General features: G+C 45.4%; 2 protein-coding genes across 3 annotated transcripts; one reads left to right on the forward strand and one right to left on the reverse strand.

Annotated features, from left to right (window-relative positions):
* Positions 1-18,642: 18,642 nt before the first annotated feature.
* LOC108397505 (cilia- and flagella-associated protein 337-like) lies at positions 18,643-49,890 on the forward strand. Its single transcript, XM_073211515.1, has 18 exons — positions 18,643-18,715; positions 19,007-19,035; positions 19,524-19,660; positions 20,890-20,992; positions 27,839-27,990; positions 30,942-31,044; positions 34,699-34,805; positions 34,888-34,967; positions 35,795-35,849; positions 36,562-36,607; positions 38,263-38,322; positions 40,486-40,651; positions 44,445-44,540; positions 45,801-45,859; positions 46,214-46,355; positions 47,948-47,986; positions 48,587-48,673; positions 49,661-49,890. Exons 1-18 carry the CDS (start codon positions 18,643-18,645, stop codon positions 49,888-49,890), a joined length of 1,764 nt encoding a protein of 587 aa, XP_073067616.1.
* A 19,988-nt stretch (positions 49,891-69,878) lies between these two features.
* Positions 69,879-93,916, reverse strand: HSPH1 (heat shock protein family H (Hsp110) member 1). 2 transcript variants are annotated; one of them, XM_017660962.3, is made up of 18 exons: positions 93,404-93,915; positions 90,676-90,733; positions 88,637-88,777; positions 87,862-87,984; positions 86,020-86,119; positions 84,772-84,905; positions 84,086-84,330; positions 83,242-83,470; positions 81,735-81,841; positions 81,356-81,489; positions 78,927-79,135; positions 77,194-77,325; positions 74,613-74,750; positions 73,571-73,696; positions 72,282-72,389; positions 72,059-72,178; positions 71,677-71,838; positions 69,879-70,764 (listed from the first exon to the last, which is right to left on the reverse strand). In XM_017660962.3, exons 1-18 carry the CDS (start codon positions 93,508-93,510, stop codon positions 70,558-70,560), a joined length of 2,580 nt encoding a protein of 859 aa, XP_017516451.3. In that variant the 5' UTR covers positions 93,511-93,915; the 3' UTR covers positions 69,879-70,557. The 2 variants fall into 2 exon arrangements, with proteins under 2 accessions (XP_017516451.3, XP_073085011.1); XM_073228910.1 differs by lacking the exon at positions 77,194-77,325 and having other exon boundaries at positions 93,404-93,916.
* Between the last annotated feature and the right edge of the window lie 22,875 nt (positions 93,917-116,791).

Here is a 116,791-nt window from a genome sequence, read left to right on the forward strand (position 1 = left end):
AAATATTGAAGTTTAAATCTAATTCCAAAAGAAAGGGAATAATATGTTTTTAAAGCAAGGACATAGTCTCTTTATGTACCCATCGCCATGGGATAGGAGAAAAAGCCCAGAAAATGCTAAGGTGGCTTAGGGTTAGGATTGGCTTTTTCGTCTTTCTAATTTGCCCAGATTGTGTCTTCACATTCCCACCCACGGAAGTACTCATTTTCCTGCTCTGATACTTCCCTGTCGTGGCTGTGCCCACTAGAGACCTCCAGGGTTGGTACAGCTAGTCACGTGCTCAAGAACTGCTTTCTGTGGGTATGTCAGATAGTTCTGCCGGGGACAGACTCACACAGAAACGCGTCCCCTGCCGTGGGGACCTCACAGAAACACTCTCCGAAACACATGTGGGCACAGACGGGTACTCCCGGGCTAACAAAAGCAGGTGCAGACAGGCACCTTAGCTGCACTTCCTCAATGTGTCATTCCAGGCAGTCTTCTAGCTATAATCTTGAAAATCAGTAAAAGTCCTTTACTGCAAACAACTGGGAATATGGTGCAACCCTCTCTGGCCATGGAGAGCATGAAACAAAAAAGCTCCCCCATGAGATCAGATGGTGCCTTCTTCCATCACCCCAGCGGGCACAGTGGTGGCCAGAGAAGGGAAGGCGGCTCTCGGCCGCGCCCTGGAACAGTGAGGGCCCAGCTGCACAGCGGAGGTGTGGCCTCTGGAACATGCAGGCCTTTGGCCCCCCGGGGCCTTCTGGGGACACGAAGTCTGTTCCAACCCCTTTCACACAGGAGGTTGTGGTCCTCTAGGAGACAGTATTTCCTCCCACACATCCCTGCAGCTAGTTTCCTTACAATACAGAAGTAAAAAAAAAAAAGAGGTAATGCTCCAAAATATCCTCAAGTTGGTAGAAAATAAGTGCTTTCTAAGAGGGTGTGGCCATTAGAAGGAAGAAAGACAGACACAGAGATCAAACAGAAAAACAGGAGGATGGATAAGGGATTAGGATGCAAGAAATAGCCCAGACCAGCTGGGGGCCATCTGGGAGCTCTGAGGAGGGGGAAGGACCGGGGTGCTGAGTTTCTGGAAAGTGGTAACTTTTCTGTGAGCAGAGGTTGCAGCTTTGAGGAACTGAAAGGAAGCCAGAGCCTCACCAGCCATTAAAAAAAAAAAGCCAGTGGTTTCCCTACAGATTGGATTGCAGCAAGCTTGCAGCAAATTGGTGCAGGACTTTATCATTTGAGGGAAAGTTAGAAGGCATCTTGGGATGTAGTGAGACCAGGACACAATCTTGGGATGTCCGTGTAAAAATGGACAATGGAGAAATGAGGAAGATCTTAGGTTGTACCTTATACAGAGGTTTTCTTCAAAGCTTCAGATAAGACTATAAGGTAGGAAGGCCAACAACTATAGGATAAGCAGTAAATTATTATAATCAGTTATTTCAGGTTTGGCAAAGAAAAAAAAATTGAGGTAAATTGTATGCATTTGCATAGGGGTTGCCTATAAATGGGAAAGAAATAAATTCTGAAATCCGTGTGCAACATACAGATGCGTTATGCATCCCCTCACCTGGACAGGGCACTGGGGGATATAGCATGTCTGAAACTAAGCTCATTCTACCTTTGTCACCCACCAAAAGTTAGCATCTGTCCCCTTCTTGCTGACCCCATGAATGGTACCGCTGTCCCCCGGCTGCCCATGCCAGGCCAGTCATGCCAGCCACCGAGATGCCACATGCTAATGACTGGTCACCAAGTCCTGGCAGTTCTATCTCCTTTGTAGCTCTAACCTGTGTCCCCCTTCCCCCACCCCAGTTCCCTCCGTCATCCGTCATCTAACCTGTCATTGTCATCACAGCAGCAAGCTCCTAACTAGCCTTCCCAGTGCCCAGTATCAATCTGTGGACATCACTCTCCATACTGTTTTTAGGTGGTTTTTGTAAAAAGCAAATCTAATCTTCCATTCACTCAGCAAACATTTTACTCAGCATCGTCAGTGTGCCAATCTTTGTCCCAAGTGCATAGCTACTAGATATCTAATCAGAGTCCAATAGGAAGAGAGACAATAAACATGATAAATTATGTGACATCTTTGAAGGTGTTAAGTGCTGCAGAAAAAAGGGGAAAAATAGAGCAGGACACAGGATCAGCAGTGAGTGTGCATGTGGATGGGTGTGTGTGCACAAGCTTTGAATAGCGTGGCAAGGATGGGCCTCATTGAGAGGATGGCATTCGCTCAAAGAGATGAGGGAATTAGCACATGGATATTGGGGGAAGAGCATTCCTTGCAGACAGAACATGCAGAGAAGCGCCCTGAGGTGGGGACCAGTGTGCACGCTGGTGTGGTGGGAAGAGCATCCGTGCAGGGAGAGAGTGGAAGGCACGAGGTCAGAGAGCAGAGTGGTATCAGGTCACCAGAGCCTGTGGCAGTATGGAGCCATCGCAGTGGGTGACGTGCTCTGATTTCTGTATGGAACGATCGTTCCAGTGAAGGTGGTGACTCAGACTGGGAGTAGCAGAGGACATGGAGAGGCAGTGATGTCTCTGTCCTGTTCACAATCCTTCAGTTCATAAAATATGAACACTTCAGTGTGTCCCATGAAACACTTTAAGATTGGGGCCCTGCATATATTTCCAGATCACCTCCTCCTGGTACTTTCACACCCCAACAGCCCCATGTTCTAGAGCAGGTGGGTTTCCAACAGGCATCCTCTTCTCTCTTGGCCCTGAGAGTCGGTGGTTTCCTCTGCCTGAACACAACACCCTTCTGGACCTCGGGGAAGCAGCTTCTCACGGAAGTCTTTCTCTCCTCTCCATACCAGGCATCCCTGAGGGAGTCCTTGCTGACTTCAGTGGCTGGGAATATAGCTCTGAGACAGAATATTCTGCCCACAATCTGTTTCTCTCATTAGCCTGAGAGCTCCTGGAGTATGAGAAGAGTGCTTTTATTTCTGAGTCCCTACTGATTGGATGGATGCATGATAGATGGATAGAAAAATAGATGGATAAGTAGACGGGTGGATGAGTGGATAAATGTTGGCCGTTTTATCAGATCTTGAATTCAAGGGATTTTACTTTTAGTTTAAAAGTAGTTAAACATAAGAAAATGGTTAAAAACTATGAGACATTAACTTCTCCATTGTTGAAGAGGTGACTGAGGGCAACTACCTGTGAGCGTACATATACATCAACTGCACGTGATGGCTGTGTTGCTGGAACATTGAATATAAGAGGAAATTTGATAAATGACATCTTATTTGCCCACTGTCCAAATATAATTTCAGACATGCTTCATTTAAATGACACCCTGTTCAGTTAGCAGGGGTTCACACTGTAGCTTTAAGATCCTTAATCCTCGTCTTTCATGCCCAGCCTGTCAGATTCATCACTGAGCTACAAATGATTGCTTCCCGTCTGGCAAAATACCGAGGGGAACATGAGTCTTTGGGCGATGCATACGTATTGCCTACTTCATCTGGTTTTCTAGTGTTGTCGTTGTCTAGTTTGGGTTTCAGGGTCTCCTTTTCTCATCTGGAGAAACTCTGCAGCATGCCGACTGCATGGGTCCTGGGGGATCAGGGGAGGTGACTCACTGGCAATGACCAGGACTGGCTTCTCGTCACCAGAAATCTTTGAATGACGGACCCGCTGCTGACAAACTTCTCCACAGGGTCACTTCTTTCATCAAGACCATCTCTCCACAAAAGCACACAGTAGGCTGCCTGGAAGATGAAGCAAGAAGAGAAGCTCATTTTCTCAGATTTGAATGTTTGAGTCTATCTGGATTTGAACATTACTCCAAGCCTGGAATAAGCATAATATAAATTACGTCTGAATTAAAGAGTTGAAGAATTCTCAGTGAGTAGATCCCATGTAGATAGGCATCTTATCTAACTTATGAACAGCCCAGTAGAAGTATAAGCCCCCCTACCACACCCCTGAAAAGTAGACATTCCAAACTGTCCTGATACTTCCAGGAAGGGGGAACCCCCATCTCACAAGGCAGCACAGAAAAATATGGATGATTTGCAAATATTAGAAGGCAATCCCTTATGTGACTCCAAATAGGCCTTTCACACATCCAGGAAACAGGGTAGGTTGAACACATGCATCTAGTTTTATATTCTCCTAAACAAAACTTGTCTGAACAACAAGAAAGGGATTTTGTTTTCCTCTGAAGCCACAGTCCCACAGGGGTGGGGCAAATGAGAAAAAAGGCAGCTGTAAAATTTGGAAGTTGGAAAGCAGATGAACAAAGAGTGAATAACTTAGGAAACCTTGATTCCTTAGATTAGCAGTGGGAAAAGCCGAGAGCTAAACCATTCCACAGAACAGAAGCTACCCCCAGCCCAGGAATGGGCAGCACTGCCTGCTAGGTTGCTAAGAGCCATATTTTCCCCTTTTAGGCAGGAACTAACAATAAAATGCCACTAAAATGTCACTGTTACCTTTAGAGAGACAAGATGAAATCCATTGAAAAAAGGAGATGCCATAACCAAGGAAAATTCAAAGAACAAAAAGAGTTCTTGGAAATTAAAATGGTGATAAAAATTTTTTTTTAACTCGGTGGAATGGTTAGAAGATAACATTCTCCCAAAAAGTGGAACAGAAAAAACAAAAATAAGGGAAGGGGAAAAATAAGAAAACCACAGGACCAGTCTGGGAAGTACAATATCCAAATATTAGTCATATGAAAGAGAGAAAAGAAAGGTAAGAAAGAAAACAAATAAAACGTTTGAGATCATTTTACAAAACATTGAGAGCATAGAGAAGATTCTAGAAGTGGCCAGAAGAGGGAAAAATCAGTTCACTATGCAGAGGATCAAGAATTATAATATATTTGGACTTCACCATAGCAATACTGGGAGCTAGAAGACAATGGGGCAATCCTTTCAAAATGTGAAGGAAAATCATCTCCAATGTTGAATTCTATACCCAGATAAACTATTATTGAAATGTGAGGGTAGAGTCATTTTCAAAGATGCAAAGTCTCTAAAATGTATTCCCATGTATGTGTCCTTTTCAGGAAACCACGGAAGGATTTTCTCTATAGAATGAGAGGCAAAACCAAAAAGAGAAAGAACTAGGATGCAGGAAATGAGATGCAATGAAGTAGAGAAGCAAACGGCATCTGGGGACCACAGAGAAGGGAGGCCCGAGATGGTAGCCGTGCAGCAGGCAGAGGGTATCCAGAGCCCTTCAGAAGAGGAAAGCAGTGGATTGAGCATCTCACGGGGCAGACTGACTTGGCAGGAGATTGAGAGGTTTGGTAAAGAATGCTTAAACTCAGAAGTCTAAGCACATGAAAGAAGAGAGTCAAAAGATAATGCCCCAAACTGGAAAAACAAGAAGCAGCAATACAAGTGTTTAGAGACATGGAATGGATTCCAAATAATTAACTGAAAGAAGGAAGTGTGGAGCCCTTTGGGGTTGGACCTGGGGAGACGGGTCAAGCGTCTCAAATTGCAGAACTATTTGACTCTTTGAGCAAGTGCATGTGGCTTAGGTAAAAATTAAAATATATTCCTAAAAAGAAAAGAAAAGCATAATTTCTAAAAAAAAATATTCCAGTTCTTCAAGTTCTTGAAGATGACTATTGTCTGTCTCCCTTCTCCCAGGTAAACATTTTTGGGTTTCTCAGCTGCCCTTCATAGCACCCCATTTCAAGATGCCTTGTCGTCCGGGCGTCTCCTCCGGACAGTGTTCTGAGGGCTCAGGACCGCTCACCGCAAGGCCCCAGCCACATGGCCGAGCGAGGCTTTACCTGCGGGCAGATTACCGCCCACATTCAAACCATACGTTCTTCATCCTTTGCTTACAAATTGATGTTTTGAACCTAAATCTAGGGCTTTCATTCTTGCTAAATCTCATTTTATTGCTTTTTTTGCATCCTAAATCTATTTGGTTGGAATAATTTCCAATGCTGATATTGACACCCCCAGTAGATCAGCCCGCTGGCTCTCAGCTTTGTGTCATCGATAGGTTTCACAGCACTACACAGGACCGGGTGAGAACAGAATCCTGTGCTAGGTCACTAAAAACTTTCTCTCAGGGTGGAATTTACCTGGTATTGTTCCCTTCCGCTTTGAGCAGAGGTGTTCATTCATTTCCTCAAAAGATATAATCCAAGGACACCTTCAGGGTTGGAATGGAAAAGAAAGGGTACTGGTAAACAATTCCAGGAACTTTTTCCTTCTGAAGAGTCACAGCCGGACAATTCCCAGGATCATTCTGTTGCACCAGCCCTCTCCCCAAACACACACACACACACACACACACACACACAGTAAAGCAATTTCTCAGTGAGCAAGAGTCCCGTGAGGCACAGACCTTCCACATCCCTGGAGCTGGGACTTCTGGTTGGTCTGCCTTTAAGAAGTGTGAGAAGGGACTCGACAGACCACACATAGAACCCAGTGCCACCTCTCAGGGTGTCCTCAGGGGGGGCAGGGCACTTGAGGTTTGAGTTGCATTGATGGCCTTCTCCAGTCTCTGCTTCCTTGGAGATTCACACTCGTGCTTGGATAAGTGTGAAATTATATTTTGGCAATCTGAAAGATCAAGTTCAAGGTGAACAATAGGCTGATGACACAAATGTACTCAAATTCTTCAAGCCAGCACTGCGGAGAGATGTTCTCCAGATCTAACCAAACCGATTTCAGAGTAGATGAAAATGGACAGAGGAGAGACAATATTTAATTCTCCCCTGTAGATACCATCAAAAAAGAGCAGCTTTTGTCACAAGTATCCTAGGAAATCTGTCTACTTTATGTTGGTAGAGATTAAAAAAGCCTATTATGAGTCTTGTCTGAATTAAGAAAAAATCGATCGACAATCAGAAACTATCAGAATGAAATATAAGTTACAATCAAGTCCTTATTTTAGAGACTTTGTGCCCATCAGTTAATTCATGCTGAGTCATTGTTTCCAAACAGGAATTCCAATGAGTTTAAAGGTTTTGTCCTAAAATTTTATCTCTTAAAGTATGAATACATGTCTCAAATCAGGCACCTCTGATCACAGATCACCATTACCATCTCCTTTATCATATTTAGTCTGTAAACTTGGTCAGTTTTTCTCTTCTGCTCCATTTTCCCACATGAAAACTCCTTTTCCTAAATTAAATGTATCCAGAGAAAGGCAATATAGGAGATCAATGGTATTTTGAAGAGCAGATTAATGCAAGTGGATTAAAAGATTTTTATTCAAGAGAAACTTAAACGAGGGAAGATTGACAGAAAAAAATGAGCTGAAGGATTCTCAGGGCTCTACAAGGGGCAGTGCAGGCTGAAGAGACATACTTGTTATTTGCTCTATTGTTGGAAAGCAGACACTTCATAAAGGAACAATGTTGGACTTTTTTCACTGCTTCTCGAAAATTGCTTATTAAAGAGAGACATTCCACTTAAACAGCGGGATCAGATTCACTGGGGCGTTGTTGTGGAAGCCAAGCGCATTTAGACCATAAACTAAGTCTTACAAGGATAATTCCAGAGGTGAAGTGGAGGTTGTCAAGAAGTCGGCATTGGTTTCTGAAGTGCGTCATTGGAAAGCAGAAACAAGTGGGTCTTGAGTTCTGAAGTCTGGGGATCTATGCAATCTATAATTTCTGCACTCTTTGGCTTAGGTGGGTAGGGGATAAGGGGGCTTGGGTGGAAAGTTCGAGAAAACTCAGTCATAAATAGCTTCATCAGGCAAAGATGGATGGAAACGTGTGTCTGAGTTGTAAGGTAACCTAGCAGAAAGTTCTTTTGGGGAGAAAGTGAGTCCTCATAAACCTTCCTTCATCCTTCAACAATGCAAGATGGTCCAGCAAAGGTTATAACCAAACCAAGACAGAATGGTGAGTGATGGTCAATTTGAAGGGTCTCTTACTGGCTTGACAGGACCACTATTCACAGAAGATTTTCAAGAAATAGCTTTTGAGTGGATTGAAACATACAAATTTAATATTTGAAAAGTAGTCAAAAGTAATGAACAATTTAAATGAAAAAAATATGCTGCCATGAGAGCAATTAAAAAGTACAGAGGAAGAGAACTTTATTATGATATCACTAATAAAATGAAAGGAACGATTGCAGGCATACTTCTGAAATACTGCAGGCTTAGTTCCAGACCACTGCAAAGAGCAAATATCCCAATAAAGTGATTCATGTGAATTTTTTGGTTTCCCAGCGCATATAAAAGTTATGTTTACACTTGACTGCAGTCTGTTAAGCATGCAGTGGCAGTATGTCTTTAAAAAATGTGCATTCCTTAATTTAAAAATACTTCATTGCTAAAAAAAAAAATGCCAAACTCTTGCTGATTTCACCTTATCCAGTTGACCAGAACTGAGTCACATGACACCCCTGAAACCAAGGGATCTCTGCCTCGGTTTTGTTGGCAAGGAAGCAGGGAGAGAATGCCTAGTGGGTAGCTAACCACGGGTGCTCCACAATTAACCATTCCTCTGTTACACCAGACAGCTTGGTTTCTGCTGTAGCGTTTGAAGGACAATTTGTCTCTCAGAGTATTCATATGAATTAATAAATAATTGTAAGAGCTTTTGTAACAGGTGAGGTCACCTCTAAGTTCTTTCCATCTGCCGCCATGCGTGATGCCTGTGAACAAGGTCACTCCTTTTGGGACTGACTCTGAAAGCCCAGTATCTGTTCCAACCCTGGCTGAAATACACACGGGTGCTCAAAGTCTCCAGCAAGTCAGTATTGGCTGAATCCTCACTCTCGACTGGGCTTCGTGGAGCTCCAAACGAAGACCCCTCGCCTTCCGGCTGGACACATCTGGACGAGAAAGCGAGAGCAGCATACAGGAAGCGTGTCCGTGCTATGCTGGACCTTCATGGGGCCCAGAAAAGGGAGCGATCAGACAGTCCGTCAGATTCAGAGACGCTCCCGTGGAGGAGTTAAGCAAGGCCTCAGAATAGGAAGATTTTATATAAACAAAAGAGAGGGGGGAGGCAATTCCTGACCAGGAGGGTAATCTGAGAACAGGCTTCTGGTGGGAAAGAGCAGGGTGTGTGGGAGGGATAGTCCTTATCCTTGCGAGATGTTTGTGTTTTTCTCCTTAGAACATGGAATAAGCTGCCAAAAGTTGAGAACATGCCGAACATTAGCGTTCATGATGCTACGACCTCTCTAAATGTCAACTAGATCTGCTGGAAAGTGCATGGAGACTGGGTTACTCAGGTAATGGGAAGAAGAAAAGAAAGAAATATTTTAAGTAAAAGTCATTTGGGATTTGCCAGCCTGCCTCCTCTCTCCAGATGTATCGCACAAGCAGTCGAACAAATGACATTCTTTAATGAGCCCCACTGATCCTGAGACACCTTTTATTAACCTAGCTGAGAACAAATAAAAAATGTTACATGAAATACCCAGAATGGAACAAAGAATGATCCATATCTGGTTCCTTGAGGCTGGTGAAATTAATCAATTTGAACTTCCTGGCATGCTTATTTTGGGGTTTCCCACCAGGTACCTTCTGTCTTCTGTTAGATGTTAGATGTCTTCGTCTGGTAGGAGTGGGAGAGCTACTCAAATGGCCTGTGTCTCAGGACCAATAATGTGACTCGACAGGAGAGCCTTTTCCCTGAGATTCCTGTGGGTTCTGCAAAGTTAAATTAGCGTTTCTCAGATGCACACAGAAGTAAGACATTAAGGCAGCCCAGAAACCAAAAGCAGTGTGCACCTGTGCCCGGAGGAGCAGGGGGGAGGGCACAGGTCCTTCGGCGTTGGTGAGAGCCTCCATTAGGGGGCACGGACCCCTGCCGACATCTCTTGTCTCTCCCTGAGCACAACAGGCTTAATCTAGGTGGGGAAGATTTTTAATAAAGATGACTTATGCCAGAAAAGAAAGGTAGGAAATATTACTGGGTGAAAGGAAGTAATAGGAAGACAACTAAACTTATTCACTAAATAAAAAGGACAATTCAAGGGGATGAAAAAATTAGACAAGAATTTGTCTAAAAATGAAGACCAACAATGTTTCAAACACCAAGAAAGGAAAATATCGGCCCTGTAGTTGAAAGGAAATGTGAATTAAGTAAGACTACAAAAAAAAAGAACAATAATCTGATTAAACAAGCACACACAAAATTGCCATGTATAATATGATGGTGTGTTGCTTAAAGGTGGCTGAAACAAGTTCTTTTATTCTCCAGTATTTTTGAGGTACAATTTACATGTCATAAATTCACCCACTTTAGTGTGCAATTATTGTTGGTAACAGTTGATAACAACAGAGTTGTGCAATTATCACCATAACCCAGTTTAAAACCATTTCAGTCACTCTGGTAAAATCTTTGGTCATTGAGTACAGTTAATTCCCGTTTCAGCCGCTGGCCACAGGCAACCACGAATCTAATTTCTGTCTCTGCAGATTTGCCTTTTCTGGCCATTTCATGTAAATGGAATCATACACTATGTGGCCTTTTGTGCTTCACCCACTTAACAAAAGTGGAAGCCGTGCTTAGAGTGTGGACTTCACGTCCCACTGAACTGCTGGTCCCCAGGCCCCACTGTCCTGGACAGCCCGCTTCTCCAACTTGCCCTTCCCAGCCCTCTGTGCCTGAGAAGGTAGAGGAATGATGCTAAGATCCAGAGCCGGTGTCACCCGAGGGATGACCACACGCAGAGGGTAGGGGGGCTGAGCAGACAGAGCCAGGCACTGGTGGGGGCAGCACAGAAATGGAGCCCAACAGAGGAGACGGTCCGAGAAGACAGCTCCCCGGCCCCCGCAGTCCTTCTCCGGCCACCTCAAGGGGTTGCCTCGGAGCCTAGCATAGTGCCTGGAAGGTCTAAATGATACACGAATTGCCCTTTGTTGCTAACATATTGCTTTTTTGGCACCACCGTGGCTTTACCGAATTTCCACACTCATATTCTTCCTAAGGACTTCCTCCAGGGAGGAAGGTGGCCTGAGAGCAGAGGAGCTCCTCTCCTGGGACTCCAAAGCTGGTCCCTTGCACCTGAGACTGGCCCAGGCACCTATCTGAGATCCCTGGTTCTGCAATCCCTGCACATGTGTTTCAGAAGCAAGCTCTCAATTTTCAAAGACAGGGGAAGAGTCCTTCACCTTTCCTGGTATGACACACAGTGTAGCTTCCAATTTAAATATGATTTAGACTGAAGGAGAAACTATTTTCTCTGTGAGACCCCTGCGGCTATGCAGACTGCACCAATTTTCTCAGAAATATCTAAAGTAGTTACTAGAAACGTCAGCACAGCCTGTCGATAGGAGATCCAGGAATTGCTTGTTCTGGCATTAGTCTTATGTGAGCGTGAAGCAAAGAGAACCCCCCACCTCCACACTCCACCAGGCCACCTACACACGTCTGCCCACGTGCAAATGTGAGTTTTCAAAAATGTGCCTGTCCTCTGCACAAGTGTTCCTTCTTCCCTCTTGAAAAGGGTGTCAAAAAGAATGTTTTCGACTTTGTTCAAACTCTTACTTGACCTGGAGTATGATCTTCATATTAACTAGCATTTCCTCTTTTTTTGTCCTTTCTAGCTGAACTACTACGATGCCATCAAAGCCGTCATTTCCAGCTCCGACCATGAACGCACGGCTCTAGTCATAGGTACTGCTTACGCTCCTGTCCCGTTAGGGGTGTTCTCTTGTCGTGCGTCAGATCTTTGCATGTCTCCCACCTTCGTAATTTCTGCATCGCAACAGGCATCCCACACTCTGCTAATTAGTCCTGGCGCAGCTCGAAATGTGACATCCTCCACTGTTTAGTTTGCCTTTTGTTCTATGAGCCTCACAGGAGGCTGCTGGAGAGGCAGCAGGGGGAGGCACTCGTATTCCAGAGCTTCCCACACACTGAGAGTTCAGTCAGTATTTGTAGAGCTGAAACAAGAGCAAAATCCACTTCAAGTGACCTCAAGCTACCCCATCTGAACACCCCTAACACACGACATGGTATCGAATATTACTATACGCACATTGGAGAGTGGGCTGAGCATTTGTATGAAGTAGGATCTGAGAATTTGGAATAATTCAAAAGGCACGCTGGATGTGACAGCTTTTAGTGATGGCAACAGGGAGACCCAGAATCTGCAGACATCTGGATTTTCTGGAAGCAGAACCTTGACTGAGTGAATTCAGAGAAAAGCCGTGGGACCCACCCCAGCTCATCCTTTGTAGCACCAAAGGCATAGCTCATCTGCACGTGGACATGACCAGGCTGATCTCAGGTCTGTGGACCAGGGAAAGTGGTAGCACAAATCTGCTGTTTACAGGGGAGTCATTTTATGGGCCAGATGGAGGGCATACATTCTGGCATTCAGTGCATTTCAAGGGGTCAGGTTGGTCCAGATTTGGCCCAGGAATCCAATCCCTTTGTGATACACCATTCCCTGGGCCCATGGCCCAAAATAGATGCAACCTCTGACTGGCCCTGGAACACTCAGTATCAGACACAGTGTTAAGTACCTGCCACTTGTTATTTTATTTAATCTCCATAAGAACTTCATGGGTTAGGTCTTCCAGTTAGCCCCAACTTACAGCTGAGCAAACTAAAGCACAGAATAATTAAATCACCTGTCCTAGGGTATTGCTCTGGTCTGTTGTTAACTGCGCTGGAAGAACTCCAACTCAAGTGAACTTAAGCTGAAGGAGAGTGTTGTGGACGGCTCGTGTCATGTGAGAAGGGCAGGAAGGCCGCTCAGAGTGGGGAACCACCGGGAGCAGGGACTCCAGTGCCAACTGCCTCCCACCTCTGATGCCCTCTGCACTTCGGATCCCTCCGTTGGCACTGAGCCCACCCCTCACACCACTTCGCCACCGACAGAGACTGGCTGATGCTCTTGGACCCCAGCCCAGTTGCCCCTGGGATGGTTCTCATTGAGCCAGTTTGGCCCATCCCTGGGGCAGCCACAATCCAGCTGACTCAGGAAGGGCAGTAGGAACCTGGCAGTGCCCTTTTCAAACCATGAATTAGAGTCTGAGAAGTCGTGCTTTCCAGAAGGGGGGACTGGAGAGGAGGTCTACTGATTCCAAACAAGTGACGACTGACTACTGCTGTGAGTCACACAACTAAGAAATGGAGGGCGAGGGCTTGAACTCGGGTCTGCCTGTCTGCAAAGCCTGTGCTTGTCGTCATCCTTGGTCCCACAGCAAGCATCACCTGGGAAGTGAGTGTGTTTGAATCGCCCCCAGTCTCAGGTGCCCCTCAGAACTACTGCATTAGAGTCTGCATTTGGGGAAGAGCTGCAGATGACCTGTGTACGTGTCAAGTCTGAGAAGCATCCTTTAATCACAATAACATAATTTTTAAATTATTTTCACTATCTTTTCTAGATTATTCTAATATTTGTATAAATTTTTCCTAATAACCTTTGAAGATCTTCCTCACATGGACCTTATTAAACTTCATAGTTATTTGTGAAGCTCTTGTGAAGAGTTGGACAGCCCCATCCAACTATTCAACATGACTGTCATCATATTTGATTTTCAAGTTGATATTCATGATGGTCCCACACATACATTCAGCCCTTACTGATTTATGAAGAACTTTCTCATTCACCAGTGCTTCTCATTGGCTGCCTATTGGAATCATCTGGGGAACTTTATAAAATCCGGTTGTCTGGATCTTACCCTCAAAGATTCTGACTTCACTGGTCTGGGGTAAAGATTGTGCATCAGGACTTTGAAAAGCTCTCCCAGTGAATCTAATATGTGGTCAAGATTTTTAAAAAAAAACAGTATTTAAGGAGGTGTGGCCCAGGCATCTGTATTTTTAGACACTTTATAGTGACTGCAATTTGCAGCCAAGATCAAGAACCACTCAGAGTATATTTATGATTATGATTTGGTCTATCAGCCAGGTGAGGTACAAACTGTGTGCTCCCCCCTTTTACAGAAGAAGACACATAAACTTAGAGAAGCTTGCCCACCAGGTCACTTAGCTAGAAGAGGTGGAATTAGGACTCGACTCCAGTTTGTCTGACCCCCATACCAGTATTCAACCTGCCAGGGCCTAGACTTGAGTTGGTAAAACCCTATCTCTCAGGTCATGGGACTTGTCTGAGGTCAGCCTGGTTTCAAAGGGAGATTTGGTTTGGGCACTAAAGCAGAATAAATCCCTGACTGCAGAGGAAAGAAGGGTCATCACTCACCGAAGGGTAGAGAGAAAGGAAAGTGGTAGCCCATAAAAGCCACCTTCATCGCCCTTGTGGTCTCAGGATGGGCTCCTTGCACATGTGGGTTTAGCAGCCGCAGCAGCAGCCTGAGAAAGAGCCCAGACTCAGACCCTGGGCTACCGCACCAGGCCCACGGGACAGAGAGCAGGGGAAGCTGGGAGGGCAGTCATGACTTGCGTCACTTCCTACACAAGCTCTTCAGGCATTTCACTCGCTGGGATCATCTCCACCTTTGCCTCTTGGCCTCCCTAAATGCCCTCCACCTTCTCTCCCTCTTCCTCCCAGCCCCATCCCCGGCCCCACCTCTGGGTTCTAAGGGCCTCCTTTGAGCTCACCAGGCACTGCTTTTGTGATGAATAAAACATTTGACACCATTTAAAGCGGCTCAGAAGTCAGCCGCCCACGTCATGACACCAGCCATCTCTTCCGTGACGCCTTGCAGCCTAGCTGGGCTTGAGGCACTTGTGAGCTGTGGAAGGGCTGAAATTCTAGGTTTTTTTTCCCTCCTTCCCTTTAGAATCTTGGTTCAGTTGCCACTGAATATCATGGAAAATCCGTAATAAGTCATACCCAAGGTCTCAGCCTCCTGTGAAGTAGCACCTTGCTTGTTTTTTGACAGAAATCTTCCCTGAAGCCCCCTGCAGCTGTGATTCATTGCCTTCCAGCCCACGTTATCTTTCAAGGAAAGCTTCCTTTATAAATTTCTGATTCACTGACATTTAAATCACCGAAGTGTTAGATGTGCAGTGGTGAAGAAAGTTCTTGGGAATTTTCATTAGATGTTCTTGGAACTAGGAAACTGTGATTTTTCTAGAACGATAATGGGTATGAACCCCTAAGACACTGAAATTCAGCCTTTGTAAACTGCAGCAGCTCAGAAGCCAGTGTTAGGGCAGAAGAGAAGCAACGAATCCAGAATGAAGCCCTGCGTCTGGCTCTGCAACTAACTAGCTGTGATCCCAGGCCGGTTTCCCCACCACCACCACCACCCCCAGTTCAACAAGAAAGTTGGATATGAGCTCCCAGGGTCCATCCGGCTCAATTCACAGATGCCTAATCCTGCTGTAAATCTCCCATCCATCCCTTCTTCCTTCTCACATTAAAGGAAGCAGGGACCACTCACAGCTCTGAGCCACCATCAGTGTCTCCACTGACCCGGACGGCTCCGTTGGAGAAAGAGCCGAACCCCGGCGAGTGTCTTCGTAATTTCTCTGTACTGGGTGTTATGATGTACCAGGCGTGAAACTCAGATGAGAACATTGAGGCTCAGCCCACTCCAGCCTGGCCTTTATCCCCTGCAAGCCACCAGAATCACTCTTTTAAGGGTCATCAGTGCCCGTCCTGCTGCTAAATCCAACTGGTCCTCACCCCACTTGCCCCATCGGCCCCAGGAGCAGCACATTATTCTGGCTTCCTTCCTGAGCTTCTCTCTCTTGGCCTCGGGATGCTAGTCTCTCTCGGGTTTCCTTCCAAATCACTTATTGCTCCTTCTCTGTCCCTCCACAGCCCCATGATGAACACTGCAGCCCAGAGCTCAGTGCCCTGTCTTCTCTTCCGTGTCTCGTCGCTCCCTTGACGATGCCGTCCTGTACCGTGGCTGTCAGCCCTCAAATGTGTTTCTCTAGCCCAGTTCCTCTCTGACCTTCAGTCTGATATTCCCAACTGCCTTGAAGCTCTATTGGACACCCCACCTGGGTGTCTCATAGACACCAAAATTAAACCCAAACCCAAATCCAGATCTTCTTCTTCCCAGCTTGGTTGCCTCTACATCCCTCCTTCTAATGATTCCAACCAAAACTTCACGGTCACTGTTGACTCCTGTCTGTCACAACCCGCACCAAACCTGTGGGCCCTGCGCTCTGCCCGCTCCTCGCTCGCCCTACTGCTGCCATGTACTGACAGTCGCCGCCTTCTGCTCCCTGGATTCCTGCACGAACCTGACTGCTCCCCCTACTCCCGTCCTGTCCCTGTAGTCTGTTCTCCACACAGCAGCCACATGCATCCCGGAAAGATGGACGTCATGCCTCTCCAGACCCTCCCGAGGGCCCCCAGCTCACTCAGAGCAAAAGCCGGAGTCCCCCGGGTCCTGTGTGTGGATGTGACCCCGCAGCCCCGGCCGGTCTCCTGCTCCTCCGTCCCCTCTCTGGTCCATCTCCTTGAATGCACTCAGGCTCTTCTCCCTGGTCCTTCCCTCTGCCGGGAGGGTTTTCCCTGCAAATGTCACCTACGGAGGCCTTCCGTGTTGCATATTGGAACAGCCCGGCCCCTGCTCCTGGCATTCTCAATCCTTCTTACCTCATTCTACCCTTGTTCCAATTCATAAATCTAATCATCTTCGAATCTACAATATAATTTTTCTATTAATTTTGTGGTTTGTGGTCTGTCTCACCTCATCAGGGTATGCAGAGCCGACTGAGCTGGGGAAGATGATCTGGATTCGGGTTTGGGTTTCCTTCTCGTGTCTTTGTGGCCATCCGCAGCAGCTGGGAACACCAGACTGAAGGCCTCCTGCATGAAGACAGGGGGTTTGTCTGTTTGTTCCCTGTTATGTCCCAACTGCTTAGAATAGTACAGGATGCATCATAGGTGCCCAATAAATATTTATTGAATGAGTGTATTTGTGAAGTCAGGATTCAGACCTTCCCATCTGTCTCCCAAAGCGGTTCTCTGAAGCACTGCACTCCAGGAAACCTGAGGTTCTGTAAGTGACGGACTCTCCCAGTGTTTTTCTCCTGTCCCTTTCTCCTTCCATCTCTCCATCCACCTGCCAACATGTCCCCACCATCCCTACTTCAGCTGGGTATGTATGTGTACACACACACACACACACACACACACACACACCACACACACACACTTCTCTACCATGTGCCATGGCACCAGCACCCCCACCCCTAAATGGGGTTTGCCTAGAAGGCTCTGTACTGCAGGAAGTACTTCCAGATGCATTTGTTTCCCTAAGAAGTTGGAAGGCAGGAATCTCTGCCTTCAGTTTGGTCACTAATGGACATGAAAGGGGGATGTATCTTTGCTCAGGCCCTGGAGAAACCGAGGCTGGGACTTGAATGTCTTGCCTCCTGCAAACCTGAGCAGGGTCCCACTTTGTGAGGGCACAGTCTGTAGGTTCCAGCCACACTGAGGTAAGTGACGGGAGGGAAGACTAAGATATAGTAAGGGATGGGAAGGAGAGGCTCCAAGATCTGTCTCAATATAGGAAGAGTGACAGTCTGAGCTTTGGGGGAGCACACCCACCTCATGCTGACCCCATGGGATGCTCTGAGCTCGTGGCTACAAACGTGGCCTGGGTCAGCTCTGATGCTGGAAGCTCCTGTGGATGGACCTCCGCCCCTGAAGACTTACCTACTCTTTGTGTGCTGGGGTTCTGAACCTGCCTTGAATCGCTCTAGGTTTCCATGGTGACTGCTTAAACTTTCCATCATCCTTCCTGCAGACCTTGGTGGAGAGCTTTGCTCTCTAGTTGCCATGACAACCATTTAGACGTGTATCTCTGTCTGGCTCTGTTGGAAAAGAACCGCTAGAGATGATGCCAATGAACTGGCTGCTCTCCCTTGACTTAAAAAAATAAAAATAAAGTAACACACTGGCTTAGGAGTTTCAGACCCTTGCTCATAACAAGAAGGGTAAAAGTGTCACACTGGTGTTTGAGGAGGGCTTGCTGAGCTGCACTGATGCTCCAAGTGGGCACCCAGATGTGCCAGCTCACCCTGCCATCTTAGTGATCACCTGCACTCAGCCCTCCCCGATGCGCCCCTCGGCCTGGCAGATGAAATTGCTGCAAGTTCAAGGCTGTTTTCCTTCCTGCTGCAAATCAAAGGAGGAAGGGAAGGACAGGGTCAGAATGGCGAACAGCCACCCTACCCAACCCAGCCATGGAGGGTAGGGCTGTCACCTCAACTCACTGCCTATAAACTGGCCAGGGCTGGCCCAGGACTCCAATTAGAGCCCCAGATAATCTGGAAATTACAGTCCCCAGTCACTGGGAAATATCTCCACATCCTCTGTTGGAATTCGTGGGCTGAACAGCAGCCACATGACGCCGAAGAAGAGCTCAGACGTGGAAAGGTGATGACCCCTTTCCCCCTCCCGGCCACTTCCCTGTCCTCCACCACAACGTGGCCCTAAACTAGAGGCCCAGAGGCAGCAGAGGGCCTGAGCAGACAAAGACAGATTGAAAACACCCAGTCAGAACCAAAATTCCAGAAGTTTCCAATGAAAATAGAGATTTCCCCCTGCTCTTGAGAGGTCAGCGGATCTTCACAGAGTTTGCTGGACTGTGGCAGCACCACTCCGAGATGAAGCAGGCGTTCACTGGCTTTGGCTGAGACCCCCTGAAGGGCAAATCCTTCCCCCCAGTTCCTGGAAAGCAGTTGAGCTTATAATAGCAGGCACAGCCCCCAGTCAGAAACCAAGTATCCCTCAACTGGTTGCTGAAGTCACAAGCAATGAAAAGGAATTCTTATCTGGGGCCAGACAGAGGCTAAAGATGAAATATCCTTCTACTTTCCTGCCCCAAGGCCCCTCAGCCACCTTGGACAAGGCTGAGGCTGGGGGTCACGGTAAGCCCGGTGGGGGTTTCCTTCGTGATCTGGTGAGACTACTGTCTGAAACCTGCAGAAAAGCCCTTGATTGCTTCTATATGTGCTCTGCTTGATTTTATCGTTCAGTAAATTCATAGACCAAAAAGTTATTTTGACTGAAAATATCTGTCAAAATCATTACGGGAGAAGTGGCTGGTTGGTTGATGAAATCGACAGGTCGATTCAATGAGCCTCGATTTAGGAGGCAGACAGTCCTGGGTTTGAGGTTTGGTGCCGCTTTCTTGACGACAAGGTTCTTAATGCCTCTAGGTGTCAGTGTCCTCACCTGTATGATGGAGGTAAAGGTGCTCACCTCACTGAGGTCATGTGAGGCCCAACAAGTCATCTATGGAGAGGTCCTGGCACAATGCCTGGCGCTCGGTAGACATTTACTAAAAGGGAGTTTCCTCGGAACGAGGTGGCTTTCTTCGTGTGCTCTTCCCCCCAGGTGACCCTCCTTGCCTCTTTCTAGAAAAGGAGGGGAAAAGAATCTCTCTCTTCTTACACTCATCATTTCCTTTATTCGGGTTCTGGGTGGGTTAACACCTGGGGTTGAGAGAAGAGGAAAACACAGGTTATCGCCGAGAAAGAACATGGGACCTTTCAAGATCAGCTACTTGTCAGAAAATTGACCGATTGTGTGAGAAAGCTGAGTTTTGGTTTTCTGTGAATATTTTTAGGGTCCGCTACGGAAACAATAAATGTCACGCAGAAGATGAAAGAGCCAAGGGGTGTTGGAAAAGATGTCAAGGCAAGAAAAGGCCAAGCCCTCCTTGGTCTACCCCAGAGGCAAGCAGAATGTGATCGAACAGTTTTCTGCATCTATAAAGGAGTCAAGGCATTTTCATTCTGTAAGAGAAAAACTTTGCTTCTGACAGGTGGAATGCTTAGAATAATCAGAGTCTGGAATCCATACCTGCCTAGGTGAGTTTTCTTTCTCTTTCCAACCCAAAGTGTCATTGATCTGGTAAGGCACGTGGGAGCAGTGTGGGGTCACTAATTCCCTGTTAGAATAATTTTAAGAACCCCTGTCCCGCACTCATCTCTCACACACACCCAGGAAGCTCCTGTTTGTGGCCCACACTTTGGGGTAAACAAGCAACCCGTTGAAGCTTGGAAAAGTTAAATAACTTGTTGGAAGTAATGGCAGATTCAGGGTTCACACACAGTTGGGTTTCTTTTAAAACCTTATGTCATTCCTGTCAATAAGTGTTAAAGATAAGACGGACGGAAAGTGGGAAATGGGGAGCGACCTTCTCATGCGACGGTAGTGGGGATTTGGGAGTAAGAACCAGCCTGTAGGGCACGCCAAGGTTCCTTGCCCGGCCTCTGTACCAGGCATCTGGGGTAACCCTGCCCCCTGCCGTGGAGGAGCTGCTGTGTGGCAGGGAAGCAGGTAGGACCTGATCCTGCCTCCGTCACTTCCTTGCTGGGTGACCCTGAGCAAGGGCTGCAACCTCAGTCGGCTTGTCTGCAATGGTGACAAGACTTCCCACTCCTAGAGCAGCGATAAAGATTGCAAATGAGGGCATCCACCATGTGCTTGGTGCAATGCGGGATGCCTAATAAGAAAGAAAGAAAAATGATTTTCTACCCACTTCTGTTACCTTAGACTCCCATTTGTCTGGTGATGGAGAACAATTTGTTTACTTTCAAATGACTCAGTAATAAAAAGGCCCCGCGCTCTCCCGCCATCAACCTCTGTCCTACCTGCCCTCCCTCCCACCACACACCCGGCCTGGACACCCTGAGGGCACTGGGATTCCTCAGAACTCCTTAAAATACACGTCTTGAGGAGACATTCCCCCAGATCTGAGTGCTGTTAGCTCCAGCCTGCAGAAAACAGCAACCTGCCCCGATTCTACTCCAGCCCCACCCTGTGCTCTTCGTCCTTTATTCCTTTCCTGACGTCCTTGTCAGCAGCTAGAGAAACAAAGCCCAGGGCTTCATCTCACACTGAGCTGTGTCGCTATAACTGGGTATTATTCACTTCAGCCCTTTTATCACGCGAGATACATGCTTGCATAATTTCAGAGGGAGACATAACCCTCCTCCAGGCTGAACAGAACTGCCAAATCCAAGCCGAGTTTAGTCTTGCATTTTTATTTAGAAATAACAGACAGAACTGTTCATCTGTTCTTTTTCTATTCTAGAAAACCAATAGGTCTGCTGAAAAGCCACACTGCGCCTGTGATCTACATCCATGTGTCTGCTGAGGACAGCACATATTCCATGTCCACCGACAACACTATTAAGGTCTCTGTCCTTTTACGTTTTGTTGCATTGTCCCGTGTGGTGTCTGGGTCTCAGAGGTGGCGCTTTGTTTTCATTTCCCTTCTCTGTGGCTTTAGGAGCCTTTGCAATAGCGGATCCTCAAGTGGTGCTCACATTTATAGGTCTGCTTTGGGAGGGAGGTTATGCAGGCGATGGAAGGTAGCCTCAGAGAACTTTCTATACCTGGTGTTTTGTTCGGATGAGTGAACTTTACATCATTTAGGTCCCTGGTTGCGTACTGTCTGAAGGTTCCCCTATGAAAATGGGTTGGGGAATGCAGAAGGGCAGCAGGGGACAGAATGGGGACATACAGGGAAGCCACAGCCTCTCACCACGATGGCTATCATCTTACCTTGCACTATACATAGGACAAGTGGGCCCTTTCTTAAATGTGTATGAGGTTTAGAATTTAAGCATTTCTGGCTGGTGAAGGTGGTGATATTGCCATCTTCCTTTTGTCTGCCTTCACACCTCATCCCTAGGGTCCTATCCACCTCTAAAACTCGGCTACACTGTGATCTTTGTGATGTACTTACTATTTTTACACAAAAGAAAAGAAATTGCACTGTTGTGCTTCACCCATTATTTCACGTGCTTTTCCGGTGAATGTGACACATCTTTCAGGATTCATCCACCTTCTTTTCTGGACTGTCCTGGGGCCAGGGAATGGGAGTCAAAGCAGCCAGAATCAGAGGAATGTTAGAACCTCAGAACAGAGATGAGTATCACTGCTTTACGGACCCATAAACCAGCTCTCTGACCACTCACATCATCAACGATTGATATGTGTTATGGGCTGATCTGCGTCCCCTCAAAATTCAAATGTTGAAGTCCAAAGTACCAGTACCTTAGAATGTGACTGTATTTGGAGAAAGGACCTCTAAAGCGGTTGTTAAGGTTAAATGAGGTCACTCTGGTTGGTAGGCCCTAATCCGATATGACTGGTGTCCCTATAAGAAGAGGAGACCAGGACCTTTAGACCAAGAGGTGGCCCTGTGAGGACACAGCAAGAAAATAGGCCTCCAAAAGCCGAGAGAGGCCTCAGAGAAAAGCGAACCTACCCACGCCTTGATCTTGGATTTCAATCCCTTACTTCACACCATACGTAGAAGTTGACTCAAAATGATCATGGACCTAAATGTAAAAGAGCTGAAATGACAAAACTCGTAGGAGAACACATAGGAGTAAATCTTCCTGAACTTGGGCCAGGCAATGATTTCTTAGATATGATATCAATAACACAAGAGACAAAAAAATAGGTGAGTTTGACTCCATCAGAGTTAAAAACTTGCGCTTCAAAGAGCACCATTAAGCAAGTGACGAGATAACCCTTGCTTGGAATGGAGGAAAATTTGCAAATCCTATATCTGAATATCTGATAAGGGATTTACTTACACCTAGAATACAAAGAGCCCTTAGTGTTCAGCAATAAGGGCACAAATAACCCAACATGGGCAAAGGACTTGAATAGGAATTTCTTCGAAGAAAATAACCAAACGGCCAGTAAATACATGACAAGATGCTCAAAATCATTAGTCATGGATACAAACCAAAACCACAATGAGATATCAGTTCCCACCCATAAGGGTGGCTAACCTCGAAAGACAGATGACAGCATGAATTAGCAAGGATGTGGAGAATCTGGAACCCTCATTCACTGCTGGTGGGAATTTAAGATGGCACAGCCCTTCTGAAAAGCATTTTGGCAGTTCCTCAAATTGAACCACAGAGTTACCACATGACCTAGAAATTCCACTTCTAGGTTTATACCTGAGAGAAATGAAAACATACTTTCACACAAACCCTTGCATTTGAGTATTCAAAGCAGCTTATCATGATAGCCAAATGTGGAAATAAACCAAATGCCCATGAACTGATGCATGGACGGACAAAATGTGGTATATCCATACAGTGAAATATTATTCAGCAACAAAAAGTAATGAAGTCCTGATGCTTGTCACAACATGAGTGAACTTTGAAAAGCTTATATTAAGTGAAAGTCATGAAAGGCCATGTACTGCATGATTCCATTTTTGGGAAATATTCAGAATAGGCATATCCACAGCGTCCAAAACTGGTTTGTTTAGTTGCCAGGATGTGGGGGTGAGGTGAGAATAGGGAGTGACTGCTTCATGGGTGTGGGGTTTCTTTGTGGAGAAATGGAAATGATTTGAAATTAGACAGTGGTGATGGTTACACGACTCCGTGCTAAACACCACTGAATTGTACACCTTAAAAATGTGCATTTTGTGATAAGTGAATTATATCTCAATAAAACTGTTCATTTTAAGGAGTCGGGGGGAAGAGTCAAGGATGACACCGAGGTCTGGAGCCTAAGCCAAAAACTGAGATGGGAAGAGGGTGGGGGAGCAGAGGTTTAAGATCAGAAGCCCAGCTGTGGAGGTGCTGGATAATGTCATCCTGAGTTAAGCAGAGAGGGTGGCACTGGAGATATAAATCTGGGAGTCATTAGCACTTAGATGGAATTTGACACCATGGAACAGAAGAGATCACCAAGGGAACAAGAGAGCGCAAGGGGGAGGACAGCCTCAAAGACTGAGAACAGGGGCACATGATGACTTGGGGCTTTATTGCTTGTGGGCCCCCACCCAGCTCCTATACAGGTTCCTTAGAGCCCATCTCAGTGCAATGATGAGTTTATTTGATATAAAATTAGGTGCTGAGATCACAGTGAGTGACACAACCAGACCCAGCCTCAGGTCAGTCCTGCAAGCAAATTGGATTAGAGCTGTGAAATTTGTGCACTTCAGTTTGTGATTTATTTTGAAAAATCGAATTCATCCAAAGCCACAGAGTTGGAGACTTCCTATTTTTTTTTTGAGATTTCCTATTTTTGATGAGCTTTTTTTTCCCCCGAACAACTTGCCATCATTAGATAATCAAAATTGTGTATGTGAGGACACGTCTTCTACCCTATTTTCTTTTCCTAATTCCTCTCTATTTTTTTCCAATCTAAACTCATGATTACAAGATTAGCATCTTGCCTGTGATGATTCAGGCATATTGAATCACTTCCCAAAGTCTGTTTAAAATATATTGAAATCCCATCTTGGAAATATGGTGTGTAATTTATTTCAGAATATATTATTCCTATCAAATAAAAACTAATCAGCTAGGAACCAAACAGCTAAATTTCTAACATGCCTGATCAGATAGTCTTCATTCTTTGAACTGATTTTCCAACCCAAATATTTCCCTTCTCCAAATCATGGGGACACATGAAATATTTCAGGAGTGTGCTGGCTCCTAGCATTCTTAAAAGGAGAGAAAAGTGCCAGATCTGGGTTTCCATTCTCACTGGTTAATTTCTGTGGATTTATTACACCCCACAAAGAAGTCTGTCCTGTGTCAACAGAAATTAGAATGAAAAGAAAGTAACTTCTTGGAGGGAAGATAGCATGGTATATTGGTTAAGGTAAGGCTTGTCACTGTAACCAGCAAACCCCATATTTTCCATAGATTGAAACAATAGAAGTTTATTTCTCTCCCCTGTACTGATACAATGCCAGTGCCCCTGCTAAGGGCCAATTTTTCTCCCACTCAAGAATTGGTGTCTATAGCTGGGGTCCCACCCTGCCTTGATTCACAAAGTCCTCTTCATCCTGGTGCAATAGGGGTGAAAACAGAGACGGCAGACCTGCCCTTTTAAAATTCCAGCCATAAATGACATACGTCTTCCTCTCACATGCTACTGCAGACGTCAGAACTGCCTGAAGGGGAACCTGGGAAATGCCTCAGTCTGGTAGCCACTTCCCAGCAACAACCTTTCTGTGGACAGGGAAGCATGGATTTGCGTGGGGACAGAATGCTTCGGAGACATATAGACGTGAGTCCAAACTCTGAAACTACCACCAACTAGGTGACCTTGGGTGACGTAGCCAATTCTTCTGAACCAAGTTGCTTAGTTCTTTGGGACAATGGGTTTATTCTGCTGCAAAAGGGGAGAAAGACCCACCGTGCTGTAGGTTAGTCATGTTCATAAAAAAGAATAAATATATGAACTCTGCTCACCACAGAATAGTAGTCTTACCAGGTAAGACTCTTGTGAGCCAAAGAGACAAAAATCTGAGTCAAATAGCTTCAGCTAAAAAAGGGAGAATGTACTGGTTATTGAAACCAGATCATTGGACAGATGGCCTCCTGAGAGGTCACGTTCAGAGAGGGCACCATTATTCCCATACTCTGTGCCTGCACCTTGCATTTCTGCTCGTTGGGGTAGATTGGCCTCATCGATTCCTACTGCAGAAAGGCTTTCTTCTTCCTTCCAAGTGGCCAGGACCGTAGATGCTCGCAGCCTGAACTCACATCTCAGCTCCAGTTTCACTGCCAGCGCCAGCCAGAAACATCGGAGGGAAGGACACAGGGTGAGTGGGCTTGGATCCTATGCCTACTGCATGGTGCCAGGGAGACAGCTCTCTTGACGGAAGATAGGACGATGCCAGCCAGACAAGAGAGAAGTCTGTGATGCTTAATTTGTTGTGGCTATTTTTATTTTAGGGATTGAATGTCAATTTGCAGAGTCAACCTCAGCATCAGTATGAGCTCCTCCTTACCTTTCCTGTTCACAGACCTTGTGGGCATCCCTCTATAGCATCCCACCGGGGATCACTCTTCCCAGGCTCCAGAAGAGCTCTGTCCTCCCCCTCACCAAAACCCTCTTTTTCCATGAAATGTACTATTATCTCATGAAGTGAGAAGAAATTAGATAAATATACTGTGGTGGTATAAGTGACTGATAAGAACTGGGTGTGTCACCTTTCTTTCCAGGAAAATGGTGTCTTAAAGAACGGATGCCCCTTGAACAAGCAGCCTTCAGGGTCACCTTTTCCGTGGGATTCTTCTGCTCTGATCACACTCCCCGGGGATCACCTCCCAGGATGCATTACCCACCCTTCCCCTTCTAAGCCATGACCTAAAATCACAGATATAAAGGCAGTCTGGAACTTCTCAAATGAATGTACTAACTCCAGGGAAGAATGAAAGGAAAAGAAACAGTATAAATACAACAAAGAAGAATCTGGCTTAAGGGGTTAAGGTGTCAAACCCAGGATAGCTAATTTGCTTCCTGGTATCTCAATAGAGGGGAAAGAAACCCCATCTAAGCACATCCCGCCCACTTTAACCCTTCGAGGTTCCCAGGCAATCCTGGAGGGAGATGGGCCTGGGACTGGCTCCTGGTTTAGCTGCTCGCTAGCTCTGTAAACCTGGGGGAGCCGTCTGAGACTCAATTGCTAGCACCTACCGCTGCATGAAGAGTGTGTTTGTTTCCTACTGTAATAAAGGCCCTCATGCTGGGGGCTTAAACAGCAGAACTGATTGTCTCACAGCTCTGGAGGCTGGAAGTCTGAAATCAAAGGGTTGGCAGGATTGGTTTCTTCTGAGGCCATGAGCGAGGCTCTGGTCTGTGCCCCTCACCTAGCTTCCCATAGTTTGCTGAAGTGTGGCCTTCCCTGGCCCCTAGCCTCACCCTGTCTCTGCCTTCATCCTCACATGATGTTCCCCATCTGTCCATGCCAGTCTCCTGAAGACGCAAGTCAGGATTATTAGGCCCTACCCTCTTCCATGTGACCTCATATCAACTAATTACATTTGCAGTGATCTGACTTCCAAATAAGATCACGTTTGGCAGTACTGAGGATTATTCAACCTACCCATTTTGTGGGGACATAATTCAGCCCATATGTAACTCCGGGGAGAGGAAATTCCGGGGCTAAATATCTCTAAAATCAAAATCAGTCAAAGGGAGAAATAAAGTTTAAAATCCATTTATTGCATACAAACTGCAGTCCGGCTGTCTCTTTCCTTCTCTGGCAGAAGCAAGCAAGACCTCCCCCTAACTTCTCAGGTTCAGATAAGCCCTCCATTAGCCCAGGTAATTACCCATTGATATGCAAATGAAGTACTCTCTCCACCCCTGAGGAAGGCCTGTTCATATGCATATGCACTGAAGCCAGGCAAGATATTCTGGATATATTACAACTTTACCCACACCATAACAAAGAGTAAATGGAACAATGTATATATAAAGCATTTAACACAAGGCTTGCTGTCTTTTAGTTCACTAACAGCTGCCTGCGTGATGACGTCATCCTCCCTACACTGGGCCAATTGCTCCTCCCCAGGCACGAGGCATCAGATCCACGGACCTTAAGATAACACAAGAGCCACGCATGACTTATGTAATGATCATCATAAATGATCGACAATAATAGTATCATTCTAACTGTATAACATGCCTTTATACCATGTTCTAGCCACTATCCTAAACATAGTTTTTTTTTAATTCCTTAGAACAACTCTATAAGATAGGTATTATTATTATTATTATCCCCACTTTGCAGATGAAGAAACTGAATTAAAGGAAGTAATTTGCCCCAGGCCAACAGTCATTAGGTGGTAGAGCTGGGATTCCAACCCAGGCAGGGGGTTCTGGACCTCATGCCCTCAACCAACAGCCACCCTGAGGGCTGTCCCCTGCGTCCTCCCAGTGTCTGTCCAGGGCTGGTTTTTGAGACCTGTATTAAGAAACGGGACCCTCTCTGGGAGTCACAGCTCTGGGGGGGCTCAGCCACAGGTGTGTGGCTCCTCGGGCAACCTCAGAATGGGGGAGGGCTGAGGAACATGGCCCCCACTTTTTTTGCTTTTTGTACAAACCGTGAAGGAGAGTATTTCACATTTTTCCTTTTGGTGAGGTGGGAATGGGGCAAAACTCTGGTTGAGCCCAACCTGCAACAGGTGATGGCTTTGGAAACACAGCGGAGCCCCCTGTTCAAGACCTCCAGTTACTCTCCCCCATCTCCTCCTCAGATCTGGGATCTGGAGAACGACACCTGCTTGTTCACCGCCTCCTCCAAAGCCAGCGGGATTAAGGGTGAGCTTGCGGCCTGCCTCTATCTCCCGGGCCCCAGAGCCCTGTGTGTGGCCGCCGACGCCGTTGCCCTCCTGCACCTGAGACTGAGGTACCAGGCCAGCCTCTTGGCGCCTAGCAGCCGGCTCTCTGGGGGGAATATGGAGACCTGGGCAGCTGCTTGGAACCTTCTACTTAACAATCCCAAACCGCATGCCCCGAGGCCCTAGCTCACAGCATACAGTGGCGGAGCTGTCCCGTTAACATCTCCCATTAATTACTCCAGCACCACTTCCTCACCTCCTGGGCCCTAATCCACCCTCCGTCCTACGCCTAAGGTAAGTGCCCAAGAGGCCCTGGGGGCTACTTAACCAGCCCAAAGGCATGGACCCCGCTTGCAGTCCTGCAGCCCCCACAGACCTCCACACCTGAGACCCTGTCCCTAAAGCAGGCAGCCCTTCAGGGTCAGCCCTCACCCAGGGGGCAAGACCAGGGTCCTGGTGAACAGTCCCCTGCGGGCTTCTCTGCCAGGGCCTCGGTGTCAGGGAGCTTGACTGCCTTGAAGGCCGAAGCTTCCCTGATTCACCTGCAGGGGGTCCACCTCGGTTTCCTTGGGGCACCTGGGCCAGGCTGCGTTTCCTTGCACCCTTGGCAAGGAAAATGGATGACGACCTGCCTTACTTTTCCACACTCAGGTCGGTCATTGAGATGGTCCTACCCCCAGCACTGAGGGCCCACTCTACCCTGGGCGCCTGTCTGCCTGCTGGGCACAGACTGTCTCATTTTACTAAAGAGTTGTAAGTCCTGCCTCTCAGGTACTCAGAAGTCATCTTGTCCAACCCTGAAGTTTGATAGATAAGCAGAGGCCTAGAGAAGGCGATGAATTTGCCCAGGTCACGCAGGGACTAGTATTTCTGTCTGGCCATGCATGGTCCCTGCCTTCCCCCTGCACAGCGCTTCTCCCACTGAGTGGGCAAAACTCTGGGACTTTGAAAGGGATGGGGAGCTCCACGCTTAAAAAGAACAATCAGACAATAAGAGGCTCAGTGGCTAATCTTCCTCCAGAGCCTGGCGAGAAAGCTGCTCTCAGATGGTCCTATGGGGCACCTAGGGGCGATGCAGGGAACTGGCTCTGCCCCTGGGCCCAAGGTCTAGGGGTGAGTCACACTCCTCTCAGCCTCAGCAGCGGGGGAGCTCTACCCTGCCCGCCTGGCCAGGCTGGCAGCGCACCCCGCCCTCTGCATACTGACAGTGGGAGGGCCGCTGTGGCCTGCTCACGGTTCAGGCCTGGTCTGCTGCTTCGTCCCACCTGGTTACCCCTTTGCCCCACTGACATAAATACGTCCCTCATTCCCATCCCCAGCTTGTCCCCTGTGTCTTCCCTGCAGAACTGGGAGAGCCAAGCCACTAATCTATGAGACCCGAGGGAAGGGTGCAGGGAAGCTTTTAGACTGAATATCCGACCTGGCAGGTTTCAAATCCTGTGTGTACGATAATGGCAACTGGATTCCCTGAGCCAAAAATGAGGGCATGCAGTCTCAAAAAGCTGTTTGTTTTTTTAAATTTGTGACCATTTGCATAGGAAAAAATCTTAAATACATTGATTGCATTTGGTGATTGAATCACACATCAAGAATTAACTGTAGGGGAAAGTGATCAGTTGTGCAGCGTCAGAACCATTCTGTGCTGCACAGAGCATACGGCTGCTGCCCCTGCCTGTGCCCTGGTTTGCCCACTGAGGCCGTGGGAAAGGGTGTGCGGATTGGTCAAATCGTGGGTGCAGTCTGGCCTGGGAGCGCCCGCTCTTCACACACGGTGCCAAAGAACCAGCTAAAAAGCAGGAACTCCAGTCAGTCACACGCTGTTTGTCCTACATGACATCACTGTGTAGAACAAACAGCCTGTTGGTTGGGTTTTTTGGAGCACAGTGACTGAAATTCCACCTCGTCGCAAAACAAGCCTCAATCTCTATCCAGCACTGACATTCAGGTGCCAGATAATGTCTGCCAGCCTTGCTTTGTCACTTGGGAGCTTTGTGATCTTGGCCAAATGATGCCCTCCCCTCTTCCCGCTCACTGCCAGACTCCACCGTCACATCCCACTGTCCAGGGACCATCCATGGGAAAGTTCTCATCATCCTTATGTGAAGCCCTGTTCTTTCTTGAAGAGGATCCCGCCACCCACACTGAGAGTCCTCTGGCACTAAGTCTGAGGTTTCAGACCCACCGCATCTCTATTAGCAGCCCAGCGGTGGGGCTGAGCATCTGAGGGACAATAATGAGACAGCAAACAGAGCAGAAGTGCTGGGAACCATCATCAGTTAGTCAACATCCACTGCACGCCAGGCTCCTCCGGATACTCCACCTTACTTACTCCTCTCAAAATTCCTAGAAAGGATTCGTTTCATGGATGAAGCAATTAGAGCGAAGGGGTTGCGTTGCTTAACTCCCAGGGCTGTCCGTTCTGCGTGCTGACCTCCCAGAGAAACTCCCGGGGTGAGGCCCACAGGCGCGGACAAGCCCTCCACACCTGGGTGCCCGTGGGAGTCACACTGAAGGGCTCCCCGGGGTCCCGCCTGGCCTGCCTCCACTGTGAGTGACAGGGCTGCTGTCCAGGCTGGAGGATTCAGAATGGGGCCATACCATCTGTGTTGGTTTGGGGAAGATGGAGATCAATAGGGAAGAAGGCCAACTCTGCAGTTACAAAATCACAGTCCTGCCCCAAAGAGGAGACGTGAAGTATCCGTTGGCTTGGTTAGTGGCTGTTACTCGTAACAGCCGATTATATTATGTGGGGTTCTGTGCTAAGGACATTCTGTGCCTCCTCGTCTAGTCTTCAAAACAACCCATTAAAGTAGATACCATGTTCTCCATTTAACAGAGAAGAAAATTCAAGTTTTGAGCAGCTAAGTGACTTGTCCAAGGTCAGAGACCCATCTTCTGGACTCAATCCTATCCTCTGAAACATGTCAGAATAAAGCAATAGACGTCTCACTCCAGGGACGTGTGTCAGGCATCTGGTCAGGTTTTCATTCTGTTTCTCTCTCTGTTTTTCATGAGTAAGATCTCCCCCAGAGCCTCGCCAGGCAGTTTCCCACAGGGAGCCCGTGGTCTGCTGCCGGTACAATCCGGCCTTCAGGCAGGTGGTCAGCTTCTCCGAGGCATCCGTAAGTATGGAGTCTTGCTGCCTTTAGCAATAGTGCATTTTCAGTGTGGGCCCAGCCCCACCATCTTGACCTTGGAGCTGAGCAGAGTGTTTTGGGGCATTCTGTCCCTGAAAGTTAAGAAGGGGAGGCTCAGTTCTACCCTACTAATCACCAAGTATGGTCTGGACACCCTTCTGTGAAAGCTGGGTGGACGAGCAGTTTCTTCAGTGGCATGTCACGGGAGCTCTCTGGATGGAGCACCTGGTGCTATGGAAAGGTTTTTATTTCACTGGGATTCTCTTGTTCGGTGTAGGGAAATTAATAGAATCCTAATACATTGGAACTCCAGTCCAAGTTTGAGAGTTCAGAGCATTCCATATTCTCTTTCACAGGGGCTCCCAGGGACTGTGCTGTCCTATCCTGGATGAGTGGCCCACAGGAGGGGACATACTCAGTGTTCCTTGAATAAGAAACAAGAAGAAAGAGATGTGCACCCCATAGCTCATGTCTTCCTGTCCTTGAACTAATGGGAGGGCACACCCCGAGTATGCTCAAGACATTTAATGTTCTGAAATCTCCTAATATTAGCTCAGCCACTTTCTGAATCATTGGCTGAGGCTCCAGCATTTTGAGTGAGTGTCCTGGGCCATGTGGCCACGACCTCTTCCTGAAAAAAGCCTGGTGCAGCTGTCTTCAGGAAGTATGGCCTCAGGGACGTCACAGCCCAGACATGTCCTCTCCATGTTCACTTACTTTAGCTTCACTCCCAGTGAGATTCGGTCGTCTCTGCGAATGTTCCTGCCTAGTTTCTGCTCCATTGATTAGTGATCACTGTGGTTTTATTATGCATTAAAAAAAATAGGCTACCTGGTCAGTTGGTCAAAATTTTTATGATAACTTAGTCTTAATTCAGCTCAAAGAAGGTGGGTTCTTGCAGTTTGGGTTCATTCTTGTAAAGAAGCATTTATCTGAATCACCCAAGACTGCAAGGAAGCCAACCGCTTTGCCTTCTCAGGATCCTGCACCTTCCTGCCCCAACTCTGTCCAACCCTTTCTCCTCCCCACCCTGGAATTTCCTGCCTCCTCCTCTTTTCCTTCGCATACCTAGTCATCTTTCAAGGTCCAGCTCGAGTTCCATTCCCACCATAAATTTGTCTTCACGCCCTGATTCGCGCAGGCGCCCTCCTCTTCCTGGCCGCTCACAGTCAGTACCTCCACGGGGTGCTGGGTTCTGCTCTGCCGTGCCCGGCCTCATCTCCCACGCATGAGCCTTGCCTCAGGCTAACACCCAGCGGGCATGTAGGGCGGGTATCAGCTCATCCGTGTTTCCCTTCCTTTCTTTGTTAATCTGTCAAAACCCTACTTTTTCTTCAGAGCGCAACTCATAAACTCTTCCGAGAAAAGTCCTACATCCAGGCGGAAGGACTGGCTTCTACTTTTGTGCTGGCACAGCCTGCCTCCTCCAATAGCATCATTTGTGACACACGCATCTCCCCTGGCAGTGGGTGGTGAGTAGATGTGGCATTGAGGTATAAATTCGCCGCTATTACTGTAAAAACTGATACTTACTGAATTGAATTGATTCGAGTATGCGCTCACCTCACAGGTCTGCGGCTGTGTGGAACCTTTGTAACATTATGGCCACCATCACAATCCATAACACCGATGCCACACCGCACCCTGTATTTGTGACGGAGAAAATGTAGCCCAAATCTTCATGAAGCTTAGATTTATGCATACCACTATAGCTCATTGTGTATCCTGAGTTACATAAACAGAGTGCGCCCACTTTCAGTGCCTTGGAAAATGCTTGAAAACTACATAATGAAAATTAATAAATGTTCAATTAAATGTTTGCAGTGTTACACAGGAACTGCAACTTACATGCACACGTACACATATAGTTACGTAAAATATGAAAAGTTACTTGTAAGAATCACAAATGATTTTATCAACAGAGCTTAAAACTGTAAAATGTTTTATAATTATTTTAACATTTAATAGCAAAGTTATATTTGATTTGGGGTGTGGTTGTGTTTTAGTATGTTTAATTGAATGGGGTCTCCAAAAGGAACCTACCTAAAGCATGAAATTCCCTCTGCAAAATGCAAGAATCAATAGCTCCTTTAGACTTTTCCTGTTTCTGTAAATTGAACCTAAAGTCATTTTTAAAGATATTTTAATTGCCCACTTTGATCTTTTCACTTGCATCTACCAACATTAGCAGTTGACATTGTTGGGGAAATTTTTTTCAAAGAAACATCTATTTAAAGGCAGGTCCAGAGTGGAGGATACCTCCCTCGGGTGTGGATCCTGGGCTCTGTGCCCAGCCTGTGCCCACCCTGCTCATTCTTCCATGCCAACAGGTACCTAACTCAGTTTTGGACCTCAGCCACATTGCAAGTCACTTCATGTTGTGGGACTTGGGGATATTTGCAAATGGTTGAAACCGCTAAAGTAAAACCCAGTAACGCTAGGCATCTATAGCAATATTGAAGAGGGCCGGTGAGTGCACCTGAGCTGTAGACACCCCTCAGAGCCCTGGCCTTGTAGGAGGACAGAGGGAAAGAGCGACGTGTGTGCTACTGAAAATCTGACCTCAGCAATGTGACATCAACAACAGTTGAGAGGACACCTTTCGTTTCTGGTTGGGAGACCCAGAAACTTCTCTGATATCAATGGAGCAGCTTTATTTTACAAAATGGAAAACCAGAAGGAACTGTCACTAATGCAGAGAGAGTGTTGCCCTCAAGCTTTCTGTCCCCATGTTGTCACTGCTTTTGGCTGCGGGTTCCAGAAAGCCTGCCCCAGAGCCAGTCCTTCCTAGAGGCGCGCACTTACCTCCCAGTCGTGAAAGACGCCGCTCAGCTCCCCTTGATGACTCTCATTCAAGGGTTGCTCAAGCGATGGGGCTAAAAAAGCAGCTCTAAGCCTGGAGCTACATGGATGGAGTGAAATTGTAAAGCTGAGGGTTTAGAAGCTAGATCCCCATCCGCAAAACAGGTTATCAGCTCCTTCAGTTTAGCCTTGATGGTGAATAAACTTTGCTACTCAAAATGCAATCCACATCTATTTTCTCTGAGCCTAGTTGGTTAGGAGATTTTTATCCTGAGATTTCTAAATCTTTTAATCTTTTCACTGAGTGTTATGAGCCGAATTGGGTTCTCTCAAAATTCTCTGTTGAAATCCTAACGCACAGTACCTAAGAACATAACTGTATTTGGAGACAGAGCCTTTAAAGGGGTGATAAAGTTAAAATAAGGCCGTTAGGGTGGGCCTGGATCCAGTGTGACTGGTGTCCTTACGAGAAGAGGACATTTAGACACAGAGAGACACTAGGGCACACATGCAGAGAAGGCCGTGTGAGGGCACAGTGAGAAGTGGCCATCGTCAAGCCCAGGAGAGACACCTCAGAAGAAAACAACCCCACCAGCAACTTGATCTTGACCTCCCAGCCTCCCAAACTAGAGCAACTGAATCTCTCTTGTTCCCAGCACCCAGTCTGTGGTGTTTGTCCTGGCAGCCCTAGCAGAGGAACGCATTCAGGCAAGGCAACTTGTGTTGGAAATACAGTAAACTTTCCTCTTTCACACCTATGACACTAGACTTGTGCAAATTCCCTGCATTTGGGTAGCCAATATCTCCAGGTCACTTCCTTTCAATTTTCTGATATAGGTGGTGAAAGTATGGGACTCTGAAACAGGAAGATCGTTGTCTGAATTTATTGGGGCTCATGGCGAGGCTGGAATCACCTGTCTGACCTTTGACTCCAGTGGAAGAAGGTATGTGCCTTCTCCAGCGTCTTTAGGCATTAGGCAGTGTGACCACTGACACGCCATCCCAACAGGGGACTCTGTTTCGTAGGCTCTTCACAGGGGGCAGAGACAGCTGTCTGAAAATTTGGAGCTATAACAATGGGCATTGTCTGCACACACTGAAACATGGTAAGTCGCTCCTTCCTGAGGGTCCCCATAACATAATGACACAAGATGAGGTGTTTGTTATCAACGTAGAAGAAATCAAATGAGTGTAAAACACTAGGATGCATGTCCCAATCCTACACCCTTGTCTCTGGCATTTCATTTGACCAATGACTCTAAGCTTCTATTTAAGAAGGACATACTTTACGTAAATGTATGTGCCACCAGATAAGTCTAACGCATTTGTTTCTCCATTACCTGGTAGAGATCTGATTCCTTAAAAGGACTTCACATTTCTAAACATTTTAAACATTGCCTCAGTCAAAATCTAGATGAACAAACTAAAAATAAAATTAGTCTCTCTGGCATGTTATTGCAATCCTTTTTTCAAGTTGCTTATGCCATTTGCTCATTTGCTGTGTCGGTTCCTGGCAGAATTTCCATAATCTGGCCTGTAAAACCTTCCCTGAGAAAGATGCGAGGCACACATTCTTCAGCCTTCAGAGAGTATAAATGAAGTCAAAGTGAAATAAACCAAATTACTCCAAGTGACGCGTCTGGGATTCCGAGTTCTGCCTCTGATCCGCACGCATTCACTTCCCATCCCTCGCTCAGTAAGTGCTGGGCACTGTGCCAGGGCCATTCAGGAGACGGTGAGCCTCTTTCTGTGGCTGAGCAAGGGTGGAATCTGCCTCTTAGGGTACTGATGGTGGCACCAGCAATGCTCTGATGGCTTGAAAGACACCTAACTGTAGTCTAAAACTAGATTGGATTAAGTCAGTACGTGTAAGCTGATTCAAGAACTGGTAAAGAAAACTGTTTAATGTAAGCTGATAATGCTATCTTTTCAGATGAAAACCAAAGTGAAGCCTGTGATTGTACCTGCTTGGAGGTGAACCAACACAAGTGAGTTACATTCAGCTTGGATATCACAAGGACATCTATTTTGACATAAATTTGTCCTGGAAGAGGACACAGAGACAGTGAAGGGAATTTCCCAGAAGGAAATGTGTCAAACAATTCCCAAGAGGCCCTGTTTGCCCCCTGATGGTCATCTAGGCAACTAGGCCCTTGCAGAATATCGGAAGCTGTCCTCTGCCTAGTTTGATGACTGTTCAGAGGCACAGACAGGGGGCACTGCATCTCTCCACTAAATGCCGTCTTCAGGAGCAAATCACGGACTTCAGGAATTAAAGTCGTCAGCCACAAGCTAAAGAATAAAAACCCAATAAATTCCCTCCTGAATACTAAAAGGGTAAAAAAAAAAAAAACAGTTTTCATCCATTTCTGTTTGTGCCCTTGCTTCCCTGGTCCAGCCACACTCTTAGGATCGAGTAATCCACAGGAAGGCAGCTGCTCGTGGGGTTGCCCGCAGACCTTGGAAATTACAGGGTGTCCTTTTTCCGTGTCCCGATCCTTTAAGCGCCAGTTTAAATATGTCCCAATTTATCAAATCACATTTAATCTTGTTCTTCCTGAGAAACCACAGAGATTGTGTTCCTGCTCTCTTCCTTGATCACATGGATATGGCAAAACTGAACCACAGTATTGACTGCATGTGAAAATGAAACTGATCATAAGCCTAAATATTGAAGTGTAATATCTATTTTTGTTCTAGGTGTATCATAGCCGTTGGATGGGACAGAAGAATTAACTTGTATTTTGTAAGTGAAATATACAAAATTGTATTTTAAACCCCCGCTTCAGACTAATATCCTCCTCCTTTCTCTCTCTCTCTCTCCCAGATTCCTTTCCCTTTAAAAACAGATGATTTTGGAAGAATTCCTTAGGCCCCTGCTCTCTGCTACAAGTCAAGCCATGATAGAGACAAAATAATGTCCTCCCTGTCTTCCTTCCACCCGCCCCCATCTTTCCTACTCAATTTCCTTTTAAAAAACCGTTTCACTTTGCTTCCGTTTCTGCTCCTACTTCTCTTCTGTGGCGAGAGGTGGAGCCGATGCATCCGATTCCCCCACACTAGCCGGGTTCCCACCATTCAAATCAATTCTGACGCTGTCTACTGGAGATAGTGTCAGACCCCACAAGGAAACGGCTCAGATCCCACATGACTGCCCCCGACCACCACTTTGGACACCAGTGCTAAGTGGTTCCCTGGTCTTCTGACCGACTGGCTATAGATTGGAGGTTCCAACGACCTCCTCCTTGGGTTTGATTGATTTGCTAGAGCAGCTCCCAGAACTCAGAGGAACATTTTACTTACCAGATCGCCTGTTTATTATATAAAAGGATATAACTCAGTACCAGCCACGTGGAAGACGTGCTTGAGCAGGAATGGGCAAAGGGCAAGGACCTTCCGTGCGGTCATCCCTTAGGAAATGTTAAGGAGCCCAGTGCCAGAAATGGCACAAAGGCCAAATGTATATTTCTTACCCTAAATCACAGCATCACAACGTGTTAGCTAGAAAAGCTACCAGGGGCAGAGAGGGCATCCCTGGAAACCCAAAGCAGGCTGTGCTGGGACACCAGCAGCTCCCCACCTCTTGTTAGTCCCCCTGCCCTTGGGACAGGCTGGCGGGTTCCTTCCTGCCCAGCACGCAGGGCTTCTGCTGTATCTCGCATGCTCTCACCCCTAATGGGAGGCTAACCAATCTGTCAATTGTCCAGCCTTTTGCTTTCTTCCTTCTTGTCTTTATGTCCCTGTCCCTCTCTGAATGGAAAGAAAGAGGAGATGAAATGCCACCCATAAGAAGCTTTACCAAAAAAATGTTTTGTTTATGGCGTAGAGATGAGGAAGGAGATTAAGAGACAGGGGAATGAAAATGCTGACTGTGACTGAATTTTAAATCTATCTGTGGCACTTTTATTTCCCCGGCTTGCTACGCCGGAAGGTCATGGATTTCTGAAAGTCCTTAAACATTCTAAGTTCTTCATTCATTGGAAAGGTGCTGTGTTTCACAGCCTAATCCTCAGTTCCCCAGATGATTTGAGAGATGAGTTTCTGAGAAGGCTTGGCATTCCATTTGTCCTTCAGTCATTGTAGGTTCCTGAGCTGATGGCTTTGTTTTAGCACATGCAACAGCCATGTCTTATTACAAAGGCGAAGCTGTGAGACCATCGGGGGGAGCTTGCCAGTTGACGTATGATCTGTTGAAATGCAATCACCCAAACGTCAGGAATGGTTTGCTTTTTATTCCCACTGGCACTAGGGCAATTTGCCTGACATTTTGAAAATCTACATCACTGGTGGGGTGAGGGGTAGGGTTATAAGATGTGCCAACACCTTCTCTCTGATATTGTGAGACTTTTGGCAGCTGACTTCACAGCTTGTACAACGTCTCCTGTTTGGTTTTGAACACAGGACGTACCGTCCGACATCCATCACTTCTGGAAGCCACAGCCGCACTGGCAGGATGACCTGGTGAGCCCTGGCCCACTGTCTGGCTGTGAACCCACACAGCGGCACCTGATGGGGATCTCCCTCACTCAGGGGCCCACCCAGACTCTCCTGGGCCTGCCTGGGGGGGTCACAAGCATCTCCAAGCCTTTGCTGTGGTGGGATCCATGATTGGGGCCTACATAGAGCCAGGAGCCCTGAGCTCCAGGCAGCCACTCCTGCTTCCAGAAGAGGGGTGGCCCCATGTTCGGGTTGAGGCATGAGGCCACAGGAACGAGGCCACGCAGCTCTCCATGAAGGCAGCCAAAAGCCTAGTGCAGTACAGGCAGCCCGGGATGCGATGGGGGTGATGCTCCTCAAAGAAGCATCCATTTCTGCTTCTGCTTAGCGTGCAAAACTCTACACTCACTGTGCCATGTTTGGAGATGGGCACCTAGGAGATGACATTCCTGCTGCCTTGTGGCTTGTTAGGGGCCCGAAACCAGGAGACCTCCTGTGGTTCTTATTCGCACCCAAAATGCCCCCAAGTTTCTATAGCTTCCCAGGATGGAATGACCACCCTCAAAATGGTCTGCAGGCCACACCAGTAGGACAAATGTTATGAAAGGCCACATGCCCAGCCCTCTGCCACAGCCCAGGCATACCTCACACCCCTGTAAATATTCCAAAAGGTCCAAGCTACTAGAATACAGACTCCATGAAGACAGGCCTTGTCTGTCTTCACCAGGACATTCCCAAGTCCTCGCCCAGTGCCTGGGTTATAGTACCTGCCCAATTATTATGCATTCATTCAACCAGCGTGTGTCAAATGCCTAGCGTGGGCCAAGTGTGTGATATTCACTGAAGATGCCAGGATGGTCCCCACATGCTCCGTGCCTTCATGGAGCTGGTGAATTAAGTGATTGTTGCATGAAAAAAAGAAAACAAAGTTATACAGAAAATGCTCCCAGGGATGTCACAGCCAGTGCAAGGGCAAAGTCATGCAAGAGCCATTCAAATATTTACTCATTCAGTTATCAATTCATTCAACACATATTTACTGAACACTTTCCTGGTGCCGTTCTTAGTGGACAGGCACCAAAGATTCAAACATTCATAAAGTGATTGCTGGCCCAGACCCTCACAGACTTGTGAGGAGACAAACTAAGGAGATAATAATCTTACAATATGACAGATGATATCATAAAATGCTGGGGAAACCCAGAGGTGGGAACTACTTACCTTGCACTAACATCAAACAGGATATTGAAAGATCACCTGATTTTTCCAGGAGGCCAGGGTAGAGAGGGCAGCCTGGATGAGGGGCGCAGAGGACAGTCTGGAAGCCCGAAAAGCACATTGTTGGGAGGACTGTAAGACGTCTGGGGGACTGGGGCCTCAGGTACAGGAGGGCAATGAGGCCGGAGTGTTAAATGAGAGCTTGGAAAGTCATGCTAAGGCCTGCACGCTTCACTCTGCAGGCAGTGGGGGTCCGCGGGAGGAGGAGCCCAGGCGTACTTGCTCGCCAATTGTGGAAGGAGGTGGGATTTGGCAACAAAAGATGGTGAGGAGAGCGCCACTGATGTATTCTTTTCCACCTGCCTTATAAGGCCCCCTTCGCAGCTGTTTTCTAGCAGAAGCGGCTCCTTAGGTCCTCAAGGGACATTCTGGGAGAAGTGTGTGCGGGAGAAAGAGTATCTCTATAGTGTCAAGAGAAGCCAATTCTTTTCACATGGAAGCTACACCCCAGAGGGAGAGTTGAAGGGTAAGGATCAGGGACTCTCTGAACCCGCAACATCTGTCTCAGAAATCCCTTTTGGTGTCTATATCCATATCCAGAAATCCTCCTCTCGAGGAGAGTAGGTGATTGCAATCCCTAACAAGCCACCGTGAGGGAGACGGAAGCCCCGTAAGAATCGAGTCAGGCGACACCACGCTCCAGAATTTAGGCCTGAGGCTGTCAGGAAACCCATCCACCCTGGCCAGTCCTGGGTCCCATTGTCCCATTTCAACATTTCAGCCCATTGAGGGCTCCTGCCACTTGGCAGCACTCTGGGAAAAATAAGAAAACTACTCAGCAAAGCACTTCCCTGAGGAAGGTGGTCAAACTGATGCAAGAGGGTGCAGCACAACCCTCAGACTCCCCGATCCGACCTTCTCTCTCTCTCTCTCTCTCTCTCTCTCTCTCTCTCTCTCTCTCTCTCCCAGGACCACGGACACAAGGAGGACATCCTCTGTGTGGCTCAATGCCCACCCTCTCTTCTTGCCACCTCCAGTTACGACGGGGAGATTATCGTTTGGAATGTCATCTCAGGCCACATGTACTGCAAGCTGAATACCCCCAGCCCCCAGGATGGCCCAGAAGGCAGAGGGGGTAGGTGGGGGCAGGCCCCGCGGCCACTCTGCACAGACCTCTGCAGGCTGGGCTCCTGGGACATTGTCTAAAGGAAGCTCAGTTCTGGACTGCTTCCCGGTTGGAAGGGATTCGGGTTTCAGGTTTAACTTGTCAGACACAGGGGCCCCCAGCCGGAGGGAGCTTAGGAGTTCAAGTAGCTCAGCCCACATCCCCGGGCACCCAGGCATCAAAGCCCGCCTCCCCGGCCAGCCCACGCCCTCCAGGAGCCCTCCTCTCCCGCCATCCGCTGCAGGACTCTCCGCCATGCTGAGCCCCTCGGGCTTGGCTGGCACAGCTCTTCCAGCACCGAGGCTGCTCCTGGGCCATCAGCGCCGCTCTCCTCGGACTCCTTTCACCAGCGGGTGGGCCTGCTCCCCCCCGCCCAGCTCGGGCATCATCTCCCCACGCATCCCTCACCATCAGCCCCCTCTGATGGCCCCGGCTTCCCAGGGCCTTCGCATTGCCCGTGGCCCGCTATGCCCTGGGCCTGTCCTCACCACTTGCAGGTTGTATGGCAAAACATTTCACCACTTTCCCTAATTTTTCTGCCGTTTCTTCAAGACCCTCTCTGGTACTGTGACCATGGGTCCACTTGTCCACTTATTCATTGAAAAAATATTGGTGAGCTCCTGCTATGCACCAAGTCCACCGCCAAACCATGGGGCTGGAAATGCCATCCCTCCCTCCGAGCCCTGAACTGCTTGGAAACTACACATGGGAGGTGAATGGAGGATCCACTTATCTATTAGCTTCATCGCTGGCTGGCCTGGATTGGAAAACTGGTGGGAACAAAGAAGCTTCCTACGGCTTCTCTCCCCACCTCCAGAGCCCAGTGTGATCCTTCCCAAGTGGCTGAAGTCTGCCAACAACCAGGGAACCCACAGCCTCACACTCGTGGAGCCCCAACAGGGGAGACACAGGGTGCTGGGCAGTTTTTGCATAAAACTGAGGATTGCTTGCACCTCTAGAAGCCCAGCCAGCAAACCCTTGGAGATCCCTGAGTCCCATACTACAGTCCCCTGCTATAGGCCTCTGATAACCTACTAGCCATGGAGAAGTTCTGATGAGTCATTTGATCAGAAAACCTTTTTGAGGTTCTCCCATGGGTGCAGCCCCATGGGAGATGCATAACAGAGACTAGAGAGAGATGTGCGGCTTGACGCTGCCCTTGCGGAGCTCACAGTCTGAATTCAGAGACCAGACGTGTGTGCCCAGCAGGTCAGATAATGACAGGGCAACACAATCAGCCTCACTGTGCTTGAGAGTCACTCTGGGGAGCAGTGGTTAGAAGCCAAAACCCCTGGGCACCGCGAAATTAAAAAGAAATTATTACCTGAAGGTTGATTATCTGGTCTAGTCCTAGCCCCTTTACTACGTTAAAAAAAAGATTCTCTTATGAAACTCTTTCAGAAGGTCCCTATGAGTTTTTTTAAATCCTTGGGAAAAAAGTGGTGGCATTTCCTTCTAAAATTATTCTCATTGCCATTCAGATGAAAACTATGTCATTGGCCAGGAATGCAATGTTGACCCTTCAGCCAGCAGTTCTAATTTAAAACCCTGTTTGCAGTAGTATTTTATTGCCTAAAGTTACATGGCTGCTGGTTTTGGGAAACAACTCTTCGGCTCTAAAAATGCTAAGCCAGCCATAGCTGCCAGTAATTCACATCTGCAAAAGCTGCAAAAATGAGCTGGAAATATGGAAAAGTTCCCCAGTCCTTCCAGGAAAGAGCAGTACCGGCTCTTCTTGAAGGTTAAACCAGAGGCTGGGGGTCTTTGGCGCACGGGACAGGCGAAGAGGTCACCGTGTTATACGGAAAACAGTCCAGACAGTTCTTCTGAAGCCCTTCTCCGTAGAGCACGGAGCTAGAAAAAAGGCAAAGGGCTAGTAAGGCCAAATGAGCTGAAAACATATTCTTTCTGCAGACTTTTCAACCTGTTAGCTCCACTCTCCCTTATGTTGTGGACTGTGACATATTCTTTCTCCATCAAAGAGAAAGAATTTGAGAGTAAAGAGAGACACAGATTTCAACCAGGCTAAAACCCAGGAAATCAGTGAGTTTACTGGAAGATTAAGGCTTTTCTTTTCTTCTTCTTCTTTATTTTTTATTGTTGTAAAATACATGTCACATAAAATTTATCATCTTAATTATTTTTAAGTGTACACTTCAGTGGCAGTAAGTATGTTCATATTGTTACACACCCGTCACCACGATCTGTTTCCGTCTTTTCTGAAACTGAAATTCTATAATCCTACCCCTATTAAATAATAACTCCATTCTCCCCTCCTTCCAGCCCCTGATTAACACCATTCCATTTCTTTTGGTTTTTCACTATTCTAAGTCCCTCTTCCCAGTGGAATCATACAGTATGTGTCTTTTTTGTGACCAGCTTATTTCACTTAGCATAATATCTGCCTAGGATTGTAGTGATAATTAAATACGGTAAGTCAAGAAAGCACTTCGCTCAGTGGCTGGCCCATAGAAAGCGTCTCCTAAACAGATAATCCCAGTTGTGATCATTGTCCCCTCTCGGGCAGTGTCCACTCTGGTTTCCCAAGTGCTCAGCACAGTGCCAGCTCAAAGTCAGGCCAAAATAAACATCACTGACCAGTGAATGGCCTGAGCACAGGCATCCCCATCACAGTGAAGCCCGGAAGCAGCACCTCTTGCATTTAACTCCAGCACTAACCCTGCTAGTTATATGACCCCCTATGTGCCTGAGCCCACTTACTTCACGTCCAACCTGGAGGCTCTGAGTAGGCGGGTAACATAATACTCAAGGAGGGTAATTTAAGGGGAGCTCCTTGCTCCCAATCCCGATATCCAAGTAGCAACATTCTTTACTGCTCTAGGAGGTTTGTATCTTATTTCATCTGTAGGATTTTTATCCAGCAGCAATATTTGAGTTCTGTGTGTTAGGCACTAGGAGAGAACTAGAGGTGAGAGGTGAGAAAAGATGTGCCCCTGTGGTAGTGGTGCTGGAAGCCCAGCAGGAGGGCGGAGAGCAGGGTCAGGAGCTCTTCCCACACTTCTCCCAGCTGTGCCCTCCAGGTATGTGTTCTCCCCAGCGAGCCCTCTCCACCCAGAGCTCAGGGCTTCCTGCAGGGTTCCAGATGGAACGCGGCTTCCCCTGGGAAGCCTGCCCTCGCCCTCCCTCCCCCACTCCCTGTAACCCTCCCCACCCCACCCGGCCCGCAGTGTCTTGCTCATTCCTGGGGGTAGTTCTTGCTTCGGCCGGGCTCTCTGCTTCCCCCTTCCCTTTGCTGCACGGTGCTCAGCACAAGGCTTAGTTCCTGCTAGAGATTTAACAGATGGTGATTTTTAAAAAATGGAATGAAAGAACTTATGGCCTTGAGCAAAGCTTTCAACTTTTCTAAACCTCCCTTTCCTCATGTGGCCATGGACTAATAATTCAGTGCCCTCCGATTCCACATGGTTTCACATCCTGGTAAATGCTAGCAGTGGCCTGAAGGTTCATTGGTATTATCCCAATCCAGGAATTCCTAGGGAGTGGGGACCGCTTGGGCAGACCCCGCAAAGTCCCAGGCAGAGGCTCTGATCATCCCTGTCTCTGCCCAAAAGCCCCAGGGTCCTCAGCACCACCGGCTTCACAACTGACTTTGCCCCACCAACCAGGCTGGGCTGGTTGCTAACCAGTGAGGACACTGCCCGCCGGGCTCGTCTTCGGGCCTCGGGGTGGGGCAGGGGCAGCGCCAGGAGAGGGTGAGGTCCGTCCTGCATGGGGCACAGGTCCAGAACTCTCCCGCCAGCAGGCCCAAACCGGAGCGTTTCCTGCCTCACCTTCCTGAAGACGCGGGCAGCCAAGTTCAAATTGGCTGCTGCTTCTCTGATGGCCAACGGGCCCCAAGGTGACTCTGCTGCTCTTTCCTGAGACTGGCCGCTGCAGGCCTGGACTTGGGAGGAGACCCCCCAGATCAGTGTTCCCCAAGCCTGCCCCAGCCCCAGCCCCGCCTGCCAGGGAGGGGGTCCTGTGGGGAGCGAGGACCTGCCCCCCTTTCCTCTGAATCGCATCCGTACCCAGCTGCCCCTTAGAGGCCCTGCAGGTTGTGGGGCAGAGGGGTTTGGAGCAGGGGGGAAGGGGCCACTGACTGTTCCCGGAGAGCATGGAGCACCGAGAGCATCAGGCAGTCACAGTAAATAAATACCGAGCACAACCTGGGAGGGAAAGACCTCTGCAGGCGCACAGGCAGCCTGAGGAGAGCCAACAGGGAGGAGCCCGTGGAGGGCCTGGAGGGCCACCGTGGGACCCGCTAGCTGTAGGCGGAGGAAGTCAGGGCCCCCAGAGCTAGGGACGGGCTTCTGCGTCCAGATCCACCACTCACTAGCTAGGTGACCTTCACAGATGACGTGACCTCCAGGCTTCAGCAAGAAGTGAGGGGGCCGACGTCCAGCTCCAAAGCTCTAGGCTTTTAACTAAAGCCTTGGAGTTAAAAGCAGCACCTGCGTTGCTCCTGTCGCACCGGGAGGCTCCAGCTGTGTGTTTCGATCCCAGGGTAGGTGGTTGTTTACGTTCTGCTCCCTGCAGGGGGAGGCTGCCTGCCCACCCCCCAGCCCCAAAGCTTCAGGCCTTATGGGCAGCAGGTGCCTCGGGGGACTCTCCTCACCCTCCGCCCTGGGGCATCATGGCCTCTGCCTTACTGGCAGGAGCACAGTACCCCTCCCCTGAGAGCAGGAGGGTTCCACAGTCCAGGCATTTAGGGGGCTCCCAAGAGGAAGGGATGTGCCCAGGGCGCCCTTCACAGAGGCTTGCTACACGGATTGGCGAAGCAAGGGCTTACACACACACACACACACACACACATTACTCCCCCAGCACAAACTTCCCGACCTTCACTCCAAAACCACAGCTGGAGCCCTCCCCCATCCTGCTCTGATTAGTAGAGAAGGGAAAGGCGATTGGACCATTTAATCCAAAACTCACTAAAAGGACACCTTCTGCACATACACCGTTCATTCTAACTGATCAAAATAAGAGGAAAAGAAGAAAAATGTCCCAGGGTCATGGGGCTGCTGAGTCTCTGCAGCAGAGGCTCTGACCTAGCGGGGAGATGAGGACACGCACAGGGAGCGCATCCCCAGCCGCCCGTCCACTGTTCCCTCCCCACCAGGCGCTGTCACCTTCTGGAGGCTGTTCGGAGGGGCCTGTCCCATTGCAGACTTCACTCCTGTAAGTCTGGTTTGCTCCTGGGCAGGCAGTTGGGAATACCTTCCAGGCTCCGGGCTTGTTTCCTTCTGGCGCTATCCTGACTGTGTAACACAGAAGTTCTGCCAGGCTCGAGTCCTTGGCTTTATGTATCTGCACTGCATTTCTGTCTTGTTGGAAGATTAATACAGGCACAGTGACTAGTTCTTACTAGAAATGGGACACAGCCCTTCACTTGCCATTGCCTAACAGGTAAGCTTTATCTGGGATGGGCCTTGTGTGTGGATTTGTGTCTGTGTGTCTGTGATGTGCCCTGTGTGTGTGTGAGATGAGCCCTGTGTTTGTCTCTCTAATAGGTCCTGTGCATGTGTCTTTCAGTCCAGAGACAAGGCCCAGATCAGCAGAATCACAGTGACAGCAGAAGACACCTTCGCCTACATAGCTGACCAGGAAGGCTTTGTGCATGTCTATGACATCAAGAAATATGGCCTGCAAGGACCTGAGATGCAGCCTCCCAAGAGTAGGCAATGAACTCTTTGGGTGTTAAATATTGTGATGAGCACAGCTTGAGTTTTAATTTAATATTCTGGTTGGTAAAATTAAATTGTACCAGTGAGGGGGGATTCCCAAAACCCTTTAAGAACAGATTTAAAGAAAAAGCATTCAGTATTGCCAAGGACATGGGAAAATGAGCGCTCATACACATGGATAGAGGGTAAATCGGTGTGTGCTAGCTGAGGGCCAGGTGACCATACATAGCTAAAGCTTTGAATTAGCAATCCTACTTCTATGGATTCGGCCAAAAGAAATAATAAGAAATGTGCACAAAGATTCACTTATAAGGTTGTGAATCAACACATTGTTTATAAGAGAGAGAGAAAACTAGAGACAGCCTAGATGCCCAGTAGAAGGGGAATTGATTAATACATAATGACATAATACACTGAAATGTCATTTAGTCACTAAATAATCGTGCTGTATAGGACAATACGTTCACAAGAAACATGGTCAATCATGATGAATTGTGAAATGAAAAAAATCACATCACAAAACAATATTGTCGAATGAGTCTACCTTTGTTAAGACAAAGAAGTATATGGAAGATTGAAAGTCAGGAAAGATACACATCAAAATTTTAACAAATGTTACCTCTCTGTAAATGAAGTTATAGGTATGTTTTATTTTCTTCTCTTTGGAAATCTCTTCTGATTTTTCCAGGAATACATTGCTTTGATAACAAAAATATGTTCAAAATTTTACAACCCTTTCATAGAATTGCAAAAGTTCTAATGTTTAGAGAAAAGTCAGCACAAAAGGAAAATGAAAAGCAGTAGCTGTTTCTCTGACCTCCTCTACCATCTAAACTGCCATTTCCGAATCTTAGTAACAATGTTAATAACACTGAATTTCCTTCCAGAAAGTTTCTATGCATATACACATGCCTTTACATACACATACTCTCTCTCATAAAACATATTTATTTATGTATATATATTTAATTTTCAGGACTTGTTTTCTTCTTTCTACCTCTTAGACAACTTACCATATAAGCATATTTAGCTTCATTTAGCATGTTTACATGGCTGTATAATATTCCATTAAATACATTTCTATAAAGCCAATGTAAAAATTAACATATGGCCCTTTAGTCACCTTTTCCTGTTCCACCACAAGAGAAGTTTAATTGCTAACACTTAAATGCTAAAGTCAGAGAAATCGGCATTTGGAAGTAAGAGCAATCGGACCAGTGTCGGTCTTGACTCCAGGTATTAGTAGTGGAGATTACACCAGGCTCTTTTCCAAATCATTTCTGATTACTTGCCTAGTCCTGCCTGCGTAGTCCCAGACCCTAAGCACTGAAGGAGACCATAGCATAAGCACGCTGTGTGCGTCCCCTTTTATGGTTTTGGACCTGGCGTGGGATCCTGCACACAGTAGATGCTCAACAAACACCAAATTAACACAGGCAAGCCAGTGATTCTCCAGCTAGCCCCTCTCTCCCTGCTGGGCGCTCACCCAGATCTGACCCCTCCTGCCGGAACTGTTACACAGCACCCGCTCTCATGATGGTTGACTGTCCCACTGTCCTCACATGTGTCTGTTTTTGACTAGATGTGACCTTCTGGAGGGCCCATGTCAGCCTGGTGACATCGTGAGTACCATCCATTTCAGAGTTCAAGAATTTGTAGAGTTAAAATAATTTCACAGCTTCGATCAGATCAGTCCCTCCAGAAGCTCTCTGAATTAGTCAAAAGAGAACAACAGTATTATAGTTCTGCTGTTGATGAGAACAAGATGTATATATTGCTTGCTCAGAACTAAAGGAAGAGGTTGGAAGGCTTCATTTTTCTGGTAGACGAATGACTGTCTGCCCTGAATTGATCTGGTATTTTAGTGTATGTTTAGAAGCTCAGTAAGTTTAAGATTTTTTTCCACTGGAGTTGAAAGGAGTCAGGGCTGTAGGGCAGGGCCTGAACTCCAGCCAACCAATATTGATCTTTCCGCAGACCCACCATCCATGGGATGGTTTCCAACATATCTTGTTTGGCATCTTGGGGCTGGAGTCGGGGGATCGGGAGGGTTTGCGGCGTGTGGTAGGAGGCAGGCAGAGAGTCTCACCAAGAATAATTGAGGAGGTTAACCCGGCTTCCATATTCCAATGCTCAGTAAGGGAGTAGTGACATATTGATCCGATGTCCCTTTCATGTTGGAGCAGTGTTGGAGCATCTCTCCTCCCCTTTTATCTCATTACTTTAGAGTTGATAGAAGAAAAATATCTGCTGTCATCCTCTGTCGACCGCACTGTGCGCCTGTGGAGCACGGACGGCGAGTACGTTGGTAAGGGGCAGCCCTTGGTCACCACCCTGGTGCCAGGTCAAGGCTCAGATGCAGCCCCCGCTCCGTCATGAGTTCTCCGAGGTCCCGGGGTAGCTCAGGCTGCCGTAGCAGTGTACCTCAGATGGGGTGGCTTAACCAGCAGGAATGTATTTCTCGCCTGCGAGCCAGTCCTGGAGGCAGGAAGTCTGAGGTCAGGGTGCCTGCGTGGCCAAGTCTGGGGAGAGCCATCTTCCTGGCCTGCAGGTGGCCACCTTCTTGTTGCGTCGTCACATGGCAGAGAGATTCTCTGGCGTCTCTTCTTATCAGACCGGGGTCCTACCCTGATGACCTCATTTTAACCTCAACTACTTCCATAAAGGCCTTATCTCCAAACATAGTCACACTGGGAATTAGGGCTTCATTATATGAATTTTGTGAGGACAGAATTCAGTCTACACCTTAAAGGCATCTTACTTTCGTAAAAAATTAGCAAAATCAAAGACATCTAAACTCAGAGACTCAACACAGTGAGTTTGGGAAGGAAGTGTGTTATCATTTGTTATCCTTATGTTACCCTTGGCCGGAACAGTCCAGGATGGAGGGAGCTGTGTGGTGGCGAAAGGCCTAACCTGATGGACTCTAGCAAGGAAACTGACCCAATGGACTGGTCGGAGAGACTGTACCCGGGTCAGCATGTTCTTACCTCCCTAGCTGAAGCAGGTGCTAGATCTATTTAAAATTTGTCCTGCAAGTTCTTCGTACATTATTGAGTAGCTTATGCACCCATGTGATAAATGTTGCAGGAGGCATTCTAGGCTTGAGTAGCCAGAGCCAGTTGCCCAGGAATTGTTTTAACGGAACTACAGAGGCGGAACTAAATTAGATTGAGTTGACTCAGCAAGGAGTAAGGAGACCCAGCAATCGTAGCCATAAGCTTTGCTCTGATTAGAAAACAGGTCACCTCCCATCCTATGCTTATTATTAATTAATTTATCTCTACTCTTCCAGGGACGTTTGGGCAGAGTAGCCGCTGGGATATTTTCACTCCTGCCTCCTGGAGCCACCCCAGAGTGCCCTGTGAGATCCTGACAGATCCCCAGAGCACGCCCGCTCACCCCAGGCTGGAAGGAGATCTTCCCACCACACGTACAGGGGAGGAGGGGCAAGACACCAGGGTCCAGGGAAAGGCCGCTGCTAAGGTCAGTCCCGGTGCCTCGATGCACCTGGGTTTACTTTGAGGCTTCCAGGCAGATCAGAATGGAAGCGAACTGTGGCCTGAAAGAATCGAGGCATGAGCTAGAGAACCAAGTAAACCCAATGAGAGTGTGTCCCAGGAGCATGCTACTGACCAGGGCCCGGAGGATTTGTTGGTCTGTCCGTAAGGATGGTTGGCGCTCATCTCCCAGCATCACTTGACTCGGTCCACCTTTCGACCGACAAAAAGGCTATTGTCTGTGGTCTTGGGACCTAAGGACATTCTGCACGCTGCTCTACGCAACTGTCACCTCAGGGAAGGAGGGAAGGACAGACGTTAAAAATTCAACCCACCACACACACTTGCCATTAGGAAATGTATTTAAAAGCTGGGATTCCTACTGAGTGAAAGGAAGAAATGATCAGATTGGTGCCCAAGTCTCTGAGAGTCAAAATCAGAGCAAGAAATTTGGGGAAGGCCCTGGTAGATGCAGCCTTGATTTAGAGCTCAGTGAAATATCTGGATTTCCAAGAAAGGCTTGCCCTGTAATAAATTGAAAAGAAGGTCATTTCATGAGCTCACTGGTTATGTTACAACTCAAAGCAGGACCCTGCTCTGTCAGCAAAATAATATGTCTAGGCAGCCTCCTTGAATTCGATGACACAGTATAAGCCCCTCACTGACTTCTGCGTCGAGCCCCCAGACACATTCTTAATAGGAAATAAAGGCACCAGGCAAGCAGAGATCAAGCAAGCCTATTTCGTCGGAGGCCTCTCACATTTCCATGATTTCCCTCTCACAAGTGTTCCCAAGGCTATCGATAAGTGCGCTGGCAGCTCTCAGGTCAGAATGTGCCTACCTGGCACTATTGGCCTATTTTTTTAGAAAAAAACAGTAAATTCCAGGGTGCATTTGATATAGGGAAAACAAAGGAGTTCATTCATTCTGATAGGCGCACAATCGGGAAAACAAATGCCAAGGGTGAGGTGGGAGGTGAGAGCGAGTGGTAGGAACCTGCTGACACCAGGGGTCAGACTAGCTCCCAGGTCAAGGAGGGAGCTTAGGGAGGGCCAGGTGGGAGGAGGGGGCAGAAGGAAGGGAGGAGGGGGAGGGACACCCAGTTCAACAAGACCAAACTGGGTGACGGGTGTGATGTTTGCGTCCCAAGGGTGAAAGACAGAAAGGCAATAGACTTCCTGAGTGACCTTGATCTCATATAAGGAAACCCCTGGGTGCTTCTGTGTTTATTATTCTGTCCAATTTGGCTGGAAGTACTTCAGGAAACAGTCTGCACATTCTTTCTAAGAAGAAATTCAGGAGAGAAAAAAACAAACACAAAAAACCAAGCCCCTAGATTGTGTATCCGGACTAGTCCATGGGAATCCAAACTGTAAAATTACAGAATAAAGGGTTTGCAGCGCTGTTTGCGAGTTAGGGTCACCTCAGTTCTCGTCTCAAGTTCACCTTCATTAGTTGCCTGGCCCCAGCAATCACTGCCGCTGATGATCTATGAAATGAGAGGTGAATCGCTGAACTTTTCAGTTTCATTCCACCCCTAAAAATGGTATGTTTCTGTGAATGTCTCTTTTGCAAAACTGAATGTGTTGATTGGGTTCCGGATGTCAGCAGCGATGCTTCCAGGATGCCAGCGTATTAAATGCAACCACAGCTGAAATAAGTTAACTGGATGCAGAAAATCACTCCCCTGGAAAACATCACGTTTGAGTCAGTAATTTGAAAATCAAGTAAGAGCTCAAGGGAGAATCTTGTTATCTAGCGCATTCAGCCAGTCAGGTGCTTGTTTTGACATGGAAACTCCGAGAAACCGACAAGTTATCCTTGTCCCCCGTCGCAGTGTGACCGTGGGTTCCAGTTCTCATATCTGCTCCTTCTTCTTCCAGCCCGAAAAGACCTCTAAGCCTTGCTCTCCAGAAGGCTCCAGCCTTGAAGTCGAAACAAAAGAGGACATAAGTCGATGGTATGCATTTTGCGATGGCTGGTCAGCCTAAAAGAAGCACCCGCGTAGAAGTGAGGGCGCCCTGAAATAAGGCAGCCTTTCCCTGCTGCGACACCGCGGGCCAGCCTGTTGTCTGCATGAGTCACTTGCCCCTAAGCCCCCCCAGCCTGTGAGTACAATGAGTCCTCAACTGCAGTCTCACCAGTTAACATCCTGCCTGCAGAACTCAGGACACCAAGGAGTCCCCCATTTTGTCCAGGCACCCCATGTGGCCAAGGGCCACCCTCTCAGACCCTTTGTCTCAGGCCCATGGCTGACATTGCTGTCCTCAGAGCTGCTTGAGGCCGGACCACCTCACTGTTCCTCCTGTAACCCACTCTGACCCCCGATGGTGTGGGGCGGGGCCCCCAGGTGGGGCCCCCCCATGCTTGGGGACAGCTGGTGACCACAAAGGCCCTGTGTTTCCTCCAGGCTCCCTGTACGGGGACGCGGCTGGGTGCCACAGAGAGGTAGGGCGAACGAGTGGTTCTCTCTCTGGCTCTGCGGGGTGTTTTGTTCCCCAGGCCCCACACCAGCATTCATGGGTCTCTGTCACCAAGAGGCCTAAAGAAGCGGCTCCCCTCTTCCACCTGGATGTAGATCTAGGCCATGGGCCACATGTGTGGCGACACCACCCTAACCTCTCCAGTTCCTTGGCGCAGGGCCCTGTGGTCGTCAAGACCCCTTCTGCTTACTTCTGCCCCACTATCTTAGCGTGGCATCTGTCTTCACTGCCACCTTATGGTACAGATAGCTGCTGGGACCTCCCGCCCTCCACCTGCACTCCAGGGAGCGTAAAGAAACAGGCGAACAGAGAATAGGCGTCCAGGACAAAAGGGGTACACCTTCCAGCCAAACCACTTCCCTCCACAGGCTCCTCGTCCAGGACGTCCCACACGCTTCTGCTCACGTTGTTTGGGCCACACTAGCTGCAGCAGAACCTGAGTGTTCTGCCACTGAGTGGGAGGCAAGAAAGAATTTTTGGCAGACAACTAATGTTCCAGGAGATCAAACAGTAAAATGCTTCGGATACTGTTAGGAGGGCGTCACATAGAGGAACACCAGTCACCATGCACATCATGCCGGAAAACGGCCGAGAGTCGTGAACCTGAAGTTTCGTTCAGGAGAGCATTTGGCTTCTTAGGAAATGACACAGACTTGGATTATAGTTACAGACCTGTCTTTAAAAACAGGGAGACAGAAGGGGAGAAAGAAGAAGGTGACGGCCTGCTGCTTGTCCATATGCCCTCTTACTTTCACAAGATTGCTCACCTGTGTTATGTCGGGGGGCCCAACCCTCTCACATAGCACGTGCCTTATTCAACATCAAAAAACACTGGATCGTCCCCCCGGAGTGATCTCTGACTCCCATGTTGGGGGTTCCTAAATTACTTTGTTCCATTCTCACAACATCCTGAAGATAATGCCACTTGCTATTTCACTTCGAGGTAAGGAAGCTGAGATTTAGGGAGGACATGTGATTTGCCCACAGTCAAACCATGGTCAATAAATAGTAAGGTGGGAATATGGTCCCCCTGCTTTCTGCGCTTCCCCACAGTGCAGAGACCATGTCCCTGAGACAGGCTTTTATATGAGCAGAGAAAGGAAGGGTGTAGGTTTGAAATGCCCCAGACACTAAGGAGAAGCTATGGACAATGGGCAGATTAACCGGAATCAAGTATCCTCCCCACAGTGCAGGCCCAAGTGATGGCAATAATGCCGAAACACAGTGACTGAGGGTCACTTAGACAGAAAGGGGCAGGAAGTGGCCAGCAGGTGCTTCCCAGGCAGTGCAAGGCCAATGGAGGCTGGGAGAGGCAGCTGAGGAGAAGATCCCCCCCCAAGACAGGGCACCAGGGAGGTGCGGGCATGGGCTGGGGGCTCACCTGCAGCAAAGGGTGTATGCAGGACCCCTGGGCTCTCAGAAAGTCCCTGGGGTGCTGCATGAGTGGGGACTGCAGGACAAGCCACAGAATCTGGCGAACAGACAGGGAACCACGCCCTGGAGATGACTGAGCTCCAGCAAAGCGTGGTTAAGTGTGCCTTGTAGGCTGATGCACAGGAGCGTGCAGCCGTGGTCTCAAGGAGTTTGTGGGGACTTGTCAGTGGATACTCGAGGGACGGTTTGCTCAGCAGTCCCTCTGCACTATTTGTTGAGCAGAGCTCTGAGCTGGGCCGGAGCTGTGACACAACAGCGGGACCCAGCTGGGAACGGAAGGGGCTCCAGGCCTTGAAGGAGCTCACACTCGGTGGCTGTTGGGTCTCAGGTGCTGACCCGTCACTGCTGGGCCCTCTCCCGGCGCAGAGCATTTTGGGAGCACCAGTGTGGGGCTGCTGGGGGCTTCCCGGAGGAAAGCCTGAAGGAAGAGTAGGACAGAGCCACTGGAAAGGGAACTTTAGGAGAGAGAAGAGCTGCTGCAGCGTGGGTGAGCCTGGAGGCCCGTCTGTTCAGTGGAATAAGCCAGGGTGTGCCTGCATGCAATGTGAGGTCCCTGGGGTAGTCACATGCAGGGACAGAAAGTAGAATGGGGGCTGCCAGGACCTGAGGGAGGGGAAACAGGGAGTTGTTTTTTAATAGGTACAGAGTTTCAGTTTTGCAAGATGCAAAGAGTTCCGAGATGGATGGCGGTGATGGTCGCACAGCAAGGCGACTTAATGCCACAGAACCGCACGCTTACGAACGGCTAAGGCGGTAGTTTCATGCCATGCATATCCTACAGCAATTAACAGAGAGAGGGGAGCGTGAGGCAAGGGGCCTAGGCGAGAGCGAAAGGGGAGGCCTGGGCATCTGGGAGGAGTTCCGTGTGCTTAGTACAGAGTTGGTGGGGAGGAGACATAGGCAAGGACAGGACTTGGAAAAGACGCGTTCGGGGCAGAAGTCCCAGGTGTTTAGAAGTGACCAGAAGGAAGGAAAGGGCTGGGGCAGCACAGAGTTGTTGCATTTCAGCAGGAGGCATCAGGAGGCCAGCAGGTGCCCAGGAATCTGCATTCTCACCTGCTGCTTCTCCTTTAGGTCGTGGCTGGAGCAGAGCAGGCCCCCTAGGAGGGCCCCGGAGCTGGTCTAGCCCACCATCTACCAGACCCTCTGGTGCCACGACATCGCCTGCATGTCAGCTTGGGGGAAGAAGCCAGATTTATCCATTCTTGGCTCCAATTTGTTTAATTTAAACTTTCTGACTCAGGAGAAAGCAGGAAATGAAGCTGCCCATGAAGAGCCCTGAGCACTCGGCCGTTTCCGTGCCATTGCTCTGGAGAGACCGACCGCCAGCTTCTCTCCCTGGCGAGTTCTTCTTCCCCAGTTACTCAGGAGGTCAGACTAAGGCTAGGCTGTGCCCACCCTCGGGGGCAAGGAAGAACAAAACAAGAAATTATTTCAGCCACTGTGGGCTTCTCCCCAAATCTACTGGAGCTTGGATATAAGTGAATAAATCAGACTCAAGGTTTTTCCTCCCCAGAAGCCATCATTTCATTGAGTAAAGAGGGCCCAGAGCTAAGGGACTGCAGCCAGCAGCCCCACTGCACCTTACAATGTCACTGGTAGTGACTGGCCCCAGGTGGGCTGGGGACAGTGGGAGAGAAAAGGGAGGCTGTTGGGAAAAAACAGCTGGAGGTTTCAATAGTTCCCTCTGTGCCAGAGGAGCCTTGGCTGAGAGCTGACATGTGGTACCCCATTTGTTCCTAATGAGATGCCACTGAATAGATGCTGTTATTAGCCCATTTCACCAGCAAGGAAACTGAGGCTCTGAGAAGTTAAGTAACTTGTGGATGGTGAACAGTTAAGTAAATGGCACAAGAAAATGCAGAGCCCACACTGCTAGCCACCAGCAACGCTGGTTCTCAGAGGGAGGGCAGCAAGCCCTGAGAATAAACCCAGGCCAGCTGCCCAGTCCTGTCCAAGCATGTTTCTAGAGCCTCGTGTTAAAGCCATCAGCCTCCTGGGACCTCCCAGCATCCTTAGCCATAGAGAAAGAACAGCAGCGCAGCTGCCAGTTACAGAGGATTTATGCTCTCTACAGAGGATTTATCTCGGCATGGGTATCATTTAATCCTCATGGCAACCTAGAGAAGGTACATCCTGCTTTATGACTGAAAAAACTGATTGTTAGAAAGATTAAGTACTTTTCCCAGAGGTACACAGCCAAAATATTCAAAATTCAAGCCTTAGTTTGGCCCCACTCACTGGGTTATAAATCTCTGCCTATAATTCAAAGCCATCATTTTGCAAATAAAGACAGTAAGGGGCAGAGTCCATGACTACAAATACAGGAAGTCTCAGGAGCAGCCCCACCCCTCCCTGTCCAGCACTTTCCATACCCACTCGCCTGCTCTTTCATCAGCCCATGACCAGTACCCTTCTGAAGGGGGCAGGAGGGGTACTCTCCTGGCCATGCCCCTCCTCACAGGGCAAGGGGTCTGCAGAGCTTAGAAGGGTCCTGATTCCAGCCCACACTGCAGGTCCTGGGCCCTGGGAATCCCATGCCCAGATGGCTGCGAGTCCATGTCGAGGGCCTGTGCCTTATCCCCTGGGATCTGTCCACCCAAGGAATGGCCAGTCTCTGCCCAGCGAGAGGGCTAAGGGGCTGCTTTTGCTGGATGCAGACAGACAGTGGGCATGGTATTCCTGCACAGCCTCATGCACATAGAACTGTCAGGACTCCAAGAACTCCACACCCACCTGGCCTTCTGGAGGGGCCATGGCAGGAGGATGGATGCTCTCCATCTGTGAAGAGTTTTATGTAACAGTCTGTTAACCTGATATTTAACTTTCATGGTCCATTTGAACTCTTGCCCTGGAACCCCCAAATATTAGGGGTGAGCCAGCCCCTGACTTCCCTTTTGCTTCTCAGACTCCCCCAATCCCAGACCACAAGGTCCCTGTGGCCTCATTCCCTCTTAACACATCACCCTTGCCAAGAATGCCGGGTCCTCTGGGGGCACTTTTTAGGAGTCCCACCCCTCACCCCCACCATGTTCGACAGTCCCCACAGCTCCAGGAAGATACCGCTCTGCTTTCTGGGGAAGGCGCCTGTTTGTCCCCTGAGATCTTTCCGACTCAACCACCTGGTCACCCACAGTGTGGTGCCTCCAGCTGTTGACCGAGAAGAACCCTCCTATCAGCAAGGCGTCTTGGTTATGCATGAGGAAATCTGAGCTCAATAAGCTTAGACAAAATGAGAAATGTATTGGCTCATAGAACTGTGCGAAAATAATGACCAAGACTTAAAAACGGCATCAGGACCGTCCCTGTGGTGCTGTCTGCTCTCCCTCTGCGGACCAGTTCTCTCCACACTGTGGGAAACATGGCCACAACAGTCTCCAGGTTTAATCTGCAGCCTTTGCTCCACAGAGAGACTGACTTCAGGTTCTCTTGGATTTCAAGTCCCAAATCCCCAGCAAAGGGACTTGCTGACATGTTGAATCACTGCTTACCTTGAAGCTCAACCAACTGATGGCTGGGCCCTTTAAGAATGGCTGCTGTCACGTGAGAAGATGCTTCACATCGCTAATCATCAGAGAAATGCAAATTAAAACCACAGTGAGATATCACCTCACACCAGTTAGGATGGCCAACATCCAAAAGATAAACAACAACAAATGCTTGCGAGGAGAAAGGGGAACCCTCCTACACTGCTGGTGGGAATGTAAATTAGTTCAACCATTGTGGAAAGCAGTATGGAGGCTCCTCAAAAAACTCAAAATAGAAATACCATTTGACCCAGGAATTCCACTCCTAGGAATTTACCCTAAGAATGCAGGATCTCAGATTCAAAAAGACACATACACCCCTGTTTATCACAGCACTGTTTACAATTGCCAAGAAATGGAAGCAACCTAAGTGTCCATCAGTAGATGAATGGATAAAGAAGATGTGATACATATACACAATGGAATATTATTCAGCCATAAGAAGAAAGCAAATCCTACCATTCACAACAACATGGATGGAGCTAGAGGGTATTATGCTCAGTGAAATAAGCCAGGTGGAGAAAGACAGGTACCAAATGATTTCACTCATCTGTGGAGCATAAGAACAAAGAAAAAACTGAAGGAACAAAACAGCAGCAGACTCACAGAACCCAAGAATGGACTAACAGTTACCAAAGGGAAAGGGACTAGGGAGGGTGGGTGGGAAGTTGGGGAGAAGGGGATTAAGGGGCATGATGATTAGCACACATAATGTTGGGGGGCGCATGAGGAAGGCAGCATAGCACAGAGAAGAGAAGTAGTGACTCTATAGCATCTTACTATGCTGATGGATAGTGATTGTAATGGGGTAGGTGGTGGGGACTGGATACTGGGGGAATCTGGTAACCAAAATGCTGTTCATGTGACTGTATATTAATGATACCATAAAAAAAGAAAAAAGAAGAATGGCTGCTGTCATAGAGCCACAGAGATGCAAAGGCCCTGTGGTCACCTGGAGAAGAGGAGGATGCTGGGTACCCAGGTAATCCTCCGCTTGTCTCCAAAAGCTAGACAGTGGATTTACACTGCCTCAGACTATCAGAGTATCCCCGTCTGCCTCTCCCTACCCTCTCTTTCTCCTTCCTTCCTTCCTGAGCTGGGTTTGCACCCTGATTTTTCTCCTTCCCACTGAGCCCCGGCTCCAGAGGCACACAGAGGACTTGGTCCTAGCTCTGCCACCAACTTGCTGGTGGGCCAGAGCATGTCATCCCTTTATCCCCTGAGCCTTCCATTTCCTCAGCTGTTAAAAGGGGACACCATTTGTGCCCCAAACAGGTTTTGCCCTCCTGTTTCTGACTCGTTGTGCCTCCTAAGCGATCAGCCTGACTTGTCCAAACCGCTTTTCCCACTCAGCTTTTTATGCACCTTTAAACAGTGGATTTCTCCATGTTTCAATGAAGTATTCACTTTTAATACTTGATTTGGGGAGCATAACATTTAGAATTTAGTCCTCAGGGTTCTAGCCTGCCTAGCTGGCACTATTTTAAATTGAGAGTTCTGAGTTACTGCTGACTGTTTGCTGAGGGCAGTGTTCCCTCCATTCGCTGATCTCCTGAGGAAATCATGCTGTTATTTGAAGTCAGCAGCATTCACAACAAAGCCCGTCTTATAAATCATGCCAAGCGGGGTTCCAGATTCCTCCAGGTGCAGCTTCCAATTGGTCTGGCCTTGTTGGAAGAAATGGGGGCAAAGTAGTGAACCTGACTTTCTGCTGACCGGCGCCTCTTTCTTCCCCTTCCCACTTCTCCCTCCGTGCAGCTAGAATCCTGCTCTCTCACCTGCCCTCGTGTCCACCGGAACAGGACAAGTCCAGCCATCACCCGCAGGTCCCTGCAGAAGAGAGATGGGGAAATGCTGGATTAATGACAGTTTAATGGGTTTGTTTATCTCCGTGCATCTTGAGCTCTTAGTCTGCTCCAAGCCCCAGCAAGGAAGTTTCCCAAACCTGCTTGAGCAGAGAACCCCTTTTACAAGGTACATCTGGGGGAATGAATGTTCTATGGAACGTCTGCTGAGAAATGCTATTTGAACTGTGACCCATCTTATTAAGGTACGCTCCCGTCAGCCTCTTATACGTAAGTCTTTTCTGTCAGCTGCCTTTGCTTTTATGTTATTATTATTATTTTTTGACCTGAGTCTCGGTAGTGGCGTTTCAGTAGCTTTTGTTGGTGTGCTTTTAAGTTTTTAAAGAGCTTCTGCATCTCTTCTTTCAATTCACTCTCCCAACAATCCTGTGAGACAAACACTCTTTCCAGAATTTACAGATGGAGGAGACTGGGGTTAGGGAGGGTGTCCTGGTCCCAGGTCTCCCCTGTGGGAGGCCTAGTTGCTGGCTGGGCATGTCTGATGACCCTCCCAGATAAGGAAATGGGCACGTGTTAGGGAGTATCTTGGAGAATGTCCTCGTGGCCCAGGCTGCTGCAGCAACATACCACAGGCAGATGGCTCAACAGCAGGAATGCACCTCTCAGAGTTCTGGAGGCTGGAAGGCTAAGATGGAGGTGCTGGCAGACCTGGTTCTTGCGGAGGGAGGGCCCTCCTCCCGGCTGATCCCTCCTTGCTGTGTCTTCAAGCAGCAGAGAGGAAGCTCAGGCATCTCGTCCCCTTCTCATCAGGGCACTGACCCCCTGGCGCAGGCCCCTCCTTCATGACGTCCTCTAACCCTGACCACCCCCTATACCACCGCACTGGCGTTAGGGCCGTGACCTAGGGATTTGGGATGCTCATGCCTGGCATCTGAGCAGCGGCCCAGGAGAGCATGAATCTCTGCTGTCGATGACCCCTGCTCCCAGGGAGATCCCAGAGGGAGACACACAGCACGGGACAAGGAACAATAAAGTGTGGAAGCAGTGTGTCATTTTATTGTCAGCTGAGACGCCTGGTAGTCCCGCCGATGGAGCGCTGCCGGCAGCCAAGCTGGGGCTATTCCAGGCTCAGAACCTGAATGGGGTCTCCCCAGATTGCACCATCAGATTTGGTGAGCAGAACACGCTGGTGTGAGTGTGCACCCTGCTTGTGGGTTAGGATCCCAATCTAATGGGGGGTTGTAGCACAGTGGGACTGCTTTTTCTCCTCCCATCACAGCCCTGCTTGGCTACCCACCAGAGCACGACCGGATGGCCTTTTTAGGATGCTTTGGTAGGAGGTGGGAGCATCAAGGAGGGACAGTGGCCTTTTCTCCATCCCCGATGCTCCGGAGCAGGGGAGGCTGGCTACGGCTCCTGGAAGCTTGGCTGGGTTCCTCTGATATCCAGGACAGGCCCAGGACTGTTTCTCTAGGCCCTGGAGGCCGCTTGGTGCCCCTGAATGCCGATTGCTCTGGGGCCCTTCCCTGAGGCCGTCCTCTACCCTCCATCCCACTCCCGCCCTGACTGATCAGGTTTAACCCGGGCCCACCTCCCTCACCCTTAGTTTCAAGAATCCCCCAGAGAACATGTTATAGCTTAGATGCTTCTCTGAAATAACCGGGCTGGTTTGACACAGTGAACCTCCCCTCCCTACTGTTCTGAAACACGCTTTAAAGCCCCCCTTTCACTTTCAGCTGTTGTCCTGGCGACTTTCACGAAGAAAGACGTCATTTGTGTGCATCTTTATTATCATCAGAGGTATTACTGAAGGCTTCTGGTTTTTAATTACTGGTTTAATTTCCCTAGACAATAGACACCAATAAAGCGAGCGCATGATAAAGAGGAGATTCCCCGCTGGTGAGGAAGCACAGGCGGGAAAACATTACAAGAAAAGATGTGGGCAGTGTTTTTTCTCATCCGCAGTGGACACTGTGGTGGGCAGCCACCCGCCGATAACAGGCTCTGCTCCCCAGAACTTGAAGATGTAACTTTACTGGGAAGTGATTAAATTCAGGACCATAAGATGAGATCGCCTTGGGTTCTGGGGGTGGCCTCTAAATGCCATCACAAGTGTCCTTATAAGAGGGGCAGAGGAGGTACAGGGACACGGAGGGAAAGGCAGTGTGAAGAAGAAACAGAGATGAGGCCGCGAGCCAAGGGGTGCATGGAGCCTCCTCTAGACGTCCTGCACGGAGCGTAGCCTTGCCAACAACTTGATTTCAGGCTTCTGCTCTCCGGATCCACAAAAGAATAATTTCTGTTGCTCTAAGCCACGCAGTTCATGGTTATTGGTTCAGCTGCCTCAAGAAACGAATGCAGGCCCCTAAGGATTCTAGAATGGGGCATGGTTTTCCTTCTCAAGAACGTGGGGCCTGAACAGTGCCTATCCATTCATTTTTTCATGCTGTTCATGTAATTGACATGTATGTCATTTACACATTGAGCCCTGTGTAAGCCCTGTGGACATAAATAGGATTAAGAAACTGCTCCTCTCCTCCAGGAGTACAGTTGAGGGGCAGAGAGAAATACAGATGGATCGTTATAAAGTAATGCTTTAAATACAACAGGAGAGACATACAGGGCCCTCCCCGGGGAGAACTAATGGGAAGCTGTTGGGAGATTTGGCTGGGATTCCTGGGGTGAGGGAGGCCTGGGCAGGGGAAGACAGACAGGTGAGGGCCAGTGGGAGGTGGGGCGCGGTAGTATGGTGGTGCAGGGCACGCGCACGCGCATGTGTGTGTGTGTGTGTGTGTGTGTGTGCATATGCACGTACACCTGGGGGGCAGAGTTACTAGGCCAGGAAATGGTAGGGGGCACACATTGTCACTGGGGGTCACTTCTTCCCCAGAAGAAGCCACAGACGGAGCTCCAACACCTCCACAACCTCTAAGGGACCCTCTTCAACAAGTCTTCTGCTGTCCCAGCCAACCACAGGACGGGATCCCCAGACCCACTTACTACTCTCCCTGGTTGCCAGAAATGGCTGACACCCCGACCTCTGCTCTTCAAAGAAAGTGAGGATTTGTTAGCTTACGTAGGAAAGGCACCACATCAGGAACGTGATCTGTTCAGGTTTCTGTCCAGAGCCAGGCCCCACCACAGACTTGCTCCCCTGGGCTGGCGGGAGCACCCAGCCACCAGCACGCCCTCCCCCAGCACAGGGAAGCAACCCAAAGCTGGGATGGCCACGTGGGCACTTCTCCTTCCAACGGTCTTGGTCCAAAGAGGTCTTTGTGTCATGCAGCCTTACCGTTTCTGTGAGGAATGGGGCTTGACATTCACTACTGGGGAAAACTGGATACATGGGAAGGGAAGAAAGTGTATTATTGGCTGCAGTTGTGATTCAGGAAAGTCCCAAGCAGGAAGAAGGCAGGAGCAATGGGGCAGGAACTACATGACACTGGATGGACAGAAGGAAGGACCAGGACACTCTGGGCTTCTTTCTGGTTTGGATGCTGTTGACAAACAGGTGTCTCGGATTTCCAGGGCCTGTTACTCAACAGGACAGAAGACAAGTATATTAAGGCTAAGACAGGTAGCAGGGGAAAACCATCTTCCTGCGCCCCGCGGAATACTCAGCCCTGGAACTCCACCCCCAGGATCTGCAGGAGGCACCAGGCTCTGGAGATCAGGGACTGCCCCAGTTTACCTGCCTAATTTTGCACGTGGGAGAATGTTCTCCAAATGCACCGCCCACTGTTGCCTTTCACGCATTCACTGCAAGGGTTCTTGGAAATCACCAGCAAGCTTCCTGTGCTAAGTCCAGCGAACTCTTTGGTGCTCACCTCTCCTGATGGTCAGGCACTCGCCCTGCCCCATCTCTGCCTCCACCTTCTTCTCCCTCGGCCCCTGAAACCCCAGCACCCCTGCCCCACACCTGCCCGGCTCTCCTCCAGCTCTCCAGCTGGTCCCTCCCCTTCCTCTGATATCCTTCCTCCTGCCCTGTTTCCCTTTCAGGGGTTTCCATTCCGAACTTCCATTAGTCGCTCAACAAATGTTGGCTGAGCATCTATCTACTAAATGCAAGTCCTGAGCTAGGCACTTGAGCTATTAAAAAATGAGTAAAACTGAGCTTCTGTCCTCCCACACAAGTAGGTGAGGCTGAAAATTGAGTGGAAGCAGGTGTGTGGAACCCAGGATGCACCAGGAACCTACAGAGGGCTACCAGTCCTCCGTCCAGGCCCTATGCGTGACCCCCAGGTTTGTCCACACCAAGGGCCTGGGGCACTGTCCTCTGATTGGCAGACTGCGTTTCAGCTCCGGCCTCTGTCCCAAGTCCCACACCTAGGAACGCCCTGCTCCCTGGCTGTCTGCCCCAGCTCTCTGCACACACTTTAAAGCCGGCATGTGAGGTCAAGTCAGCTGTCCCTCCCGCCCTCTCTCCTGCTCTCCCTGTGGCTTCCACTCCAAAGGATGGTACCACTTTACACCCCTCTGACTTCAAAGTCAGAGAGCTGGGAGTGGGCCTGGCCCCGCACACCCCCCAACAGGCCAGGAGGAGCTGGAGTGACAGATGAGGACTCTGAGACCTCAGGGGTGACGAGGATTCTGGGACAAACGGACGGCCAGAGAGCTGTGCTTTGCGAGAGGGACTTGTGAATTGCTCAGCTTGCTTGTGATCATTCCCAGTGACAAGGAAGGAATAAAAATCGCCCTGATCCCTCCACAAGACCCGGGAGGTTCTCAGCATCTCCACCCATCCTCATTTTGTGCAATTTCAGGGACTGTGTGACACGTGGACACCTAAGGCTGCAGACGGAGCATAAAGAACGCTTTCTGGCTGGCTTCCTCCGTGCCAGGCAGGCTGCGGCACCTGCTCTGGGATGCTGGGGAGCCTCTGGGCAAGGGAATGCGTGCTGGCAGCTGTCAATGGCTGACACGCCAAGGTCCTTCCATTTTCCTGGGAGCGGCAGCCCCCCGTTCTGAGAAGTGGCTCCCCTCCACTTTACTCACTGCTGGAATGGGAGCAGCATGTTTATAGAGCTCATCTGGGGCAGCGCTTGGTCCCCACGATGGCACCATCACCGGCTTTTCCCCGACTCCACAACAGTTTGGTGTGTGTCAGCAGATCTGTGGGCGGCCTTCCCACCTTACCCAGGGGCAGAGCAGACATGAGCACGGACAACAGGTGTGCCCTGCTCAGCACACCCATCCCAGTTCTGGAAGCCCAGGTGCCCTGCATGCCCTGATATATAGCCACAGAGCACAGGTCACTCAATGCTCTTTCGTTACATGCAGTCTTTCTTCCTATCAACTCTTTCTTTGAACCAAAGTACTTTAGGTTGAGTTCCTTACACTTGACCACCAAGAGGCAATGCCTCCCCCGGAGGACCCAGAGCTGAATGACGCCTGGGGAGAGGAATTCCAGGGAAGCGCTCTCGGCAGAGCACAGCAGCTGTGTGGGGACCTTGTATGCACCACTTGCGTGCAGGAGGCACACCTACGTTCCTTGAAACACGTCATTGGTAAAGGAGAGAACTGCCACTCTAGGTATTATTTCTGTGGGGCTGGACTGCTTACTCCTGGATGTACGTTATTACTAATGGCAGAATGTTATGACCTTATTCACTAGATCACCCCGATAGCTTTTATAAAGATGGAATTTAATGGATATACTCTACAAAATTCTGTATTAACCTTTTGGTTGATGGGCTACATTTCAAGCTGCTTCTGACATAAGTGGATACAAGTACTGTCTCCCAAGAGTTACCTCACCAATAGGGTCGTCTTCTCATTCCGCCAATAAAGCTCCCTTTGGGAAAACTCCTAAGTACAGTATTGCTTTAAAATGTCCCAAATTCTCAAATAAAACCTCTACCATTTAAAAAGTGTTGGGCTAATTATGACAACCCAGTGAAGTGTGTATGATCCTTGATTGCATCTTGAATCTAAAAAATAGCTGTGAAGGGTATTGTGGAAACAATTGGACCTGATGATAACATTGTGCCAATGAGAGGCTTCTCGGGTGTGGTGATGGGCCTGTCTGGGAGGAGGAGGTCCCTCTTCTGAGAAGGTATGCAGTGAAGATATAGATGGGGGTGTTGCAGTGACTGGTGGAGTATTCATTGCACTATTATTTTAACTTTTCTAAATGAAAAGGTAGCAGCAGTAAAAAGAAAAGAATGTGCCACTGGTATTTGATTTTTTAAGAGAAAGGCATATTATTAAGGTGACTCTTTCAGAGAGTTTTTTTTACATCAGTAAACAGGACAATTCACAAATCCTGACAACCACATCGTTGGAATTAAGAAAATAGTGTTCTGCTTCAAGACTGTAGAGTCATAATTCTTGAGACGTTTTTGGCACTATCTGGCTTTGAGAACATTCCCAAACCTGTGTATCCAGCAATAATCAGCAGACTTGAGTTTCCACTAAATCCAGTGGCTCTTTGCTTCGCTGAGCGTGAAGAAAGGTACGCACTGACCACTTACGTCTGTTGAAGAAGCCACTCTCCGCAGCAAACATACAAGGGAGGAAATTTTTAAAACTCAGTGTATTTGTGTGTATGCAGTGATGGCAGCTGGGGAGTAAACAGTATATGCTGATACTGGAGAAGAAAACAAGCACGGAGATGACGAGGAAGGAGCTCTCCACGCCTGCTACTGGTAAACCTGCGGAGGGTGCCTGCTCTGGGCCAAGATCACCAAACCCTTCACGTGTACAAAGCCTTTTAATCCCCACAGCCACGTCATAGAGCGAGAAACTGACCTTACAGAGGAATCTGGCTGGGGAGGTCGGTACCAAGGCCGTGCCAATTGTAACAAGCGGAGCCGGAGTGTAAATCCGCCTGACTTCAAAGCCATGAACTTAACTCCCTGCCAGGTACCACCCTTGACACAGTTGGCGCCAGTACTGGGTGTGCAGGGGCTGCTTCCCAATACTCTGTGCTCCACTTACTGCATTTTTAATAATAAAGGATGAAAGCGTAAAGGAACACGTTTGTAGGGAACCTCTGGAATGTGCGGAGGCTGTTGGAGTCGGGGGCAGTGAGGCAGGGAAGAAGCCCTAAGGCCCATGCAATGAGCTGCTGCCGCCTGGCTGCCCTGGTGGCAGAATGACTCAAGCCTTAAGTGATGAGAACAGAAGCCATTAAAACAATGTACACAGACCTATGGACAGGCTAGGCAGCCACTTCATGCCACTCCCCAAGTTCCTCTAGTTACACAGCAAAAAGAAAAGTGTAAGGAAGTTGGGTGACTGTTAGTGAGAACTGAACATCTAGAGCCAATGAGAAAAGGCTGAGGGAAATGTTAGTGGATGAGCATGTATAGAATATAGAGTCAATGCTCAGAAAATCAAACTTCAAATCCATAGGGCTGAGGTAAAGTTATCACACAGGACACCCCACAAATATTCAATAGCCCAGGTGGCTCCTGAGCTTGTACATCAGGCTCATCTGGAAGCTTCTAAAATCCTGATGCCCAGGTCGCATCCCAGACCAACTAAAACAGAATCTCTGAGGGTGGTTCTAGTTTTTTAAGCCTGAGAAATTCTAATGTGCAGTCTTTCTCTCCCCTGTTTCTCTTTCTTAGGAAAATACTGGTCTCCACCAGGTTAGAAAACACTGGATTAACAATCTGTATTTGGTAAACAAAAGTTTTGGTGTTTCATATAAACATGAGTCTAGAAAACTAGATACACCTGGTTAAAAAAAAAAACAGCAAATTTTAACATGGTGAAATTTAATGGATAATTTCAGAGATTTTTAAACCCTCCCATGGAGCATTTTCAGAGGTGAAGAAAGGCCATTTTGATAGCGCTTATCAACTTCTTACCTGGTTAAGGGCAACTAACCTAATCACTCTACTACCATAGAGTGAACACAGGCTTTGGAGTCAGACCAAAGTTCTGATTAACCTTTTAACTCGGTCAGACGGTGTCTTTCACCCCATTTTCCCACCTGTACAATGGGAAGTAACCCACTCCTTGGAGGACTGTGCAGCCTGGGTCAGAGTACCCAGCGCAGTGCCAGGTAACTGGAAGGCCTTCACTAAGTATCGGCTCGCTTTCTTCTCTAAGTTCAGTCACTTTCCCTAGGGCAGTGGTTCTCCTGGGGCAGGGCTCATTTTGGGTTGTCACATCTAGTGGCATCTAATGGAAGAGACCCAGGGATGCTGTTAAATATTACACAAGGCACAGAGCAGCACCCCCTGCCCCCAAAGAACTATCCAGGCTAAATGTCAATAGCGTTGAGGTTAAGAAACCTGCTACAAAGGAATCTCCATCAGATTTGGTCAAGGTTATGTTACGCAGATTTGGATGAGGAAGTGGAGATTCAGAAAAGTTGTTGTCTTCCCAAAACCCAGTGTTCAAGTTGGTGGGTGAAGGGAGCTTAGTTTGGACCCGTGACAGGAAACCAAATCTTTCCTACTGAAAAAGGTGCCCTTTCCACTATACCATACTGCCACCATCCTTAGGTAGATTAAGAATTGTCAAGAGGCTCATGCTATATTACAATTCTGAGAAATAAAATCACTAGTGGCTGGAAAAGCCAATTATCCTAAAGCCTTCAAATGTCACACATACTTATTCACAAACCACAAGCAAACAGGTTCAAAAATTAATGAATTTTGACTGGTTGTCTTTTAGGAAGCGCCCAAGGCTAACAAAGCAAGACCACTAAGAAGAACCACAGGACCTTTGCCACAGCCAGGGGCATAAGGGAACCCTTCTCCTCTGGCCCACCGAGAGCTCAACCACATCAAAAGGACTCAATACTTGGAGAAAGTCAATTTCTCTCTTCAATATTATTTAAGACTCAATCTCCCCCAGAAGAGCAGGACATAACTGTTCCGTGGTATTTTTTTCATAGTGTGAAACTCCTCCACAAACACAAGCAAGATGGAAGTCTGGATATAAATTGACAAGTGGTAATGTTGAAAAATGGCGAATACTGCTGATAGAAGCAAGTCATTGATCAGTTTACATTCTGGCCTTTCAGAAAGTCACCCTATGATAGGCTGTTTGTAGAGGCTGGTTGATGAAACATCAAGGAGAGTAAAAATATTAAGCAAGCAATGGATTTACTTAACCAAGAAAGTTAATCGTTGCTCAGACCTAACCAATATTCATGAACTAGACTCAAGGTTCAATTGTTAGTACTTAAATGAAGACATTTTTAGCAACACCCATAAAATGACAATTTAAGCAGGAAAACATAAAATCCCATCCTTTGTTAAATAGAGCATTTATCCACACTGGGCCATATCCTGGGGATTCTAGGTGATTACTAGAAATACATCACAATTGTGTGAGCCAATGATACCAATACTTATGAGAAAATAGTCAATGTGACAATGTTTTTCCCACATCCAAAAATGCAACTCTGAGGTCCCCAAACCACAACCAGCTGAGCCATTTTATGAAACACTACTTCATCTCTACAGACATGTTGCTACTGGAAGTTTCTGTTAATAAAAAACTGACTTAGGCCAGACTGATACTTTCCCCATGACCATCAGGTGCTATTTGGATGTAGAAGGAAAGGAAGTTTCCCCCATTCATGTTTTAAAAAATCTATTCTTTTGTTCCTTCGAGCTTTTCAGTCGCACAGAATGCGAACCTATCTTCACCTCTTAACTGGTCATTTTATATCCACTGAGTATAAAAATCAGTGTGCATTGAGAGAACATAGAAAAACCATAAAGGATAACGTAAAAACTTAAGGCTTATGTATGATAAAATGAAGTGAAATTATAAAACGGAAAAAATGTTCAGCTAACAAATTGTTAAGGTCCTTAATAAGAACATTTTATATAAAATCAACAAACATTACAAACAAAAATGAATATTCATTTCATGAAATACAAACAGGCAAACTTAGATGTTGAAGAACATGCCAGACTTACAAATGAAGGCAAGTTACTCAGTGCAGATGGCTGGTTTGAAGGGTGGGCTTTAAAAATTGAGTAACTTGAGTGCCCAGATGTTTCCAACTCTGGTGGTACCACCTGGGCGATCTTTTAAATTTCTTAACCCCAGGGATGGTTTGAAGATTAGACTACCTCAAGTACCTGGTACACAGTAGCTAAGTAGTAGGTATTATAATAGACTAGCAACAGTTAAAAAGATTAACTTGGAGAATTAAGGGAGCATACACTGTTGCACCTTGGTGGGTACTGTGGTTATTTGACATCTATCCTAAGTGTGCATGTCTTTTACTAACCCCACCGCCCCTAAAGCAATTCTGCAATTCTGTTCTTAGAAAATAATAACCAGACAGACAAGCTCCATTGCAGCATTATGTGGAATAGCAAAAACTTGAGAACAGCTAGGCTCCCAATACTGGGAGTGGTTAAGATATTTGCATGTATGTCATGGAACTCAACACAGCAATGAAGCTGTGTCCCCTGACTCTATCTGCTTATTTCCCTGGTGTATCGGTTTAAAACACAGCCTACGAAACACTAACACACATGCCCATGATGACACACAGCCCCCCACCATTAGGAGGAGAAGGCTGAGGAATATGCAATAGTTGTGTTGTTTTTTCTGGGTGGTGGGTTATATTTTATTCAGCTTTGTAGTTTTGAAAACTTTCAATAAACATGCAACTTTTCTTTCAGGAGAAAGTAAATTTCATTTAGAAAAGAGGAAGAAGCATATATAAGGAACAGCAAAAAAGGAAAACCAGATTTTCATACAAAGCTAACTTCATTGCTGCTATCACGGTTTATACTACTCCAATCCCATTTTTAAATTAGTGACAAAATTGTTTAGAAATGACACTGTACGATGAACTTTATTTTAAAGCTCATAAAAGGCTTCACAACATCAGTTACAAACAGAATCAACATTTTTCCATTTTACACCTTCACATGACAATGTACGAGAGATTTAAAGTTTTTGTTTTGCATGCTGCTAACACATTTCACTAGTTTTTACTTTACTTGTTGGATTTTTAATAATACCAAAGCAAGAAATCATATTCTATTGGACAGAATTCATCTTAAAAAGCCCTTGTGAAACCAAACTTAGTCTTGTTGATCAACATCCACACCCATACACATGCTGAAAGAGAGAGCAAAATGCAAGAAAACTACCTTGGCAGGAACAAATGCTTAAAGATTTTAATCACAGCCCTCTTGAACAAGCAGTACAGTTTATTTTCTCGAAAAGACAAAAGTCAATTTCATCCTCAGTGATGCAAATGGTAATAACTGCACAGAAGCTTAGTATGAATTCACAATTCCACAGGAATCTGAAAGTTACCAAGGCAATTTTCCCTTTCAGGATCGTAACAACTACAGACTTAAGCTTTTTCTCTTTTTCCATATAATACACAAAATTTCTAAACATCCTTAAAAAAGAAAATATAAATAGTCTCAGTATGTTAATGTAGAATCACATACTATGGCAAAAATATTTCATTGATTGAAGGACTAAGCCAATTTAATGTTATCTAATCTAAGTCCATATTAATGGAATTCTTCTCATTAGGGTAACATTCACCGTTCTGATGTGGTGGTTCAGTGTCAAAGTTATTTTTGCCTTCTAAATCTTCTTCCTTTTTATCAATATTTGGGCCATTTGGAGTTCTTTCCAGTTTGGGTGATTCAATTTTTGGTTTGGGTTGTGTTACGACGGGTTCACAAGTGTTATTCAACTCCTAAGAAAGGAAAACAGAACTGCTAATCAGATTTTAACTCAGACCCATCCAGTTCATTTTCAGTTACTTCCCTACATACCTGAGCCAGTGTTTTTTTCTACGAACTCCAATTATACATATCTCAAAGCATTCTATTTTCCCATTATATTTGCCCAAACTATTGCTTGAAGCCTGATCAAAAGAGATTATTCTCCTCCAATGCATCAGGGACTTGGTAAATTCTCACATATTAACTTCATTTAATCCTCACATTATTAAAACAAGAACTATAATCCCCACCAATGGAAGAAAATGGCCAAGCAGTTAAATAACTTTACCTCAAGATCAGAAAAACTAGAGAGCAGAGCTGAAATTCAAGCTCACAGCTCAGGACTTCAAAGGCTCGCACTTCTTTAACCTTCATTGTGTTTGAATGTTCTTCCAGTTCCTTAGTTTTCTTCCCAAATTCCCTCAAGCCTCACACACTCGGAAGGCCTTCCCGGATAGAACACCAACGTGCGTCCTCACCGCTGCCCAGCATTTCCTGACCCCTCTGACTCTACTTTCACCCCAGCGCTCATCACCATGTGACACGCCTCTGTGCTTGTCCCCGGTCACCCTGCTCACCCAGCAGCTGGCTCCACGGGGGCAGGGCCTTTTTTGCACACTCCGAGTTGCACCCCTAGAACAATGGCTGGTGCATGGGAGGCGCTCAACAAATGTATTTGTTGAACTTTATGAATAAATGAAAAACTGGAAGTTTAACAGATTATAAAGTCTTCTATATTTTGCGCTAACAATAATGACCTAAGAAATCCGGTCTCAGTCAGAATGAGGTAAAAGTTTATAGGAAAAATGGCTTCCTGTAAGGTTCAAATGATTCCAACTTGAGTCTCCAAGAAAACACAGCAGTGAACGTTAGACAACACTCACCTTTATTTTCGCTTTAATGTCCTGAGCCCGAACAGCCGGGTCCTGATCGAGACTCTTTTTAGCCTGAGCATTCATGACATTATTCATCCACTCCATCACTTCATTAACAGACTTCTCAACCTTCTTCATTTCAGACTCATCAATATGGTTATATTGCTCATCCTGAATGGAAAAAGCATGGTCGTTCTGTAGAATTAAGTATTTAAACAGTAACGTCTAATTTGACCCAATGCCGCAGGAAGTTTAAATCTATCTCTGATCTCAAATACCAAAAATAAGCTTCTTATATAAGAACATTTGGCTCACAGGGAAGGTTCTTCAACCTAAAGATCAGCTGATTGAAACCTAGGCTGACTTCCTCACTAGGTGCAGGGAGACTCACGTCACTCCTGAAGTCGGCTGCTGTCTTGGCGTAGTGCTGCAGTCTCTGTCCCAGTTCTTCAAACATTTTTGGCCGATCCTCAGCTTCCTGGAACCGAACTTTAACGGGAGTGCCAATTTTCTAAAACCAAATGTTTTAAGTTAATGTTTGTCTAATGATATTTTAGAAGTCTACAGTCTAAAACACAGGTACTACTTTCTAAGGGTGAAAAGGGCCTACCTACCATCAATTCTTCCAGCTTGTCAACATATGCTTGCTTGGCTTGGTCTTCTCCTTCTTCATAGAGCCAGTTTTCAGTCTCTGTGAGCAGCTTCAAAAAATGTTGATGATCCTATATATGAAACAGGAAAATCATTATTAGTGGCCATCTTACTTTAAAAGAGTTCACAGTAAAATAGTCATCCTCAGAAATGTAAATCCAAGTAGCAAATCTTATTTCTAGGAAGGCACTCTGATTAGCTGGAATCTCTTCACTGAACAGTATCAAGGAATAATAAACACTCTCCCATTAGCCCCATACAGTATTTTACACAAGGGATCAAAGGTTCTTCTTTGGCTCCTTTTACACAGAGACATCTGAAAATTTTTGGTAAGCCGCTTTGATTGACTTACAGTATTAATGTCAGAAGTTCATTTCGGGACGTGTACACACTGAAATGGGGTCATGGAAGAGCAGTTAGGTTCCTTTCCTACTTTCCCAAACAATTAGGACTTGATCAGTAACTTTCTATTCACTTCCACAAATTATCAAATACTGGAAGGGAAGCTAGGTGAGTTGACAACTCAATCACTGAACACATGAAATTAATCATTGCTAATGAATTCTTATAAAGTATGTATTTCGACTAGCCTGGCTTGGATCATCTCTACTTCAGAATTCCAGTCATAATCCAGGAAATGTTAGGGCAGAGTTGAGAACTGAAATATATAGTAGCCTGAGGATCTTAGGACTGAAATAGACTCCTAAAAGTAAACTAAAAACTTCAGAATTAGAAGTTAAAAAAACCATCCTGGATTTCCATGTAGATAGATGATTGTTTTCCAAGTCCCACCTTTCACAGCTGTGCTTCTGAGATTTATTCAGAGCCATGCTGACTCTGAAGGAGCTTAGAGAGCGGCTAGAGGGAATAATGGTGCCCGATAAATCCTGCAATGACTAGAGCAACAAGTCTCATGGGACAGAACAGTGACACAGAGCTTCCAAGGAACCAGTCATAAAAGCCTCAGGGCTTTGAAAGCAATGGTTTTTCTCTTATTGATCCTTCATAGACCCCACGACTATGACGTCATAGGCCCTGAATAAATGGTTGACACCAAAAGCGCATTGGGATAAGCGGATAGAAAAGAACCACACATGACTAGTGAGCTTCTCTAGGACTTTGTTTATACAATTTCTATTTCAAGTTGTTTTCTCTTCTCCAAAAGCTTATTACATATTCTAGAAATTTAAATGTCAAATTTGATACTGAACATTTTATATCAGATAAACTAAGAACAGAACTCTAAACATACCTGATCACATATAAATTTTTCATATGGGCCACACAGCTTATCCCTGAACTCATAGACATATTCCTCCACTGCATTTTTAGCATCGTTTCTTTCTTTTTCCAGTTTATCCTGCATTATCATCTTACCCTGTCAGGAAACAGAAAAGGTTAATTCTAGCCTTCTGTTATCTCTAAAATTTTAACTAGACTCTGGTGTTCACAAAAGCAACAATACCAAAAAACAAAAAACAAAACAGTTCTAATTTATACCTCATAAATTCTTCCAAAGAATCCTGCAAAGGTCCCCATTTTCTAAATTCACATAATGTGTCATGGGGTTTTTAACATTTACGTATTACATAGTATTATATCCGAAATGTGAAAACTAAGAAGAAAACAAAATCACTTTTATATATTTATTTTCTTTTCTGTAGTCATAATATGGTTATCTCATATTGGGATTAATATTAGCTAACATAACATATAACATTAATCCTAACACTTGGCCATCACACTTTAAAATCAAGGTAAGACAAATTTACTTATATGCATTTATCTGTATCTGACATGATCACATCAAATATAAATATAAATATATACAACTTATTTGCATCAATTCAATAAATGGAATATAATTCATTGTTAAATACATGTCTAAACACAATGTTCCCATCCCAGTAAAGGAAAAGTGAATCCCAATCATCTGACACGTCCTAGACCAGAAAGAAGCACGACCTATCTTAATAGAAATACTTATGTGGCCTGAGATACCACCTGTATTGTGCTGTGAAGGGCACACTGGCATCCAATTTCTTCCCAAGAACTTGGCAATCAGTTTTATGCCAAGCAGAATGTTCTACGGTAGAATATATATCTTTTTAAAAAGGATGCAAAAATAGAAACAAACTTGTTCAACAAACTAAACAAAATTTAGTTTTGGCTTTATCTCATCCCTAAAAATACTTAAAACTTAGGATATGGGAAGGTATTATAGGCATTTACTTATCAGAAATATGAGTAACGGGGCCAAATAACTGAACATATTCCGAAATGACAGATCTTACCTCCGTCTCAATGTACATGTTGAGAAGGTCTTTCCCCAGCTGCCAGACCAAGTTGGCTTCAATCGGCAGCTCGACATTCACAACCTTTATTTTGGGTTTTTTAGCTTCTGGAGGCTGATCAACTTTCTTTTCATTTGCCTTAGGAAAAGGGGTAGTAAAAAGTGGAAAATTCTTAAATGATCCTTGGGGGAAAAAAATCTCCCTATTATACTTACTGATAACAGGCAATATGATTCTAAAATAAAATCTCTAAAATCATAAAGACGGGGAATGAGTAAGAACATCTAATTCCCAACCACCATGTTAAATCACGGCTGCAATTAGAACATGCTATACTAAGAATTCACCAGGATATTTTTCTCTTTTGTTATTAATCTCAATCGCTCCAGCTAAAGCTTTTCTTCATTGGTCTTTACTTTCTATAAAGCCTTTAAGCATTATCTGTGACTTCAAAATATCAAAAACATTATTAAATTATCACATCTTTAAGTTATAGTCCAGAATCTAATAGTAACCTAAACAGACTTTCACCTAAGCTAAACATGTTAGGATCGGTTCTAGTCCTGTATCGATCCCTATATCCCCATATTATACCTGTTTAATTGCAATTAGCACTATATAGATGAATACCTTTTAAAATTTCCTACTGAATTGGAGAATACATATACACAAATACACACACACACACTGTATGCACATATCCTTATTCCAACTATCTGCCTTTGAGTCATATCGCTTCTTACAAGCAACTCCACAAAGTAAAAAGAGATAAAAGACTCTTAAAACAGCAAGTGGAATGATGTAGCAAATATTAACAGTTTACCGTAGTGTTTCAAATATGTAAATACTGGGCTAAAGAAGTAAGTATCTCCCATGGCCTTTATATCTTTTTAAACCTTTTCTATGTATTTCATTTTTGCGGTTTCCTATGATGACAAATGACGAAGAACGTAATTCAGGAAACTCAGCTGTAGAACAGACTCGAAGATAACGGGGTATAACACGCCCACGCCGGCTGGGATGGAGGTCAGGGAGGGGACATGTCAGAAGACACAAACACTGCCACACTGGGTAGTGGGGGGGCTACAATGGCACTAACATTCTAGGCACTTACAGGAGAGATGGCCACTTGGAAGAGGTTTGAGGACGTGCCTAAAATAACAAAGACTGAGGTGGTACTGGGACCTGTGTCCTAGACTGGCAATGAAGATCCAGTCAGTCGGCCTATAGTCCCCTATGCCGCCTGCCGTTTGGTGCCCGTGAGAACCTCCAATATATGCGCGTGCTTTAGGGGTCAAGAGCCACAAGAAAAAAAAAGATGACACCTACACACAGCCAAACACAGGAGTGCAACAAATACTCGGGAACCAGTGGATCACAGTGCATGGGGGTCATTTAAGTCAGGGTAAGACTATCCGGCAGCACAACATTAAACCAGCCACGAACAGAACCAAACCCATCACAGAACGGCACTGAGGGTGTTGTGCAGCCCTCCGAGGGGGTGCATGGTAACGTTCCAAGGGCTTGACACAAGCGGCCCCACGTACAACTAAGAACATGAGATGCTACCGAACGTCATGTTCTAGATGGGGACGGAGCCTATCAGCACGAATCAGTGGAGGCCTAACCCTAAGTGAAGGGAAGTGGGCTGAAGTTAAGGAGTGACTGTTGCGAAGAAAGCAATGCTAGTCCACCACCGTCACGTAACGCCTTAAGGGGAACAAAGAAGGCTCAGATTAGGACCTATAGCTCCTATCAGGACCCCATAGATCAGCAAGGCCAGGGGAGACTGAACACTGGAAATTTGTGCCGAGTCTAAAACGTATGTTAACCCCAATGAACACCTCTGTAATGTCTGAGAGCAAAGAATTCTATCCTCTGAATGTGAGAGAAAACCACATCACTAATGAAAGGTTAATACTTTACATGCAACTTGCACAAAGAATGAGGTTCTACAAAACAGTGATCCCGCAGTGACACGGACACCTCCCCCAAACCCATCTGACCATGATCTTCAAAGGTTTGATTAGCAGCTGTTATTTTTCAAGGGAAACACACAACTACTTAATTTAGCTTCCAGTACATACTGTGGAAGTACAGCAAAAGAATGATTACTTTGAAATGCAATCTGGTTATTATCAGATCACAATTAATTGATTTAAATTCAACAGGTGATTTGAGACAAAGTTTAACTAGACTCCTATAGCCCATGTATTTAGCATCAGTCTAATTCAAGTATTAACTGATCACACAGCACTGCATGTGTCTATTTCTGCTTTCACATTAGCAGACACCCTGGGCACTAGAGAAAACAAAGGCTATGCACTGGTCTCTTGTTGCTTGGAATGGCAGTTAATCAAGAGAAGCTTTCAGGTGAAAAGCAGGATATTCAATTCCCTCAGTTGAGCTTGAGAACCTCGAACTGGTTTTAGATGAAAATCACATAGAAAATAAACAGAAAAAATCCTATGTAGAATAAGAGACCTCGGTGCTTGCTCTTGAAACTGCAGATTTAATGGTGTCATTAATGATCACATGGTGCAAACATTGTCTAACGGAATGAACTAGAAGAGTCACTCACTTTGTCAGCATCTGGGATTTTGTTTTCTTCTGAGGTAAGTTCAGGTGAAGGGGGAGACTGTGAGGGTTGTTGGCCATCGGTTTGTACCTGGGGCTGTGTTCCAGCTTCACTGTTGTCTTGCTGGATATTTTTCTGAAATGAAAGCCCAGGCACAAAGGATGTAGACAGCAGGTGTACTTGTATAAATTTAAAAGGTTATAGGGCACCAAGACAGTATGCTCAGTTTCTGAAATCTTAATAGATGTGGGAAAAAGATACTGATTTAAAAGCAAAATGAACACAAGACACTCGAAAACTTCTTAGAAATTTTAAACCTGCAAGAAATTCTTTGAATGACAGCAGTTAATAGAGTTAAATAACATAAGCAGTAGGCATTCTGATGGTGTGATGACAAACAAGAACTCTCCCATAAGAAGCTTTCAACTAGCCTTGTGCAGTTATTAACTCAAAATCACAGGAAACAGGTGCGTGCTCCAGGCCTCTCTCCCAGAAACAAGATGCTGACGACTTCACCAGCAGGCATCATGCATCCCAACACGTTTCAGTGAACCCAACAGTTACGTAAAATACCCAACTATCAGTTATCTGGGGGCTGGTCGTTTCAGCATACAGACAGGCAAAGCCCTTCTCTGTCCACTTTCTCTTTGTGACCCAGCTATTCACATCTCACAAGATCTCTGGACAAAGGACATATGCTACATGTTAGTAGACCTCGATTTCCAGCAAATCAGTGCCTGCCAGGATGTTTTCCGTGTCAGGGAGAAGCATGAAGCATTCACTACTTTCTGTCCACCCTGAAGTCTCTCTTACTTTTCTTTCAGAGCTTCAAGAGTCGAAGGCACTAAAATATTCAGAAGCAAGGCACTCCTGGTATAAAAACATCCAAAAGGGACTAAGAGATTGATAGAGCCGGTGTTGGAATAACGGGGCTGTAGCCAGGCAAGAAAGTACACGGCACTGGTCATGTAACTCATTACATCCAAGTCTTTCTAGACAAGAACAAAACTAAGGCTCAGATGTTAATGCTCATTAAATGTTGCAGAATGATAATAGTAATAAGAGTTCTCTGACCACAAGATACCACACTTTCTCACATCTGAGCTCTACTATACTGGCTGCTCTTCATTTAAGCTATTTCTGATTATTACCCAGAAGTAAACAACAATAGTTGATTTTAAAGTCTCTTAAAATTCTTCTGTTGACCATGTATAACAAGCACTCATGCTAATGGAAGTCTAAATTAAGAACACAAACAATAATTTTCTTTCTATATTCTACACTCTTTTCCTCCTTCCTCCCAATGTATAGCATTTCGTGTAAATAAAAGCAAGTTTTAAAAATACCAAAGCTAATTTTGCCATACAATTTTTTAAAATTAGCTTTAATATTAGGCATCCATTTCACCAAATAGTTTCGTAATAGCCTTATTTTCCTTAATTTTCAGTCAACATTTGACTTTCTGAAAACAGTCTATGTCTTCTACACTTCAAAAAACCTTTACCTACTCTAACTAAATTGTCAGATACCAGTTTAAATTAAGCTACAGAGAATTTAGTCACACTCCACCGAATTCCAGGCAATATATTACTAACACTTACCAACTGCTGCTACCATCATTACCCAAGATTCTAATAAACATTGAGAAAAACCTATTTTCATCTTTCTCTGTCCCTCCTCTATAGTCTGGAATTAAGTCTCCGATACCCGAACCCCACGCCTGGCCCCCAGCTCACATCAGCGTCCCCGCTCTCGGGCGGCCTCCGGGGCTGGCCCTCCACGTCCGCCTCCACGGACGGCCCCTCGCTCTCCTCGGCGGGGACTTTCTCCACCATGGACGCTGTGGACACGGTGAAAATGCCGTGGGTGTTGACGCGGACTTTGACTTTCACTCGAGATTTCTCTCCATCTTTCTGCGCAGAAACATTCTGAACTACAAAGCGACCTAAAACAAGAAGAAACTGACAATTTTAGAAGTGAATCTAGATTTCTATGAAGACAAAAGGCAAGAAATAAAGGTCGAAAGTACTGCTATTCCAAAATCCCCCCTTTCTTTACCAACTGACTTTAAGTCCTTTACTGTACACTATAAACATGTCCTCCTAAAAAGACTTCTAAGTGTACAGAATACTTATCCTCCTTGAGATTGGTCTTAATATGCCCAAACTTTCAAGCGCGAGGGTGCTCTCGGGGCTGTTCTCACTCCACGCTCACCACGCAGAGCCTGGGAGGCAATGACGGGCGCTCCCCGCTCCCAGCGTGCTTCTCCAGCTGCGTGACACAAACTAGACGTGAAAGTCTGCTAGCACATGGAAGGCAGATGCTATCCAGCACACGCTGCATTTTAATTTTATGGAGTCTTTCAGAGAATACTGTTTTTCTAACTGAATAATCAAACTTTTTCCTATGTTTTAAATAGGTGAGCTAAAATCTGTATCAAAGCCTGAAATCACTAAGTATTATAATAGAGTAGTTTCAGAGCATAACGGAGTAGGAGGGGAGAATGCCGACTGACCCAGACTTTCTGGACTTGAATCCTGGCTGTGTAACCTGCTGCACGTTAGTGAACCTATCTACGCTTCTGTGGATTAGTGTTTACTGGGCACGTAATACTGCACCAAATGCTAAGTGTTAGTTATCAGCTTTACCAATAAGTACGATTATTCCAGAGACCACTAAACCAAAATTAAATTATTTTGAACATTTTATGTACAAAAGACTATGAGATTTAACAGCCTTGTAGTTAAGGTGTAGTCTACACAAACACACTGAAAGTTATAGATTTAATGTCCAGGTCAGTGAAAGATGTTGGAAAAGACCTTTAATTATCAAATCACTAGTTCGGGAAATAACTGCCATAGGCCCACTAAGCATTTACTATGGGGTATCCCCAAAGAGTCCCATGAGAGTGCAGATGGGTCTTTAAGAATGTGCAAGCCTTTCAGTTCAGATGGTAACATGAAGAGTTTGATACCATGTGAAGAGCTTGGACTTTACCCTCTGCACAATAGGGAAATAATGTTGGGCCCAACCTGTCAAAATTTTGGTCTATACATAGTCAATGCTTTCCCGAATTAATTTCTTACCAATAAATTTTTAAGAACTGCTAAAAAAAGAAAAAAAAAACGTAAACCTTCTGTCTCACAGCATTTTTAGTCTTAAGTAGTAAGAAAGGAAACACAACTGGCTGGTCAAAACTCCTTCGAACAATCTTGTTAGGTAAAGGTGTGGGGCCAGGGTCCATCCTGAAAAGATCTAGCATTACTGCCGATTTACTCAAAGCCTGACAAAGACATCTGTGCAGAAAACACCTACAGCTCTCCCAGATTCCCAGAGTTACTATGGGTCAAACTACATGGATAGTATAAGAGATGTATTTTTATTTTTTTAATTCCAATTTTATTTTTATATATTAAAACTGTCATACTTTTATTATACTATTATATTTAAATTACCTGTGTGACAAATGAATATATGCTCATTGAAAATATTCAATTCACACATAAATTTGGGGGGTAACAAAAGAAGAGAAACATTAACATTCCTCCCTTTTCCAATATGCTCAAGACTTTGGAGTTACCCATTCACAGTCTTTGGTGCTTATCTTTGAGGTCTTTGTACTATAATATGCTTACGTGCCAAATGTATAATTCAGAGATGTCTGCTCTGTAAATGGGAACTGTTTAGTAGACAAATGACTGCATGACTTGCTTTCTCCTAACAGCACCTGCAAATCTTTCAGGGTACATCATCTATCACAGTAGTTCTCAAACTTCAGATGCATTTTTTTAAAAGATTACAATACAAAGGTACATTTGAGAAGTAGTTTCAGTGGCTTCTGAACTGGAAGTAACATTTCCCACCTAGAAGAAAGATTAGAAGTAGGCGGCAATTCTTCAAGTAAAGACTGTATCAGAGTAGGAAAAATATTAGTGTCCCTAAACATATATACTTGGAGGTACCGGCAACACTAGCAAGGCACTTCATCATTATAAGCCAGTTTACTTAACCATAAAATGAAGAAATGTCTCCATTACTGTTATCCTAAATTAAAAACATCTTCCCAGGGAACTATGTTCGACTCAACATTACTAAAAATAAGAAACCTTTTTAAGTTTGTACACTGACTAAGCAAGTCTTTAAAAACATGTAACAAATTGCTTACCGATTTTTGCTTCTGGATATGGAACTCCGTGAGGATCAGAATAGAAAGCTTCTAGCTCGAAAGGCCCCCTTCTCAAGAAGGTGAGAACTTTGGAGAAAGGAGCAGCGTGGTTCCGAGTGAACACTTCATGAACACTAGAGGGAGGAGAAGGCCTTCAGTGTTGCCAATATTTAGGCTTGCTGTGATGCACAAACAGAATAAACTAAAGTCTCTATCAATTCTCTCTCACCATGTATAATACCAAAATCAGAGAAATATTTTGAAAGGTTTGGTTGTTCAAAGACCCCAGTTAATTAGACATTCTAATGTAAAAGTCACTTGTTAATTTCCTTTTTTATACTGAAATACAGTACTCTGGAAGTTATCTCCTACCACATACCCTTCAGTATCTTCTGAATCGTGGTTCCAAACCAGAGATATTGGAAAAGGAACTGCATCTGTGATGGAAAATTCTCTAACTTTAAAGGCTGGGGAAAGGATTGCACACTTGAAGAAAAAAAAAAAAAAAAGTTATCAGGAGCATGTATATTCAACCACCTATTAATAAAAAAATCAATTCAAATGGGATGCGTAGGCTTAAAATTCAAATTCAAAACTGTTTACAATGTGTCACCTTAAGCATATAAATATGACACCTATCACTAGATACAGAGACAAATTAACACAGTAAGCTTAGGACAGCAACTGTCAGTTAGGAGCAAGATTCACAGGGGCTTAGGAAGAAACCTGCTGTCTTTCCAGAATACCTGATAGCCGACTATCACTTCTGAATGTGTATATTCATCCACAGACAGCTCTGTCCACTCTGCTTTTCAAATGCTAAGAAACTGAAAAAGGGTAAAATCCACAATCTTCCTATTTTCAAGTAATTTTATGAATGAAGCAAGCAATGACAAACTCAAATTTGGGGTAGATGACACATAGCAGACACATGGATTTAGACTAGTCACATAAAAATTACTATGTAGACGACTAGTCTAAAAGTTACTTAATCCCTGATTAGCATAGGATTCTTCAAAAAGAGGCCAAAGAATTATCCTCCAAGGTTCCTGGGAATTAGATTTAGTCAAGGAGGCACACCGCATTATCATGGAAAAAGCAGAAACAAAGACCCCATGATGGATCACAAAGATACAAAGAGATTATAAGTAACAATCACTACCTACATAATCTTCCTTTTTAAGTTTTAAAGAGTAGTCTAACACCTTTGTCTACATAATCTGTTGCTTTATATTAAAAAAAATAGTGCTAACTAGATCAAAATTCAAGCATGTTAGCCTGAAACTTTAAACTACTTAGATTTGACTATAGTATCTGGACTATAAGCTATTACCCATTTTCTTTTTTAATCAATAACTTCTAGATTTGCTGTTTTTACTTTGCCCAATAAACTTCCTGCCTCTGAGCTGCCTTACTTGATAAGCAACTTAAATCAATTCAGAGGTGGGGGGGAAACAGCCGTTTTCTAAAACCAGGGTTAACTAATATTCTTAACCCTGGAAATGGCCCCAAATCAATTCCTTATTACACCAGGTTGCCATTCTCATTCCCCCACATGTGCTTTGGAAAGACTGTCACCACCACCCAGCAAGTTAGTGCATTCCAAGCTGTGCTTCCCAGGACACCCTCAGAATCATGCCTGCTCCTAATGCCCAGATTGAGACACAAGCTCCATAGTTCTTTGAATCTTAAATTCCCTGGATCTCTCACATTTGAAGATCCTTGTCTGGCCACAGCCTTAGAAAAGGATTTAAAAGTAACTCCCCTGTGATACCTAATTTGGCCCAGGGCTCTGCTTATTCTATGACCCCACCACAATGAAATAAAACCAAGCAGAAATGGTTCAAGAAATGAGCACCAAGAGGAAGAGGCTGGGAAAGCAGTACCTGGAGAGCACAGCCTCTGGCTACGGCCTCATCTGCATTGAGCGTGGTGCTGACATCTTTTCCAAAGAATTTGGCAATTTTTTCTTTCACAGCTGGAACTCGTGTTGTGCCTCCAACTATCTCAACAGCACTCACATCTTCGACTTTGAGCCTAGTTTGTTCCATCAGTGAATGAAGCGGAGCTTCGATCTTTTGCAGGAGTTCAGCACAGAGTTCTTCAAATTGTGCTCTTAGCAAATAAGAGGAACATGTTATAAATCTTTAGACCAATATTCATTCCGTCCTTAGTTTTTAAAAATAAATCCTATCAATCCAATGAATTTTGTTTGTCTTTTCTTCCCCTCAAACACCCTGGATTCCACATGGGCCAAGTTTAACTCTACTACATAATTTGGAACTTTTTTTTCCTGTAAATACACAAAGCAGTTGCAGAAAGGGGATGGGAGAGATAATAAGTTCTATTGGAATTACTTTAGAAGAAATCTCTTTTATATTAGAGTGCTGTTCTACTCCTAAATATTTTATGTCATTCAATTCTCACTAAATATTTATTCCCATTCACTTCAAAATACTTCTGTGAAATATTTTGCGAAACCATATTCAATTTCTCAGAAATACTAAAACACGAAAAATACCAAAAGACTCCATCATGAGAGCGCTCAGCCAAGATCTTTTTAAAAACCCTCTTTGCAGGAGTGACCCTAGTGCAAATGATCTTTCTATATGCAGCATACATACGATCTTGAAATATAAGCCAAGCCTCCAAACACTACAGATGGAACTGACACCTGGGCTGAAATTTCTGAAAGAAGTTCTATTTAATCTGGCAGGATTCAAAACCCACCTGTTCATCTTTCCTGAAACATCTTTGTCATTCATAAAGCACTCGATATTCAGTGGTAGGTCCGTGCTGTTAGAGCTCATTAGCTTTTTCAGTTTTTCACACTCCTGATACAGACGAAGGAGTGCTCGAATTTTGGATTTTGCATCCAACTTGTACTTAGTTTTAAATTCCTCACAAAAATGTTCCACTAACTTTTCATCAAAGTTTTTTCCTCCTAAGAAAGGATCAAAGGCTGTTCCAAGTACCTAATTTAGTCAAAACAACAAATATTCTGGTTATTTTTAATTATATTTTGATTGAGAATTTTACATATAGCTATTCAAACAACTGAAGACTAATAGGCACAAGACTTCTTTGTAAAGTACAACATGAAATCCAAGTCAATTAGGAGAAATGTAACTACAAAATCCAAATGAAATGCTAACTTTTTTTTTTTTTTTACTTTCAATGATTACACAGAGGATAATCTTAAAAAGCCTTTTTTTTCTAAGCAAGAATACAAACGAGGATGCCAGGACAATTATATCATCTTTATAGAGATCAACCTTAGGACTAATTCCTTGTTCATGCCATTACCCAGAGTTCTTCATTACTAAGACGTGCACAGTCAAGCTCAGAAGCTTACGGTAACAACCAATATAACACATTCAATGTTTCAGTCACTTGCTTCCAATTTATGTCTTTACCTTCAATTTTCCCTTGTTAAAGGCGCAGGCACACACTTGAAAGGCTGAGTGTCCCATATCAACAAAAACAACTATCCGAGGTTTCTCATCCCAACATGGTAGATCCTGCTTATAAATCCCATAATTCAAAGCAACTACAAAAAAAAGTATGTTTCAATTCTTTTGTTCACAGTTCTCAGGAATTTCATCGTTACCAAAGTAATTACATGAGGAAACTTGACTATACTTCAAATAATCAAAGGTGAACATGTTTCTTTTATACCAGACTTCATACTAATTTTCTTGGCATCAATTGCTTCTTCCTTTTCTGATTTTAGAACAATACTCTCACTTTTCAATGTATGAACAGATGAGACAGAGAAACATGCATGTTGCAAATACAATGAAATGTAACCATAAACATATCAGATCCATTACATAATACTTACATTTTAACCACAACCTGCCAGGAGACTGCTTATTCAAAAAAATTAAGAATTTAATAAACAACTACAGTAACAGCAGTTCCTACCAATGTTTTTTAGATCCAGAGCAAATAAATCATGTTAGTTTTTTTCTGAACTTTGAAACCACTGTATTTCTTATCATGTACACCTAAGAACACACCTTTACCAATATGAATTAAAGAGTTTAAAAAAAAATTATTACAAATATGCGGGACGGAAGTCCTGTTTGCTTTGCTTGAATACACTGAGTTGTAACAGAGCTCATCTGCAATCAATCGGAGTAAGCGGATAAAAGCTCTAGGACTGCTCTGTCACCACGCTAACCCTGCCTCAACACAACGCCTGGCAAATCACGCAGCTTAAATCAGTATTTGGTAGAAGATGATCAATAGCTAACTACATATATTTAGAAAACATGAAAAAAAAATTAAGCTAAATCAATACTTGTAGTCAAGACAGTTGTGAAACCCAGAATCATAAGGTTTGGGGAAAACTTGTTTCTTAACTAAACACAATGTAAAGAAATAAAAAACTAAATCCAATACACCTAATCCAAAGGATTAAAATAACATAAAAGAATTTTCTAGTGAAAACAGATTCCTAAGTTTGAAAAAAAAAAAAAAGCCCATTTCTCTTTAAATACAATCATCTGAAAAGCTGCAATTTTTGCTTTCAAACCTAACACATTTTTTAAAAGGCTGTATTTCCACATCTACATGAAAAGGTATTTAATAATAGCATCTTCGTGTGTCTTAAATCTAGGTCTGATAGGCTACCCACTTCTACACAGTTTTACTCTTACCAGCTGTCATGTCATTCATAAGCCTTAAGCAGTTGAGGCCAACAATCTGTGCAGCATCTAATACAGACCGCCTCTCAGCATCGGTGAAGAAAGAGGGGACCTACGAACAAGAAAGATTTTTAACTTGTCTGGAACACAAAAATATTTAACAAATTCTCACAACCACTTATAATAAATTCAAAACAGTCCAGCCAAGTCATAAAACAACTAGAACTTTAGACTTAGTTCCTTAACTTTCAGAAGAGTTAACCACTTTTCAAGACGTCCCTAAATTATATTATCAAAGTAATCTTTATTATAACCAAGCTATAACCCAAAAAATTGACAGTACTCGTAACAGTTATGAGAGAGTACTCACTGACAGTTATTTAAATCTAATAGAAAGTTTTAAATATAAGTGGATAAAATACCATTTCCAAACTAGTCTTAAATTTCTACTGACATTTGGAAATTATAATACTAAGTCAACATTTAACGTTAAATGCAATTAAGCTGTAGGTAAATACTATAGAACAAGATAACACAGAGCTAATTGTAGCATATGCTACTGCCATTTAGTTTTTACTGGCTGAATTTAAGCATTAATAGAGGATAGGGTACCTTCTAATTCAGTAGACCTGTTAAGACCACAAAAACCATTTTTGAAAAAGCTTGTTGATTTTCCTAAAAGGAAGAGCAAAAACAGCTCAAGGGGTGAGGTTTCTTATGGTGTTGACTTGTGCTTCTGTATCTTCGCTTTCTAGGACGTGAGTTTAACAGGGACGCTCTCCAAGAAGAGATTCTAACGATCATTCATAGGCCCGCTTAACTGCAAAGTACCTAGCAGGAGACTTAGTACAGTGGCTTCCACATATTTTTCTAAGAATTTGTAGATGCTTTAGAAAGATAAAGCAAAGAGCAATGGTGGGTCTCTGCTCACCTTTCAAATCAGAGCACTGTGTTCAGCAGTTTTCTGTATTAGGTCATTTAAAAATAAAAACTAAGTTAAATTAAATTAAAAAAGAATGACTACTGACTTTTAACTCAATTCTTTAATTTTACCAGAGACTAATAATATAATTTCTCCAAAGAACAGCCATATATTCGTTTAGTGGAACACCTTCTGTAGCGCAAGGGCAGTAAGGGAAACTTGGGTCTCTTTGCCTCTGGTCTTTCATGCACTGGGGTACACTGCCACAAGGGCTTCCGGATGGTCTGGGCAGGCCGCCCTGACTATGGTGCCATGCAAAGACCACGGTGTACGTAGGTCCATCACAGACCCTCCTGGTGCAGAGCATAACCACAGCAGATCAACAGGTGACCCTAGGTGTTTGGGAAAACAGGATTTACAAACCACCTTTCTTCAGGGTCCAAATAAAAGATGGCATTTGTCCATTTCAAATACTCCTTTATCTATCAATTGTCCACTGGAGGTAGTGGACTTACCAGTGTTAAAGATCTAGGTTTTGTCACCACTGGTAGATTACATTTAAAAAACTTCTAATGCACTGGCTCTCAAATGAGGGTGAATTCTGAAAAAGCACTCATGTAAGTATGCAAGTTGTCTAACGGTGTATTAGCTAACCATACTGGAATATCGCCTAATTCAACCAGTCTTTATTTTCAAAAAGCCCCAGATTTTGATTTGCACCTCCAGTCAAGAACCTTTGCAACTTCTGGTCTAAAATACACTCCGAAAAATACACTCCCAACCTACTCCAAAATGCTCCTGAACACGATGCTAATACAGTCCAGTAGGATTCTGATCTCCAATAACAGAGCATCTGTCACACATTTGATACTTAAGAGTAACAGAGAAGGGAAAGTAAAACACAATGCCTTGCTGATGAATTCTGTACTTACTGAAATAACACAATCTGTCACTGGTTTCTTGAGGCTGTTTTCAGCAGTTTCCTTTAACTTAGTCAACAGCATGGCCGTTATCTGCTCCACACTAAATAGATGGTCTTCATCCATGTACATTACCTATATTGAGGACACCATGTTTTCAGCACTATCACACTTAAAGCTACATGCTAACACTAATTTCCAAATACATTACATATTCTCTTTCATAAAATCTTTGTTACAATTGTTTAAAAAAGAAAGGAAAAGAAAGGTAACAGGGGAAGGAAAGAAAACACAGGAAAAAAGAAAGGACATTTCCCCTAGAGATGAAGGGGAGGGAAAAAAAAAAAAAGCTGGGGCTGATTTCTTTGCCTGTCCAAAGAACCAGTCAAAACATTATGGAAGGTAGTAAATTTCCACTCTAATTGAAGAGATGAATCACTGGGATAAATATTATTTTGTACAGATCATAAGACAGGAATGTCTCTGCTAGTTTAAAAAAAGATTTCTGATTGTATTACACTATTGCTCTCCAAACAACTGCAACTGAAATAGACTTTTGTTTGATATGACAACACAATTTAGGTTTTATAAACACCACTAAGTAAACCTAAATTTTAACAACTGCCAAGAAGTTACAAGAAACACAAATTACATGGGGAAAAAAAAAGGAATAAAAAGACTATCTTGTCCAATTAAAAAATCTGAGTTAAATATTTATTAAGAATAAAGTACTCTCCTCTATAGATGAGTTAGTTTCCTATTAAGGAGTCCAAGGTTGCTCCATTACCTTTATTCCAACGCCACCATTTTTCATTGGAACTAAATTGTAACTTAAGTTTTCCTTCTCCTTTTGAATGAAGGGGTCATTGAATGCTCGGCCATGAAACCTCTTGAAGTTAGACACAGTATTGTTTGCATGAGTGATTTGCTGCAAAAGAAATTAATTTAAAATTTTTCTATTTCAACACCTACCAATACTTAATAGCAATTTTACAGAAAGTCACCTGTGCAACTCAAACCCTATGGATGTTAAGTAGCTTTCCCTGGAACCCTGAATTTCCCCATCAATGAATGGATTTTATTTTTCCTTTTCCCCTCAAAACGCCAGATGGTAGGCAGTGAGGGAAAACAAGATGCACTACTGTTACCACAAACTTTAAAATAATTGCAAAATCTGTATAAGTCAAAGATGGTCAAAGTATCACTAATAAAGCTCAGAACACACCAAGAGATGCCTCACTTTAACTTTTTTACTGAACTTAAGTTTTCTAACCCAATAAATGAACAAGTAAGGAGATCTAGAAGAATTACAGTCAAATTACATATTTTTAAAGAATTAATTGTTATAGTAATTGCTAAGTGGTCAGGATAATACTTTTGTGCCACAAAACAGATCGCTATTTTTCCTACTAATAACATGCAAGGCTAATTATCTATACCAAAAAAACATGAGGCAAGGAGAATTCAAAAACTTTATAAATGACTTGATTAACTTTAAATTCATGCACATCACTTTCGATGATTAGACTCTGGATTAAAATGTCCCACTTTGTAGTATATTTCACTCAGAGATGTCAGCAGTGGGAAACACTTAAAATACAGAAATAATTAAAAGATTAAAAACTAAGACTGATAAAATTATAAGCTTGAAAATATAAAAACAATTTACTATTTATTTCCTCAGAAATAAATAGAAGAATACAGCTTGGCAGCACTAGTTTTCAGACAATATGGAATTTAAGAATACGTCTATACTAAATGTGATTCTAAAACTGAGATGAACTGCATCCAGGAATCTGTGAGCTAGATACAGGCCTCATCTAATGCTCTGCATTTAACCACGAAGTGCAACAACATCTTAGGCTTGGGATAGCAGTAATCTTTAGGAGATTATTACAATTCACTCAAGTGCCTCTCTTCCTTTTGAGCATGTCATTTTGTGAGTGAATAACTATCTTCTCCCCTGTTTTTTCCCTCTTTTGTCTGTACCTCTTCCAACTAGTCATAATACAGTATTTCAAGAATTAGGGTTTGGTTTCTTTTTTAGCAATAGTATTTTCTGTATTTAAAAGAATTTTTTCAAGTATTATTTTAAAGCCTCTCAAAAGGGACTTCATATTTCATATTTGACTTTATTTTTTCTCCCCAACTCCAAGGGCTGAACAGTTAAGTGAGCCCTAAATGGGGCAACATACATAAATGAGTCACATTCACATAAAGTAGTTTAACAAGTGAAATTTCAGTAATTTATTCAGTCTAATATATCTAAAATACTATGACTTCAATGTGCATTCACTATAAAATAGATTACTTTATTTCAATTTAAGTCTTCCAAATTTCATGTGTATTTTATACTTCACATTTCAATTCAGAGCAGGTACATACCAAGTACTCAATAGCCACATGTAGCCAATGGCTATCATGTTAAGACAACACAGATCTAGGCAAAAAATTCTCCCAGTCCTACCTTGATTAACCTCAAAATGCTTTTAAGCACAAAACTTCTAAAAGGAATCTTAAATGAGTATTGTAAAAAAGTCACACAAAAGCAACTGATTAATAATTTTTTTAAATTAGATAAATTAGAAGGTAACAAAGTTACTAAAAATTAAGCTTGGCAGATTAGAAAGTTAAAGTAGATCTTATTCAATAAAACAAGAAGGGGGGAATGGAAAGAAAAAATAACCATCTAAGGGCTCATAAAGAACACTTGCATTACATTACTAAAACTCAAAAATAGATAGGCTTAGGCGTACTTGTGTGTGCCCTTGAGGTTTTGCTTTGCAAACAGCCCCTTTAAAACGTGACCAGAATTCTCTAACATACCTGATTTTTGGCTGCTACTCCAATTGTTCTGTTTTTTGATCCAAATGATATGACTGATCTAAAAGACACAAAAACCACATGTTCCAAAATATTAGAAAGCATAAATGTGGATATTTTTAACTGACAAGAGAAAAATTCTCATACAGATTTCCTACCCATGGTTTGGAGAGGAGAGGCCCAAGTACAGCGCAATTTTGGCGTCTACAGCTTTGGGCAGATACTCAAAGTGGGGTCCACTTAACTGCTACTCTGCAAATCCAATCTAGGTAGCAGTCCTACCCACCACCCTCCCAAAAGTCTGCTCATAACATCAGGGGACATTTTCCAGTACCTCAAGTACCATGGTAATTCAATTACCAGGAAATGGACATTAGCTCTGAAGAGTTTAAGGGTATGACTAATCTGGTCCTAGACATGTGTTAACAATACACTCACTCTACTTCTCAGTCACAACTCTATACACATCTAAATTACAACTCTTTACAGAATCACTGTCATTACCTATTGCTGTCATCATATGACATCTGTCTCTTCAGGATAAAATGTCGTTACATCAACTCCAACAACTAGCATACAGATTGCTTCTGGAGTTTAACAGAACAGAAGTGAGCCCTACAGAAGACCCCACTTCAAGATGTGTAAAAATGATGCAGATCAAGTGTCCACAGCAGAACTGAGTATTTGTGGGAAAGGAATGAATTATCAGTTACCTTCTCACCTTAGAAGAAAAGTGACTTGTGAATGTGAGGCAGCCTTCTCAGCAACGGAAATGAAAGGGTAGCACAGAGCAGAGGAAAGCACAGGAAAAGTCTAGTCAGGAGGAGCTAAGTGATTTTTTAGGACTAGAGGGCAGGCAGGAGCAAAGGTAAACGAGGTGGACAAAATGGGACTATACGGAGGGCATTAAATACCAGACTGAGTCAAATTTAAGTTTCGCTATAATACAGACATCCTAGAGCTAGTTTAGATAAGCAGGTGCTAAAAGGCATCTTAAAAGCCAAGGGTAAGTAATAACGGTGAATGTAATAACCACATTGTTTTTCTTGTGAAACCTTCATAAGAGTGTATATCAATGATACCTTAATTAAAAAAAAAAAGCCAGGGGAAGTGTTCAAGCAAGGCTAGACTTTTAAGATACACTTCAGAAACAAAGTATTAACTCACAACGCATTTCAGAAAGAGACTCTAAACTCACAATACAACTGCAGAACGAATTCACTCATTTTCCAACAGGAGAATCAATCCTATTTAGCAGAAATTAATAGCCAATGCAATTGAGTCAAACATTTAAAGAAAATAAAGTTTTACTGCCCTCAGTTTACATTTTTTCAGAGACATGTCTTTAATTTCGGAGTGGTCACTACAGCCACGTACACATTTTTTCCTATTCTCTGTTGAACAGCTTTTCTTTCTCGAATTGGATCAAAAAGAACAAAGATGTAAACTGAAGCCAGGCATGGAAGTCTGATACAGTCTTCTTTACCATACTCCAATTACGGAGCCCTCTGCGCAACTCAAGTACTGACTGCAGGCTTGCAATAGGCAGAATCAGGGGTGTTCAGGGAATTCGTGTTCCCAATGCTACTCGCATTGTCAAATATTCACAGATTTTCTGATTTTTCATACACCTTCAGAAATGTTCATCTCCATTCAAATAGTGATAACAAGCCCAGTCATTTTGCCTTTGGGCTCACTGTTTCATTCTACACTTTTTATCTTGAGTTCAGGGCATTTAAAAATAAATACCTACATTAATTTCCCTGAGAAACATGCATTTGTTTCTTCAGAAAATAAGTCACTCCAAAAAGTTGCTTTTAAAAATGTTACCCTTTGCCGACCCATGCTAATGCAGAACACAACATTTAATTCACAGACATCCATCCATCCTTTTCGGGTGTTCCGGCACAAAAACGATGCAATTTTTATTTTCTCTCTTTTACTTAAACGGTGCAAAATTAGGAAAAAGCTGGAGCATGATTGAGGATTCCTCTTGGAGAGGAATTCTCACAAAACGAAAAAGAAAAGGACTTTCACGTCTTTCACAAAAATGATCCCAGGCAATTAAGACAAACAAACCACCTTAGCAACCCACAGAATGGGTAAGAGGCACACTCATCAAAGGGGCGGCCCTGGTCGCTAACAACAGACTGCCTGCTCCCTGGACAAGCAGCAGCCAACAGGCTCTGGAAGGTTCCAGTTCATTTCGAGATTCACAATGCGGAAGAAAAAGGCTCAGCTGCCCCGGCTCTGCGGTGTGCAAAGACACGCTCGGAGGGAGGGGGACGAGCTGGGGGCGGCTCAGCCAGCTCAGAGAGGCCGGGTGGGCACACGGGGGCGGCGGCGTTAGAAGCTGGCTAAGGTGTGCCAAGAAAAAGGAGCCAAGTCGCGGGCTTGGCCGCAGCCCGGCCCCCTCCAGGAAGCCCGCCCAAAGTGACGACCCCAGGAGACTCCACTCGGACTTCTCTTGGCCCCGTGAATCGCCGAGACACCCCCTGTCCAATTCGTGGCGGCAAGCTCCCCACCCCAACTCCTGCACAAAATCCTGCCCCGCCGGGGCCCTGGTACCCAGGCCTCGGGGAGGAGCGGCCCGCTCCCCGCATCGCCCTCCGTCCGCGGCGGCGCCGCGCAGCCTGCCAGCCAGCCTGGCGTCCCCGAGACCCCCACCCCCGCCGGTTTCTCTCCTCGCCCCAGGACCTGCCACCAGCGCCCCCCGCAGACTCCCACTTACGGGGTGCACCGGTCGCTGAACTCGTTGGCGATGGTCTCGATGCCCCCGGCCCGGGCCACCGCGATGTAGCAGCTCTGCGAACCCACGTCCAGCCCCACCACCGACATGGCCGGCTCGCGGTCTGCCTCCGCCTCGGGTTGGGTGTGTGTCCTCCGGCCGCCGCTTCCTGCCCCTGTCGCACGCCGCTCCCGCGTGGCCCGACCGCTCCTCTGTCACTCGCGCAGACACACGGACAGTCGGCCCGTCTGGAAGCTCCGGCCTCCCGGGGCCGGTGGCGGCTCGCAAAGGAGTAACCACGGGTGACCACGGGTGAAGGTGGCGCTCGGGTATTCGCGGGTCGCTCCGCAGCTCCGCCGACTGCCTCGGACACCCGCGCGGCGCTCAGCTACCGACCCAAAAGGGGAGGTCCCAATTCCTCTGCCTTATGTATCTCACTGATGAGAACTTTCCAGAATCTGCGGCATTTACTCACCGGCGCCTCCACCGGCCCCTCCACGTGCCACTTCCGCTTCCTTATTCTCGAGCCTTCTCGAAAGATTCTACCCAATGGGTGGCTGCTCCCTCTGGGGGCGGCCACCGTTGCCACGGTGACAAGGAAGCCGCTCCGGCGATATTGGCTCAAGCAGCCTGGCTGACCCGCCTACGCCTCCGCCCTCCCCAGCCAGAGGCTCTTTGCTGTCCTAATAAAACGGGCAATGAAGAATGACTCGAAAAATCGGGATCTTCATAATTTACTAATGGGTGACGGTGTCCGACACTGAGACCCTAAAGAGAAGCTGGGCGAGCGGAAGCCGACTCCGCTTCGGCAGAGACCCTAGTCCCCTGGACCCTGAAGAGGCCGACGAGCTGGCCGGAGAGCACGTCGGGAATCGTAGTCTCCTTGAGCGAGTGCCTTCCCCTTGCATGCTGGGATGTGCAGTCCCGGCCGCGGTGCGTGCTGGGACCCGGCTTTGTCCTGAGAGGCTCCCGAGAGGCCGCGTGTCTTGCAGCGCGTTCGCGAGCTTTCGCCGGCGGTGGCTTCCTTCCGCTTGCGTGCTTGTTTTGTATTCGCTTTTATTGTGGTCTGGATCACCGTACAACTGGTAAATTATGAATTAGAAGAAGGAATTTCTGTTTCAACCGCTAATAATAAGCACAAGGCTTGTGTTAAATATAATTCTTGAGCCCGCAGGATGTTCTTTTGTGGAATAAAACGTTAGGGGTTTATGCTCCTTTTTTTTTTTTTTTTTTTTTTTTTAAGGAAACATTTTTAGATGTGCATTAATTTGGAAGGCTCTCTGCGGTGTCACTTTGTTTATTTTTGATAGGCCTGGCTTGAACGGACCTGGTTCTACCCTACCTCTGCTAGCTGTAAAGTAAGCTTTGCTTCCTGGTTGGTCAGGAGCAGCGATGTCTCTATTAACTTATTTTTGGTAAAAAGACAAGACAAGCAAATAAAAAGAAAAGGTGGACCTCTGCTGCTATGATCAGGTGTTTTACACCTTCTACCTGTTTAAGTTTGGTAGTTCCTTGCTGCACTCAGGCAGGCACATAAAAATACAAGCACAGTTGAAACGTGTGTAACTGGGTAAATGAGTTGAGACCTAAAGTGAACAAAAATTTAACTTCTGAGCAGTATGACAATTTTTAGGAGGTTCAGTCAGAGACTAGGCTAGAAGGCCAGGCCTAGGTTACATACAAAATAAATTGTTTGTGCTTTTTTGATGGTTAGCCTGGCACTTAGACAAAATACTTAACCTTTAAACGCTTTAGTTAACTCGCCTTTAAAATGGGGGCAATAATAGCTATCTAAAGGTAAATTTGTAAATTTGAAACTATAGTTGGCTAAAATTATTTTTGTTTAGCCTTAGAAAAACTTGCCCTGGCCCCCACTTTTTTTGCATATCACAACTTTATATTAAACCCCCTGGAATCTTTGCATTTAAAAAAATAGAAATAGAACTTCGTTGGAGTTTTTTGTGCGTTAGTCCGCTTCCCACATTTCAGATAAGGAAACCACTGCAGAAAGGGGAAAGAACAGTCTTGGGTCTTGGGAGCCAGACATACGGACCAGGTTCAACTCCTGGGCAATACTGAGGTATCTTACAGTACAGCTTGTAAGAGCACCAGTCTTCCCGGAGTAAGAGTTCATGGGCTTTAATCCTGGCTACATAGACTAGTTACGAATTTGCCAGCTGTGAGACCTTGAGGTAATTACTAAGCCTTCCTGTGGTCCACCGCATAGGGCGTATGCAATGATTGGAAATGTACGGAAAGCACTAAGTGCCATTATGTGGTATCTGTAATATTCAAATTCTTTGGGCCTCAGTTTTCTCATCCGTAATAAAATGGAGATAATATCTATCTTGCTAGGAGTTTGGAAGGATCAGCTATAAATAAAACATTTAGTATGATAGTAGGCACTCAATACATGTAGTAATAGTAGTGATGTTATTCAAGAAAAGCCAGGAATAGAACTTCTATCTCAACTCATACTGCTGTGGACTCTGAGTTGAACATTTTTGTAGCCCCCTTAACTATTTAATTTTCGAAACAGGTGAGTGAGTAGGGATCCTATGAACTACTACAGTTACTATCTAGTTAGATAATACTACATTTATTAATTAGAAGCCTTGTATTTTTATTACTTTATTACTTTATTTTCATTTATTACACATTTAATATGCACATAATTTCTCACACTATGTCATAATGTCAGAAATTTTAGAGTGCAACTAAGACCAAAAAAAAAATAAGCCCAACACATAGTTATTATCTAATTATGGATCCAAAGGCATACAGGGAATTAAGGCATCTTTCTCCTAAGTCAGCTAGCAGCCACCATTGCTACCAGGTTTCTTTTCCCACGTATATCTTAGAGAATAAGAGAGTTCTCAAAACTGGAAGCAGAGACAGCTCCCAAACAACATCAAAATGAAAAATAAAAGAAGAAAACTGTGGATAAAGTGAAGGTTCCTATGGCCAGGATTCGCACCAGGCCCTGGTTGGCTTGCTCACTACACACATGTGGGTAATACATTGTTATTGACTCTCTATAAAGAGCTCTGCCCAGTGCTCTGGGCGACAAGGTCTCAGGGCAGCAGGAGAGCAGAGACTGGAGTGGTGGCACTGCTGAGGACAGAGGCTGTGGGGGCAAAGAGGCCCGGAGGCAGAGACTGGCTTGCTGCATGCACACTCCCTCAGAGTGGACAGAATTCCAGTGATTGACCTGCCACCGTGGGAATAGACTTGGGTATAACCCTTTCACCCCAAAAACCTTCCATTGTCATTTTTTGGTCTCATTGAATCTGTAGTGAACTTGCCCAGGGCTGAAACCCATGAGCAAGACAAAAAAACAAACAAAAATGTGATTTGTTCAAAAAGATAAGGTGAAGTATATATATAAAAAGCTGTGATAGGCCTCCTTGAAAGGAGGGAAGAGTTGGGTAAAAGAGTAGAAAAGTAGATAAACATGAAAATGCTCATGACCTTCAACTTCTGGTGTGAACCAGTATTTTTGTAGCTACACACGGTGCCAGGTGCAGGAGATCACAGAAGCAGTGTACAACTTGGTCCAAATCAAGATGCATTTCATATAGCTTCTCTATGAGGCCAGCACATCCGAATGCTCAAATATCCAAAATCTTATCCATTTGAGCATCTCCCAGTATTTGCTTTTTAAAAGATGTTTTCTTCTCATATATTAACTTGAAATTTATTCTTTAAAAGTTAAATGGTTCCAATAAAACCTATTTTGTCCTGATTTCAAGTTACATTAGAAAGAATGATCACCTAAAAATAGGAATGCATGGAAAAATCCAGAAGGAAAGAGTATATGCTGCTTCTTTTAATTTTTTTTATCATTAATATAAAATCACATGGGCAACATTGTGGTTACTAGATTCCCCCCATTATCAAGTGCCCACCACATACTCCATTAGTCACTGTCCATCCCCATGCCCACCCCCTTCGTTATGTGTGCTAATAGTAAGGCCCCTTAATCCCCTTCTCCCTCCCTTCCCACTCACCCCCTTACCCCCAGTCCCTTTCCCTTTGATAATTATTAGTCCATTTTTGGGTTCTGTGAGTCTGCTGCTGTTTGTTCCTTCAGTTTTTCACATATGAGTGAAATCATTTGATACGTGTCTTTCTCTGCCTGGCTTATTTCACTGAGCATAATACCCTCTAGCTCCATCCATGTTGTTGCAAATGGTAGAACTGTTTTCTTCTTATGGCTGAATAATATTCCATTGTGTATATGTACCACATCTTCTTTATCCATTCATCTACTGATGGACACTTAGGTTGCTTCCATTTCTTGGCTATTGTATATATGCTGCTCCTTATAAACTAAAAATGGACTGTATTTTATAATAATGTAGTTAGCAAAATCTCAAATGAATAGGATGATGTTCATATCTGCCCCTCTAAGCTCACCGTGAGCCACTTTCCCCCTGGTGCACCATGGCCTCTTCTCCCACCTCGGGGCTTCAGTGCTTGTTCTAGCCAATCTAGAAAGCTCTTCATAGGGCTCTTGACTAGACCAGCTCCCTCTCATCCTTCAAGGTTCAGTTTATATCTCATCCCCCACTGAGGAAGTTTCTTAAACCCGCTAAGCACATCACCATTCCCCAAGGAATACCCAGTATTTGTTGAGTTACTAAAGAGAAGTTGGTGCCAGGCCTGGTGCCAAGGGTGGTCACTGTTTGACTTAAGCCAATCAGCACATTCCACCCCCTTGCTCGCAGTCATTGGGTCAGGAGTGAACACGTGACCTATGCTACCCAATCAGATGACTCATATTGGGATGTGCGCTTACCTCTCTGCCCGACTCCATCTCCCCTGCCCACCCCCAGGCACTGCCATGTGCGGTCATGAGACCAAGATGATCACAGCAACCTCTCCACCATTCTGGGAAGGAAGCTGGCATAAAGAGTTGGAGAGCAGTTGGAGCCCAGGCGTTAAGCCAATCCTCAGACCCGCCCTGCCTCTGGATTTAAGTTATGTGAACCATTTCCTTACTCTTTAAGCCAGTTTGAATTGGAAGTCTCTTAATTTGCTGCTAAAAACATCTTAATTTCCTTAGTAAGGTAGATGTTCCCACATTATCTAAAGCATCTCCCGGTTACTCTATTACTAGGCTCCATTTACTTCCTTTATAGTATATAGCACAGTCTGCAATTATCTTGTTTATTTGTTGATTTGTTCATTTATTTATTTACTTATTTCCTTTTTTTGAATTGGATGACTCAGGAAACCAGTGACCTTGTTTTTTCCTCTTCACACTGCCGTATAGGTGCTCAGTAAAAATGTGGTGAATGATTGAAAGATAAAAGTATATCATAAATTTATCAGGGAATAGGGACATTTACTGCTTTCCTCTAACACAGGGTTTCTCAACTTTGGCACTGTTGGCATCTTAGGCCGGATGACTCTTTGTTGGGGTGGGGAGCTGGGTGTAGGATGTCTAGCAGCACCCCAGCACCCACCTGATGCCAATAGCAGAAAAGAAAAAAATTGCCCTTATTGAGAACCACTACTGTAACATCTATAAGACTTTCCTTAAGCTTAACTGACACAAAAGGATCTTAGTAGTTGTTTTGGAGAGAAAATAGAGTAATTCGTTTGATTTCTGAACCACAGAGGCTAAGGGAATGGAAGAACAATAGCTGAGCCGTGAGTGAGTCAGGCAACTCCAGCCTGCATGCATTCCAGTAGGTAGGGATGCGCGCCTCCCATCAGCTCCAGGACAGGCCTGCTGTTGTGAAAACGTGCCCTGCCCTTTCCAAGAAGATGATTTTGACTGGTTGAGAAATAAATTATGCCCATATATATATATATATATATATATATATATATATATATAGATAGATAGATAGATAGATAGATAGATATAATTTATATATGTATATATACATATACATATATATACACACATATAAATATGGAAGCCACTTTTCTTTGCCTTTATTTCCATACTTAAGAACTAATCATTAGAAGGGCTGCACAGTTACTAAAAATCATTAACAAGTCTTACTTACATTTATGGTTACCTTAACCATTCTATTAGAATCAAAAAAAGTAGTATTTGGATGGCCAAAATCATTGTTGCCCTGTGTACATTCAGATGTTCTCCCTGCAAAATAAATGCATATGCCAGAAATAGATTTCTCTTTTGTTCTCTCTTTTTTTCAGCACATGTGAGAGAGAGGACAAAAAAGAAGAGCATCCTGTGTCTTCTCTAACCTGAACTATTATAATGGTGTCAATTCAAAGTCCTTGTACCTAAAAGATGAGTCATTTCAGTACAGACTATGTGGATTTGCCCTTTTGAAAGGAAACGCCTCCATTTTAATGGGGAAACCACCAGCAAAGAGTTGGTGTCTTTTTTATGAGTCAGATAGATTCTGAAACCAGTGTCTGAGCTCCAGAGACGTTAGCATTATTATGGATACCATCGTTGGGTGGCACATTAAGTTCTTGGAACCAGGAGTGTATTCAGTTCCCCAAGTGAAATAATGACATACTCAGTGGGGTGGGAATGGTAGAATTTAAATCACATTTTCAGGACTCGTTTTTACTGGGCAAGTCAGATTGATCTTATTTCATTTGTGCGGAGTAAAATGAAATCCCTCCTTCTAGACACTTCCAGAAAGCTGGCTACCTGATTACAAAGTCCGATCTTGGCAAGGATGGACATAATGACAAAGGCTCCATTGTCTAGCGTTGAGCAACTAGGATCATGTGGAGAAGAGAGAGACATGAGAACAGAGAGTCATGCAAATTAAAGTTGCCTTATTTAATTCCCCAACATAAAGGAAAAACAGCAAAACGGGTATATTCCTTGCCAACTCTGAATGATGAGGTACTCCAAAATAATTGTAGATGCCTTCCAACCACTTGCTACATCAGCCAACATAAGGTTTATGGTATGTTTGGAATGAGTAAAGCATGGGAGATGGAACCCTCCAACCTCCTAAAGAGGGAAAAACAGTTACTGTTACGAAGCTGGTAGTACTGCTGACTAATGACTTTGAAACCAGCTATTTAAAATGTAAAATGTATAATCTGTTTTATCTTATGTTTGGAAATTGTTATTTTTCATTTAAAAAAAGGTATGCTTCACGAATATGTTAGTGCACTTTATTTTAAGCCTGTAGAGACTCTCTTCTGAGAAGTTCACCATTTATCAACTTATTTTTTAACAATATAAATTCTTCCCCTTTACCTCTGAAGGGAGGGAACAGGGTCAGACCAATGCAAAAAGTCAAGGAAGTCTGTCTTTAATTCCTGACTCCAGCCTTTCTGTACCTGATCCTATTTACTATTGGTTGTGTCTCCTAAATGTCCCAGGATGCAAATCCCTGGCCTACGTCTGCTGAGGTTCTTAGGCAATATGTGCATGTTCTGTACCGATCAGATTTCACTTTGGTCTTCCAAGGGCTCAGAGGCCTAGCCAGCAAAAGGCAGCCCCGGTCCTGTCTTACATCATCAGCTGCAAGGCAGGGGGAAAGCACCCCTCTCTCCTAGAATCAACCGCCATGTTCCCTCTGGCCCTGCGCTGGGTTTGTTTGATCTTCCAATGGCGAGAACATCTCCTAAGGAGGAAGTACATCTAGGCTCATTATCTTCACGAGAAGAGACGAAAGAAATGGACTCTGTTCTGTGGGAGAACAGGCAATCCCAGCCTTACTATTGTGACCTGTGACATGACCTTGAGGATCACATTTGTCCTTGAACAGAACACTTCCTTGGGGCATACGAAAGTGTGTCTGGGATTTTAAGTAAGGAGAGGTGGGGGTGCTTGGCCGGAGTAGTTGGGAGGGGGTTGTTGGGGAGCCGTGGGCTGTTTCAAGAAGAGCTGCAAAGACCTTGCTGAGTTTTCTCAATAGCAGTGGGTCTCTGGGAAATTAATCACGATGAAATAAAACCAGTATGGCCAAAGCTTTGTGCCTTTACATATGTCTTTACAGGTTACATAATGAAAATGCCTATTACCCTTCAGCTTGAAAATTCTTTTTCTAACTAGTCAACTCTGCACTTTACTTAGACCAAGTAGCCCCGTGGCCCCATGTAGCATGGATGAGCGCCGTCAGCGTGCAAGGCCTTAGCTTTGTCGTGGGGATGTGATGATAGTCAGCCATGTCCCCGTCCTCAGGTAACTGAAGAGGAAGCAGCCCTATAATCATAGGGCAGAGTTCGGGGGGCTGGCCAGCTAGGCTGTGGATTCGGTGGTCCAGTGAGAGTTACAGGACAATGCGCTAGACTTTGTGTGTACGGTCAGATGGACCCGGGCATAAATCCTGTCGTCTGCAACCTCTCTTGCGTAAATTGCCTAACCCCTCTGAAATCATGCCTGTCAAGTGTGGGTAAGAAATTCTACCACATCATAGTTTTGTGGGAACCAGTTAAGTAAATAATATAAGCAAAGTGCCTGCCACACACAAGCAGCATAATAAACAGCAGTATGGTGGTTAGCACCTTGCTTGCTTAATGTCCTTGTCACCTAAGACGGCTCCAGTTAACTTCACTCCCCTCATAATCCTCTGCCAGTAAGACACCCTGAAACTGCTCACTTACCCTCATCTCTCACCGTGTACTACTTACGGATTTCAGAAAGTTAGGTAGAACTACGATAACATCTTTGCAGATAATTCAAAACCAGAGAGTCAAATTTTAGCAGCAGGGGAAATTGACTCCTTTAAGAAAAGGGCTCTTAAGAAATTCTTAAGACTATTCTGAATACCACAGGTTTTAATTTTGTTACTGTCCTGGAAAGAGTAACTTTGTTTTCTTCACCTTTATTTCTATTACATTGTTGCTAAAGCCTTTTCCCCAGCGGTTATTTTACAAGACATTATGTTTCTGCTTAGTAGCTCACCATAGTGATGGAATATTCTCGAAAGGAATAACCTCACCCCATGCACTTACTGGACTAACAGGCCACCTTTGCTCAGCGCTGGAAGTTTCCCCAGTCTAGTCATTCGCCACTCATCCAACAAATATTTTTGGAATTCCTCCAGTTGAAAGCCATTATGTGAAAATGTTACAGTTGATTCAAAGATCATTATAAAAAAAAAAAGTTTCCCTACCTGTTAGGGCAAGAGAGATAGGCAGGTGTTAGTGGAAGGCTTCAGAGAGGTGCAGGTGAAGCCAGAGGCTCAGGGGGCAGAGAGGGCTATGCTCAAATCGCAACCCTCCCACTGTGACTGTGTGACTCTGGAAGCAGGTTAAGTTCTCTGAGTCTCAGCATTTTCATTTTCAGATTGTGAATCCACCATTATTCACTCAACAAACATGTCCACTTTGTGCTAGGTACACCGACAGGTCATTTACTCAGCTCTCCTGTTAAATTCTTACCACAGTGCTAGAAGGCATCTAGCCTGAACAAATGCTATTTCATCTTCTCCTCTCCTAATTCATATATTCATATAATAAACTTTGGACCAAGCCCTGTACTAGGAGGTACTTGGTTTAAAGAAGGAAGAGCTAAAGGCCACACCTCAAACCTCTCAGTGTAGGTGGGGACACAACCCATAAACAGATGGTTACCCAATGCAATCGCTGTAAGGACAGCTCTGCACATAGAACATTATTGGAAACAGAAGTGGACACCTAGCCCAGGCTGGACAAGAGGCATGGGATGCGGTGATAAGGTAGCTGGCACCTGAGCCGAGGTGAAAGGGTGAGGGAAGGCTCCTCCTTTTCCCTGCCAGAATATGCAAATTCACAGCCAATAAAATATACCTATAAGACAAGCCGGTTAGTGCTTCCAAAGTACGCATGTCAAATAAGGAATGAACAACAATTATACAAAACTGTAAGCACAATAGAGTGGCACATACTAACGCTATGTTTCCAGATTATCTCAGAGTACCAATGGGTTGGGAAGGGGTCCAAGGACCTCGTTGACTTTTGCAGCAGCAGTGGCTCCCCAGGAAATTGATCCTGATCAAATGAAACCAGCTTGGCCAAGCCTTTGTGTTTTTAAATATGTCCATACAAATTACATAATGAAAATGCCTATAATCTTGAGTTTTTTTCAATTCTGCAATTTCCTCATTCAGAGTAATCTGGTAGAGTCCAGTGTCCGTGATCCCGGGCTTTTAAAAGCGTGATGCAATCTGGACTGGTTTACACAGTTGTTTGGCAAAATCTTCTGATAACACCAAAGTGGTACTTTGTGCTCTGGCAGCTTCTGGAGGAGGGTGACCTACTGCCCCAGACTTGGGTCACTCATCATGCTACTGACCCAAACCCAGCAGCCACCCCAAACACAACCAGTGAGGGCAATGGACCAGCTCATTGCAAATAGCAGCACCACAGCTAACAGAGCAGGGGGATCATGAAAAAGAAATCTGTGCAAGCATCTGTGGGCTAAGAGTAAACCCACGTATATCTGAGACCAAGGAGTCCATGTGTAAATAAATTGTAGTAATGAGAAGCTTCAGCAGAGAATAGAAATTCTAGAAATGTGAATTTATTTTCTTTGCCACCCAGGGGAGCCAGAGACTCACGAAAATCATGCACAAACCTGCCAAAGTTAAGAGCTGGGGAAAAGCAGTATTTTAAAAACCCCACTGTTCGGGGGTTTTGCATTTGCAGGTGACAAAAAAACAACCAACAAAACAAGAGAATTTATTGATTCACATACCTTGGAAGTCTCGGGGTACACCTGATTTAGGCTCAGCCATATCCCAGGGCTCACGTGGGCTCATCGGGACTTGCTCTGTCTTTCTCCATCTCTCAGTTGAGCTCTGCCGTCTGTTGTTTTCCTCCTGTCCTGGGCCTTCCGCCCTGGGGGCCAGGTGAGGCCCTGCAGCTCCAGGCTGAAATCGTACTTAGAGCTGGGAAGCAGAGCCCGGGAGGGCACCACGCATGTTTTCCAGATAAACTCCCAAGGTCCCTTTGGGTGAGTTCTATTTCATCCTCATTTCACAAATGAGAGTGAGGCTCAGCTGGATCAAATAATTTCCCAAAGGAGAGCCGATAAGTGACTGGGCCAAGTGTTAGATACCAAAGCCCTTGTTTGATCAAGGGGAAGGGCACAGGGGAGTGCTGGCCAGCTGGGAGTGATAGAAATGGTGGGAGTGGGCACAGGCAATGTGGGAACACAGAACAAAGTGTTTTTAACGAAATCTTTCCCTTTCTTCAAGCACAGCCTAAGCCACAGAATCCCTAACAGGCAAGTTCCAAAGAATGGAACAGAATTTCTGCCCTAATGGAGGCACAGGTGAATAGCTGGTGCTGGGCACTTTGTGGGTGAGGCTTCAGGAATACAGGCGGGGCGGTGCTCCGGCCTGATCTCACTCAGAGCAGATCCTAACCCTCCCCTGGGGAAGGGGCACAAGGGTCTTGTCTTGCCAATGGGTTTCAGCCCCAGGCAAGTTCGCTATGGATTCAATGTGACCAAATAAATTGACAGCAAACGTTCTTTGGGGTGAAAGGGTTTATTACCTGGCTTGTTCTCCCGGCAGTAGGTTGAGCACTAGCATCTCTGCCTCCGCCCAGAGCACTGGGCCGACCTCTCTATATAGCACAGTAATGGCTTATTGCCTAAAGGTGTGGAGGCGGTAGCCTAGCAACAGGCCAGTTACATCATCAGGCGGTTTGAGTTCAGTGAGGATCCTGGCCATGGGAACCCCAACTGCCCCGCAGTCTGGAAGCTGCTTTCAGACAGGGGGCCTGAGTTCCGAGAGACTGTCCTGCTGTCTGGGCTCCTCAGCCTTCAAGTGCTCCGTTTCCCTGTGAAGGCCAAGCTACTAAGTCTTGCCGGAGGGGGTGCCCTAAGTCCAGCAGGGATGGGAACAGTCCTCAGATGTGAATCTCAAAGCCAGTGGGAAAGGGGGGAGAATGGAAGAAGTGGGGATCAACTGCTTTGGGAGTGACAACGAACTGTGAGCTGGAGGTTTCTAGAAGCAAGTGTTTGTGAAAAGAAAAGCCGACATTCCAGTTTCTCCTTTTGTTGAGGAGACTGTTCAGGAGTGAGCTAAGTAATGGGAAACGAGGTTATGTCCAAAGCACGTAGGACCTGGAGGCAGATGAAAGCTCGAGCCAGAGGAAGCCTTGCTGTGGGTAAAGAGAAGGTCCCCGTGGCCAGGATTCTCACCTGGCCCTGGTCGGCTAGCAGAGACTGGAGTGGTGGCAGTGCCGAGGACAGAGACTGAGACGGCTGCAGGGACAGAGAGGCCCGGAGGCAGAGACCGGCTTGCTGCGTGCAGACTCGCTCTGAGGCACATGGGATTCTAGCAACTGACATGCCACTGTAGAAATTAAGTTGAGTATAAACCTTTCACCCCAAGAACGTTCCATTGTCATTCCTCAGTCTCACTGTATCCACAGTGAACTTGTCCGGGGCTGAAACCCATTGGTAAGACACCACATGACCTGTTTTAGTCAACAGATGGGAGCAGTGCCATGTGTTAACTCCTGAAGAAAGGCTCTAAGAGAGAGTGTGCAAATTACCATGCTCTCTCTCTCTGCTGTGGGGCCACCACATGTGTTACAGATAATAGTGTCTCTGAGTGAAGGCACCACAGAGACAGCCCCCGAGATGGACATGCATTGTGAACAAAAATAAGAGTGTACGTGTGCATTTAAGATGTAGCAATTTGACAATGAAGCCTAATGGAGACTAGAACACTTCCATACATTTGACCAGTTCCAGGTCTCTTTTGAGTCTCACTTCTCTAAAGTTCTCTGGGGTCAGTATAAACAATAAAGATATAGCTGCATGCGTTAGATTGTGTTATGGTTTTGTTAGAGTAGCAGTTAGACAGACAGAAGCGGGAGGGGAGAACTTAGGACGGCAGGCCACCCAGTCTCCCCCCAGAGACGGCCCTGTCTCCCTCAGACTGACCCCTTTTGCAGTTCCACACAAACTGATAAGCGAAAGACACAGGTCACTGGGACGCTCCCAATTTTAGAGCATAGATGCTTAAGGAAGACCTTGTCTCTAATGACCCTGAGGCCATTGTAATGTCATCATGATATGACGTACTTAGGGTTGACCCCACCATGAATTTCTCTTAGATGCTCGTGGGAAGAATGAGGGACACAAACTTGCACCGAGGCTCATGGGGAGGGAGTGAGACGATCCAAAAGATAGGGTTGGAATGACACAGGGGGAGGGGAGAAACCAAATACACCCCATAGAAGACACAGTGTAAACCCAGAGAGCTGGTCTCCCTCCCCCGGGGGCAGCTGCCCCTCTGTCTCTGCAGCACACCTACCTTTCGCTTTGCTACATAAACACCCCTTGCAGCTTAGACTCTCTATCAGGTCTATCAAATGAGTTCTTTGCTTTGGGTAGTTAAGAACCAAGGATTCCACAATCCATCACCCAGTAACAGTGCGACTATATTCATCATCTTGCTTGTTGCAACCTTTCTGAGAAAGGATGATGCATCCTCTCCCCACTGTGTGGCCACGTAACTTTGCCCAATGAAATATGGGTAAAAATGATGTATGGTTTGTTGTCTTTTTTCCCCTTTCTGTCACAGCCATGGCCAATGTCCCAGACAAAGGCTCCTCTGTCATCTTGGGTCCTAGAGTCAAAATGACATCAAGCAGAGCTACAGTTGACCCTGACTAGACACATAGTGTGAGATAGAGGTAACATTTGATCATGGAAGCCTCTGAGAGTTTCCAGGTCACTTTTACTGCAGCAAAGCATAGCCTGACCTGACAGGTACATAACCTCAAAGCCATGAAATTTAGAAAACCTAGCAAATCATAGAACCGAATATTGCCCTTTATCGGGGAAGAGCAATTTTTCAGAACTTGCCATCGTTTTAGGCCTCCTTCTCCACAGTGGATGGATGACATTAGCCCACATTTATCCTTCTGTTCAATTCCACTTTATTGGTGCATCCGTAGCTGGAGGACTTGCTGATCTGACAGGCTAGAATCCAACGCCCTGTCTGGCTTTTGTGTGAGCTGTGTTCCTGGTCTTAAAGGCACTTCCTCTTTTATGTTCTGCCTCCACAGGGCCTCATTCCCAAGGGAATATGTCATTCGTGTCCATGCGATTGCCTGGGCCAGTAGACCTGCTGCGCTCTGCAGACCGTCTTAGATTCAGAAGGAAGGAGTAGTGACCAAGAGGCTTCATGTGAACCTCCAAGTCTCAACTATATTCGGCCATATTCACCGTGAATACAGCCTCAGCCATACGCACCCAGTTTAACTATCACCCTGCAATGGGGGTTATTGCTCAAACCATACTTCAACTACTGTTCCTTAAGGATAGGACGGAGGAGTAAGTGCCCAGAGGGAAGGATGAATGAGTGGTCTAGTGCCCCCCGCACTGACGCAAACACTAAGCAACTCCTTTAGTGGCCTAGATTCCTATACCAATTTCCTTATCTGTAGGATTTCCCAAACAAAAGCAGCATTTGCAACAGCTCACCCACATCTTGTTTCCAAATAGGCTTAGCAGAAACTGAATGTTGTCTTAAGGGAGGAGTGAACACAGAACAAAACATGAGTGCTCAGTGAAATCTCTTTAAAGACCTGTGTCAAATTAACATTTTTTTTACGTTGTATGTTTTGTAAACACTTTGTGTTTATCGGCAGGGTGCCGGGAAATGAAGCCCTGAAACATCACATAAAGTCAACGCACACTCACTGAGCCTTCCTGTCAGGGAGCTGTAGACAGGCTCTCCTCGCAGGACTCATGCTTATTAACATGTTAACATGCTGCGGCCTGTGTAGCCCAGCCATCAGCCGTATGATTTAAACAACCAGAGGACCGCAACATAACAGTATTTTTAAAAGATACTATTTTTTAACAAGTATTCCACAGTCAAATAATGCTCATAAGAAAAAACACTGAGGCTTGAATGCCCAAAATGAACAGAATTTCCAGAAATGGAAACTGTGACTATGTAAAGTCTATTCCCGGTACTCTTCTTTTCTCCGATTGAAGGTGTGTGTGAATGCCTGGGCTTTGGGCTTGTTTTGGGGGGGCTATCACATGTGCAAATGAATGACCCGGTTTTAGCTGAGATGGCTGTGGCCAAATACTTCATTTCAAAAGCAAACCCAGATCTGGAATTTTTAATAGCCCCAGACCTGGGCCTGGATTATCATGCATTTGTGCCGTAAAGTGTAGCTCCAACACGGATGGAAGAGAAAAGCTAACAGAGCTTGATGTCGCGAGTTTCAGGGAAGCCAACTTAGGGATAGCATCTTGGGGGCAGTTAGGTTTCTTCCCTCTTGACACCCATAGCATCTTCTCCAACACCACTTCTCCAACTCTCTGACACCAGCTGAGTGTCCAACGATTCAATCCAGTGCTGACACCATCTGCCTGGAGTTGGTCAGACCCCATGGGTGAAGGGCCCACAGGCTGCCCCCACTTTGGACGCCAGTTGCCACATCCAGGATTTCTGACCAATGGGCTATAAGTCAGGAGTTTCCACAGCCTTCTCTCCAGGTTCAAGAATTTGCTAGAACAGCTCACAGAACTCAGGAGGGCACTTTGCTTAGGTATCCCTAAGTTGGCACTCTGCCGTTTGCCTCTCTCTGTCTCCCCTTAATGCCCCCTGGGAACCTTTCTTCCAGTTCTTTGGTGGATCACCTAAAGTCTGTGCTGTAGTCACGGACCCTTCTCTAAGTTCCTGTCCTTGCGTCTACTGCTTACTGAATGTTTCTATGTACGTGGCCCACCTTTACCTCTTTTTGTCTAATGCAGGAACCCGAAATCTTATCTGTCAACCTGTTCTTTTCACCCACTTTTCTCACCCTGCTAGTTAGCTACTCAGATTCCAAATTTCAGAATCACGTGCATGACTTCTGGTTAATCCTCCGCCTTTTTGATCTACCTTCATGATTACTCTTGCATTCATTTTCTTGTCTAATTCTGCAGCCACAGTTCTAGGTCAGCTTCTTACTGGCTTCTGCCTAGACTCTTGGAACAGCCTTCAAGCCACCTCATTGCCATCCGGCTTATTCTCCAGGGCATCCCGGATGGGCTGTCTCCCTAATGGGCTGCTTTGGTGAGTGTCAGCTATGCAACAACACAATGGACCCCCATGAATGCTGGAGAAAGCCCAGCTTCGGAAGCCGCCATTCAGTACCTCCATTGGCTTGCCTTGACTCCCTTACTCTGTTCTAGCATTCAATAGTCTCTGATTTCACCTCACACATTTAGACAGGCGAAGGGGTGTTACCTTGTAGGACACTTAAAAAGAAGACTATGCTGATGGCAATCATTCAGAGGCCTTTAAATGCAATGCCCCGGTGTTCCCCCTAGGAAACTTCTCTTCCATTAGTTGCCCCAATTTAGTTTCTTCCTGTTCTCAAACAACCCCCCGGGTGCTTTAGCGACTCACGGCAGCTTCCCTGAGCAGAGCTGTAACATGCATCACAAGATTCAGGTTTCCTTATTTCTTCTCTTTCATTTTACATCCTTCCAAAAGTAGTTGTCCGTGTACAAAACAGGGAAGCACAAAAACAGGACTTGCCTACTCTGGAAGGCCGGAGAACATGACAATTTTATTTAAAGCAGGATATTCCAACATCCTCTTGACATAAAGCTAGGAAAATGCTATTTCTGAAAATTGTATTTTCATCTGTGTAAGGCATTATCATGCCACAGCTATTTTATTGTTATTGAGTTGGGGATTTATAAAGGAAATACATTTTTAGGATTTTAGGAAAAAAGAAACATAAATCGTATTTTGTGTCTAGCTTCTCCAATTATAATCAGGGATGTAACTCTAAGGCAAACATTTGTCCTGTCAACTTAATGCCAAGTCCTTGGGACCCCACAGCCTCCTTCACAGGGGTCTGGTCAGCTGCACCCTCTCCCCGCAGGGCCTTGAGCCCTCACCAGGGCCAGAGCCCCACTTCTGGGCTTGCTGCTGACCTCCCAGACAGCTTGCTGTCTTCTCATCCCTGATGCACTCTGCTGCTGGCAGCACATTTCTGACATGATTAACTGGAGCCACACTGGTCTATTCCCACTTCTCCGACGTCCCTGACTTCATGTCTTTCTTCATTCCCCTGCCCCTTTCTTTTCTACCAGCTGGGGGTTCTTCCCTGATTACATCACCTCTATTCGAATCCCACCTTCTCCCAGAACTGTTCTTGATTATCCAAGCTGGAATATTCTCTTTCCCAAGAACACTCAAAACTGTTGTGTTCCTCTGGGCTTCACTAACCGCCTAGTTCAGCTCTTGTGAATAGTCGTTAAATAGTAAAGAGCTGTACCTAGGCAAGGTGACATATTTGCAGGGTGAGTTTTTCTTCCTGGATACTTTGTGAGTTTCTGAAGGGCTGAAAACTGAGCCTTGTTCCTACTCCCTGGCATCTAGCACAGCACCTCTTCAGAGCAGACCTTGGGGATCTTACAGGATGGAGCACGGAGGGCGGGTAAAAGGTTGGCAGCTCTGGGCTGGGCACTTTCCAGCTCTCCTCTGTTCTGGGCGTGAGAACTGCACCTTTCCCACCCTGCGGTGAAAGCCGAGCTCGGATGACTGTGTCACTGTCGCTGGAAGCATTTATCTGCTGGTGCGTGTGTTCCAGCCTGTGCTGTGCAAGGACGCTGAGGGAGGGCTCGAGTTGAGCGGGCAGCCAGCCAGGAGGTCACTGATGGTGGAAGACAGCTGGCCAGGAGGGCCGCTGGCACCACAGCACGCTGGCACCGCCAGGGAGGACTTTGTAATTCTGAGCCACTGAAGTTTTTGGGCTGTTTGTTACCACAGCCTAACTTTGCCCATCTAGCTGATGCTTATTATTTTAAATCCTTAGATTAGGAGTCTAATTAGGTGAATAAGAGCCACGGTGGGATTCTTGGAAATGTGGCGCCTCAAATGCAACGTATCTAAAACCAACCAGGGAGCGATTCAGGGTGAGTGGGAGGGTTTTGGAGTCAGACTGCCCAGCACTTGAGTTGGCTTCCTATAATGTACATGTCCTGAACTGGACGCTTTAAAATTTTTTAGTTTAGGACCGCTTTTTCGTCTTAAAGCTCACTGAGAACCCCAAAGAACTTTTGTTTATGTGGGTCACATCTATGAGTATTTGTTGTTACATATAAGACAAGAAATTTAAATGTGTTTATTTATTTAAATAAAAATACTTAACCCATCGCATGTTAATACATTTTTGTAACAAACACGTCTACTTTCTAAAAGAAAAAAGGTAGTGAGAAGTGTCATTATTTTACACTTTTGTAAATTCTTTAATATCTGGTTTAGTAGGAGATTATTAGATTATGCTCATATTTGCTTTTGCATGTTCTCTGTTGGGGTATACTGTTTTGAATGAAGTAAATGAGGAAAATCCAGCTTCCTGGATATACAGCTGGAAAAGGGAGGGATTTTTATCCTTTTCATATAATTGTGGACATTCTCTGATACTACACCAAAACTTGAGACAACCGGAAATTTCTTAACAGGTAGTTGAAACATGGAATCTGAAGCCATGTCAGTGAACTTTTGTACTGTTACATTAAAACCCATTGGTCTGTCTTTTACTTTGAATGGAACTTAAAAAAAAAATCCCATTCATGATTTTGTAACATTATATGTAGGTCATTTGGAGAATATTTTGTTCAGAAGTATGCAGGTCTTCTGTATGTTGACATGTATTGTTATACAACATCATAAAATCACACTGAACACCACCACCGGCCTCATGTAAAAGTCTTCAAGGATTGGGAAGTCATTTATTTAGAAGCTCATGGTAGCAGATACAAATTTTCCAAGATTCAATTTATTGCTGGCAACAAATAGTATCAGTCGTTTTTCTTGATGTGTTATGACAAGCTCATTTTGTGTTTTCCCTTAAGAAATGTTGGCCCAGTTCCTAAAGTCAAATAACCGTAGTTTGTCAGTCCTTCAACTGAAAATGATGTTCTGTGAAAAAAGCAGCTAGTTTAGCTTGTAACTCAAGCAGTCACATTGGGGCTTTTCCTTCAGACAGCATCATAGTTTGATATACTGTGATACTTGTTTGATATACTGAGGCATAGCCTCAATTTGACACAGAATACCGGAAAGATGTGTACTCAGTGGCCATAATTTAATAAAATTAGTTATTTGTTCTGCTCCACCAGGGAGCCTCTTAAGAGAGCTTGGCTTTCTGTTATCACTGGCACCATAGGTCCAGTGTGTTGCCATGGCCTTGATGTGTGCTAAGGCGCTTCCACCTTTACTTACTATGGTGCCTGCAACATAGAGAAAAAGAGCAAATGTTCAAGCATCCGTGATGTAAAGTTTTGACCTTCTGCACCTGGGCATCTGAAAGAGCCTTAGAGCCTCATTGTGAGAATTACTGCTACTTAACCTCTCTAAAATAGGAGTAAAGCCACTTTGAGAATGAAATCTTATTTATCAACAAATACTGTGTGCAAAGCCCTTAGTACAGTGCCTGGTATATAATAAGTGTTTATTAAATGCGAGCTATTGCTGTTACTCTATCGACACTGTGAGGGTACACTTATCAATTATAATAGCAGTACTAACAATCGTTCATTTTTCTCCACAAACATATTCCTCTGGCAGATGCCCATTTCAGTTGCTGCTCCATTTGTCTCCTCCTGCAGTCTGTCTTCGCTCCCTCCCAAGTACTGTACTATTGACCGGAACTCTGTTATGCCTCCAGGGTGACCCCTTCCCTTCTAGTCCTGCTGCTACCACAATGGAGGAAGAACATGATTTTGTGGAAGGAAACTGCCATTTAGGTAGTTCTGGCTATTGATATGTGCCCTGCATGAGACTTGGTTTACCAATCTATAAAGCGGGAGTTAAGATAGTCCTTTTATGTATTTTTTTGTTGAGGGTTAAATAATATATTTGAAAGGACTTGGCAGAGTGCCTAGCTAGCCTGAGTTCAGCACGTTAGTTACACTTTCTTTCTCACGGTTTTGTTTTGTTTTCTTAATCACTCTCTCTTCTTTTCTTTCTATTCAGGTCATTACTGTTGAATTAATCTTCTCACAGCATAGCTTATTCATTAAATCAGTGCCCAGCAACCCTGGGCTGGGATTCATTAAGTCCTGGGCTCTCTGGTAGAGTCTGCAGACTTGGGACACAGATAGGCCTTACGAGCTACAGTGTCAGAGTAGAGTTTTTGTCATCCCCTGCTGAAAACACCCTTCCCATCTGTCTAGGGGGCCTCACTACCACTCTCAATGAACAGTAAGTCTCCTTAGGGTGGCATTCAAGGTCCCTCTAAAGCAGCCTGAACTGCCATCCCTCCCCTCCATATTTCCTATGTGCTGGCCCAACCGATTTCTTCAGTCTCTGAACTCATAGCTCCTGGCTTCTTTGTCACTGTGGAACACAGTATGGATGGTCCTCAAAAATTAAAAATAGAACTGCTATATGATCCAGCAAATCCACTTCTTTCAAATAAAAGCTAATTTGAAAGATATCTGCAGCCCCCTGTTCATTGCAGCATTATTTACAATAGCCAAGACACAGAAATAACCTAAGTGGCCACTGATGGATGAATGGATAAATTGTGATACACATACACACACACTGGAATATTTTTCAGCCATAAAAATAATGAAATCTTGCCATTTGTGATAACATGGATAGACCTAGAGGATATTGTGCTAAGCAAAATAAGTCAGAAAGACAAATTCCCTATGATCTCTCATATATCAAAGTTAGAAAAACACAAAATACATTATATATATATATATGTAAGCTCACAGATGTGGAGAATAGATTGGTGGTTGCCAGAGGCAGTGGGTGGAGAGTGGGAGCAATGGGTGAAATTTTTTTCAGTTTAAATAAATGGAATAATAAAAGAATGGATCATGGAGGTGAAATAAAATGTACTCAAATTGCTTAAAACGGAAGTCCAGCGCCGCGCGTCCTGTCGCTCCTGTTGACATGTGGTGAGGAGTGGCTCCTGAATGTTGCGGGATATGTGATTCGAGAAAGGGGACCGGAACAGCCAGGTGGGTGATCCTCTAACCAGAAGTTGCCAGGAGACAGCTCTTTTCTGTAGCAGAGCCTTTACGAAAGAACAGGACATCAAATGGCAAGAGCTTTGGGTTTCCAGGCTTGTCCTGAGGGCCGGCCCAGACGGTGGCCTCTGTTGTATTTCCTGGATTTGGGGTTCAGGGATGTTAGTCTGGTTAAGCCTCTTTGGGTAAAAATCTCAGTTGAAAGTTTATCTTCATAGAATGGGTTTCACCTCTCATTTTTGAATAGCTTTGGAAGCAAAGCGAGGCGAGTCCCTCTAAGGCGCCGGGGAGGCCACCCTGCGTGTGTCATTGGAATTCTTCCTGAGCACCTACTGTGGGCGCGGCTGTGGCCACTGGATCTAGTCTGAGCGGTGAAGGTGTTTGCTGTGTGTCTTTTCTTCCTGTCTCGCTCTTCTCCCCGGGGGGATAGTCTCTTGCTTCCCTGAAGGTTGAAGAACCAGATGCATGAGGTGAAGGGACTGGTCGCTCTGTTACCAGTGTGCACTGACCCCGGGGGTGCGGGGCATGGTTAGCGGTCATTAAATTGTGGGTCTGATGATCACAATGACCTTATGTCCTAGAGACCCAGGTTCAGACATTCCAGGCCACTCTCAGACCCTAGGCCTGATTTTAGGTTTGGAAAATAATCCCTAAGACCACTCATAATTCATACGGCCACTTCTCTGTGTGCGAAGAGAACGGGCCTCCTAAAGCCACAGAAGAGGGGCCTGAGAGGTGGAGTTGGAATCTGTCCCTTGGTCTTTGCTGGTATAGGAATAAGGCACCGACTGGGAGGAGCTGGGAGAGAAGCCCATGCCACCTTCCCACCACTCCCCAACCCCACACGCCTTTGTGTGCTTTAAGCATGCTGCATCTCTGTGACAGCTGGGGGTGTCTTTCCTTTTTTTCTCAGCCCAGGAACCACCTACTTTTCCTTTACGACCCTGCACAAAAGTCACTTCCAACTTTCTGCAGAGTCCCATGGTCCCGATTTCGTTTTACCTTCTGTATGTTCCCAAGGTTTTCCATCTACTGTGCTGCAGCTTTTATACACAGCGGTAAAATTACTCATGAACATTTCTGCCTTTCTAACCACAGTGTGCGTCTTGCACCCCATGCCGTTTTGTGCTTCTTTGTATCTGCTCCAGGGCCTAGCAATGGGCAGGTCGGCTAGAATGCGTTCACTATTAAGTGAATGAATGGATATAGTTTACCCTTTTGGACCCTCAGTATAGTCACAAGATCAGAAACCATTTGTTTGGAATTTGCTTATCAGATGATTAGGCTAGCTATGGTTTTGAACTTAGGTCTTTATGTTCTCCTTTAGTATTTAGACAGTTCTTTTAAAAATTCATAGGCTGTTTTAATCACATGGGAAAAGATCCCCCCAAGGGTAACGCTTAGCTGCACCCCAGCAGAAAGGCATGCTTCCAGGGGCTAGCATGTAAGCATCTGGAATTAAAGCGAGGGACTCCAGGAAGACAGTGCTGTGGCAGGCTCTGTTGTCCTCCCACCATCTTGGAGTTTAATGAGATTAATTTTTTCCTATTGAAAACTGTCCCCTTAATGGTTGGTGTTTCAGGTGGCAAAAGATACACCGAGGCAAGCAGTGCCTCACTGTGAATCTGTTAGCATCCCCCTGAGCACATTTTATTCCAGGAAATTCTGAACTTGTGATTGGGAGAACTCCCAGCAAGCCCATTTATTATATGACTTGAGTATGTGAAAGGTAATCCTTTTTAAAATGTGAATTATGGAGCTTCGTAATGTGCCGTTTATCTATGTCTCCTGTGGAAAGAAAGAACACCAGGGCAAGTTTATTTTTTAAACAGAATGTGCTCTCTGTTGTCTTTAGGGCTCCATTTCTCACACCCTGTTCCCCAACACAGTAATACTCTAACATGATGAATTTTGATGAAAACATTGATTAAGCACCTAGAGTTGCTTGTTACCAAGTGGGGAGTAAGCATTTGAACTATACCTGGTAAGCAAGCTGCTTAATTATTAGGCTTCTGTGTCCATTTAAACACACCTTGGTTTAATATTTACTATCTAACATACCTGAGGAATATTTTATTGGAAGAAAACTAAACAGCTTTGGAAATTGGAAATCTTGTAGAACTCTCAACCAGGCAAGTAAGTTTTAGAAGGATAAAAGGGATCAATGCAGTCAACCATACATTTGAAAAGCCTCCCTAAAAAATGGAAGGGAAGATTCAAACATTCCATTAAAAAAATGGTATTGACATGTAGCCGCAAATCTGGCTCAGTGGAACAAAACGGCACTATTTGCATTCACACAGAGTATCTAATTCCTAGTTTTAGAAGTCAATGTAAGAGAAAACGCACTGTCTCCAGACTTCCTGTTTAAAAAGCTTGCAGCAGCTGTTACAGTGACAAATGACAATACCGTCCAAATATATTTGAGGTTAACCCCCCCAATGGCATCCACATTTACAGGCTTCAAGCCAATAAACGTT

This window comes from Manis javanica, chromosome 1 (assembly GCF_040802235.1).
Source record: "Manis javanica isolate MJ-LG chromosome 1, MJ_LKY, whole genome shotgun sequence".
Classification (NCBI taxonomy): domain Eukaryota; kingdom Metazoa; phylum Chordata; class Mammalia; order Pholidota; family Manidae; genus Manis; species Manis javanica.

What these genes read in the sequence shown, in the direction of transcription:
- LOC108397505 (XM_073211515.1), top strand. Translation starts at nt 18,643, where the DNA reads ATGAAATATCCTTCTACTTTCCTGCCCCAAGGCCCCTCAGCCACCTTG. An exon ending in TCCTCACCTGTATGATGGAG is followed by an intron (nt 19,036 to 19,523) that starts GTAAAGGTGCTC and finishes GGTCTACCCCAG; the next exon opens with AGGCAAGCAGAATGTGATCG. An exon ending in CCATTGCAGACTTCACTCCT is followed by an intron (nt 45,860 to 46,213) that starts GTAAGTCTGGTT and finishes TGTGTCTTTCAG; the next exon opens with TCCAGAGACAAGGCCCAGAT.
- HSPH1 (XM_017660962.3), bottom strand. Translation starts at nt 93,510, where the DNA reads ATGTCGGTGGTGGGGCTGGACGTGGGTTCGCAGAGCTGCTACATCGCG. An exon ending in GTTTCAGGAAAGATGAACAG is followed by an intron (nt 83,471 to 84,085) that starts GTGGGTTTTGAA and finishes TTATTTGCTAAG; the next exon opens with AGCACAATTTGAAGAACTCT. An exon ending in ACATTAAAGCGAAAATAAAG is followed by an intron (nt 70,765 to 71,676) that starts GTGAGTGTTGTC and finishes TTCCTTTCTTAG; the next exon opens with GAGTTGAATAACACTTGTGA.